Below are 142307 nucleotides of genomic sequence, written 5' to 3'. Positions count from 1 at the left end.
TGTAATATGTTAACCTGTATTGTTTCAGTGTATTGCTTATCCTTATTTACCAATTGTACATATTTATTTATCATTAATGAAAATATTTGTAATGATATAATTTTGTAGTTCAGTATATAGCAAAAACAGTCAAAAAAAAGTTGTTTGACTGTTCTAATGAAACATTGATAAATAATTGCTCTTTATTGCACCCGTAAATAAACAATTAAACCATTTTCTAAACCGGAGTTTGTATTCTTCCATTAATCCCTCTGCCCCCAGCTTTTTCTAACAGAAGAGGGGGTCGATTCCCTAGGGAAATGGCATGAAATATTTTAACATATCTCACTATTCTGGTGGCAATTTTCAACCATAGCAAATTTTTCAGCTGTAACATGGCATTGTGGTTTCTGTTGGCATGAGTTCTTCTCCCTGCCACTAGGTGGAGCCAGATTACATGAATAGGTATAAGACGAAGCCTCAGCTCTTTTTGTTTTGGGGCGATACCGATGCGTGTAAGCGTGTGGACTGATTGCCCCTCCATCCGTGAAAGGATCCAACAGCTCTGGCTTAATGAACTGTAGCAGAGGCAAAGTCTCAGCTCGTCGGGTTACACTAGTTGCACTCCGGAAATTTTGTGTGGCAAAAACGTTGCATCTGTAATTGCTACAAAAAAGGGGAGAAAAAAATTATAATATAGGCAGGTGCTGTAAAAAAAGAAAAAGGCTCAAAGTAGGTTACAAACATGTCAGTTAAAGCAATTTGTGAAATCTCAAATAATGAAGTCTGGTAGAAGTCAGGTTCTCCCCATGAGGTGGTTTTTGATTTTTATGCGTTTCATGAATTCCTTGGAATGACACTAACTTTAACTGACTTAGTGTCTCAAATCTCTTTTTCACTCCTGTTTTTGGATCACCGTTCTCTTCTTTGCTGTGTCCTGTTTTTTGTCTTTCATTGTGTTCATACTGAAAAACAAATGTTATGTTTTATTAACTACAGCAGGGGTTCCTTCTGCTGATGTTGTCCACAAAGTCTTAGAGTGCACAGCATTTCACAGTGCAAAAACTTCATGGACTTCATCAAACTTCATTAAGCTGAACTGAAAGAGTTACAACTTTAATTCTTACTGGTACTTACTGTTACAACATCAATATGTCAATTAGAAAACCATTTGTAAAGCTAAAACTGATACACAATCTTTTTACATTTACATATTGTGTACAAGATTGCCTTGAATAAACTGCAATTTTGCTAGTTTTCTTTGGGATTTTTTTTTACCAGTGTATGGATTTTTCATGTCCTTCTAATATAGTTTCACATATTTTAATTAAATATTTGTACCCATCAGAATATTATTTGCAAAATATATCGAAATCACGTCAGATGATAAATTGTCTAAATTTCTGTGTAAATTGTATGCATATGTAATTGTATTATAGGGACACATAGTGATATTTGGCAGTACAGACAACAGTGTGTCTTACGTGATGTTAATACAGCCAGATGAATAAAATATGAAAAGCTAAAAGGCTACACTATCCACCCGCCCCTTCCCACACACACACACACACACACACACACACACACACACAGACACACACACACACACACCAAAAGCTATTTTCATTATAAAATCAAGGTAGGAACACACCAGCGCAGAGCAGTTGTGTAATATGAAAGGAAAGATGGGACATCATCTCAAGGATGAAAGCCGACACCTTGTCTCCCCAACACCCTTCCATGGCAACCGAGGTCTAAGAAAACACAGGAGACAGAGGAGAGAGGGTTACTGGAAAAATATGTTCCCCTTCAGTTGGTCTGATAATTGACTAGTTGAGAATAATGCAGCACTGCAACTGTATCCAGTGTACAAACACCTTTGTCTATGATTCACGTGGGCAGAGTTTCAGACTGCACAAACACATTACATAATGCATTACTACTGCCTAAATGAGAAACCGATACAGGAACTCCTGTTTATTTCTACCCTCATTCGATGCAGTCATCTGACTCCTGGAAAAACCTTATGATGTATATTTAACCTTTCATGACCCGACTGCATTTTCATCTCAAAACTCAGTATCCCTCAGCATTGATTCTCTAGCTCAATCATCCATTTTCTCCTTTTACTTGCTGTTTGCACAAGGAAAACTTGTCAAAAGTGCAAAGAGCACTATAATAGTGTGAAACATTTCAGTGGTGTGATAACATTAGAAGGTGTACTATATAATCTATATTGCTTTTCCACGGAATATCTTCATGCACACCTGGTCTACAGGCAGGTGCTGTTGTTAATCTCTGGAGGCTGGGAAGTCTCCTGCTCTCTATGGAAATGTGTCAGCTGCAGTTCATCTTTGGTCTTCGTACACAGACTGTACATTCATCCCAGGGTCTTTTTCAGTTGCAACATTAGCTGTCTGTAAGTGCCACTCAACTACCCAGGGATTAAACACCCACAAACTCTTCACAAGCAAGAGCAAAGGGATAACCTTTGTCATAGACAAATAATGTATTTTATATTGCACACATAAAAATATAGATATATTTTTTCTCTAGCTCATCTACTTCTTTCATTTGAGGCATGAAACATCCAACTTTTAAATATGACATCATCAAACTCCACTCTTCTGAATGACTAAAATATACTCAGGGATTACAAAGCCATTGCAAAACCTTAGAATCCCCTACATCACACAAGGCAACAAAGAGTTTGGAGAAAAGGGCTAAATGTGTAGACACACACACACACACACACAAACTAATGACGGTGTGGTGAGACTCATCCTCCACACCTTTTTATATCCCTTTCTCTCGTTTCGGGAAAAATCTTTTACTGTAGCGATGGCCTTCAAACAGATGGGAGCTGCATCTTTTCTTCTTCTACTGCTACAAATGCATTATACTGTTTCTTCTGCAGGTCAGTGAATTAAATATGCATTCACGCTAAAAGTGATAAATAATGGAACATATACAGAAGTATAACATAGGAAAACAATAAAAACAGAATTGTGTATTACAGTTGCCAAATTGTTGTTTTCAAAAAGCTGGCAAGAAGAGTTTTGGGTGTGCATTGATTTTTCTGGAGTGATTCAAATGCAGATAGGAAACCGTCATATTATGTAAACTTCACTCATATTAGGACACGATATGATGCAAATGAGGTTTAGAATATCGCAACGTCTAGCCACATACAGAATGAAGAAAGTCCTGTATATTTATATGCCGACACTGTTTACATTAAGTTGCTCTGAAATGTGTGGGCACATACTGTAAGTTTGACAGGTTAGATGTGGTTATCCTGAATAATGCAGTCACACACACACATAACAATGTACAGTAAATTGAAGTATACAGTAGGTTTTGTTGTCATATTGAGGATATACATATCAATATGCGTTTTACTATATTTTGGATTGTAATTAATTATACAGTTGTGTGTTCTTATGTTCTGTGTCTCTACCATGGTATACACACAGTGAGCACTTTATTAGGCGTTTATTAGACTTATTTTTAGACTTATCTGCTGCTGTTGCCTATCCACAGGTTTGATGCTTTGTGTGTTCAGAGATCCACTTCTGCATTCCACTGTTGTAATGTGTGATTATTTGCGTTACTGTCACCTTCCTGTCAGCTTTGATCAGTCTTCTCCTTCTCCACTGACCTCTCTCATTAACAAGGGGTTTCTGCCTGCAGAACTGCTGCTCACTGGATGTTTTTTGTTATTCACACCATTCTCTGCTAATTCTAGAGACTGTGGTGTGTGAAACTCCCAGGAGATCAGCAATTTCGGAGATACTCAAACCACCCTGTCTGGCAGCAACAATCATTCCACGGTCAAAGTCACATAGATTACATTTCTTCCCCATTCTGACATTTGGTCTGACATTTGGTTCTGCCCCTCACCACATTACAAACCCTGACACGTTACAGTACATTTCCACAAATGAGCAATTAGTAACGATTACTCATAGGCTGTAATGTGTGGGGAGAAAAACTCACAGTGACTTATCCCACAGTTACTTTATTAAGTTTGTTTTAAGCTTTAACAAGGCACCTCTATCCAGTACAGTCATGTAGGGCGGTGCCTCCACCCCTGATACTGTATAACTACTTGCGTGATCCAGGTGAGGACGTTGACTAGCAGGTGATACTCAGTGAACGCAATGAGATGTTAGCAGTGCAACTTTTGAAGCTCCGTCCAAGCTACTGTATAACTGTATGATGCGAGCAAACACACACAGCTACTGTGCTGTGTGTTATAGTTCTTTCAAATTGTATTCATTAGACCTAAATCAGCCCTGCTGGCAAAAGATTTGAACCTAGAACCTAGAACCATATGCCACAATCCACTAGCCATTATAACCAACGGACTTAATGTGTTATATATATTTTAGTGAAGTCAAGCTCTGCATGGTCATCTGCTATGTCTAGTCAGACATTTGGAGTTTACTCTGACATCACTAAAGTTCACAGGGTTCCTTCTTCTCTGCCGTAGCATTGCCAGAACAGCAGTACCCGGATGTGTGGCTGACGGGATTCGAGCCAATCGAAATGGACGGGCAGCCGGCGGAGCCCGCCTGTAAGATCATCATGTTCACAGAGACGCCCCCCACACCCACACCGAAGCCCACCACAACCCCTCGGCCCGTGACGGTAAAACGAGCCCAGCCGCCCGTCCCAACTGCCAGACGCTCCGTTGGCCCTTTGAAACCCCCCTCCTTCCCCCCGTCCTTCCCGGCCAATGGAAAACCGGCCGTGGGCCGGGGCTCGGTCCCGGGCAGGCGCCTGGTCCTCCCCAGTGTACCGTTACCAGGCAACAGGCTTCTCCCCGTGCTGGCGCCCCCGGAAAAGCTGAACATTCCTGCGGGCGGCACCTTCCCAAACTACGGCATCGTGCCCGCCATTCTGCCGGTGCCCAGGAGAACGCATATCCCAGCATTCTTCAGCCCCGCCAGTGGATGGGCATCTCTGCTACGGAGCAGGTTTGCCCAGAGGATGGCTGCGGCCCGCAAACACGCTGTGTCCAGTTCCTCTTCTTCAGAGGAGTATCGCGGATGAGATATGGACAGAGACCTAGCCCTCACACAGCCGCTGTTTCTGTTGCACAGCAGCTACAGTGGATAACGGTGGACTAGATTTATACAACCAAACAGACCACATGCATTACAGATGATGTTTTTACCTCCTGCAATGCACACTCAACCTGAAGAATAGCTAACTCAACTCAGCTTTGCTCCACTAGGTCATAATCATTTTCCACAAAGCAGGATTACTGAGTTAGCCAGATAACTGCATTGAGTAAAAAAACCCAGACTACCCCAAATCTGTAACATGGACTGAAGTAAAAAATTCAAAATATAAAAGCTGTTCTGGGGTTTACTCAGTGCTTCGGCATTGAAGAACAGGCTCCTGATGATGCCATTTACTGTATGTTTGGCGTTGTTTACGTGGGGACAGTTTGACATCATAATAAGACGGTAAAACAGTCTATCATAAAGTTCTTAAATAAAGTCCCATAATTGCACAGTGGATAATTATACTGCTATGAGGACTGCCAATCCCTTTAATCTCAGCCACAGAGCATCTGTTAATATCATCAGTCTGATATGATGTGAACGTGATATTACATTAATGCCATTTTGGCAGATGCTCTTATCCAGAGCGATGTACAGTAGATTAAGACTAAGCAGGAGACAATCCCCCGATGGAGCAATGTAGGGTTAAGGGCCTTGCTCCATGGCATAATAAAATAATGGTGAAGCGAGTTGCAAGAGACTATGGGTGTCATATTCAAAATTTAATGTAATCAAAGCATCAGCACTATTCAAAGGAACATTCAACAGGTAGTGTGATATGATCAAAATGCTGTTTATAAAATCTAACTTAAAACCAGTACTGGTGACACGCTCGCTAACATAAAAAAAATTAAACAAGCCACAATGTCATTCCATTAACAGACATTTTGATGCATTTCATTTTCCAATTAAATTGATCATATGCCATTTAATATAAGCCATAGTTTATTGATATACATTTTTTTAACAGCAATTTTATATTAAATACCCATTAAATACCCAGTGATTATTTTATAAAGTGATCATTACAGCACATTCATTTCAGAAGGCAATATTGTCAAACGCTTTAGTCCAAAAAGTTCAAATCTTCATAAAGAATTACCTCCATGAACATATGGGCACTTGTAAAATCACTTTTCACATCTTGGACTTTTTAACTTTATTTATCCTAAAAAAAAAGAACAAGCACTTTTCTGAGCAATGTAATTTTTAAAATATTTCTTATAAAACTTAAAAGAACTTGTGCCTTGATTTCTTTGCTGTCCTTCAACAGTACTCAATGCAATACTGAAGTATTCTGTGTCTATAAAAATGAACTGTAAGTACATCTATAAATGTTTTATGTATTTGCCCATATTCCGTAGCAGAATAAATCAACAGTAAAACATACAGTGCAAAGCGTACACAAATACATTGCAAATAATAACAGTGTTATACATAAAAGTGATACAAAAATGAATTATACGCTGGGGTGGAATAACTCCGCTCACATTTACAGGGACACACATCTCACCATTAAAGATCAACTCCATTGGAAACTGATCTCTGTGATTTCCGAAAATCGGAATGCCGGATGGATCCTAAATTAGGAAACAGGCATTTCAACATTCAATAACATTCTAGCAAAAACACTGTTACACAACCTGCATGTTCCTAAATCGGTTGTTCAATACACCATATTCATACCTGTCACATGACTCCACTGGAATAGACGTCCATTGCATTGATTGAAGGTATGCGGCAATCTTTCTTGTGTTCTTTTTTAGTCATCTTTGACTGTTTGCCTATCAATAACGAGATGCAAAATAGGCATACGAAGTACACTGTATGTGCCACAGACACCCACATACCCATTTACACACACAATCACACACAAATACTTACATGCATTGCAGACATACAGTGGATTCAGAACGTACCATTTTTTTGGTACATTGATGGACAAAAATGGCAATTTTATACTTCTTAAATTAATTACAATACAGGCGAATCTCGTAATCTGGTTGGTTAATAGCAGTGATAAAATAATGATACACCACTGCTATGACTTGTTTACAGTTCCATTTCAATTATCACTCCGCTAGCCAGTTTGGCAGGAGAACAACATTAGTGCTTACCAACGTTGCATAGCAACCGTCTGGCACTATCTGCGAGCACCATGGAAATATTTTCAGGTAAATTATTATTGTAATGACACAGGTAATATACCAGTGCCTGAGTTATTGCTTAAATCTACAACACAATAAAGTGTGAAAAGACTGACAGGGTGTGAATACTTTCTGAAACCACTGTATGTACACGCACACAAATACACACAGACACACACATTCACAGAGCTACCAGTATCCAATACGGAGGATAATGTACCTTCTGCACCTCTCAGCTCAGGCAGAAGGCTGCTTTTCAGCTCAGGAAAGTGAATGTCTGCCCTCAAATTCTCTCCTTTCTTCTTGCCACCATTTCCTGTTCTATCAGACAGAAACGACCGCTCATGGATAACACTCTTTTCAGAGGTAACCTAGGGAAATAGAAAATTCATATTAACCACCGATATATATATACACAGACGTTCCTCAAGTTTAGCAAATTCAGATTAATAATATGCAATGACAATTTGCGAAAGTACAGCTTGGACACAGCTTCACATATATGTATTTTAGAGATTATATCCTTGTACTTTGGAGTTTATCACTTAAAATGTTGCTTTCTCTGAAGTAGTCAATGCTGAGGGAATAAGGATGCAACGGCGCAATAATACTACAGCTGGAGTACTACAATGAAGCCATATTTATACAGCATACTGCTAAGTAGTGTAACTAAATATCAGATTTATTTATTTAGTCACTAAGAATTTTGTAAACTTCCCAAACTGACACAGTCGCTGTTGGTTGGCTTGCACCGTGGAAAATTTGAAAGGATATGGAAATCTATTTAAGAGACATTAAAAGAATTGGAGAACAACTGCAGATTTACAACACTATTTTTGGAGGACTCAATCTTATCTTTCCCATAATGCAATGTTCTCCTTGCACAGGAAGCACATAGGAAACACGCCCACACTGAAGAAATTATTTGCTGAAGACTTCAGTGATCTGTGTTTCTGTGGTGTAAACATTCCAAATGACGACTCATCCTTTCATACAACTCCTCATACACACACACACACACACACAAACACACCCAAGCCTCAAACCATTCAGAACCGGTTGAAACAAGAGCAAAAGTTGGTTAATCTGAAACAAGTGGTTACAGAAAGAATTTCTCTCGTCACTTGCTTGCACAAACAAATAGCCCGGTATGAGTCGACACAAGCCTGTTCAAACAACCCACGCACTAGAGCAATGTGATCTATTTTTCTGAGAAAGGATCACCAACCTTCCCAGAAAGGTTTCCATTGTAGTGAATCGAAGATTGTTGTGATATTCTATTAAAGATATTTCCATGCTTTTTCACCTTGTCAATTGCCCTGCCAAAAAAGAAAATAAGACTTAAAAATTCTGACACAGTGAATTTCAATATGACATTATTATGCTATGTACAATTCTACCATCCAGACAAGTTTGTGAGACCTTCATAAACAAATAAAAAGGTCATATAATGCGTTGGGTTTTGGGTTCATTTGAAATTTGACGGATGTCAGGGGACATACCGTAGGCCCAGGGGCCCAGCTGGGGGCCCGGCCCCGGCGCACAAATTAAGTCCGTTGGTGATGATGGCTAGTGGATTGTGGGATATGGGCGGTATCACAGAGGGGGCAGTGGTCTTTAGATGCTCCGGGTTCAAATCTTTCACCGACGGAGCTTTGACCGGGTTGACCCCACCCTCTGAGGTCTTCTCCAGATCCTCGGGCCTGTTTTTACCCAGGGCTTCTGGTTTCTCACACTCCACTTTACACTCCGACACCTTGGGAGCCTTGGCCTCGTGCTTGCTGTCTTTAGCTTTGACACTGACATTGGAGTCCTTCAAAAGGAGTGAGAGAAAGAGAGAGAGACGCTTATACAGTGTTCCACTCCAGCGACCTGTCACTCAACAGGGGTGAAATTACAGATCGTTTTACTGGTCAACACTTATGCAAAATTAAGCAGGTTTTTCCTCACCCGGCAAGTCGCCATTTTCTCATCCACTGAGGAGTCGTCTTTGTCTTTTTTTGATATCTTTGACATTTTAGGCAAGGAAGGATTGTCGTGAAGATCCTTCTGAATCTTGGAGTTCAGCTCCTGAGTAAACCTTTAAAACAGAGAAATATCACTTTCTTCTGTACACTCCCTAATATCTCCATATAATAATATCCAGTGTAATGCTGTGATTATTTCTGAAAATGAGTCATATCTCATTCCTTTAATATTGAGGAAATAGCATCCAAACCCTTTTAACCCAGACCATAAAGCTGATGATATTCTGCAATAGTTAATAATAAATATAACAAAACATATCATATCCTCCTAAAATCCGCCAATCCCCTGTCCCCTGTTTCTGACACGAGTCTCTGGTCTTAATCTTAACAGCCATATATTCTACTATGCTGAAACGTTTATGAGACATTCAATACAAATAAAATAAATAAAAAACATTTTTAGATTTTTCACTGCAATATGTTTTTGCCATCCAAGACACTTGTGCTATGTTAAAAAAAAGGTAATATACTCTCTGGAGGATATGTATTTAGTATGTCTGTAATGGTGCCAAATAATTATCTACCCAGGTCAGTCAAAGACATACCTCCACGATAACACACAACACAAAAGATAGGGAGCTATTTACTTGTGCAGTGATGAAAAGCATGGCGCAGGGCCCTGTTTCACAAAGCAGGATTGCTGGTAGCTGGATAACTGCACTAAGTAAAACCCGGAAAACACCCAAATCAGGAACATGGCTGAAGTAAAAAGAGCTGCTCCTGGTTTTACTCGGCGCAGTTATCCAGCTAAATCAGTAATCCTTGTGTGTGAAACGGTGCACAGCTCTAGAAGCTATGGGAAAACTGCACTATACTGCCACCTAGAGTGCAATTCCCCGAGCATTGTTTACAGCAAAGACAGTGCTGTATCCAAGGGCTATGAGTTAGGTTACAGAACAAGCCTGGAGTAAATATATATGTCTGAGTCCCAAACAGAGAAAGCTGAAGTGAGCTGCGTCCTTCGGAGCAGAGTATATGGATTCTCACCTCGCAGGGAATCCATCTTTGATGAAGAACTCGTGCTGCAGTAAGTCAGAGCAGGACGGCCTCTTATCTGGGTCAATCTGAAGGCACTTCTGTGGCAGGGTGAAATCGTTTGAGTTTGTTTTAGTAACGCAGTACAAATGACATCAGTGTGTTAGGGCCCCATATGGGTTACATTTAACACACATGCAGATCTAATAATAATCATTTCTGAATCACCGATCAAGTCAGTCAGCACTACTTATGCCTGTTTTTATTACAAAGCATCAAATGGAAATTACACAGAAATGGGGTGTAGTGGACTTGTATGTACTTTTAAATCCATCATCTGCTGTATCTAATATGCAAAAAGCACCGACTCCTGTCAGAATCGAAGAATAATAATACAGACTAACTACAGTCATACGAAACCACATTCCATGATACGTATTCACTGTGATCGTCCTTGTTACTGAAGTATTCATTTGATAGTTAAAAAAGAAGCATTTTACCCCAGTACTTCAGTAGGTTCTGTATATGAAATAGCTGTAGTGAAGTCAAACAACACAGATTGCATAGATCTCCTTTTATTACATTTTTAGCTTCCATCCAGCACTTCAGATCTTGTCTTTCTTAACGGAATTCATCAGGCATCCAGTAATATTTATAAACTGTAACTGACACAGCTTTACTAAACTGTCAGATTACAAATCTGTGCAGTCTTTCGTGACTTCACTGAAGGATATATTCAGATGCTGAAGCAGCAGCAGCCTGTGTGGCTAACACGTGAAATACAATCCAAAGCTGAAGCTGTGGAGATGCAAAGCAAAGCAGACCTTCGTTAAGTCGGAGACCGCAGAGGAAAGCTTGGGAAACCGCTTCTCCATTGGCTCCTTTTCAGTAATCTCAGGCAAACTAACACCGGCAAAGACTGGGTTCTTATAAAATAGCTCCTGGTGTCTGGGGGTTAGGTTTCCTTAAGAAGAAAAACGAAGAAACAAACACCCTATATATTTGTCCTGTAACACTGTCAGTTGCGATAAAAGATCAACTGTTCTCTCCAGCAGTTCCATTACTGTAATATGATATAATGATATAATAAACTTGTGAGATCATTCTATTAACTCACCAAAGCACCTCATGATGTGATAGAGCTGATCTATGTCCGAATCCCCAGGAAACAAAGGATCGCCTGTAAGCATCTCCATAAACAGGCAACCGATTGCCCAGACATCCACTGCCCTGAAATCAGCAATAAGACCATGAAGGCAAGCACTGAGGTACCATGTACTATACAGTCAGTCATTAGTTTGAACCCCAAATCCCCAAATGATGTGCTACGGACAAATTTCTGGTTTGAATAGTCACAGGGTTTTGCTGTAGTTCAGTCAAATCAATTATCAGTTGAATTAGAAGGATCAATGTTCACCAGCAGGCTGTCCATGCAATATGGGATTCATCAAGAATCATTTTCCCATTACCATTCACATTTCTCTGTACTCAGGTCAAATAAATATCAATACAATACAAGTTAATTAATTAATCAAGAACAGCTCTTCAGAAACATAGTGAGAACGCCACAGCAATCCTATTTGGTTAACAGATAAAATACACAGCAGAATACACAGCTTGGCTTCTCATGTACAATGCTGGGCACATACTGAGGCAATTCAGGTTAAGTGCCTTAGACAAGAATAGATTGGCAGTGTCTCACATGGGAACTGAACAACTGCAATTTTCACAGAACAAGCCAATCTAACTGGCACCTGGGTAGCCCGGTGTCGTAGTTATGCACTTACTTGCCATACTTTGTATCTCCCACCAGGAGCTCAGGAGCCCTGTACCATCGTGTGGCCACATAGTCGGTATAAACTTCACCAGGGGCGGCCATTGTCCTGGCAAAGCCAAAGTCACAGAGCTTGACCACGCCACATTGAGAGACCAGAATGTTCTCTGGTTTAATATCTCGATGGATGATCTGCAAATCAAAAACCAGCCAAACACTTGACCCAGCTGCCGAAATGACAAACACGAGTCTCATAAATTCACAATAACCACACTGCATACAGTATGAACATATTCTCATTTATTCCACATATTATTGCTTTGACTGCATTATTCACTTCATAAAATATGCCAGTGTGGGGAACATCAGTCAAAAATATATATCATTACCATTAGTTTATTCCTTAAATTCAGGTGCTCTAAAAATGGAATACTTATGTACATACCTTTATGCACAACAAACCAAGGACTGACAAAAACTAAGCTCTACACATGAATCTCTTTTGAATAAATTCATCTTGAGGATATAAACCATTTTATGAAGAACAGTTAAAACATTGAGTTTCAGAAGTAGGAATACTTTGTGATATGAATTTAATAGCAACATACCGTATCAATATATAATTCATGACTTAAGCCAGCTCCCATATTGCACACCACAAAACAATGCAAGTAAGATGAGCTACAGTACTCTATTGTTTGTTGAGGTGGGGGCGTGGGTGTTCTTGGAAACCGGCAACGTATAAACTGATTTTGAAGACATTTGAAGACAGCTGATTTTGTGCCCATGTTTTTGCTGCATTTTTGAATGGTGGACCACATATTTCCTTTTGGTTGTACAGATTCAATCTAGCTGGCTAATTATACACAACTATACACAAGACATACCTTTGAATTTTAATTCAAATATTACTACTGCTGCTGCTACTACTACTACTACTACTCCTCCTACTACTACTACTAATCAGGAAAGTAAAGGACAATCCTTGTTCGTTTTTGTATTGCAAGTCAATTTATATAGGAAAGCTGCTCATGCTAGTTTGAAAATATGCTTCCTACGGAGAATGTCCTGCTTGCTGTCTATGTTATGCTATTTTGGAATATACTGGCAGCCTTGCAGTAGCAATGAAAAGGAAGAGTTTTTAGGATACAGAGTTAAGAGTAATGAAGACATCATGACATGAGGTGTTCAATATTCTCTGGGGTAATGGAGACAATAAATATCTCAAAGATAAAGCGCTGCCAACTGATAAAATAAGAGATAGGCAAATATGAACCTGTAGTTAAACCTGGTTGCCACTGGAGTTCAGAAGGTTATCTCATCGGTACTACAGGAACTAAGCATGAAGATATCATATATCCAAACACTGTACAACTCACATTGTGTTGATGGCAGAATTTGATGGCTCTGAGGATCTGAAAGAGGTATTTGCGAACCCTGTTGCAGTCCAGTCCATTGGGACACTGTTCCAAATCATCTAAAACAGTACGGTCCACAAACTCAAACACAAGATACCACCGCCTTTTCTTCTTGCAGACTTCCAGCAGGTTCACCAAATTCTCATGTCTGAGTTGCTGTAAGCAAGTAAGTATATAAATACAAAAATAAAATAAATAAATACATATTTATTACTAAATTTATTAATTAAATGTTAATAATATCTTAAGAGGAGCTTTATTAAATAATAACCATTAAATAATTAAAGGTAACCCTTACAACACATAACTCTTCCTTAGGCTACTGTTTCATTGTGGTCACTCCTGTGTGTTTTTATTATAGATGTAATAAACAGTAATTCAACTGACAAATATTTAAAACACAAACAACACTATCAGTTTAGTTAAGAAAGTCAACACAAAGGAGACTGTACATATAGCCAATAATCATAACTCAAATAATGACACGCACAGAGAGAGAGAGACAGAGAGAGAGAGAGAGAGAGAGAGAGAGAGAGAGAGAGAGAGAGAGAGAGAGAGAGAGAGAGAGACTCACCTTCAGCATCTTTATTTCTCGTAAAGCAATTTTTTTCACCGTTTTATCATCTTCGCTCTCCAGAAATTTCTTCACAGCCACAATTCTACCATTCTCTTTGTTTCTGCATTTCATCACCATGCCATAACTTCCCTCGCCCACCAGTCCTAAATTCTCATACTTTTCCATTATACTGCTCTTCTCGTTCAAGCTAAAACATACAAAAAAGTATATGAATGTCCAAGTTCTTTTTAAGGCATGATATCCAGCAATTGGTAGTTGAATTAGATTAAGTGACATGAAAAGAAAGAAAATGAGATTATTATAACGTATTTGCAAGAGAATGCTTTCAGAGGTTTTACCTGTTTCTGCAGGATCATTCCATCAATGCGGATACGTCAGTAACAAGTTAACGTTTACAATATTTAAAAATTTTACTAGGCTAGAAGGTTAAAATTCACAACTGAAGCATACGCATTGTAGCTAGTGCAAACTGTTATATCAATAGCTTCTGCAGTAATTTATGTAGCCTACTGAATTGACGATGATTTATAACTTGAATGACGCTGTTTGTTTCCTCAGCTGGGAATCACCTATCACCAAAGGTGTTGCCAGTAGCAACTACTCTGCGACTGTGTACACAAAAACAACGTCATTAGGGATCAACGCCGCGTCCGGAGGTGTCGACATCAATCAAAAATGATGAGTTCAAGGTCATGTTTCGAAAAAAAGACCCATTAGGTCTATTAAACATATGTCAGTGAAGCTTTAATTTTGGATTCATTTAAGCACATTCTGTAACGTAACAGCCAATGCTTCATACTGACTCCGACAAAAATGTTTTGTTGCAATATCTGTACATGGCTCTAGGTGGAACTGTAGATCATTCAAATCGGACACAATAACTGCCTATCTAATTTAGGCTTACCCTCAAACAAGGCGTGTAATATCTTTGCAAATGTAGGCGAATAGTTTTCCCTTTATGCATTTAATTTAATTAACTTCGTGAACCGAAATAGCTTTTACAGGAGTCAGACTATTAATTTCATGTTAACTATAAACTAGTTAGCCAATAGTAAGACACATTCTGCGGACAGAACACTTAACGTTAGCCCAAGTCATTTTAACTAGGCTATATTTATTCATAAATATATAAACATAGATAAGAACAAAGATTTGGCTTGTTACTGAAGTTTACTGAATAACGCGGAGCTCACATTAATGCAAATAGCCTGGCCGTTAACCTGCCACAATTTAAATGCCACTAACGTAGGCTAACACATTTCTTGCAATGGAAGAAAAAGAGCATTCCCAAGGTTGTCTGAACATAAAACGAAAAAAAAAGTTAGCCAAGCTATGTTTTTTATGAAGTTAATATGAAAATATCACAAGACCGCCAAACAGTTAGGCCTTTTCAATTGGTTTTGAGCACACTGTTGTTTTAATAGGCCTATTTGCTAAGCTTTATAACCGAGGCTATGTCATAGGTTGCAGTATTACCATACCTTGTAAGCGGCTAGTCTACCATTGCTTTAGGCGAGCCCCTCAGTTGGCGTTTGTGACTGATGCAGAATTCACCTGAACCCCACCTTAACAAAGCAGACAAGACAGGGAAATCGCCTGAAGGCAAGGCTTTTCAGTGCACCCTGCTCTCAGAAATCTGAAGTCAATAACCCGATCCATAAATAGAAACAATTACTGCCCCCATTCATCTCCACTCCAAATATAAAATATCAAGGACCCTTCATCAACGGCAGAAAATCAAATACCTACAAATCCATCAAGGACACCATGGCAACCATGTAACTGCTACAGCAACGAGCACTCAATTTGGTTTTCTTAAATGCACCGGTGTATTTAGCCATAAAGCCTTCTGCGTGTATCTGCTACAGCAATATTATCATAGCTATATAGGCCTACTGAACATGTGTAATTTGAGATGAGTCGCCAGTTTAATTCATTACGAGCACAGCTTAAGACATGATAGGGAGATGAATACTAAGAACAGGCGCGGTGATATCTCCTTTACTCAGATTTGGCTGAATTCAAATGACAGTATGTTCATGAGTCCGCCTAAAGTTTGCTTCGCCTTGTATTGTATGTAGTTTAAATACACAGCGGAATTGTTTGTATGAGAACATTTACATAAAGAGTCAAGCACTTCAAAAATCTAAAAACATACTGCTTACCTCCCACAAACGGCTCAGGCTGCCTTACAAGACACGACAACAGCAATGGGTGATGCAGATATCAGTAGTTTATTGTATGTTAAGTCCAACACATTCAAAATGGTAAACTAAAAATAGAAACGCTCCACCTGCAACACGTTTTCTACTATTAAAAAAAAAGGAAAAAAAAGACAAAGTTAACATGGCAAACCATTGCTTACCACACCTGCTAAATAGGGCGATCCAATTCCACTGAAAACAAAATAAGAACTGGAATGTTATATTTTGATCTTTCTAGTGCTTTCTTAGATGTTCTTCTGCTTTATCAACAACGGGAAGAAAAAAAGGTTAACAGCCACTGCTTCAACTTTCTTTCTGATAAAAAAGGGGTGAAAAAGGCCCACTAAATTTGGGTTGTGGAAAAAAAGCCAGAGCCACCATATATTGTTCTTTGATGCCGTTTAAAAAAATAATAATAAAAAAAAGCTATGGAGCATACTGGCTCCTCCCCATTTTATCTCCCTTGCAACATCATGGAGGTTGTGTAGACACTCTTGCACGCAGACTTATGATGTGACCGGTCATTCATATTTCCGCCCATTCCAATGTGTAATTACAGTCCAGTGACTCGCCAGTAGTTTATAATAGAATTGTGAACTGCGCGCACAATGAAACTGACAATGTAGCATCGCTGCACAAGTAGGACGCCTCCCATACCAAGCGATGTGCAAAGTTCTCAATACCTACAAACGGTATGTTTAAAGAGGACAGATAAAACTGAAGGAAGCCCCACGGGTTGTGGAGAGTGGCTATAGAAGAATGCAATGGGAAAACCGGACATAGTGTGGGGAAAACAGCCAATTTTACCATGTTGCCTAGCTATAGCCATCAAAACGGGAAGAAAAAAAATAAATGCTTCAAATCCTGTTCAGAACAGCCTTTATGGGACTTCAGGAGACAAAACATTTCTTCCCATGGCTGCTGGGAAAGGTCCATTATGTTTGCTTCCAGGACACCAATGAGACACACAATGCAAAGGAGTGTTGCTGAAACAAGGTTTGTCCAAGAAGTGTGGGAAATAGTGCAAGACTGACAAACAACGAAGATCCTCCCCTCAAAATGCGCTACATTCTTGTCAACTTCAAAACCATTCTGAAAAGACCTGCTAATAGACTACAGAAGTCTGTGTAAACAAGGATCTGTGCAATTCTCTCCACAGGATGCATCGCAGGTCTCCCTTTCAAAATAGCAGCGTGATATTTGATCCCATTGGCAGCCCATTTATTGATTTCTCTTGAGACTCCAGGATTGAAACATTGATGGGTGTGTCTGCTACAATGAACTGTGGCGTGTTAAAACAGGAAAGGCCAGAGAAGGAGAAGTGTGTTTGGGGAAGGGGTCCCAAGACAAAATACATGAACTCATTAAGAAACACTTGGGCATTAGCTTGCTAGTGACCAGGAATGACAGGGGAGAGGACTTTTGTTTTGACGTTTCTGCCTCGTCTGGTGGCAGAGGGATTTTGGGGCCTTTTTACAGGAACCACAGTTACCTGCCTTACCCACAAATGGCAAGTTCATGATTAATTTCTCCACCCAACCACTCCAGAAAGCAGGCATTTCAAGACTCTACCTAAACCCTGTATCTCTCTCTCTCTCTCCCCCCCCCCCATTTCTAATTCGGGCAGTCTTGTAAAGCCACTCCATGATCTAATTGTCTGGACTGAACACCACTCACACGTAGAAACCAAGCAGTGCACTCATTTCTCCATCCATCTGATTTTATCGAAGATGCTTTAGTGGTAAGCAGTTCCAAAAGACAAAATTTAACTATGAAAAGCAAATGGAAACTACTGCAACTTTAAAACATTTGTAGCATGGAGAATAAAAGAAAAAAAAAAAAGAAAAAAAAAAAAGAATTCAGGCGCCTTTTCTCAAGTTTCTCAACTGACTGCCTTTTGAACCAGGAACTATAAACAAGTGTATATATTCATTTAAAAAAGAAAATTAAAAATTACAGCAACTTTCCTGAAGTCAAATATAGTTGGGCAGCCTGGGATTGTATAAATTGTACCTGTAACCCTTTGTCATACCAGGATAGTGCAATGTACTGAAATATTACCACTACTGCAACAGCTCCTCTGTCAATAGTAAGTGCTTTTCAAAGCACAGTCTCAACAGTAAGACTGGAAGGATGTAACAAAAGGCACCATCATGCTTTTGTAAACTAAAAGCCAATAAAAAATAATACAGTAAGCTATGATTTTGCTGTACATTTATTATGTTATACCCATATTTCCTCAGATGGGGATGAGTCGACAAGCCCTGCGTCGCAGTCGGGCAATGTTGGTTAGACGGTAGAAAAACATGAAAATAAAAAAATAAAGCAAAGTGAGCCATCAAACACTCCTAGTGTTGAGCTTATTTTCTCATCCTTTTTTTTCCATTTGAAGTCCAGGATTGCTCTTTATTAATTTAATTCACAAGAAAATACTTGTTTTGTTTTTTTTCCCCCCAGCAGTAATTGAAACATAGTTAAGGGTTAGAGATGTGAAAGTGTATTGGTCATGGCAGGTGGCGATCAGGACCTGCCAGTAATTTGTCTAAGCCAAGAGACCGGCAACTGAGGGGGACCTCCAGGTTCGTCCCAAGGATGTCGGCGTAAAATGACAAGTACCCATTAGTGCATATTGATGAGTGCATAAATGCAATTTGTTGTTTTTTTTGTTGTTTTTTTTTGTTGTTTTTTTAGTTCTAAGCAGTGTTTTTTTTTTTTTTTTTTTTTAAAGAAAATAAAAAGACAAGCTTTCCAATTGCACAAAATTTGCACCTCTTGTTTCCACAGTAACGGGCAGATCGCATTTATACAAAATGTGCAGAGGAAGAATCCGTACAGCCCCGCTTGTAACGTGAGGCATGCGCTTAATCTCTTCTCCCAATGAGAGGCTGCTACAGTAAAGTCTTATCAGTCCCTGTTTCACATTGCAGATTCTCCTGTTTTTATTTCTCCTTTTCAAATTAAAAATGAACGTTTGCAAACTCTTGAGAAACCGGACAAGGAGGCTCGGCTCGAAGTTGGTGAACTAATGATGTTTGCGCTTTTTTTTTTTTTTTGTCTTTCACATCAAAGAAATGGTTGACAGGCTGTGTCACATTCCAAAGCCAAAAAAGTATATATATTTATGTAGATTTCGTTAACGAGAACGCAAAGATGAAGAACGTGGTACTACTTCCGAACTGCAGGTGGCGGTCTCAGCGGCGCTGGGTGGTGAAGCGGTTCTCCCCGCCCTGGCCTGCTCCTCTTCCTGACCCCAGGCCCGGCTTGGGGGCCATCCCGCCCCGCGGGGGAGGGCCCCTCCCATCCCGATCCCGCATCATTCCACTTCCCATGATGCCGCGGGGGCCTCCGGGGCCGCGCTCGTTGCGGCGCATGTCCCGGCGGTCGTCTCCGCGAGTCTCCCTCTCGCGCGCGGCCCGCGTTTTCTTCTCCTCCACGTTCAGCCGTACCTCGCCGCGGAACATGATTGGCTGAAAACACAAAAGGGGGTGTGGGGTTTGGCTGTGGAACTACACAAACACACTGCACACTGGCTGAAGCTGTACTCTGAGAGAGAGTTTAAGTGGTTACATGCAAAAACTACTTGTAATTCAAGATTAATGGGCAAAACATTTGAAACCAATGGCGTGCACACAGACGTATGGATAATTAGTGCATTTCCCCCCCCCCCCCCCAGATTCCAGTTCTCATGGACTTGGCTTACAGCCTGTCTAAAGGCTTAGTCATGAAACAATTTCTGCAGGGATAGGTCGTCTTACAAAAACAGCACAGGAAGTAAACTGCCCCTTTAATAAGCCCCGGAATTTCCCAGATTAAAAATATTTACATTTAGACAGGTTTTCTACATCTACTCCGCGTTTTAGGTTTCTTGCAATACTGCAAACTTCTAAATTCCAATCAAATCGACCAACTTTAACCTCAACCTTTTTTTTTTTTCTCTTTTTTTTACCATGCTAATGAGGAAGACCCACCCGGGCTACCGGAAGGTGCTCTAAAGTTAGCATTAGGGGAAAAGACAAAGTGGACAGCTACAAAATCATATGAAGAGCTGACATTACCCATCATCTGATTTTGACCATTGGACATGCTGGAGTCAGAAAGACCCCTACCTTTGCACCCAGAATTCTCTGCACAGGGTCAGAATCATCAAAGACCACGAAGCCAAAGTTTGGCAGCTTCCCTCCGACGCCCTTGGTGTTGATCCGCAGCTCGACCACATTTCCAAAGGCTGCAAAAGAAATAACCAAAACGTGTCTTACAGCTGACCACAGCGGAAAAGCTCAATGCTAATCTTGCACATGAAGAAGCCAACTGCAGGAAGAGCTCAGCGCATCTCGCTGGTGGAAAAAAACAAACCGTACTCACTCATGAAAAAGTCCTTCAGCTCGCTCTCGTCGATGTCATGTGGCAGGTTGCCAACAAAGAGCTGGTGGCTGTCTGGATACCTCACGATCCTCCTGCCCTCCATTTCGTTCGCCTCGGCATCTCCCCTTCCTGGGAAGCCAAATTTCAGAATCAATGCGGGATTCACAGGAGTAAGACAGAGAGAAAACTTAGTCTCAATAAGCTTCGCATCTAGGCTCTGCAAGAAGCACGGTCCAAAGGAATCGGTTTACCTTTGCTGATGAAGCTGAAGTGGGGTTTTCCAGCTTGCGAGTCTGACGAAGCCACTCCATCTGTGAACGAATGAAGGGCAAACGGCAGTTAAGATACTCGTACTATCAGTTATATTGACATGGTCTGAAGTCACACACGCATTCACTGCATACAACCAGCCTGGGCAATGTCACCAACATAAAATCAGGCCTAGCAGGCAAAAAGTGAAAGGGCACACAATCCTTCTCAGAGTACAGCTCCCAAATGGAACGCACAAATCTGACTGCACCACAAAAGAATTCTGCTTCCATGGTAAGCACATCTAGCTGATGATTTATAAGAACACAAACAAGTTGGTTACAATAACGTATCAGCCGTACAAGCGGTAGCCAAAACAAGCACCACAATGAGGCGAAGGCCTGCTTGTAAAAATTCCACCGAGAGGGTTTGGACGAAAGGAAATGAGTTGGGGCATTCCGGGAGAGGGGCAGACGGGCTGTTACCGGGCCTGGGTCCTCGCGGGATAAACCCAGGTCTCTCACGTGTCCGCTGGTCTCTGGCTCGCGGGGCGGGGGGCTGGGCCTCCTGCTTGGGCTCCACTCGGGGCTGAAAGGGTTGAGCAGATGAGGCACGTCAACATGTGCTAACTTTGAAAAAGCCTAACAAAATATGTTCTCAAATTAGCCCATTTGTACCAATGTTTAGTAAGCCTGCCATTGATGTTGATCATTTACTTTGACAAAAAGCTTTTCTGTAGAGGCCTCTAGCATCAAGGATGAAGACCAAGCTTTGATTACCTGCGAACTTGTGGCTTTAACAACATGGGGAGGAATTCCAGAGGAAGCAGCTGTGCCACTGGGGGGCAGGTTTTTACTGGTCACTGAAGCCCAGGAGAAGGTCTACAAGAAATGCACCACCACCATGCCACTTTCAAATAAGTCTTAAACACCAAGTTTAAAACACAAATGCACTTTAGATTAATCACTGAACACAGAAGATGGAATACTTTTCCTAAATACAGCCTATTTCCAATACACTTCGGGCCAGGATCACAGACACAGATTAAGTTTAGTCCTGGACTAAATTGACTTTTGTATGGAGAATCTCCATTCAAAATAATTTAGTCTAGGACTAGGGTTAATCTGTATCTGCGACACTGGCTCAGAGTGTATCCCAGCTCAACTTGGCTGGTTCAAGCTCTGAGGAAACAAATGATCAAATTTTAAGTAAAGAATTTAATGCCCCTGGAGAAATGTTGCAGACTTACTGCAAGTACAACAAAGAAGAATGCAAATCACATTCTATGTTGAATTGTTGAAATTGCTCAAGAAACAAAAAACAGACCCACCAGCTCAAAAACACTGGTAATGTTATTTGCGCTTTATTTGTAAACCTGAAGCCAAATATAAACGTGCATCTAGAGCACCCCGATCCAAACTAGGAAGCCACAATATCAGCGTTTTCCCGGAGGCGATGAGACGGTGACGCACGGACCTTCGGCTGTTCCTGGGCGTGGGGTGGGGACTCGACAGGCACCGGAGATGGCACTTTCTCCTCCAGCTCTTCCAGAACCTTCTCCTCGACATTGGGCTTGGGCTCCTCCTCGGTCTTCTTCACTTCCTCCGGCTCGGGTTCTGGTTCTGGCTCAGGGGTGGGCTCCTCCAGCGGCTCCTCCACACCGTTACTGCACAACACAAAGCAGTATTCCCACAATCTCACCCAAAAACACCATCATGTTTACACGCATCAGCCAAAACAACCGCATCGCTACGTACAGCACGGTTTAAGGACCAAAAAAAAAAAAACCATGTGATTGTGTACCATGTAAAATAAAATAAAAACCTGGACTTGTCCTTTAATGGCTCTGCGCCCACAAACTGCAACTCAATTCCTGCCCCATTCATGGGGATATTTGCATGGCCTCAAGCAAACATTGTTGGAGTTAAGTGAACTCCCAGGCTCAGCGGAGCAGCGTCACAGGGTGCTGTTCGTAGTAGGTGGTGCTTCTCGGGCGGAGGACTTACGTCACAGGGTGCTGTTCGTAGTAGGTGGTGCTTCTCGGGCTGTCCTGGAGCGGCTCTGGCGTGGGCTGTCGCTCTTCCTGCTCCTCTTCAACCTCCTCTTCAGATTCTAGGAAAGGAAGAGCGGGTGTGAAAAGCTGCCTCGTGCCACCATTTGCATAGTGGGGCAGGCAAAGTGTCCTTCATCACGGATCAAACGTTTAGTAAAAAGGCAGGCCGCGCTTTTCTGAAACAAACGTCCACGGCTCACCTTCAAGCTCCGCCTCGGAATCTGCGAAAACCTCATCTTCGTAGCGGAAGATGTCATTATGCACGTAGAACTTATTAGCCACCGAACCCTGCCCAAGCAAACAAGAGTGAGGCAAAATTAACGGTAGCTTTGAAAAGGGCCCTATACGAATGGCACTTTATGAATCCACAACACGTCAGTAAACATTTCAAGATAAGTCAATAAAAAGTATTTTTCCCATCATTAACATTCAAGTACATTGGTTTCATTGTCCATATTACTTGGCTGACATTTTTATCCAAAGCGACTTACAGTTGATTAGACTAAGCAGGAGACAACCCCCCCCCTCCCCCCTCCCCCCGAAGGAATGTGAGGTTAAGGGCCTTACTCAAGGGCCCCAACAGCTGTGAGGATCTTATCATGGCTACACCGGGGATCAAACCTTAAAAGGTACAATAGGTAAGAATTGTGTGTTAAAACATTGTTACAAGACCACTGAAAATCCTTTCCTATCATTGAAAAAGGCTCTGACATGTTGACTCACCCTGTGTTTATAGTCCTTAAATTCGGGTTTCAAAATATGCAGTTGACAGGCCGGCACGCTGTACAATAATTCAAGCGCTCTGGTTGAAAATTGGTTCTAATTGCCACAGCGAATGCCTATTCAACGTTAGCACATTCACAGAGAAGGGGTGGGATAAACAGTGTTGTGGTTTGAGCGTGTTTGTTGCTGCAATTCCTCTGTTGACCGTTAGAAGTCCGAAATTACCTATTGTACCTTTAACCACTCTCCCTTAACCACTATGCTACAGGCTGCCCCATTTAATTTCCAAATTACAAAGCCTGCACACTGGCAATTGAGAAAGTCAGTTTGTACCTCAGGAGCAAGCACAAAGGTCTGCATGAACTTCCTCATTGGCTGTCCATTGTTGGAGAGCTCCCCCATGACCTGAACCACAACTCCATCGTTCAGGGTGGCGTGGGCATCCACGTGGCGGATCTTCGTGTGGCATTCACTGAACTGAAGGGACATCACCTTCTTGTGGATCTCCTGGTTAAACATACATATCATAGAGAGCTCAAGTTATTTTTGAACACAATATGATTTGGCAACTGTCATGTATCAACAAAGCAGAAGCACAAGCGTTTGGGAAAACAGGTGATGGAAACCGTGACGTATTATCAACAGCAACAAGAAAATGTGGAAGTCGGTAGTCAATTCAGCGACTGTCTATTATATGTCCATTATGATGGGTTCAGTATACCTAAACCGGAACCCAGTTATGCCAAATCCTATGCAGTACTTTGGATATGTTAACCAAATCACTTGTGTTTATGATTTCTGATGAAGTTACTGATAAAGGTACTGCTGACAAAATGCATTATCTGTGTTTATGTGCACGCACGCACGCACGCCACGTACAGCTTGCCCATATACAGCCTCTGCCGGCTTCCCACTAGCATCCAGTCCACCATGAACATAGGAGGAGTGTCTTCCGTAGAACCTGCGAAATAGGACGTGGCCATTTACACCAAAAACATTCATCAGCGAGAACATAACGTATACATACACACAACTGCTCATGTTGAAAAGGGACCAAACAAATTCCATCTCCCCACCCTCTCACCTGTGCAGAAAGTCTGGTGCCTTGTTTAAGAGTGTGTAATACTGCCTCACGAACTCCCGCCCTACAAGCAGGGGACTTGGCTTCTCCATCACCATTTCTTTGGTACACAATTCAGAATGCTGTAAAACAGGAGCCGGAAACATGGAAGACATTAGGAAAGGCGAGGAAAAAGGGTCAATTTTTTATTTGTATTTTTTTTACTTTACTGTACACTGTCGTAAAAATGCCTCCCAGTATGAACCTGACCAAGACTTGTTTGCAACCAATCCAAATCACAAAAAAATAATTTCCATTAATTTTTATAATTTGCATCTAATAGGTTTGACTTAGAATTGTATGAAAGGAGAGAAGCTACACATGAGCACAGAGAACTGTGAATAGAAGCCTTGGCCAATGAGGTTGCACTGAATTTAGCACCTCCATTTTATGACAGAGTTGGTTTGGCCACACACTGAAGTTTAAATTGGTACCAGCTTGGGGGGGTTACAGTGATAAATGGAATCAATGGAAAATGAACGGAATATAAAAATATTACGGAATAATGCACCCTGTTCTACAAGAAGAAAAATCAATACGCTCTATAAAACTACATTTGCCTTATGCATATGCAATGATTCGAGATTCAGCAATAATACTTTTACAAGCAAGCTTTGAAAAACAACGTCCATGGCTAATTCTGAAAACAAAGAGCATATGTTGGCGACATACGTAGTTTAAAAATTAGGCTACTTGCATGAAATCGACATTTGACTCCAGGTAACAAATACTCTGCACCAAACGACAGTGGCGTGGAGCGATTATTGACAGCAAAATGGATTCAGTCATTAGCTAGCTAGCTAGAAAACTATCGTTGTTTGGCCATGCGTGTACGCGACTGGCCACTAGCTTTGTGTGGAAATTGCGTCTGGAGCAACGTTAGCTAGCCAAGTGATGCATCCGGATCCCTAGTTAGCTACTCCGTTCTTGACTAAATAGTTTTGCGTTTATATGAGTTAGGTACCGCTAGCTCTATTAAAAACAATTATAATAGAGAGTAATGAACTCCACATGATAGTTACCAAGCTTTAGCAAATGGGTTCATTTAAAGGGACAATGAACAATGGAACGTGTATTTGCAAGTAAATCCCCACACTGTCATAATTATGTATCGTGTTAAATACTTGGGTAACGTTTGCTAGCGTTAACGTCACGATAATGTAACGTTATTTCCAGCTTGCCATCCAAGATCATTTGTTAGCAAGCCGTGCATACAACTGCGCAATCACTGGTCTACGGGCTGGTGCGTAGCAAGATTTCTCCAAGCAGGCACGTAGCTGACCAGCTTGGTTATATACCATCAACGAAGGCTATGCACTCCGTCGAAATGACGACTAAAACAATGTAAAAGTTAACTTGCATAGCCAGCGTTAGTCTAGTTATGTGCGCTCAGACTAGACTAACGTAAATACACCATTCGTGTTACACTCATTGGATATGGACTAAATTGATGATAGAAACAGAAGGCCTTCACAAATAGCCAACTATTAACGTTATTAGTTTAGCTAACGATAATCTGACATTTACTCGCTGCTCTATTGTTTTTGGTAGCCTAACTTAACGCTGTAGTAGCTAGCTAACGTGAGCCAAGTTAACTAGCTAGCTAAATAGCTTTATTGTGATCCAGATGGCCATTCCAACTTATTAATCTAGCTAGCAAAGTTGTCTGGTTGTGGACAGTGACGTTAGCTGGTCTAACCCAAACCAGTAACACTGTTGCCAAGCATAGTAACGTTAGACCAAGTATATTTCTATGGTTAACTATTAAGGTAAGCCAAGTTAGCTATACGATAAAGCGACCTTTCATTACCGATAGGTTAGCCTAACTAAGCCTAATAGTAGCTAGGTACCATCCTGTTAACAGTCGGCCAACTAGCTAACGTTAGCTATATAGTTTTATGTTGCATCGTCGTCGCAGTGCTAGCAAGCTGTCGAAATGCCGGTAACATTAGTTAGATGTAAAAGAGCCAAGGTTCGCTATGATCAAATCAGGATTGCAAGCCGACCCGCAAGCCCATCGACCAAGTTAAGCCAATGAATATCATGTTATCACAGTAACGTTAGCTAGCTGGCCAACGTTTCGGGTCTACCCCGTTACGTTGGCGAGCTATATAATTGGAGGATGGGTGTGAAAATATAACTAACGTTAACGTATTCCTAACCATATCTAAAAAAACGAAATCAGTAACGTTAGTGCTGCTAGCTACCAATGCAGAGTAGGATAGCTAGCCAATTAGCCACCTAGCTCATTGTGGCGTCGTTTTTTTTCAGTTGCACAAAACAAAAATGCAAGTGAAACGCACATATTAGCAAGCCATCAAATCAGCCAAAAATCCGCTAAGAGTTCAACTATTGATATAGAATGTTTGCCATGATTTTCTGACAAACTTAGCTAGCTGCAATCACATTTTCACATATTCGCACATAACAGTTATGTTAGGGAACATTGGCAAAATAAAGAGATCGTTTAGCCCTAGCTAACATTAACTGGAAGGGGACATCCGTTGATGACAGTCGGGCAGCAAGCTAGCTGGACTAGTTTGGCATTTGTTGTCGATTGTAGTAGCTAGCCTAAATTAGCTAATGCAATCACTACGATGTGTAGCTAGCAGCTAAATAGAACAATGTGGGGGGTGGGGGTCTATTATTGTTGCAGCCAGTTAAGATTTGCAATGTCTTAACAGCTAGCAACTAGCTAACGTTAGCCATTATGTCACAGTTTATGTTGGAAAATGAAAACAAAGACCTAACGAAATGTTGGGTATATATGACGATGGAATAGCGCGTTAGTTGCATACAAATAGATACAAAAACAACATCGGCCTGACTGGGAAGCGGTAACATTATTAGCTAACATTATGTAGCCAGCAGGCTAACTAGTCCAGCACGACAACATAAACAGTGCGTTTCATCGTTGAGCCTCATTATGAGGACAAAGCCAGGAAAAGCAAACCACCACTTACCTTAAAATACCTACCTAAATGAACACAGTGATAAAAGGAATGATCAATATTAATATTACAACTCCTCAACGGCACTCTGAAATATTATTCTGCTAGATATATTTAGCAAAGAGACTGATCTGTGATTTTCCCAATTTCCACTAGGACTTTATGATCTCTGCTTTATCAGAGATTGTGATTTAAAGCGATAGACTATTTTATCGTCTCACCCCTGCAATCCGGGGCTGGAACCCCCATCGCACTGAACTGGCCAATCAAACGCTTGCATCCGTCGATACCAATTTGTGACGTAGACACGAGTCTTTATTTTCCCGCCCGCCTTCTCCCTTGTCGCGGAGCCTGGATTGTGTGGCTTCAACCAAAATGCGGCATTGCTACAACGTAATAATTTTCAACAGCCTGATTATTATTTATCTAGGCTACTTTACAGATGTCCTAAGTGATATCAATATCTAATCATTACATATTACTTGTATTAGCCTACATTTATCTGAACGTCCACAACTATTGACGTTTTATAAGATACATTTAGGCTATTGCATTGTTATGAAAATTCTTGCTAATTATCGCCTAAAGGTTTTCACTCTTTCTTACATTTATTGGGCCCAATACATCACAATGAAATAAATGTCATACCAAATGAAATAATGAAATCTGAAGCACCCATTTTGTAGGCTATTCATTACGTCTTCATATCTTATTTCAGTAGCCTACAGTTAAGTAGAAGGTGTGCACTTTTGACACATTGCTCCATCAGTGGGTAAGTTGTCTACTTATGTGGGGTAAGTTGTCAAATTGGATTTTTCAACAAATAAGAACACAACCAGTCATTGTGATTAAAAGAGCGGGGCCACATCTGGGAGGTGCTTTGCCCCCCAAGCACAATTGTTGGTACTCTGTTATTGTCAGCGGGGAACCTCAACTGTCAACAATCCCCATGAGAGGAGAACATTTCCCTTTACCTCCCATGACCCATTCCTACGACAAGCTTTTGCCCCCGCCCCATCAACATCCTCCGAAATGAACAAGAGCAGTGTGACATGTGGCAGTTGTAGTCCACTGTATATCTGACTTATCAAACTCTTCTGAGTCACATTCACAGTTCTGGCACAAATAAATTGCCTGACCTTGAGCATCAATTTGATAGTTGGACTAAAATCCTGCGTTGTGTAGTCTGGGGCTATGTCTGCTGCTCTAAACTAAACTCTAAACACATGTGACAACTTTCCCCAAAGTCAATGAGACAACCTGACCCAAACATATATGTGTGCCAATTAGGGATATATCTCAAGGTTGTCTTAATATAATTGGACTGCAGCTAAAGTATCAAAAGACACCTTAATCTCTCCTCTACTCAGTAAAACAATATGTTTCTGAAAATCCATACCTAAAAAATATTTTATTATATAAAATGTGAGGTGCCATGATTGTACTTTTGAAGGTGATAAATGAGAATACTATCCTCACCTCAGATTAGTCAGATTTTGACCACATGTGAACAGGAAGTTGAACACAAAGTCACTTTTCAATTTTTGAGGTAAAACCTCTTGTTTCGGAGAAATGAACAGTGTGACAACTTACCCATGTCACAAGTTACCCCACTCTCCCCTATTATTTCACTATTCATTTTATATTATTGCAAGGGAGGAGGTGAGAGTGCGCACAGCAAGCCTGTGTTACAGGCTAGGCTGCATGGTCAGGAGAACAGGATAGGTCCATCAATCTGAAACCATATCCATGTGACATTATATTCTGTATGCCTGTATATATTATACTTTCAGTTTCATAAGGTACCAAAAGGAAATATGCTGTTCTAAAACAGTGAATTGTCTCATATTTAAAATCATGCTATGGACAGAGCATGCTATTGATGAAGCAAATACATCTCCCATAAGGATATGGGTATAAGCCAATAACACCACTGAACTGAAATACATTGAACATTTTAAATTATGGTAGATATATTTGATAGATATAATATGAAATTTGTATTGACAGGTTCGTGTTTGAATAATGTGTGCTGTGCCCCTGATTTCAACGAATTATCGCATCACATAATGTTCACTGTGTCTTTAAAAAAAGCTCCACGGTCTTTGTTCCTGTTTTTTTTTATTATACACCATAGATATGTTTACGTTAGACACATACTTTGCGCTTGCGCAGAAGTCATAGTGTGTACGTTCATTTCCGGGGTCGAATCCGGAGGCTACATTATCTTTAAAAACTGGGACAAACAACATACAACAACAAACACCAAAACTACATGTACAGTTCCGTATACAGAGGAATAGCAAGAAGATGAATTTCTTAAGAGGAGTTATTGGTGGGCAACCGGCGGGGCCGCAACTATCCGGAGCAGAAACGGTGAGTTTTCATTCAGGTCACTTTTGATGACGGCTTTTCGCAGGACACCCGTGTTAATTTAGTTGATAACTGTGATTTGGCCAACTATGACCATGAATCGCTTGCTAACGTTGTCAGTCTAGTCTCGACACTTTTTTTTAACGAGGATGACATGGCCTGTTTTCCAGATGACAAAGGTAGTACTGGCGCATTGTACACCTCCTTGCACCATTAGCGTGTAGTCACATGAGTAACTTACAGTCCAGAAAAAGCTCACTCAACAAGTTGGCATACAAAACTTCGCCTACTTGTCCCCAAAACTGACATCTGAAATACTTTTCCGATACCATCATATGTCTTTATGATTCCTGCCAACTTGCCAACTAATTATTCAGACGAGCGGTGTGTGTGCGTCACTTGATTGTACGTTGGAAATGATAGTGTCTAAAACAGGCGATAAAGTTGCATGAAGTTAATTACGACATACGAAGAAGCCAGGACATAACGTTGTAATGTTACTCTATGTACAATCTCTATCGGTCGTAGTTAAATAGACTGACCACGTTGGCCATTTTGCGTTCTAGTTTACTCATTAGTTATGACAACAAGGTGATGTGTATGAACTTCCTGATATATTAAGCCTTAACACGTATAATTGCCACAATCCTGTAGGGAACATGGATGTCATGTGTATCCATTTTGGCTAACGAGTTAATGGTTCCCATTTAATATTTCGCATACACCAGAAATGCAAACTACGGAGCAGGTCATCCCTCCATAATGGGTTTTAGTTCTGGTGGACTGTTTGTCGTATCTTTAGCATTATATCTGTCGTCCCTTCATCTGCTGTATGTATAACATTAGTTATACGGTTTAATAAATATCTGTATATAATTAATTTGCCTATTGTGGGAAGATGTTTTTACATAAAAACATTTGCTGTCTTTATGTAATCTGCACTCTCCAGCATCACATTGCATTTTCTTGTAGAATTCCTTCCTCCAGTGCTATCTATCTAAAATTTGGGACATAGCCTAGTGGCTTAGGTGCTTGAATGGGTCCTGGAAGGTTGGTTGTATGTGGAATGTTGTACCTGGTCTCTGAACATATTACCAAAAATTCACAAGGGAATTAATAATTACAACATGTAGGCTAATATGTTATCACTGTCCAAGGAGATTTTGGTTTTTCTGCATGCCACTGAATTGTTAAACAGCTGTGTGTTTTCATGACCACTGGCAAATTAGACCACATATTATTTTATGGAACAGATTCAGAAACTGTGTGACAGAGTGGCCTCCTCCACCCTGCTCGAGGACCGAAGGGATGCGGTACGAGCTCTCAAATCTCTTTCAAAGGTATGGACACTATCTGCATGTTAAGTATTTACCAGCGATATGTCCAGCGATGCCCTTCAGGTGAAGCTGTGCATGTATTCTATATATATATATTCATATAGAGTGCTATCAATATAAAAATGGATGAATAAGGAACTTCAGTCTGTTTTACGTGGTTGCATTCCTTTTTTATTATTTTTTTTAAATGCGAGAATTTAAAAAGCATAGCAAAATATACATGTTTATCCTAGTCACAACAAGTATTTTCACTGGCTGGTTGCTCATTTTTGTCAATGTACAACCTAAGAGAACAGTTTCCTCCTGGAGAGACTGGTTTTGTTCGTTTGGCAGGAATTGTTTGTAAGACGGTTTGAATTCCTTATTGTGTCAAACATGTCAGTGGCCTGAGGATGTGGTACATTTGTCAGGTCTACGAGTTCTATGATCTCTATAAGGTACTTTGGATAATAATAACTAATAATAATAATGATAATAAAAAAATAACAATAATAACCTGTTTAGTGCAGATAGTTTTGATGCTGCTTTTTGTATGACCTCATACAAATATATTATATTGTGACATTTGGCTGAAAATGGCTATGTTGTGCATTGATGGAAAATGCGACCGTTTCATTAATTAATTGATAAGTGCTGGTCATTAGTGCTTTGTGGTGGGTGGAAAAACACTCAAACGTCAGTAAAGCAGAGGTAATGTTTTGCAGAAATATCGCCTGGAAGTTGGCACACAGGCCATGGGTCATTTGATTAATATTCTGCAAACTGACAGGTATGTGACTGGAATTTATTGTGGTGTTTATTATGATGATAAGTTTGTTCTTTTACATTCTTTTCTTTTGGTGGGGGGAAAATCTAATAGATTTCTAATAGTATGCATTAGAATAATCACCAATGCATTGACTGTTGCATAATGCCTTTTAACTCTGTATTTTATATCTGTATATATTATTGCCATTTTATGTGATGTTTTGTTTTTGTACTTTCGAAATATTTTGTCTTAAGTTTATGTGTCAATTTGTTTGATCCGGCTTACTTCAAACCATATGTTTTGAAAGGGATCAGAGCCTAAATTTTTCCAGTAAAAAATCCATCTGATTAAATTTGTAACAGAATGAGTGGGGAGAGGGGCATTATAATGTTATGCAGGCCTACTGGATGTCATGCTGAATAAGTGCTTCCGCTGAGCAAATTGATTTCTCATAATGATGATATTTTTAAGAGCTGCTTTTCATTTAAAAAAATTGTGTGGAATTTGTAAAATGGACTGTGCAGATATTTGACAGCCGACATGATGATTTCTCTCCCAGCTCTGACTCAGAAATAATTGGTTATGCATTGGACACACTGTACAATGTCATTTCCAGTGATGAAGAGGAAGAACAAGGTACTTGCTATTTTGCTTGCTTCATCATTGCTGCTGCAAAATGCTGCTGCAAATTGGTTTGATTATTACCAGTTAGACGGTACAGCCTTTCTATGTAATTGCATCAAGTGTTCTGTATTTCTGCCACCTTTGAGTCTCTGAATGAATCAGATGTACAAATAATAATGTTTTATTGACAAAGATTCTTTTGCTGATTTCCCCCCCCCCCTTCTTTCTTGTCTAATTCTGCAGATGAATTGGAAGGTAAATAGTTATTTTTGAATTGCTTCTTCTTGGCGGTGTGCATACCTTTATTTTCACTGCTAGGATTAAAGGGCCTCAACTGCATATGCTTCTGTGTGACACAATCAGTGGTTACATCAGCATGCACCTTTGGAACTGAGAAAGAGTGCTCTGTTGCACCTTTACTTCAACACTAAGTAAATTCAATGTCGACGATAGTCGCTGCCCATACCTTTTTATTGATTTTTATTTATTTTTATTTTTCCCAATTTCGTCTTTTCCCCATAAACATTAATAAGCATTTTGGTTAAAAAGAACACCAGTATTATAATAGTAGGTTGGGGCTAAAGGTAATTTGCTAAATGTGTTCAAAGTTAAGGATGTGGTGAAGTGGTGTTTTCACTGCTGTAGTTTACCTGAAGTTGCTGTGCTGATGCTGTACCTGAAGTTCCAATGCTGTAGTTTACTGCAAAAACACCACCTGGGCCTCACCCCCTTAAAACCAATGGCAGAAAAAGCAAGCCCAGAAAGTACATGGAACGATAATTAATTCTTGAACAGATGCTGAAGTCAAGTCCTGTATTGTTTGGGTATATTGTTTATTTCTCTCACCCATCTCCTTGTGTTTAGAGGAGAGCTCTCAGAAGGAGGCTGATGACCTTGGGGCCCAGCTTACAGATGCATTAATCAATGAGCAAGACAATGTCACGCTAATCTTGAGCCTCTTGGAGGTAGGCATTCATTTCAACCAGGAATGGAATGGTTGAACCAAAGTCATCACTCCATGACTCCATGACTCCATGACTCCATCACTCCATCACTCCATCACTCCATCACTCAATCACTTATACACACCTAATTTCAAGAGCATATCCTGTCAACTCATTTTAAAGTCTTGTTTCTTTATGAAATAATGTATGCAGAAAGAAAATATGTTTTATAACTAAATTACTAAATAACTAAATTCGATTCTTTTTTTTTTTTTTGGTCAGAAGCATCCAACTTTGCCTATGTATTGTACATCCAGTTGTCAGTTATCCTTAGCTGTCCTGTCATATTTAACGTGCCTTATTGAAATCTTTACTCTGTTCACCATGATGCCGTTGTCATGTGATGGAAGAGGATGTTCACATTTAAAATTAGATGTTGACTACTTGAGAATAACTGAACCACAAGTGATAGTAATTTTCCGTTACATTTTTTAACTGAGAACTGCTGAGGTTCTTCTGATTGGATTGATAGTTGTGTTTTATTTTTAGGAATTTGACTTCCATGTGCGATGGCCAGCAGTCAAGCTTATCACTGCCTTGCTAAAGAACCGGCGTGGCCCTGTCCAGGGCATCATCCTTGTCAGTCCCATGGGTATGGTTTCTCTCTAGGGTGTCTATCTAACTCCATAACTTTGAATTCTGTAAGATTTTAGTTGAAGAACAAAAAAAAAAAAAAAATGGACCCATTTCCCTGTTGGGTTAAACTTTTTTTCTGTAAAGTCATCCTGCCATGTGATCCCTTCCTAGGAATTGGCAAGATCTCACACAATATATTTTTTTTCTGGTTAGTAAAATGTAAAAAACATTGACAACCCCCCCTGGAGCAATGTGGGGTTAAGGGCCAACATATGTGCAGATTTTATCGTGGCTACACTGGGGATTGAACCACCAACCTTGCTGGTCCCAGTTATGTACCTTAACCACTTTAGTGAAAGTCATCGTGAATGTTTTCTCTTATATTTTTGCAGGCGTATCAAGACTTATGGATTTATTGGCAGATTCAAGAGAAATTATTAGAAATGATGTAAGTAGACAGTTTTTTGACCTTTTGACACAAAACTGACTGATCCCATTTCTTTGTCATTTGTCATGAAATTTGCACTGTTTCGGAACATGGTGAGCGAATTTGGTGTTTGGAACATGGTGAATTTACGTTCTTGCTGTTAAGAGGATCCTCCTCTCATAGTGCAGTTATGGAAATGTTGTTTTATGCTCTGGAATGAGGGCCTGTTTTAAAGTGCTAGGTGTCAATGCTATTTTTGGCATTTCCTTTTGCAGGCTCTTTTGCTGCTTCTGCAGCTGACAAAAGGCAATGCGGCCATCCAGAAAATTGTAGCTTTTGAGAACGCCTTCGAACGACTATTGGACATCATCTCAGAGGAGGAAAACGGCGATGGAGGTTAGTGTGTCATAGTAATGATGATTATTTTATCATGGTTTACCATCATAGAACCATCATTTCAAAGCAAGACTGTAAAGCTAAAACAATATTAAACATGCTGTGATTGGGCTAGTTTGAAAGGTAATTTCTGAAATGTGCATAAGTCTGAAATAGCTTAAACAGTGGTAAAGTTGGATTAATGTAGCCTTTCAAAACCATTTGCAGGTATTGTGGTCGAGGACTGTCTATTACTTTTGCTCAGTCTGCTCAAGAACAACAGCTCAAACCAGAATTTCTTCAAGGAGGGCTCTTATATTCAGCGCATGAAGCCCTGGTTTGAAGTTGGGGATGACAACTCTGGTTGGTCTGCCCAGAAGGTGACCAACCTCCATCTCATGTTACAGGTGAATGCCATTTTATTTATTCTGAGACATGGACTCTACACCAAAGATCTTCATTCCTGGTTCTGGTGGGCAGGGTCTTCTGGTCTTTGTTTTCACCTTAAAGGTACAATTGGTAATTTTGGACTTCTAACAGTCAAGAGAGGAATTGCTGCAACAAATACTCTCAAACCACAACACTGTTTATCCCACCCCTCCTCTGTGAACGCCATTGGCTGTGGCAATTATTGCCAATTTTCAACCAATGAGCTTGAATTATTGTACAGCTATAGATGTTTTGGTACAGAGTGCCGGCCCGTCAACTGCATATTTTGAAACCAGAATCTACATCGGTAGAGTCAACTTGTCAGTGAGCCTTTTTCAATGATAGGAAGAGATTTATATATGGTCTTGTAACAATATTTTTACATAAAAATCTTACCTATTGTACCTCTAATTTCTGAAACCAATTCTGACCCAAGAAGCCAGGTAAGGTAAGATAACTAGGCAAGACCAGGAATGAAGGTCACCGCTGTGCTGAGCTTCTCCTCCCAGACACCACCTGCAGGGCTGCCAGGTCAACTGAGGCAGCATTGATAGTGACATTTACCCTGACTCATTACAGATGGTCCGAGTGATGGTCTCGCCTATGAACTCCCCTGGAGCCATCAGCAGCTGTCAGAAGGCCATGTACCACTGCAGCCTTCTACAGCAGCTCTGCAGCATTTTGATGGCCACTGGTGTCCCTGCTGATATTCTCACTGAGGTAGGAGCTCATGCACCATGATTTTTACAGAGAAACAGTAAAATAAGTGTTGAAATGGTGCATTCATAGAACTATACACGTGTAACAATATTTGTGATAAAACGTCTGTCTGGTATAGTAAAATAAGTTGTTCCTATGCATGAACGTGCACCATTACAAAGTACAATGCCTGAAATGAAACCTAATTCTGTATGCAGGTCTCCAGTTAGTTGTGATACACGGATCAGTTGGCAGTGTGTTGTTTCTTTAACTGCCAGGTGTGAAAGGAGTGGCCTGACTGCGACTCAATTAGGGGTTTTAGGAAATCTGGAATCCCAGAATCTTAAAACCACACAGTCCATAAAATAAAAACACTGCGCTCGTGCTAGAAACCATTTTGTGTGGTACGAGCAGCTGGTGTTCCATGCTCCTGCTGTTCCATGCCCCTGCTACTCAATGACCCTCCTACTCGATGGCCCTGCTACTCAATGACCCTCCTACTCAAAGACCCTCCTACTCAATGACCCTCCTACTCAAAGACCCTCCTACTCGATGGCCCTGCTACTTGAATTTGCTCACAGGTTTTTTTTTTTTATACAATTGCTTATGTTGCCATGTCATTTTGAAGGTGAGAAGATTTAGTTGAATTATTTTTCACTTTCCCCCCCTTCTTTTTTTCCAGACCATTAATACAGTATCAGAAGTCATCCGCGGTTCCCAGGACAACCAGGATTACTTTGCGTCTGTGAATGCTCCCTCCAACCCTCCAAGGTTAAATGCTCTTTTCATGACTTTTAACCATTCAGGGCTGCTAACCACCGTTGGTACTGGCATGGTCTGGAGTGGTTACCATGCCATTGGGCTCAACCATGCACTGAGATGATTCCATACCAGAATGCAGTCCTGATTTACTCCTGTACTTGAAATCAGTAAAAGCTTTAGGATACACTTGCAGTCAAATCAAATGTCAGATATGGTTAATGACGTGGTGTCGACTGTTGTCCGCAGACCCGCCATCGTGGTGCTGCTGATGTCCATGGTGAACGAGAGGCAGCCCTTCGTCCTGCGCTGTGCGGTTCTCTACTGCTTTCAGAGCTTCCTGTACAAAAACCACAAGGGCCAAGAAGAGATCGTTTCCACGCTCTTACCTTCAACGATCGAGAGTGAGTGCAGTCTGCCGGTGTCGGTGGACTTGGTCAAGGATGTAGATCTCAAGACTATTTCCTTAGGATTGTTTTTTACGGGGAACATTAAGGGTATCACCCAATATAACGTGATAATATTGGGGGGACCATTTAATATTTGTCCAAAATTGGGGAGGAGGGCGGGAGTGGTGGGTTGTGTGGGGTTGCATGACCTCCTCGTGACCTCCAGGATCTATGACCATGGAGTATTTCCAGAGCCTGAAAAGGTTTGTTTTCGCAGACCAAGTCAGTAGGCCTTCAAAGATGGAACCCAGAAAGTTTGTGTGCTGAGCTAGGTAACGGTAGTGTGTGGAGCGTGTTGTTTGTGGTTCAGTGGCCAGCGTCTCCGGGGCTTGTGGGTAATTTCCTCCCTCCCTCCACAGCGAACTCCATCACGGCGGGCCAGCTGCTCTGCGGGGGCCTGTTCTCCACAGACTCGCTGTCCAACTGGTATGCGGCGGTGGCGCTGTCCCACGCCCTGCAGGACAACCTGGCCCAGAAGGAGCAGCTCCTGAGGGTACAGCTCGCCACCAGCGTGGGCACGCCACCCATCTCCCTGCTCCAGCAGTGCACCAACATCCTCTCCCAGGTACAGCGCCCTCTGCTGTTCACACACGCTCACACACAGGGGCTCTTCACGCCAAGGCTTTCAAAATGGTTGAAGCAGGGCTGCCCAACCCTCTGCCTGGAGACCTACTGCCCTGTTTTTTTTTTTTTGAACAATGTTTTGCCACACCTGATTCTAACAATTGGAAGCTCATCGTGCTCTGTTGCTGGTGAATGAGGGGTGCTTTTTAGGGTTGGAGTGAAAACCAACAGGACAGTTTATCTCCAGGAACAGGGTTGGGCAGCCCTGGTGTAAAATCAGATGACTATTTGCATAGTTATTGGTTGTAAACCTGGATTTGATTTCCACTAGTACTGTTCAGTCCATTTTGTGCCCTCTCTGTATGTTTTCATTTGAGCAATGTTTCTTGCATAGTTTGTCCAGGGTTTGGGGAGGAAATGGTGTTTATCTGTAAATTTCAGATGTGTGACATTATGATTTGCAGGGCGATAAGATCGACCGCAGGGTAAGTTGCTGTGTGAACTGTCTGCTTGGTGTCAGCAGGTTGCTCCATGTTTCTCTTCCTGCCTCTGGTTTTGGTAGTTTCCCCCCCGTTCTACCCTCCCACTCGCCCATCGGTTCTGGCTTGGATCCAGTGTGTTCCCTGGGTTTTTGCGTTGAAGTGTGAAAGCCCTGTTGTTTTTGCGTTTTGTCATCCCTGACGACGTTAATGCGCTGACGGGAATGATTGATGCAATAAGAATTCGAAACTGATTTGGGTAGATTGTCTGTCACCCGGATGCAATTGCTTAAAATGGGACATCTTCCACGCCCACAGAGAATGTCTTTAGACGATTTTCGGTTATGCTTGCGTGGGTACATTCAATACTGTGGATGTGCTCCTCATGCAAATGTACACCCAGCTGTATTCTTGAAAGGCAATTCATTCGGAGACAAGTGTTTAATATTCAGAATTCAAATGAATGTTCACAGGTTTCACTGTGATACAGTTGGAGTGATGTCAGTTAGAAGCTTAACCAGCCAATTTCAAATTGATTCCATTGGAGGGAATAATTATTTAAAAGTTAATAATTGTTTAAGCAAGCAACCTACCTGGCTCAACTTGCCCCTATGGGAGCAGTCCATAATCAGAAAGAAAAAACAAAACAAACAACAATAAAAACGCAAAAAAAACGGGGCTGAAATATGTTGGCCTGATTATAATCCCGATTTGGTTTTGAGGGTCTGGTAATAGTGCTGTTACACCTCCTATCCTCTGGGTGATGCTATTATATGGAACCCGTTGATTATTTTAAATTTCAGTAAGACTTTTTTTTAAGTATTGTTGTGTCATTACTTTTTTTTTCACATTCAAACATTACAACTGATGTGATGTGGAATGGTGTAGAAACGGAAACGACAAAGATTGTGCATTTAATGTTCACGCAAGAGTCAACATGCATTGGCCTTTTGTTTTGAAATGTAGTCTTTAGTAAAACATTAACATTAACACTGCATAATGACTAACGGTGTGCAGTGTGCCTTGCACTCATTTTCATGGTCCAGCTAAACACATGAGGTGATGTTACTGCTACTTCCTGCTTCCTGGTCTTGTCCCAGCTTATGAAATTAAGAAATTTTCTTTCAGCAAAACCTTATATAAAGTAATTTAAGATAACAAGCTCAAGTATGTCTTTGCAAATTTGCATTATTTGCAGAATGAATGGGTAAAGGTATTTCCATAACCTATAAACCTTTCTCAGTTCAGTAGAAATCATGGTTTTGCATGCATAACTATACTGAGCTTGAAATGTATGAGCTTGAAAGACATTTGAGTGTTTGGAAATGAACCTATATTAAGGTATTTGGTGTGTGGAAAATGCCTCCAGTGAATGGCTGGGGCAAGGCTTATTTATAAATGTATGTAAATTCATTCAGTGTTTTTGAGATGTGTGTATGTATTTGTACAGGTGCAGCTGGTGTGTGTGTGTGTGTGTGTGTGTGTGTTTGTTTGTATGTGTGGCTGGCTGGTGATGTGTGTGTATGTATTTGTATGCTGTATGTATTTGGGTGTATGTATTTGTGTGTAGCTGTTAATGCCTGTGTGTGTATTAGTAGGTCTGTGCGTATTTGTACATGTGTAGCTGTTTGTGTGTGTATACGTGCGTGTGTATATGTACTCATGTCACTGACTGTGTGTATTTGTATGTGCGTAGCTGTTAATGCCTGTGTGTGTATTTGTACATGTGTACCTGGTTGTGGGTATTTCTATGTGCATCTATACTTGCGTGTGTATTTGTACATGTGTACCTGATTGTGTGTATTTGTATGTGCGTATATACTTGCGTGTGTATCTGTACGCGTGTACCTGATTGTGCGTATTTGTATGTGCATATATACTTGCGTGTGTATCTGTACGTGTGTACCTGATTGTGTGTATTTGTATGTGCGTATATACTTGCATGTGTATCTGTACGTGTGTACCTGATTGTGTGTATTTGTATGTGCGTATATACTTGCGTGTGTATCTGTACGCGTGTACCGGATTGTGTGTATTTGTATGTGCGTATATACTTGCGTGTGTATCTGTACGTGTGTACCTGATTGTGTGTATTTGTATGTGCGTATATACTTGCGTGTGTATCTGTACGTGTGTACCTGATTGTGTGTATTTGTATGTGCGTATATACTTGCGTGTGTATCTGTACGTGTGTACCTGATTGTGTGTATTTGTATGTGCGTATATACTTGCGTGTGTATCTGTACGCGTGTGGCTGATCATTTTTTGCCCTGTCTGTAGGGCAGTAAAGCCCAGACGCGAGTAGGACTGCTCATCCTGCTCTGCTCCTGGATCAGCAGCTGCCCCATTGCAGTCACCCACTTCCTGAATAATCAAGCAAATGTCTCCTATGTATCCTTCCTTTAAAGAGCTTCAGATATGGCATTTATGTCCTGTTAGAAGCTTTATCTCGGCGCATCACATTGCAAAAAGTCACAACAAGCATTTCAGTCTTGTAATAAGACTTTAATATCTTTTTTTTTTTCTCAAGTAGAAAATATAAACTTGTTTTCAGTTAAAGTTAAACCAATGAGTTAAGAGAGTTTGACTAATTGCTTGACAAGTGAATTTTTTTTTATTTCATCGTCAATTCTTGAAATTAGTCAAATTATTCTTATTTGGCAAAAAAAGTTCAATGCAGTTCAATAAGATTTTAAGTCTCAATATAAGACTAAAATACTTGTTATTTGTTGGTTTTTTGCAGACATTTCTGGAATGACTAAGCCTCTCTTGCTGCTTCAGTAAAAAATAAATGCATTAATTGGGGCACGTCTAGTTCTTCAGAGACCGTGCTAGGCAGACACTTTGTTCTGATATCCCTAGTCTCTACCCAACAAAACTAGAAAAGATGTTCAAGGTTATGTTCTGCAAATTCAAATGTGCAATTCTGCAAACAGTTTGGAGCTGCAAAATTGGATGAGAAAGAGCTGGACCTGGTCCCAGGCTGGACCCAAATCTCCAGTCCTTTCACAGAGAACATCCTTAGCATTGTCCAGTGACTATAATCAACTTGTGTATCCCTGTGCGGGGATGATGAATGGGGGCAGATGGGAGTTTCTGATGGTGTTCCAGCCGTGTTTTATGAGTGCCTTAACCAGCCTCTTCCCCAGCTGACAGGGCAGATCTCTGAGAACCAGGGGGAGGAGGAGAGGCTGGTGCAGGGCCTGTGTGCCCTGCTGCTGGGCATCTGCATCTGCTACAACGACGACTCCCTGGAGAACCACACAAAGTACGGTTCAGTAGCCTCATTTAGTAAACGCGCATACGGGCCACCTACCACTGACCCCAGATCAGCGGTTTCATTCATTAAACACGCATACTCACACACCACTGAAATTGAGATGAAAATAAAATGAAAATAAAATGATGTCTCATGATAAAGAAGGTAAGAATGGATCCCCCCCCCTTTAAAAAAAAAAAAAAAAATGGAACTGAAAAATGAAAATGAAAATGGTCCAAGGTTTCTCAGGTAAATTCACTTGACCACACCGCCCGCCCCAACATACACACACACTCCCACACACCAAACCACCCCCATGCCAGAGAAGCTGTGTGTTTAGTCAATTTTTTTGATGAATCTAAATCTAAAGAATATCATTACAGTCGCAGACTGGAGATTAATAAATGTTTTTACTGTCCAGATGAGGGTTTACTGAACTGCTTTCTGAGGTTAAAATGGTATTTTGGGCTGTGAGATATTTTTGCCTCTGTGCTCCGCAGGCAGTTTTAAAAAATAGTTTATTTTATGGTGCTGTCATTCCATCAAAAACAAACCTGCAGGATTCAGTGAATACCCGCAGTTCTGAATATAAGAGATGAAATATGACCATTTAGGGCGCTGTTTCAAGGTAGCTTGAAAGCACGTTCCTGTCTGCACAATGGTAGTACAGTTAATGGTCTTTGATACTAAAAGCCTTAAATTTGTGAGTTTTTTAAATTTATTTATTTTTTTACGCTTGGTTGATGAATTGGCTATAAAAAGACTCACTTTTTTTGTGCATGAGAACAAATTTATAAATACCTCTTTGCAAGTGTTGATAAATGAGGCCTCTGGAGTCTTCGTTATTTCACCATTGTGGAGAAATTGCAGTCAGTGCAGCCGGCCCGACATTTTGTTTTCTGGGTCTGGGTTCATGGGTGTTCTCCCTCTCTGTCCCCTCCTCAGGGAGAGGCTGAAGCAGCTGATAGAGAAGAGGATCGGGAAGGAGAACTTTGTGGAGAAGCTGGGCTTCATCAGCAAGCAGGAGCAGTACTCCCGAGCCTCCCTCCTGCCTCAGCCCACCGGCCCTGCCCCCGAACACATGCTGTTCGACCACCAGTTCACCCAGCTGGTCAAGGAGCTGGAGGGTTAGTCGTGCACAGCACGTATACATCACAGCGAGCCTGTGTTAATGCACTTGATCCTGTTCTGGGGTGACTTCAGGTGGCCTTGTTTTCTCTGTGTGGGTGTACTGAGCATTCTGTGTACATTTTGGCCCTTCAGTCCCTGTGCTGATGTACAGAGGATGCTGTATGAATTTTGGTCCTTCAATCTCTGTGCTGGTGTACGGAGCATTATGTGTGTGTTTTGGTCCTTCAGCTGTGGTGACCAAGTCGGTGTACAAGTCCAGCGAGGAGGAGCGGAAAGAGGAGGAGGTGAAGAAGGCTCTGGAGCAGCACGACAGCATAATGACGCAGTACAAAGACCTCATTAGGGAGCAGGTAACCGCGACCGGAGAGGGGCTGACCTTCAGCGGACCTCCATACCGCTGCCTTTCTCTCACTGTGGCAGTTCCATTAGATTACCTCAGCGCTTAGCAACTGCTTCTGCCAGCGCATGGGACAAAGCGCTTAGAATGCTAATGAGACCCTATGCAGAGACAGAGGGAGTAAATCCGTGAATGGACTTTCCTGCTTTGTTAAATTATTTTTGTGTAGGATTAGCTTTGATTAGCTTGTGGCATGCTGTTCTTCATGTGACGATTATAGCTCAGTTTGTAATCAATATAGTACCTCACAAGTGTGTGTCTCTCTCTCTCTCTCTGTATCTGTGTGTGTTTCTCTCTCTCTGTGTCTCTGTATGTGTGTCTCTCTCTGTGTGCATGTGTGTGCGCTCGTGTTGTCCCAGTACAGGATGCCCAGATAACTGAACTGAAAGAGCAGGTGGCCTCCCTGAGCTCCCAGACTGAGCAGATGAAGCTGACGATGTCACAGCAGATGCTCCAGATGCAGCAGCACAAAGACCAATACAGCATCCTGAAGCTGAAGCTAGGTACCCGGCTCTGACCGACAGCCAGGCTATTACACGCTTATCTTTAATACCTAGCTAATTTAATACCTGCCTCTCTCCCCCTCCCTCCCCCTTACCCTCTCCCTCTCTCCCTCCCTTCCCTCCTCATCTCTCCCTCTCTCTCCCCCTTTCTCTCTCTCTCTCTCTCTCCCCCTTTCTCTCTCTCTCTCTCCCTCTCCCCCTCCTCATTTCTCTCTCCCTCTCCCCCTCTTAATTTCTCCCTCTCCCCCCTCCTCCTTTCTCTCTCCCTCTCCCCCCTCTCCCCCTCATCTCTCCCTCTCCAGAGAAGGGGAACCAGCAGACAGCAGGCCAGGTAGAGGAGGCCCATTTGAACGGGATGCAGTTGGAGGAGCTGGGCCGTTTGAGGGAGCAGCTGCAGGAGTTGCGCAGCCACAATGCGCAGATGGAGGCAGAGCTGACCGACAGGGATGCAGTCATCCGCTGCCTGGTGAGCCTGATATCGCCACCAGCGTCTGCTCACCGCCTATGGCCATTCACCTGCGAGACTCAGCCATGGGTCTGAGGTGGAAACCTGTATAAAAATAATGTGAAACAGTATAACTGTGAACTGCCACCTCACCTTGATGGTATTCTTAGTTGTAGCCTCAAGGATGGAGACTGGCTACTTAGAACTAAACTGTTCCACCTAAACTTTTGTAAGATTCCTTCACTGTAATGGATAGTGGTTAAATTAAGCAAAAGGGGATGTTCTAGGGGATTTTCAGACACCGTTAACTGTGACGGCAGAAAGAAAAGAGAAGCGCTTGCGTTTTTAAAAATAGCCCTCCAAGCCCTGTGAAGACAAGTGTGGAAATTCTGGTTAAATTCAAGATAAACTGTTGTGCAGTCATTTATGTTGAAAGCATATTGCATTTGTTGAGAAGGCAATGTCATTATAATGCTGACATTTTTTTATTTATTTCTTAGAACTCTGAAAAGGCTCAGACTATGAATGGCTTGGAAAACAATGCACAAATTCTGAAGGTAAAACCCTCTGATACCCTTTTTCTGACTTGAGCTGACTTGAGCTTCTGACTAGCCCTGAAACAAGCGTGAGCTAAAGATGACTGCAATACAGGCCTGGCAGAGCATCACCAGCAACTGGTGATGTCCATGAATCACAGACTTCAAGCAGTCATTGCATACGAAGGATATGCAACAAAATACTAAACCTGACTACTTTCATTTACATAACATTGCTGTGTCCCAAACAGTATGGTGCTCTGAAATGGGGGGGACTATGTATAAACACTGCTGTAATTTCTACATGGTGAAACCAAAATGCCTTTTATTAAAACCTGACAATGTTCACTTTAACCGCATGTGTTTTTTTTTTCAAATTGTGAAGTACAGAGGTAAATTTATAAATGGGTCTTTGTCCCAAGCATTATGGAGGGCACTGTATGTCCTCTCCACAGTAGAGCATTTTGGGTGGTGCTTGTGAATATTAACTGTGACTCATTTTGATTTCCCTTATTTGGAACAGGAGCTGGAGGCACTAAGGGGTCGTGTTGAGTCACAGTCAGCGCAGATCAGTCAATTACAGGCGGAGAGGGAGGATTTGCTGAAGACCGCTGCCCAATCAGCTGTAAGCTCTCCTCCACCAGTAGCATATTGAGCATGTTACATAATATTATGCCATTATATAGCATTGTTTTGACTTCAGTAAAGTACAGGAAGTCTATCAGGCTGTGGAGAAGCATCCTAGCCTTACAGCATAGAAGTGAAAGCAATGCACTTTGGACCCAGTGTTCAAGGTTTCAAATTGTCATGGTCCTTTCTTATTTGTGTTGTACCCAAGGTATTCTCATCACTGTAGTGTTGCCGTAGGAACATGGCCAGTGTATTAAGGGAGGTGATTCATCCTGAAGGCCTGTAGGACAACATTTGATTCTCTTCCTCAGAAAGTAGCTGTGGACCCAGCGGCATCAGACCTGCAAGGTCTTCTCACTGCCCAGACCCAAGAGTCCGAGAGACTAAAGGTCTGTCCAGCTCTACTTAACCCAATAAGGCACATCACTGTTGCATTTCCAGTTTGTTTTGTCTGAGAGTATTAAGGTTCTTTATCACTGTCATTTCATTAGCAAATGCCGTATGACACCGTTTTAACACATTTTACTATATTGCATTGTCATATTGCCAATTCCCTCGAAAAGCAGTGTTGAGTGCACTTGTTTTTTGTTTGTACATTTTCCATGTGTTTTAAGTCTGTACCCTGGGATAAATGGCAACGTGGGCCACTGTTTCTTGGCTTTTTCAGTTATAATTGCACAGAAAACCCATGCATGTACAGAGTTTTTATCTCTGTCTCTGCTATGTCCATCGTTCAATTCATGGGTCACAAACTGCCCGTGATGAGAGGCTAGGTCACTGAAGGCCAGTCAGTGGGGAGGATCTGGTTTCAACACTGGTTTCAAATCTGGTTTTATAGGTTCCTCACGGGGGGTATGGTTAAAGTTACTTTCCATGCCTCTTCAGATGAGAATGTGTCAAACCGCAAGTAGCGAAAAGCGTACTAAAACTGAAGCTTGCAAATGAAGAGTGAGTTTAAGCGCACCCATTGTAAAATGAAAGTAGGTTGTTTGAAAGTGGTATGGTGAGTGGGCGCCCACATCGCTGGGCGGATGCGGCTGTGCTCTCCAGCGGCTGAACTCTGGCTCCGTGTCACAGGAGGAGGTGAGGAGGCTGGCTGAATCCAGGGCCGGTATGCAGCAGCAGCTGGCCTCAGTCAACAGCACCGCGGCTGTTCTGGAGGCGGACCGGACCAAGCTCCAGGAGGAGCTGACAGAGTCCAAGAAGGAGCAGGACGATCTGCTCATGCTGCTGGCGGACCAGGACCAGAAGATCACCACTCTGAAGAACAGGCTTAAAGAGCTGGGAGAGACTGTAAGGGCCCTGTCACTGTAGTACTGGCAGTCCTCCAGCAGGGGGAAGCACTGAATGTGTGCTTTACCTTTATGCCCAGTTAGCAAATTTCATTTGACATTTATTCTAGTAAATTTTCCCTGTACATTGTGGTTATTTTGAAGACATTCATGTACATTTGTGCCCTGGGAGGGACCTTGAACTGAATGACTGTTTATTCGCTATTATGGTTTGTCATTCTCATACAGTGTGGGTTATTAATCCGTTTCTGTTTCTTTATGACGTGCGCAGAGAACTTATGCATTTCTCAATCGCCTCTTCACAGATTGAAGATGAAGATGACTTGGATTCTCTGGACCAATGTGATGATGATGATTGAACTGGATGGATTGAACAGGAATCCTGTTCTCAACAGAAAGATGCATGGACCACACTCAAAAACTTGAAAAGACAGGTCTAGTGTGAAATCTCCACTTGGTTCCTAAAATTCCACACTAGCTACCTTTTACCTTAGACAGTTTGTTTTTTTAGATTGTTATTTTTAATAAGAACATGCTGTGTTCCTCGCAATTCATTCTCCGTGTGTTTATAGCAATGGTTTCAGAATTGAAGTCGGTGAGTTGAAGTGGATCCCAGCTGCTTTGCACATGTATTTTTACGATAGCCAGTATCAGTATGGGTTTGCATCGGTCTGACAGTGTCACCCGAGGTGAAGGTGTGTCTTGGGGGCGTGTGTGCTCTTTGATGGTATGAGAATTCTATCTTGCCTGCCATTGCAATACTGTATGAGATTCATTAGAGGTAATGTATGCCTACTGTGCCTTCTCCCTAGCTACTAGTCCATATTCAGGGTGTTTTTGCCAAGATTTTGCCTGACTCAACACCTTTAAATGCCATGATGTCAAATTTGGCCAATGTAAGAAGTATATTTTTACTACTGTTAGGTTCAGGCCTTCAGAATCCCTTCAGTGCTTGGTGACATTTTACCCCTTATACTGTAGGTCAATAGGAGGTGAATGTCTATGAAAGAATGTGAATATTTATAAAGACAATACTGTATGTGTGAAATTCAAATGGATGTTTGTAATGTGTATCAAATGCAGGCATATATTTCAAATATTTCCACACAGCATCCTCTGTGTGTGGACCCTGACCCTCGTCTTTGTGTGAATGATGCAAGCCGGCTTTATTATGTGCAAGAGCTTTTCATTTGCGAATGGAGATGCGTAAAGTGGCGGGAAAAAGTGTGTGTTTTTCATATTTTCATCACTGAAAAACACCATCGGAAGTCTAGAAAACCAGCATATGGGTATACCCGGGTGCTGCTGTGCATCATTATCATTTAATCATTTAGTGAAAAGCCAGACGGCTAAATTAAATCAGCAGTAAATGGTAAAGGGCGTCTCTACAGGCTACAACACACTTGATTAGTCCAAAGCACTGTCGCTTTAGTGTTCCCACGGTCCTCTCTAATTCATGTTCCTGCAATGGACAGCTTTTCTTCAGTCTCATAAAGCCCTTTCACTCCATTTCTACACATTTTGATGACCGCAAGACAAAAACCGCACATTGACACCCTCAAGATTTTGCTGGGAAAATAACAGCCATTTACCCTTTCAAATGAATCCGATTTCAATTCAATGTTCGAGTTCTTCTTTTAGGAGAGGGTTAGAGAACGGTGGTTAAAACACAAGTTGGTTTGATTTATTTGTGGTCCAAGTTGGAAGTTTTATGAAATAATTTGTAAGATTTAAAATGACCAAATGTTCATTGAGACCAGAATATATATCCTGTGGGATCGAAGTTGACATGGGTTTGATCATCTTTTGGGAAATTTCATTGCTAACTGGTACATAAACCTGTTTCATAACTGTGATTGCATGTCGTGCTAACAGCATTAACTGGTCACCACTTTCCTGGTGCTACTACTGTATAATGCAATGTATTTGATTACTGTGAAGCCCACATGAATATTTTTGACATGTAACCCTGTGTCACAATAGCCAGTCCTCTGCCACTCATATATTTAAGTTTATTTGCAATATTGTATTTTTGAAGTTTTATGTTCTGTTGCAGTGATTTGTATAGATTAGTCATTTAAGATGAAGCTGGTTTGTTGAACATTTGACTGATATCTGGATTGAAACTAGTTTTCATAAATATCACAAGTGTGTGCCTTACTGGCCCATATGAAAGATTTGCAACATGGGTGTATTGCATTGTTACTCAAACCGGATGTTTTGCGCCAACCGGCTTTGTCTAAACGGTCACACCCCTTGAGTGCCGGGCGTGCCATTTTGCCAAAAAGTCAACCTTGTTGGCTCAGGAATGTGCACTGCCTTTGAGCCAAAATGGCCCGCGATGACCAATCTATGTTTACCCAGATGGGCTGCTGCTGTGTTTTTCTTTTGTCAGGCTGGTCTGAAAGGCAGTAAATAATTACTGCATTGAAATGTGCCAATGGTTTCCGAATCATAACCTTAAAAAAATGCTCTTTTGCATTTTTGGCCTGGAGACAAAGTAATGAATTAACTTGTGGTGATGAAGTCATTTGAACTGTTTTCTTTTTTTTTTCCAGCACTGTTACAACATGACTGATCTCACCAATATATGGGTAAATTCCAGACAGTCATTGCATGTTCTGACTAGTTGCCTACATTTGTATTAAGTTAAATGTGCTGAAAACTACATGAGTAACAAACTAAGATGAACCTAAACACACAATACTTATGGAATATACACCACACTGGATGGTGGAGAGTGATGTAAGAATATTGTAATATTTTGGATTAAAAGTTTTTCCTCATCCACGGATGTTATTTGACTTGTTTTTCTTTATTAGTACGTGCTGGGCAATTCTACTGTGTGATACCCATGCCAAGTAGTAGTGCAAATGAAGCAGTTTACCCTCTGCCAGCTAAATGTTTAATGGTGTGTCCACTGTTCACTTGCTGGAATGATGCCTTAAATGTCTTAGTTAAGGCTGTGTTGCTTTTGACTTTATTTTGAATTTTATTGTTTAACCTTGTTAAAAAAGAATACAAATGGGAGATTTTATAGGAACAAACATAGTATAACAAACGGGGACATAATTATCACCTCCTTAAAATACAGGAGCTATTTCATCATCTACTTTTTGCCAAAGATTCCAAAATGCCATTACAGTAGGTTCATTTTGATTTTTCATGAACGGCTGTTTAATTGGATAGGCAGCAATGAGTTGCTCCTGATGTCTTAAGAGCTGGAAACGAATGCTGCCATCCATTCTCTTTAACCCAGACCTGATGCGCACACTTCTACTGCAGGGCAAACATAGCCATGCTGAACATTTAGGCATTGACAACATCCAGGGGTTTGTGTGCTCTGTTTGGCTTTGGGGGCTTCAGGGCCAGGGGATGGTGCTGGATTTGATGCCGGATTTGGGAGTTGGATTGGGTCATGTTTTGGGTCGGGTTTTGGAGTTGGAGTTGTCTGCAACACCAATATTGTGGGAATGGCCTGTGTGTGTGTAGAAAAAAAAAAAGAAAAAAAGAAAAAGAAATGAACTTTGAACATGACAAAAAACTATTGACTTTTTAAAAAATATTAAAATGGAAGTTGGCATTCAGTGAAATACACTTGCATAACAAAGACAGTTACCAGAAAAATGTATGGAGAAAATACCTGAAACATTTTTGTAAAGCAATGTACAAAGACATAAACAGCAGTCATTAAAACGGTTGTTTTGTCAATGACAAAGCAATCAGCATAGGCTTTTATCCAGAGTATTATCTACTTTTATCTAAGGAAGTGCATCTCACAAATGTAGAACAGTGATGCAGAAAGCATCCTGATTGGCCACTTTCTTTGGGCCATTAAGTTGTAACCAAGAACTTTCTTGTGTTGTGTGCATTTTTCCTGTTAACATAATATATCCCTTTTTCTTTGTACTTTTGTTCTTTGTTTGTCCAGTAGCATCTTCATCCTAAACCTACCTACCGCTCATTAAATTTCTAGTTCATTCCGCAGGTTTGTGTTCCTGCTGTTAAGGTACTTTCAGTATTTGTTTTGTGCCTTCTGTTTTTCCAGTATTATAACTGACCGAACTGTAATGGTGTTATCTGAAAAATAGAAAATAATAATGTTTACCAGTTGTAGGTGTGTACGTATCCATAATAAGGGCATGTATCCAAAGTCTCTTCTGAGGATGAAGGGCCATATTATTATTATTAGTATTCAGTGAAATGAAAACTGACTGTATGCAGCTTGTTTCTCATTTTAGCCTTGTAGCAATGAAAACTGATCAGTTGTAGAATCTACAGAGGCTTTTGGAGAGAAAGTAAACCAACAAGTATAATCTCTGAGGGTGGGGAACAGAGAGATGTACAGAGGCTTGTCTGCACGTTTGGTCTAGATATCCCAAGTACATATGGAATCGACACGTTATCACATTATAAAAAATATTTTGTATTTTGGATAAAGTGCCAATAATATGTCCTCACATTTCTGTACATTCTTGTTTCGTTGTATCTGTGGTGCCTTTCTACCAGGCATAAAATATTGCTTAGAAATGTTTCAACTACCAAATTTAATTGTATTCTTACTGTGAATATATTCATACTTAACTCCACATTCATAACACATCAGAAGAAATGGTGTTAATGCTGCTACTGGCAGATATAGCACTATAAGGCTGTGGAGAAAAACTAGTCAGTTAAAGGAATGCTGTAAGATGATGGTTATGTAACTGCCTACCAATGCCTTCTTCACCTTTTGGTATTAAAACACCTGAAATAACCACCTGCAGTGTTGAGTGATTGGTGTATTTTAAATTAAGCACCGCCATATTGAGGTATTCAGGCTTACTCAATGGAAATATAAAAGATTTGAAATCACAGTCTGGTCTCTTACATTGATTCCTCATTGAAGCAGGACCATTGTGATATGAAAAAGTATTTGCTGATTTCCTCCATTATTGCATTTATCCCACTGAATGGTTTCAAATCTTTAGACGAAATGTAACTGAAACTGGGTAAACACAAAACCCATTTTAAATGATTTCATTTAATCAAAAAGCTATGAAACCCCCATATCACCCATGTGAAAAAGTAATTCAACATTTTGCAACCTTTCAGTGTGACAAATAATTGAGGAAATCAGGAAGGGGTAAATACTTTTTCACAATACTACGCTGACAATACTGTGTTACTGTCCTCAAATATGACTTATTTTGGCTATAGAGGTACTTCATAATTCACTTTGAAACAGCAAGCTCATCAGAGTTCTCGGTGAGAAAGATCTTTCCATCACATTTGGGTATAGGGATTAATCAGCTGAGACTGAATTGAAAATTATATTCTAAGTACAGTAATTTTAACAATGATAAAATGTTATTGATTTATTTTTATATATAAAAATACCTCTTGCTGAACCTGAATTATCAAATGTTTCTGCAGACAAAACTATATTTAATAACTTTCCATCAGTGTCCATAAGTGTGTGGCAATATGTATTCTGAAGATAAAATCTGAAAACCAAGTGTAATGAAATGCATAGTAGCTGTGTTCTGAATTGTGGTGCTCTAACAGTTGCAGGATCTGCAGATAGATGTTCTTGTTTTCTGTTTGAATGCCTACATTATCTCAGTAATGAGACTGGCTAGTGTTAGTTTTATTTTAAGCTGGGAACAATTTAATTATTTCATTTTTCTTTTTCTTTATAAATCTTGCCCCGACAGAGGATTGCTGTATAAACAGCAGTTCTTTCTTCTAACAAAATGTTTGCTGCTTAGCAACTATATTGAACCTTTCTGTCTCAATTAAATACACAAAGGTTTCTGTCTGAAACCATTTTACAGTGTACAGTGTACCTCCAATACGGCAACTGAGGCAGTCTGAAAGATTCAATCTGATATTGTGTAGCTTTAAATGTGCCTAATGTTATTCCATAAAATAATACATACATGTATGGAAAATTCCCACTAAAGGTTATCATGTGTCCTTGGCATGTCAAAGTGATACATACATCACCATTTGTACAATACATAAAATAAATTTAACTGGACATAAATAGCTACATGTTTATCATTTTTAGAGAATACTTCCTTCAGCTGGTTAAAGCTTTATTAAAAAAATGAAAAATCTGCTTTAATTTCCTTTTTTAATAATAATAAAAAAGATGTTATAAAAGGAACTGCTCAGAGAAATAAATACTTTTATTTGAAACATAATAAAAAAGGTAGACACTGTCTCACTGTCAGTACTGAATATACATTCTGTTGAATTGAGTGAGTGGCGTGAGGTGGAGAGCTGCAAAGGAAACAATGGCGGTTACTGTGAAAAGTCTCTGATGTAGTTTCCATTGTGGCTATCCAGCAATGTGACGAGGTGAACGAGAGGGATGTCACGCCCCACAGCCAGTCAGCCCCCTGTTTAATGCCCACGACGAACGAACTTTCACGTTCAGCCCATCTCAGCGATCTGTTTAATGTTCTCCAGCAGGTCGGAGAAACCTGGCCTTCCCTGTGGTTTCTGAAATAATCACAACAATAATAATAATCATCGTCATTATCGTCATTGTCAGATAAAATTTGACTGTCTCCAGGAGAAATTTGTCTTGGACATTGCAGAGCTGCTGTTGGTCTCATAGCTGAAAATTGTATTTAAATTTATTTTTTGTTTCAGATTTTTTTTTTTTACCCATTTTCTCTCAATTTGGTGGCCAATTGTGCCCTGTTTATTTCAATCACCCACCATATATTCAGGAAACACTGCTACAAGCCCGGAAAGAGATCGACACGCCTTCTTCAAGCCGCATGGTCTGGAGCAGTCAGAGGTGCTGGTATCCAGTGGACCTCCCTGCCGAGTCCCTCCCCCCACCCTCGGAGCAGCAGCCCCCTTACGCTGCTCCCTCCTGTGCCGGCCGTACTCAGATCTGGCAGGACCAGAGCAGGAACTCCCACCCTCAGAGTGCAACTACATTGAACCAATGTCCGATGCCTTAGCTGTGTGTCATGCGACGCTAGTTTATTTTATTTTTTTTAATGACAAAAAACGCATATCATTCCAAAATTTTCACGTATTCCACATCATCCCCATCACCATCATCATGTCTGTTGGTTTAGAGGAAGAGTGAGGACACTCACCTCATGCCAGCACTTGTACATGAGCTGGTACACGGCATGCGAGGCCTTGTAAGGCCGGTACAGCCTGTTTCCCAGGGTGATCTCCTCCACCACCTCTGGATTGGATTTGTTCTCAAATGGAGTCCTTCCCTCCGTGAAGACCTCCCACATCAGCACGCCTGCACGTCAAATACCACGGTCATTAGCACACCGATGGACTCTAAATAGTACGGTAAAGCTTGATTTATACATTGTCGCAGGACCCTTGACAAAAATGACACATTTTCAGCTGAGTGCCATGGATAGGCTACGCCAGCTGCCACTGCGTTTTCACAAATTGTAAACATCAGCTGTTTGGCATCCTGCTACCACAGAGACAACAGAGCCGCTGTCACAGACCTTGGTCGTCGTATAAATGCGAAACGTCCTGCGACACTTTTTAGTTGTGCGACGAAGTAAGAATCAAGCTTAAGCTTAAATAACAAATATTTGATGATTCATATGTTAAACTTTAAATAATAAGGGTATCTTTGTTTTCTCTTTGGCATGTGTGCCCAGCATTCAATAAGGGAGTCTAAGTGTTGTCCGGATCGGTTTGGTTTACTTACCGAATGACCACACGTCTGATTTATTGCTATATTTGTTAAAGTGCAGCACCTCAGGTGGAGACCATTTGACCGGAAACTTGGATCCTGTGGAGCTAGTGTATTGATTGTCCAGCACATACCTAGAAGCATGAACCAAGAGATCACGTCATCATATTTTGTCGGTTTTGACATTTGTTGACAATCTGTAAAACCTGTGACACACTTAACAGGGAAGTATGATTCTTATTATTACTCAGGATTTCCATTTAAAAAACGGTAACAACCTGGTCATTCCGAAGTCACACACTTTCACCACATTCTTGTCGCTGACTAAGCAATTCCTGGCAGCCTATGATGGAGGATAAAGGGCAAAGGTCACAGTGAAAATGAGTATAATTTAATATGACGCTTGAATCCATTTTTTTGCAAGCTGCTGAAGCTGAAGCTGCTTTGCTCCAGGTACACACACACACACACACACACACCAGGTCCCTGTGTATGAAGCTGCTTTGCTCCAGGTACACACACACACACACACATACACACCAGGTCCCTGTGTATGAAGCTGCTTTGCTCCAGGTACACACACACACACACACACACACACACACACCAGGTCCCTGTGTATGAAGCTGTTGAGCTCCAGGTACACACACACACACACACACACACACACCAGGTCCCTGTGTATGAACCTGCTTTGCTCCAGGTACACACACACACACACACCAGGTCCCTGTGTATGAAGCTGCTTTGCTCCAGGTACACACACACACACACACACACCAGGTCCCTGTGTATGAAGCTGCTTTGCTCCAGGTACACACACACACACACACACACACCAGGTCCCTGTGTATGAAGCTGTTGAGCTCCAGGTACACACACACACACACACACACACACCAGGTCCCTGTGTATGAAGCTGCTTTGCTCCAGGTACACACACACACACACACCAGGTCCCTGTGTATGAAGCTGCTTTGCTCCAGGTACACACACACACACACACACACCAGGTCCCTGTGTATGAAGCTGTTGAGCTCCAGGTACTCCATCCCCTCGCAGGTGTCCTGGCACATGGCCAGCAGCCACTCCTGACTCAGGGTCCCGGTGCGCTGGCGCAGGAAGTTGAGCAGGGAGCCGTTCTCCATGAATTCTACCACGATGCAGATGGGACTCTGCATCATACACACCCCGTACAGCTGCACCAGCTTCGGATGGCACAACCTCCTACAGCGAGACAAGAGCACTGTCAGGATTCTCCAATTTATTCTTCATCATCATATCGGAAATCAATTCTCTCTGGGTGCGGTCAGAAAACATACAGTAAATAATACGCAGCATTAAGTTACCAAGGATGTAATACAAAGTGGATGGCCCTCACAAATCTGAGCATCCCGTGGTTTTATTTCAGTTTCAGGACCCATTCTGAGTGCACTTAAAATGTTGCGAGTGTAGATTTGTGAGCCTACATCTGCAGCACTTATTGTTTACAGCATTGTGCGAAAGCCATTTGAATGTGTCTGTAGAAAACTCTCTGCTTTGCAATTCTGGGGTGATAAATACGTTTTTCTGAGGTGGGGAAGAGAGACACAATGGAAGAATAGAAGAACACAAGACAGGAAGTGGTCATTTAGTGCATGAGCAGTGCTCGGCGGTGATCTCAAATCATTGATGCTGCCTTCTCGCTGTGCTAAAATTGTGTTTTCCTTTCATTTGTGGCACCATAGCTTTCGCAAACTCCTCTGTACTCGCTTATCCAAGCACAATGAAACACACCTAGCGTTGCTATTTTTATCCAATCACTGTGTTACTCTTTCAGTTCTTCCTTTCTTCATATTGGTTAAATAGAGAGAGGGGAAATGGAAAATGTGAAGGAGATGGAAACTGCTCTCTGGCTTGCATGTGGGGCACTGAGAGGTGACAGGAGGAAATCAAAGAGCGAGACAGAGAGAAGTGAGAAGAAAAAAAACACTTCGCAATATCCGGCCGACTTCTGTCACCGTCAGTTCTCGCACGCCCCCGGAAAATGTGCCGTTTGGCGAGTGGGATCCTGCCACTCACGTCATGACCTTGGCCTCCTCGATGAAGTCCTCTTCTGACATGGATCCCTGGTTGATGATCTTAATGGCCACTTTGCACAGTGCTCTCCACTTTCCCAGACGCACCACTCCAAACTGACCGCTTCCCAGCTCCTTCATGATGGACAGCTCTGACGGGTTTATCTCCCACTTTTCTGAAATATATATATATATATTTTTACACTGCTGGCATCGTCGCTTGTGTTTGTTTTGCAGTATGTGATCTGACAGGAGAGGAAGCGTCTGTGTGCTTGCAGGACGGAAATCTGAAGTCCGTCCAGTTTGGCTTTTTGTGTGTTATTTTTTTTATTTATCAGGGACAGTGCACATTAATCAACATTTTCAGTTTCCGCATCAATGTAAATGCGCCAGAGTTTTTCATCTGTAGTCCCTAACCAGCATGTCTTTGGACTAATAGCACTTTGCAGAATCTTCTGCTGCTGCTCTGCTCTACAAGGTAACAGCAACACTTCACACTCTGGGTTTTTGTTTTTGTTACTATGTGTGAAAAACTATTTAGTTTAGTAAGACCATTCACTTAATTACACAAATGCACAAGCACATTGTTTTAGAATGACTTGGAGTGTTATAACACATAGGCTCTGAATGCCTGTTGCTTGAGATTAGGTGTAATAGAAGAGATTGTTAACTGCCGTCACATTTAATTTGATAAACACTTGTAGGAAAATAATAATTAGTGTAGTGTGCTTACCGTAGCTGAATCCTGCTGTTGCTGGGACGCATTTTCCCATTGGCCCAACCGGATAGCGTAGCCGTGTCACCAAACCTGTGTCATGCACACAACATTTATATTTTTAATACACATACTTTTAATACACATACACGCATGCTGTGTGTGTGTGTGTGTGAGAGAGAGAGTATATATTATTTTATGTATTTTACAGGCAGTGGAATGACTTATTTCAATAAGAAATAATACTGGAATATGACATAGAGTGGAATGGCGTGCTGTTACCTGCTGCGTTGTGCTGATGGTAATGGATGACGTCAGGTATGGAGCTGAACACATGTTTCTCTGCCAGATAGAACATCCCTGATTCACTGCGCTTGATCTGATAATGCCTTATGTCGCCATCTTCTGAGCTAAAGGGAAAACCAGTTCTAATTTAGGAACTCTTCTCAAAACCGGGATAATAAATCCATGTGTTTACTCAATATGTTCTGTCATGGGAACATGATATAAATGGGTGTATATTTTGATATATTTTTTTATTTGGTTAGAATAAAAATATAGTTTTCAATAGGAACGATGTGTGTCTTAATTTTAAAATACATTAGTGCAGGTGTTTGTGTTAAAGTGTCAGTGCTATCTATAAAAATAAAATGCTTCTGCACACTGAATGTCTTGCAACATTTTGGTTAACAGGACTTTACCACACTCTTGCGTGGCGTGTAGGTCCATTGACAGGAAATGTACTTCAGCCTGTAGAAGCCAGCTTTTAGAAACCATGCATATCCTCTACAAGCACCTGTGGGCTACTTTGCAATGTGTTGGTATTTTCATCTTAGAGTACAGAATGGGCCATAATACGATCTTACGAAATGTGTGTTGATTGGAATTACATTACTGCCCGAGTAATGGGTATAATATGGGATGCAGGCATACCCAGATATGCAGTAGGCCTCTCTCAGAGAGATGAATTGCAGTGCCACTAAAGGCAGTTACTATATCCTAAGCTACACCAGCATTGGACTCCTACCTCAAAGCCTTTGTGAATACCGACACCGTGTAATAGCCTTGCTGGCTCGAGTCTCTCACAATAAATCCTCCTTCCTTCGCCTGAGTGAAAAAGAGAAGAGTGTCACTTTTTTGGCTCGACTGCAAAAGAAGCCTTTTGAACAATTTCACGTTCACTTTGCCGATTGCTTCATTTAATGCTTGATCTCTGTTAAAAGCTGCATGCCGTAAACACGGCCTGGCCTAACAATGCCATGTAAGCAAAAACAGCGGTTTAGGAAATGCACAAACGCAGACACACTACAGTTTTTTGCACTGTGATTTTGGGTCCTTTTTTTAAATTTCACCATAGCGATATAGCACACTCAGGAGTAGCCTAATACTGTTGTATTTTCAATAGTGAACATCTGAAATGTATAATGCTGTATCGGTGGTTCCCAACTCTGTTCCTGGAGATCTACGTTTTCATTTCAACTAACTTGGCACACCCGATTCTAGTAATTAGTAGATCAATGAGCTCTCTATCTTTTGAATGAGGTGTGCTTTGTTAGGGTTGGAGTGAAAACCTATAGGATGATGGATCTCCAGGAACAGGGTTGGGAACCACTGGTGTATAAAGCATTGTTAAAGCAGAATAAGAACCATGCTCTGACGGAGACACTGACTTAAATAAATACAGCTAATGGAAACTCACCTCCTGCCTCAGTAGCTGCTCAGCCTTGGACCTGGTAATGTTCTTGCAGTACCACCTAATCATCCGAAAAAAGGCCATTGGTTGAGTCTGACATCACATTATTACAGCCCAAGCCATTTCTGCACTGATTGACCATACTCACTCATGAGCCTCCATTTTATCCTTCTCTGTGACATAATTGCTGGGGATAAAACCTTTGTTCCTGGAGGAAATGATAAAAATTGTGAGAATAATGTTCCAGGGAGAAAAGATTAGCACTTTATCTAACTCCTGCCGTGAACTGAGCAGGAATCAGCGATATTACGCGTCTATGCTCTACATAATTCCTACCCCAGTGGACCATCTCACACAATCAGTGCCAAGGCCTCTCACTCCAACAGTAATGTTCTTTCTATAATCTTGGCTCCATCAATTTTCCTTGCTTAATTTGATGCAGTGAGGTCACTGAGAGGCTATATCGAAGATTTTATTTCATACACTCAGCCCGAGAGGCTGCCTGGTGTAAAATCCAGCTGTGACCAGCTTGAAATTACCAGCTACAAGCTTCAAAACATACCTTGAGCTGGCCAAACCATGTTCCATGTGGAGCTAGTCTGAACTGGTTAACTGGCTACCAGCTGTTTTTTTCTCAGCAGGGTAGAATGCAATGATGTGTTGCGAGAGGCAGGCCAGAGCCAAGATGGCCGCCATCGCTCACCCGTGCCTGTCCTCCGCCCTCCACCACAGCTGGTCCTGCTTATGCAGTATGGTGTACTCCTCCCCCCGCCTCAGCATCAGGTCTGTTGTCTCCGTGGCCGTGAAGTCATACATCGCAACCACCTTGATTTTAGCTCCCCCATCATTCTCGGGAGGAGCAGAGGGCAGCTTCCTCCGAGAATGCTCTGACTGATAGTGTTTAAAACAATGGACTTATTTTAGCAGTGTGAGAACAACATACAGGGCGATCAGACCCAATAACCAAGGTGAACGTACATAAGGATAAACAATTGTAACTGCCACATCTTCTGTCGCGTCTACTGCTCAACAATAACAAAACTTATTTTAGTAAACCAGTTTCATTTACTTATAAGGAGATTACATCACATTATAGCATTTAGAAAAGTGACTTTAGCATTTAAAAAAGTACACAGCATTCATTTATACAGCTGGACAGCTGAAGCAATTCAGGTGACTCACCCTGCTCAAGGTTACAACAGCCAAGTGCTACCAGGGAATTGAATGTATGGTTGTTAGGTTACAATCCCAGCTCCTTACCCACTATGCTATCCTGTCCTAACCACACAGCTCCCCGCCCTGACTGCTCACCTAGGCCTGGCTTTCAGGCAGTGTCCAGATATGTTTAGGCAGCTTACCATGCAGACATGGCCTGGGTATTTCTGTGAGCGGCAACAAGATGTGACCTGATCCCTCCGATGCTCTCTCTCCCTGTTCATTCCTCTGGTGTGGTAGACACAATGGTGATTTTAGTTATTTATTTGTTTGAATTACCTTTACATCAGTGGTCCACTTACAATGCCAAATAGGTATTCTACATTCTCGCAGTTAAAACCCCATTGGGAGGTAATTAAGCAGTAATATTGCAATAGACCATTACTATATTAACTCAGTCAGACCGTTAACATAATATTCACTCTTTCAGCTGAGCAGTTTCTTTCACTATTGGATATGTTCATATGTTATGCCAGATTGTTTCTGTAACCGTACTGATTGATATCGCTCTGCAGCCGTGACCCTAAAATCCCTGCAGATGATGCCAAACGATGCACAATATTTCCCTCTCTGCTTAATAATTCCTGTTACCTTGCCGAGCAGCAGCAGAAGATGGACTGGAGGGAGAGGTCTGCAATGGGACACAAGACAGACGAAAAACAGATGAGGGCACAAACAAACAGGATAATTGCGAAACGGGCCTTTTGAGCAAAGGTCTTGGTAAGCTTCCATGATTAGAGAGCTAGATAGATCATTACATTTATGTAGCGCTTGTCTAGACACTCAAAGTGCTTACAGTGACGAGGGGGAAAGTTGCCTTTGCCACCCTGTGTGGCACCCACCTGGGTGATGCACAGCTGCCATTTTGCACCAGAGCACTCACCACACACCAGCTGAGGTGGAGAGGGAGAGAACAAAGTTTTTGCCAATTGGATCAGGGGATGATTAGGTGGCAGGTTAAAAGGGTTTGGGGATTTAGCCAGGACTCTGTGAAGAGTAATTAATAAGTTATTCAATATATTATCACTTTGGCAATATAATATGCTCTGGATAATGCTTTGACTCTTATACAGTATATCCCATTTTATATTTCTGCTGAAGTCTATGTATGATTAAAAGGTGGGTTATGGTGTAACTTGCTTTCAAATATGTCTATGGTTTTTGACATAAAATGCACAAAAAGATGGAGCATTATCGAATACAGTTAATAAAGTATTCTGTTTAAAAACGGTATATATCTTCCAGTCAAGCAAGATACAATATCTACGGCTTCCCATTGTTTTTTTGCGCAATTAATAGTGGCACTTGCATCCAACAGGGGCGGCACGGATGGTGCAGTGGGTAGCACTGCTGCCTCACAGCAAGGAGGTCCTGGGTTCGAATCCCAGTCGGCCGGGGCCTCTCTGTGTGGAGTTTGCATGTTCTCCCCGTGTTTGCGTGGGTTTCCTCCGGGTACTCCGGTTTCCTCCCACAGTCCAAAGACATGCAGGTTAGGCTGATTGGAGAGTCTAAATTGCCCATAGGTATGAGTGTGTGAGTGAATGGTGTGTGTGCCCTGCGATGGACTGGCGACCTGTCCAGGGTGTATTCCTGCCTTTCGCCCAATGAATGCTGGGATAGGCTCCAGCCCCCCTGCGACCCTGTTCAGGATAAGCAGGTTAAGATAATGGATGGATGGACTTGCATCCAACATGACATCTACATTGTTCTCCTTCTCAGAAACAATACTCCAATCGGTGGGAATTAATACTAAAATGTAGTCATAGACCAAATGTGGTCACACTGATGTACTTGCTGGGAATCTTAAACAAGCCAGTACTTAAGTAGTCTTTTGTCAGTGCTAGAAAAGTCTGAAACATTCTTGCAGTATGGAGTCAACAGTGTGAACATTTGTTGTTACGGATAAGATAATGAGAATAAGAATAAGTAGGAAACATCCAGAATGTTGTCTCACACTGACTGTGTTGAGGGGTTCAGCAGGAATCAGAATTAAACACTAACTGTTTATGCTGTACAGCATTATTAAAGTTTCACTTCTGTACCAATGGTAGATACCTGGTCTGCAGCATATTCTCTGCAGGGGTACTCAAAAATCTTATGATCACAGGTGCACTGTATATTTTCTGATTACACAGTAGTGTGCAGTGATGATTATACACCACCACGTTTGTCTAAAAGGGGTCCTAATGTATTACCTCTTTAAATATTTTTGGTGAAAATGTGTTGAGCAATACTATTGCAGGCAATGAGAAAAAATAAAATTCCCACAATTACATTGGGGTAAAAGTATAACTTGCATAACATGAATGCATGTTCGAAGGCTCATTCCATGATTGTTGATGCTAAACTATTTGTTTAAACTGGTTTGAAGCAATATTATTCTGCAAAATTACTTCTGATGGTCAGTTGTTCCAGTATTTAAGGTAACACGAACTTTGAGCAGTGTCACAGTGCTAAACGCAATGGCATGGCGGAAGGAGCTCTCTGAAATTGTTCGTAGCCGCTTTGTAGCCTTACATGATGCCAGTTGGTCACTTGATGAAAAGTGACTGGTGACATAAAAGTTATGACTTGGCCGCTCAAGACCTTAATCCGATTGAGCAGATCTGGGATTTGCTGGATACCAAGATAAATAAATCTGTTGTAACATCGAAAGAATCTCTTTGAAATGAACTTCAAGCCATATGGAATGGTTTAATGCGTGAAGAAATAAAACAATATGTGAATGATCAAATGCGGTAATCAAAGCAAAGGGTGGCCACACTAGATATTTACTTTTTTCTCCAAAAGACTATTATTTTTGTTTTCACAATATATTGTTATCTGTTTACTTATTTTCATCTACATGAACCAATATTACATTAAATAAATACTTGAATAGTACTTGGTTTCTGATTTATCTTCATTGTGTTAAGTGTATCATCATCACTGCACACTACTGTATATTTAAAATGATCTATCCTTCAGGTATTTTCAGCATATGTTTTAAACTGTTTGACAAAAATGTAATTTACCCTTTAAGTTTGTCCCTGAATCATAAATTACATCCATAACAGTTACAGCTCCGATAATTATTTAATTCCTGATCTATTCTGCCATCTTGGTTTACTTAAACACCAAATCTCTGTTCTTATTGCAAAAGATTCAACCCTCACGTCACCCATTTTTTAATGATCTCTTTCACTTTGACAGTGCCTCATTTTTTCATTATAACATTTTAACATGTTGGTTTTGAGCAACATTAGAAGAATGAACTTCTCATCCTGTGCTCTTGTGTTGTGTACGTTCTGCACTCTCTTGCCTAGACTACTGCAGTTGGCGCAGTACTGCAGCTGACTCCTCTATCCGTGCCAGCGGACCACTTATGCCCATTCAGGACTACTGTCACCTCCTGGTCCTCCTCAATAGCTTCAGATTGTGGCCTAAAACGAATTCAAGACTGTGGAGCTAATCTAGTAGTCCAGGGCACAGTTCCTTCAAACAATCATCACTTCACCCCCCTAAGCTATGCATATATATTAGTATAATGTATCAGCCTGTGTTACTTTTAATTGTTGGCCCTTTTGGAATTTTTGGAACTGTTGTATTTATTTTACCTTTAACTGCATTATGGTGTATTCTTTACCTATATTATTGAATACAGCTGTAAAGGCATAAACAGTTCCCTATCCATTATAAGACTCTGTATCTCACGCTGTGGTTATTTAAACAGTATCTGACTGATTATACTGTATAAGCACAGGGGAAAGCATGTAATCAATGAAATCTTTTCAAAACTAAACAAAAATAGGACAAGAAAATCCTCTGCTTTGTAGTTATTTACAACTGAGGCCCCCCAGCAGAGGCATATGTAATGCCTTTGGCATATTACCTTCACATACAGAGCAGGAAATACATGTTTCCTGTTAGAACATCGTCGGGAGTCAGGAAGACAACAGAAGACTCCACATGGTGATCAACGTGATTTGAATAGGGTATGATTGTAGGCTAGCCTAGCATGACTGCTGGCCAACAGGATGCAGGTGAAACGAAACAAAAAAGTTGAGCTGACGATTTTAGACAACACAGGACCTGATCGGCAGAGACTGGCTAGCAGACTGGCTCCAACATTAGTATGATGGTGAAGTATGATGGTGAAATTCAAGATAATGTTAAAATAATCAAGTTCCTTAATTATTTCAAGGTATCATTACTTTATATCCACATTTATCATACAACCATATTATACATCCCTTCTGGCCATTGTAGTTCTAACGATACTAAAATAAAAATGTTACATGTCTTGCCTCACTGGTTTGCACTGTAATATTTACCATTTATTTCCAATCCCCCTAGGCCTGGCAGAAAAATATAAAATTTGTCACAATTTTGTGACATAGTACAAAATATTAGGAATTGTATTTTTATGTCCCCTATACAAAACAGCAGGTATCAGCATAGAATCTATATGGTCCCTCAGATTAAGACCAGACATTCTTCAAAAGTGTACAAAAATGAATCGCCGTGTTTTATGAGGATATGCTTTTTTAAAAATGTACCACGTTGTAAAGACAGATTCCAGCATTATCTTTACAATCTGGATTATCTGTATATCAAACTGTAACGGCATCAGTTCAATAGCAATTTTTTATTATTAAACAGTTCACTTACTTGAAAGAATCATGGTCACTACAGCGTAACCTCTGTGTGCCGTTCCAGATTTTTGCCTGGGACCCTGTTTTTAAATTGGCTCATTCTTGATTGCGAGTTAACTTGTGGACAAGAGTTTTCACGATGCTTTTGACAGCAGAAAAGGAAAGAAAAGAAAAAAAGGAGGTGGTGACGCAAGGCAAGTCCAACCACAAGATATCATGCACATATAAGCCAGCAAGGGACAGGAAGTGTGGTATTAAGATGCGTGTGAGGCACAGTGAAGTGTCATGTGAAACGTGGCGTGCTGCTAAAATCATTTACAATGCCAAATTACACACCAAATGGTAGTTTTTTTGTATTATTCTTTATGTTGTCTGCATGCACCTACAAACCACAGCAAATTCCTTGTATGTGAAAACTACCTCCTTCTGATTCTGATTCTTCTGAAAAGAACACGGATCAGAAGTTAACATCCTAGTCTAGCAGCAAGTCCTCAAAAAAGGCTTTCAAAAAAACCCCACTCGCGTTAGAAGAAAACACAACAGTGTTTTTTTTTTATCTCCCATTAATGAAATGGATTGTTATGGACTTTGGCAGAATTCGTTTTGTTTACCCCAATCTCTGAAAAATCGAAATTAGGCCAGTCCAAATAGGGGAATGGTGACAAAAAAGCCCATAACTTAAGAATGCTCACACTTATCTTCATCAGATTTGCTGAGGCATGACCTGGGTGTCTGCCCGACATCATCGAGGAATCAGAATGTAATTTATCTAAAAGAATACTGAAATATAGTCCTGTAAACATAGCTTTAGTTTAGGCAGAAATTGTACTTTTGTGGTGATAGGAAAAGAGGACTCACTCAAAACATAGATTCCTCTCAAATATACTGTTACTGAATGGCCTGGGATGCTATTGAACAGAAACCAGTGATTGTATGGAGATATCTAGTACAGTTTTACTGCAAATGTAATTTTTTTAGACATACCGCTTCTCTGAAACAGCCTAATTAGGTAATTCCGAATGGGGGGCAGGTGGCATAATAGCCTATAAGTTGAGAATGCTCACTCTGATGGTCATCATATTTGGGGAGGGAAAGACCAACAGAGCCAACAGAGCCAGCGCAGTCAGCGCAGTCAGCAAGCCAGCCACATTCACAGACACTGGACGAAAAGGTGTGCTTATTATGTGAAAATGCTCTACAGGGAGATAAAAAGAATCCACATGTCAAGAACCCCACCTTGGAAGGACTCAAAACCATACTGAAGGTTGCCCAGGAACGGGGTGATGAGGTTCATAAGAGACTATCCCCCCCGTCAGATGACAAACTGTCTTTCAAGGTTAAGGTTTCATATTGCAGGTCATGTAGGGCCAATTATTCAAGTGCAACCAACGAGCAAGAACCAGACAGGGATCAGTGTCAAAGTAAAAGACAAAGACTGACCAGAGAAACTGGATTTGACATCCACAGCCAGTGTTTCATTTGCAGCCAGAAAGCCACAAAGAGAGAAGGCCTGACCCCTATAAGTACTGGTACAGGTGAAAGTACAAGGTCAAAGGTCCTCAATGCTGCCTCAGAGAGGCCTGACGAAATAATACATCTTCGTATGCTGACCCATCAAGATCTATTTGCTTTTGATGCAAAGTATCACAGAAGCTGCCTCAAGACACTATATTTCAGCAAATAACATTTCAGCAGCCAAACAAGCGTCTGTCAAAAAAGAAGTTAAAGGAACACGAAAGAGCTTTCATTGAGCTGACTGAAGAATTAACTGAGACCGTTTTTTTAAAGAATATGACTGTCACAACACTGAGCGCTGTAACTGAGAGCTATGTAAGAAAACTAAGTACAGCTGAAGATCCAGCAATTTATAAATCATGGAAACTCGAAAAAAAGTTGTGGGGTGGCTAACATTTCCTCTATCCGTAGGTGGATATTGTTCTTGGTGTCATTATGTGTCTTTCCAGTAGATTGCAGTTTCAAGTTTTTCAGCCGTCTAACGTTTACTTTAGTACAGCGAGGTATTTCGTTTTGTCACTTTCTAAATGCACTGTTTTCGTGGTTGTGTCGTCTTCGTCCGTCTTTTGATATACAGTCGCTATTTTTCCAACTGGTGGCGGATGGTGTAGTCAGATTACGTGAACCTCATACCCGGGGGTGGGGGTGTTCGCCCCTCTCGGCTGAGAGCTTTGCGAATCTCCGCTAGCCCAGGGCTCTACGCGGGAGACCCTCGGTGCTGCTCGTCTTTTTAGCTCTCTTTCTCGTGAGTCTCCTGCGCGGTCTGTTGAGCCTATACCGTCTGGTGAATCTCTGTGGTTGCGGACTCTCCTAAAAGTCAAGTGGTGTACATGATCGTTGGGAGTATCGCCCCTCTCAGAGGAGAGCTTTGCGAACTCACCGATAGGCTGCATCGTCAGTTGAATTAGAGGGTTAATGTGTTTCGTGTATTCCTCTTTAAAAAAAAAAAAAAAAAGTAACCCTGCGTCATCGGGTGAATTTATAATAGTTTATTATAATGTATGTTGGTAAGACTGCTTCCTCAGTCAAATTAAATTGTAAATGTTTCAGTGTATTCTAGTATTAGGGATTGTGTTCCCTAATACTGTCAATGGAATAGGAGATGGGATGTCTTGTTTATCTTTCGTGTTCACTTTGCCGTTCCTGGTTTTAGGTATGCTATATCGCAGTTGGGAGTCTACGTAGTTTTCCTTCCTGGCGTAGTTTGCGTATGCTACCTTGGTCATAGTTTTTCCTCGCAATTCTCAGATTAACATTGTCGACCGGTTTTTATGGTCGTTTTCTTCGTTGGCTAATCGCCAGGGAGTTCTTAAGTCCCTTTATTGTTTACTCCTTCCTCCTCTGGGATACGTCCTTGGTCTCTAGGGATGCCCCCAGAAAAAACTCGGTGGTTAGCTCACGTCTTGCGAGTAACTTGTAGAACCCTACTCGGTCCTACTGTGGGCTTTTTGTCATCATTTCCCCTATTCGGACTGGCCTCATTTGGATCTTTTTCAGGGATTGGGGTAGGTGTAAAGAATAGCCAAAATAAAATAAATTATGAAAACACTGTTGTCAAAATCTGAGGGCCCCTCCTGCTAGACTATCTGTACAATGGTAGTTTTTCTCCTGAGGAATGTAGTTTATTATTATGGTCGCTTATTGACCATTCCAGATACTAAAACACTTTGATGTGAATTGGACCAATATTCATAGAGAACCACAGATAATTACACACCTTTCGTGTGTTTGGAAGACCGTGTTAGCTCACGATGGACCGAACATCTATTCACTCTTGTTATGCAGGCTGAGCCGTATCCTCAAAGCCTGCCCGATAGATCCACAATGTTACAGTGGATCACCATTACCATGTCACTCTATGCTGAAATGGATCGCATATGTGACTCGTACCAAGTTTTTATGAATGCGGAGGGAATTATACTTTACACACAGAGAAAAACCAAAGCTGATCTGGAAATAATTTTGTATTTATTCGTCATGAAAGTTGCACTGTTCGGAACATAGTGAGCTAACAAGTCGTTTTGCGATTCGCACGATCACCCCAAATACCTAGAACGTTATAGTTTATTATTATTATTATTATTATTGTGTAACTACAAAACGTAGTGTCGTAGTGAATGGTGATGCATGACGATGTGATGGCAAATGGGTCATGGCAGAGGCTAGACTGCCAGTTGCTATCACAAACGTCATTCCATTCGGAAAACACGAAACTAACGTCCTTCTGAAGGCTACAACAATATTAATACAATGTATGGGCCGCTCTTCTTTCGCATGTATCCAATTTGATAGTCAAATTGGCTACGACCAGTATCACACCCTGTTCCCCACTACTTCCTTGCGCACATAAAACTGTTCAGAGGCTTCCTGGTAGCCCTACTGTTTCCTCGTCTCTGGACTCTGGTTTTATCTAGAGTTATTAGGTGGCAGTATTTAAAGTCTATAGCCGACACTCTTGAAAGTATAATTTCAAGGCTTGTCTGCATTTTACATGATCGCAATGAACATTTTGGACATATAAGCTAATTATCATCCAAGCGGTGAAACATTAACCCGGCAAAACTCACAGGCTTTGCGAACTAGATATGTATGCTCGACCTTGGAACCTGGAAGGCTACTGACAGAAGAGGTAAGGTTCAAGTGAATTTATTTGCTCTGCTATATGAAAGCACAGGCTATATGTTGTAATGGTAGGCTATAGACTACCATAGCCGTAACCAAATTATTAAAGAGGTGTGTGAATACGTTGTATTGCTGTATGTCCGCCCATTTTTAAATACAGGCGATGTGTGCGCAGCAATTATTTTCATTTTTTTTAAAGGAGAGACTATGCTCACTTTCATGGGGGTTCCAATGTCCTTTATCCGTATATACGTGGTTGAATTGTCTTGTAATGTAGTCTACGCGAAACGTTTTGAAGCAGCTTGCCCTACTTGTTGATCGCGTGGTTTTTTCCCTATTTACGGTTGGATGGCAGCTGCAGGTGCAAAAAGTTAACGTCAGGCTATGCTGATCACGGGTCAAACTGCATTTATTCTGAAATAATAATAATAATAATAATAATAATAATAATAATAATAATAATAATAATAAGGCCCAATAGGAGGCTTTCTCAAAATCCAAAAGATTACAGTTAACCATTTTGCCTTCTTTTTTAGCTCTACCGATTTGATTTCAATGGCAAGAACCACGATGAGCTGGAAGCTGTCATGAATTCAGAACCGATCTTAGAGGAAATTTTAATAAAACGGTCTCAGCAAAAGAAGAGGACTTCACCTCTGAACTACAAAGAGAGGTTATTTGTATTAACAAAGACAAGACTGACATATTATGATGGTTCACCAGAGGTGCGTTTGACGTTTGATAAAAAAGCTATTTTTTATATTCTTGTGTCAAATCATGGCTGTTTTTGTCAGGCTATTATGTCCTAGTAGACATTTCAGATGTGAGATGCAGTATATAATAATGCAGTTGATCGAGGCCATGTTACAACTCAGCATCCAATATGGTATGGTATGGCAAGACTATCATGGTATAAATAACATGTTACACTTTGCATTGCTTATATCTTGATGTTAAAAGCCCTGAAATGTTCCCCGCTGACAAATTAAGCTCGTTTTGAAGTACTGTCGTAAATCAAAAACAGAAACTGTACAATTTATACCATGCAGTTCCATTAGGCCAATCACATGTTTAAGGTAAGGAAAATGTATATTGGTTTTAACTTGAAAAATAGCTTGGTTTGTTTCAGCTTGTTTGTTTTTAGCTTCTGCTTTCACACTACCCCCTCAACATTAAGTTTTTGCGAAATAACCACATGGCTTTGCATGTGATGTCCCCAGGGTGTAAGGTTGTGGCTTTAGGTGAATGTACCTCCATGAGCAGCACTTATAGACACTCAGTGTATATACTCACAGACAGAGGGGCAGGCCAGACCCTGGGCATCAGACAGCTTAATCCCATGCTTCCCGGCTCTCTTGTATGCATGTAGTCTTGTGATTTGAATGATATTGTGATATTGGAGCAAGATTTGCTCTTGAGCAAGGCTCTTAACCCCACATTGCTCCAAGGGGAATTGTCCCCTGCTTTGTCTAGTCAACTGTAAATTGGCTTGGATAAAAGTGTCAGCTAAATAACTAATGTAATGCATTGCATTTACATTACTGGCATTTTGCAGACGCTCTTATCCAGAGCGATGTACAACTAAGTGCAAAGTGCATGCCCATAACCAGGGACAAGTGTGCTGAAAGACCCCAAGGGGAAGTACAATTTCAAGTGCTAAGAATACAACACGGATAAGGCCATGTAGATTATTTATACAACAACACGAAAGAATGATTTACACTTACGTAAGAAACTATAAACAGCTTACATAGCCAAATAATATCATCAATAATACTGTAGCAATAACACCATCCTAACAAAACAAGTAATAACACACTATTGTGAGAAAGCACAATGGATACATATGCTGTGTTAGACTGATTTTGTAGTACTGTTGGCTTGGAGAAATATTTTTGACATTGTATTCAATGTCCATGTTTGGCTCATAGAAGAAGACAAAAAAGGGCTCCGTTGATTTACAGAAGATCAAGTGTGTGGAAATAGTAAAAAATGGAGGCGCGATTATTCCCTGTGTAAATAAATATCCATTTCAGGTACAGTATAGTTCATAATTTTCCTTAACAATACAATAATACTGTCAAAATGATGCCTTAAGCTGCTGCATGTTCAGGATCTTGTTCTTGAAGAAAGTGATTTTTTCTTTCTTCAGGTTGTGTATGATGCCAGTATCTTGTACATTTTTGCCCCAAGCAATGAGAGAAGAAGTGTTTGGGTTCAGAATATGAAGGAGGGTAAGCAACTGCGATTAATGAAACAAGACAATTTATAATATTGTTTTATGATGGAAATAAATAGTATGTAGGACAACTTCAATGTTTTTTATCCTCCTCCAGGAGAAAAAAGTTTCATTATTTCAATATTTTGATATATTGTAAATGTCTTGGATGACAAAACATTACAGCAAAATATGCTGTAGACCAGACCAGAAACTCCTGTCCCTATTGAATAAATATTTTGCTGCCTAAATCAGCCCATTATTTCTAAGAAATATACCCAAAATATAACCCTGGGGATGCCAATATTGCTAGGCAGATTTCACATTTCCAGGCAAATTTGACAACTTCTATTAATGTAAGAACTAAAAATGGCGATGACATATTTTTGATTGCCTTGCAGTTTGTACCTGGTACACCAGGTGGGTTTACATCTATCTAATTATGGCTTAATTTAGACAATTAAGCACTGAAGCAGGGCAAAAACAACTGACTGAACTGGCTCTCTTGGATAGTGCCAGTTTGTTTGTGACTCTATTTATCATTCAGGGGTGCGAGACATTAGAAAACCATTAGGCCTCCAGTGAAATCAGACTTGTACTGTATAAGATAAGATTGTACCCACAGCTGAGCATAATTGTTTTGTTATTGCAGAGATTAAACAGAATCCCTCAGTTGTGGCCAAGTTCCACCCTCAGTTCTGGCAGGAAGGGGTGTGGCTCTGCTGCAGACAGGTGGAGAAACTGGCGCTTGGTTGTGAGGAGTACAACCTGTTTGGAGACAGTAAGGCCAACAAAGATTACTGTCACAGCTAGAGTGGAATCCTCACTGTGTTACCATGGGAACTTCTGCTATTCTATTGTAAAATACATATGTGACGTCTTGGTAACACTCTCTTTTTTCATTAATTTTAGTTTTTAGGTCACATAAGTGGTGGGCAAGAAAATGCTCCACTTGTGCTATGAGCGAGATTAGATACTACTCAGAATGTAGGTACTTTTATTAGTCTAATACATCTCGGTATTTCATTATCATCAGTGAGACTCTCCATGTAAGTTAGGAAAACGCATCAATCGGTTAACTGATTGGCATTAGGATGTGAACACATACTGCACAGTGTTTATCCTTCTGTAAGAAGTTGTTACTCCCCTTTCACTGACAAAGGAAGCCACTCATTCTGCCATTCCTGTAGGGAGTCACATGACATTTTCTGGCTTCACTTCTCTGTCACAGCTAGTGTACATATTGACTGTCTGCTGTCTGCATTACGAAAGACATGGGGCTTCTGCAGACTCCATTACATTATTCTACCCATTATTGAATTATGCAGTTGCAACTATTCTTTGTTCAGTATGTTACCATAACATAATGTGACCTGGATGTCTAGTTTTATTTTTACTATATAAACTAAGGCAAAGTACCACCCCAGGCTCTCCAACCTGACATCTGAATGCATTGTACTTGCTCAATCTTACTTGTATAAAATACATATTTCTATTATTATGTGCATGATTTTAGTAGGTTTATTTGTACAGCTATTGTGCAACTCTTGATGAATGAGTCCAGATATCAGTCTTTTTCAAACAACGGGCAGGTACAATAACAAAATGGTCCAATTTCCTTCTGTTTTTAGGCCATAATCAATGGACATATTGTAATGGTTCATTTTGAAATTTAGCTAAGCAATGATTGCCATAGAAATTGCTGACAGCTGAGATTGCAGTAATTAAAGGAGGTGTTGCTTCCTTATTTCAGTTTCACGAAAACCTCTTCCTCCTATTCCTGGAAATGAAACAATTGGAAAGGTATTTTGATTATTTTTTCTTGTACTTACCTTGAAATTTAATTCGCAGTGCCACTCCATTCAATCTGAATACACGCAGTGATTCAGGGATTTGCAGAATGTTTCGTTTTGATGTCTTTGTAGTAGTGACAGATACTGGCTCAGGAACTGCCTTTATAACCTACTAGTTAAAGGTTAAATTCTCAAGTAGGACACTGCTGTTGTAACCTTGAGGAAGTTTCTTAACCTGAATTGCTTTCCTGTATTACTGTTTTTAGTTTAATAATGCTATGTAAAAATGCATCAAACGTATCTAAGTTGCTCTGAATAAGATGCCTCAAATGTAGTGGTTACCTGCAGTCACCTAATACATGCAATTTTATTTTCCAGACAAATTTTGAAGTGTTTATATTTGTTGAAAACCCCAACTATCTTAATCTATAAATCCCCACAGTATGTCAATCTTAATTGAAAGAGAGTCTTCACCTTTGTGTCAGCCGTGTTTATACTCTCAGCGCTACACCTGGCTGTGACGGCACTAATCTGAACTTTCTCCTCACAGGGCCGTCGACCGGCCCCACCCCCACCTCCACAGGGAAATGAGGAGAAGAACAGTACGGAGGAAACAAAGGAGGAGATAGTCATTGCCCTGTATGACTTTGAAGGGAAGGAGGCCCAAGACCTGACCCTGGTAAAGGGGGAGGAGTATGTGATCGTGGAGAAATCTGATGTAAATTGGTACAAAGCTCAAAATAAATACGGGTACGTGACTCTCTGTGCTCTCCGCTCAGTGCTCAATGAGCTGTTGTAGACTGTTGGCAAGGAACCAAAGCTGCTGGGAAAACAGCGAAAACATTGCCAATAAAATCTTCTTTTTGCAGCATTGATTTTTACAACGAAAAAAGAGTTCATGTTTAAAGCTCATTTTGCTTTGTTATTTGAATAAAAAAGAAAACGATCAAAAATGTATGTATGAAAGAACTGACCAGGCACTGGCCACTGGCTGCTAGTGGTCTTGCCCTCTAGTGGTAAAGTAATGCTACAGCCATTTCCTGCTGAAGAAGACGCTCAGCGATTGAGGAAGCTACAGAATGATGCAATCTTTTCAGCTTCCTTTAGTTGCTGTTAAAAATCAGCAACCTATTAAATTTTGTATTTTGTGCCATTTTACTAGGAGGAAATTTGGCTTAAGGGGCACATGTTTTATTGTCCTTAAACTCGATGTATGTCTATTTCTGTTTATTGAGGGCCTTTGTCTTGCTGTCTAACTCTCTGCTACTGCTTATTTAGAGAAGAAGGATATGTGCCCAGCAATTATGTGGCTGAGAAGGAATTGGGTCACATTGACCAGTATGTGTAAGTGACTCGCAAATTTACACTTATTTTGTCAATTTCTGAGATTTGTCAGCAATGTTACATTTTCATATTCATAAAACAAAATTAGGCACAATATACCTTCCTATGCTTTGTGGTAATATGTTTCATATCTTGATGAATCCAGTAATTGCTAATATTACATTGACCTTGTATCTGTTGCTTTTTTCACCTTAGCTGGTACTGCAAAAATGTCAACAGAAATCAAGCAGAACAACTACTTAGAAATGAGGTGTGTTAAAGTTTGCAAATGTGTAAGTAATGCCAACGCACTGAAAAAATAATGCTTGAACTTAAATCAATCATGTTCAGTCATTGAAGCTTCATCCCTTTTCCATCACCTTTGTTCCAATCAGTTATCATCAGGTGGGAGTGTTCTATTCATATTTAAAGTTCCATTCCAAGGCTCAACTATCCAATCAGCGCCATTGAAAATACTGGTCTAGCCAGGTTTTAGCCTTTGGCGAACACACTTTCGGCACAGTAACAATAACATATACAGAGATAATTGACAGCGTTCCACAGCAGTTTGTCTTGTTTACATGTTTTTAAAGGTATAAAACAGGACCTTCTTGTCTCTCTCGGTTATGTGGTAACTTCTTGTCTCTCTGGTGTTTCGACATGCATTGCATTGGAAACTCTGCAGGCCAATGTACAGATCTTGATCTGCCCCTTTCTTAACAGGACAAAGAGGGGGGGTTCATGGTGAGAGATTCCAGCAGTCCCGGAGCATTCACTGTCTCTCTATACACAAAGTCTGCGGGGTGAGCAGAAGTAACCGTCCCAGACTATCATTCTTACTCTTTGCTTGTGTTTCTAGCGTCCTGTGCTTGCCTCCTGATACAGTGGCTTTGCCTGCAACAATATATACACTGTTTGCTGCAGATTCAGTATGTGGGCTGTTAGTGTGAGTGGGTTGTAGTGAGCCAAGAAGTCAAAAAACATGTAGCTGCCAAAAGTTATAGAAGACTGTTTTCTGCCACACAAAGTTGTCTGATGGCAGTGTTCCCCCAGAGAAGGCGGATCTTCCATCAGACATTACCATATAAAAGAGACGCAGAGTGTGCCTAAGCTGTTCTACCTGGCCGAAAAGCACCACTTCAGCACTATTCCCGAGCTCATCGAGTACCATCAACACAATGCAGCAGGTGTGTACTGGCACTGAAGTACTACATTAACAAAACAGGACTGCAGCTGTTTTTATATGAGGGATAAACACAGCTCTTGATGTATTGTTGCAAAATAGAAACTGAGTTCTCCGGTATCATATCCGTCCTTCTGTGTGTTTGTTTTTAAGACCCACACAGAAGGACCCAGCTGCAGGGATGTGTGTAAATGCTGAGGTGAATGTTTGTCAGCGTGCACATTTTCATGGTATTTCAATGGCTGTGTTTTGTGTTTTTGTTGTGCAGGACTTGTGGCCAGACTCCGTTATCCAGTGGGGAAGAGTGGGACATCAGCCCCTTCTACCGCAGGATTCAGCTACGGTAAGCTGTCTGATCCCAGATCCCAGGTGCCGTCTGTCGAATGACACAGGGTGTTTTACCAGGCCATCCATGTTCTGCTGCTTTTTCATGCCTTATCATTCTTTCTTCAAATTTGGAATGCCTGATCATACTGCCATGCTCATCGCAAAATCTGTTGTCAATTGGGAGCATGCCAGCAAGCAAGCTCCTTATCAGACTGAGGTTTGGGCACACAGACATGAGTTGGAGGAAGACTCCAACAGACTACATGTGTACAATTGATAAGCAGGCACCTGATCGACATGCTGGGGTTACTGGTGCATGATAAGATGCTGTCATCCCGACTGAAACCTTCCCATCCCTGGTTAAGCGATGCCTTATGGAGCCACCGGCCGTAGTCGTTACTGGCGTGGTCCGGACTGAACACAAGGGCCCATCGATGCACCAGAACAGCGCCACACCGGAGCTCGCCCCGCCTGTGTTTTGGACATATTAGGTGAGGCCGTTGACTTTTTTTTTGCTGTCCCCTCAGAAAAGTGGGAGATCAACCCCTCAGACCTGACCTTCATGAAGGAGCTGGGGAGTGGGCAGTATGGGGTGGTGCGTCTGGGCAAGTGGAGGGCCCAGCACAAGGTAGCCATAAAGGCCATCCGGGAGGGTGCCATGTACGAGGAGGACTTCATCGAGGAGGCCAAAGTCATGATGTGAGTCTCAGATGAACGACTCTCTCAGGAATCATTACGGATGGATGCTGCCTTTTTTTGGTTCAATGTCATGTAAATTTCTAACTCTGCTCCAGACCTGGGTTGAAATCATATTTGTTTTGGATTCAAATACTGCATTATACATTTGAAAAAAAGCTTGCCTGGTGTATCGGAACAAATGAAATGATCCCAAAAGTTTAACCTTTTCTCCTCCTCCTCGCGGGCTCAAATGCACCAGGCAAGATCAGTTGAGCTCAGAAAAGTATTTGAATCCAAAACAAATGCTATTAGGTCAGTCTTGTTACTGTTATTCCATGTCTTGTTTAGTCCTGACACCATGTGAACCCAGTTAATAGGATAGAGGACAGTATTCCTCACTCAAGAGTGCTCGTGTCTGGATTTTGCCTGTAAAATATGTAAAGACACAGCACTGGAGTTTTATTTGATATCCTCAAACCGCTCAAGTGTAATTTGACACTTCTGAATCACTGGTGTTTTATTTGATGTCCCCAAATCATCGAAAATGTATTTGACATCTACAAATGAATGCAATTTTATTTGATATCCACGACACCGTTCAAATCTAAATGCCACGCAAACATTCGCTGATAGAGTGAATAATGTGAGTCACCGCCAACAGGAAGCTGTCACACCCGAAGCTGGTCCAGCTGTACGGGGTTTGCACGCAGCAGAGGCCCATATACATCGTGACAGAGTTCATGGAGTTGGGCTGCCTGCTCAACTACATCCGGCAGAGACGGGGCAGCTTTAGCACAGGCACCCTGCTGGGAATCACCCAGGACATCAGCGAAGGCATGGAGTACCTGGAGAAGAATGGATTCATTCACAGGGACCTGGTACTCATTCACCTCATCTCTGTCACAGCCAGGGCCCTTTTGGGTGCTACGACATCCTTAAGTAGATATTATCATTATAAACTGTTGGAGAATGCATTCCACATTGGACATCATTCAGACCTACTATGCCATGCCTAAGATGTTGTTGTATAGTCTATATTTTGAGATGTATATGGAACATTGATTGTCTTCCAACAGGCTGCGAGGAACTGCTTGGTGAACGATTCTCTAATGGTGAAGGTGTCGGATTTTGGAATGGCTAGGTACGGTGGAGTATGAAACATGTTCTGAAATGAGCCACGCATCTCTTTATAACCCAATATGTATAACTTTGTTTACGATAAACAATGTATTTTTTGTGTTACCAGCTTATACAAAGCATTTTGTTGAGGTTGTATGATCTTTCAGAAATGAAATTAAGTGAAATGTGGGATTATTTCATTCCGTAGATACGTCCTGGATGATCAGTACACTAGCTCCGTTGGAATGAAATTTCCTGTGAAATGGTCTCCACCTGAAGTCTTCAATTTCTGCAAATACAGTAGCAAATCAGACGTGTGGTCATTCGGTAAGCATTAACATTATGGTTTTGACATTGGCATTTTTGTTTGTAGACAGGCTCCTTGTAAGTAAACTTGTTGGGATGTGCTTGGTCTCCTCAGGTGTCTTAATGTGGGAGGTATTCACAGAAGGTAGAATGCCCTTCGAACAAAATGCAAACCATGAAGTTGTGATGATGGTCTCTCAAGGTCATCGACTGTACAGACCAAAGAAGGCCACAGCTAACATCTATGACATCATGCAGCTGTGCTGGTCTGAGGTATGTGTTTGCTGCAGATTTGACGATTATGTGTACAGTTATCATCTTAAAATATTTGTGCACTCAACATTTTAAAGACTATCCACACTTCCTCGCTGTCATGGTTTATAGTCAAGTTAAAGAATTCTACTTTCAATTTGTAAGGCAGATTGAATTGGAACTGACTTTTAATTGTATTGCCTTAATTCTATGACCTTAAAGACCACCTGGCAAAAAGATTGTCATCATCAGTGGCTTGTATCTTGGTCCTTTTTTGTGGATGTTGATTGCATTGCATTGCACTTATTTTTAGCTGACACCTTTATCCAAATTGACTTACAGTTGATTAAGCAGGGGACAATCCCCCTGAAGCAATGTGGGGTTAAGGGCCTTGCTCAAGGGCCCAACAGTTACATGGATCTTATTGTGGCTACACCAGGACCGTGTTGGATTCCACTTTAAGATCTTCCCTACCCTTGGTGTCTTCCTTCGAGGGAGCTATTTCCCGACGTAATTTGTTACATGCAACAAGCAAACTTAACAGGTGCTCTGCAAGGGAGGATACACAATGAAACAAACCAAAAAGGAACTTCCCTCGCAACCTATATATGAAACAATCTTGGCTAAGTGTGCAACTATTTTCTTTGGAATGTTCATGAATAATCCATAACGACCATGCTAGCTTATTTTTTTTGTGATAATAAAAATACACCATTATAGGATATCTTAAACCTCACTCAAAAACAAACACAGAAAAGAAAAAAAAGTTAAATTCTCAGTTCTTAATCTCCAATTCTCCCATTCCTCAACATGCGCTCATTAATTATTCCCAAACCTCCTAATTGCCTCTTTCATTTGAAAGGGCCTGATTCGCTTCTCTCTTCACGCATGGAATATAATATTATTGGATTGCATTTCATATTTTGGGGGACAAATACAAAACAAAGGACTTCCTTGACAAAAAATCCTAGATTAAAGTACGAAATTCAACAAAGGGCTAAAACAAGTTACAATTGATTAGGAGAGTCCATGAAGAGGTGAGTCTTCAGACCGTGGCGGGAAATGGGCAGCAAGTGTGCAGTTCTTCAGCCTGCCAAATATACTTGTATACTTTGGTATAAGGAGAGTTTGTGTAGGCTGGAGCTACTGTAATGCATTCACAACCCTGCGGTTGTGTGAAACAGGAAGTGTTAAAGGATATCGGGGCACTGCATGACTTGGCAAGGTCTGTGCAGAGGTCACAGGGTGTACTGCTCAAGGCTTCTGCACTGTAACACAATACCCTCTGAGGCTGTGAACCGCTGCAGTCAGCAATTCTAATCACACAGAGCCGGCTAACAATGGGAGCCATAACCATCACATTAACCCCATTCAACATTCTGCCCAGCTTGTGCGTAGGAAAATTTTTTGAGACTATTGTTCCTTGATAGACATCAGAGAAACAAAATTGAGAGCGAAGTATGTGTAATGAAAATGATTTGGGTAGAACATTTTGTTTGAAACACAATTATGAACTGCAATGAGCTAAATAAAAGATACATACTGATTCTTTTTTTAAATGTGTTTGGTTAAATTACTGAATGTAGATATTCTGTGTATTCTTCTTTAAGATACAGAATTAAAATGTATTTATTAAACTATGAGGCTCTTAGGCAAGCTATTAAATATGACACTCAAATAGGAAGGCTGTATTAGGCTTGATTTTTTTCATGAGACTAGTTACATGCATTTCTAACCATAAAATGATAACAAATAAAAACTTTTTTTTAATTGATCATGAATGCTGACACTTTCTGAAACCAAAATTGCATTCCACTTTTATGTGTAGGAGTGAGATTTCAGTCAGATGAAAAAGGAATGCTCTTGCAGACTGTTTAAATTCCCATGTGATTTATTACAGAGCAACATGTCAGCCTACACAGTCTTTATCAGGTTACTAGTAGTGTTCCTCTTGACGCATAGAAACATCATGTGGGTGTTTCCCTTTTCTTCTGATTCCTTGAATTACTTCTGGTTATCGTGAACCTGTACTAATGACTAGAAATGGACAAACTTTGCCTTTATCTGTACTCAAGTAAAATGATTAATGAATTAAACTATGAAGCAAACCTTTAGTGGTTCTGGAATGTGAGGCTTCACTGAGCACACGACTCCATTCAGGCCTGTGATTGGTCAGTTCTGCCCCTGTCTGCTTTAATATATTAGCCGAGCTACTGTGCCTGTTATTAGCCTCCACACAAACAGATCAGATACACCTAATCCAACAGGTTTTTGAAGCAGGAAGTTGAAATGTGAAAGCAGAATGTTTACATTTCAGGACATTTTAATTGTTCTTCATTTTATATACAGAAATGGTTTCAAAGATAACTAACATCGATTTCTTCTTAATGTGGAACTGTATAACATATTTTTGTTGATTGGAAGGGGTCTTTCATTACCCCATGTTGCTTAGCTGTACCCCATGTCGTTTAGTTATTTCGTTTTTGACTGCTCAGTTTGATAAATGTCCCTTGCATGTGAAAATGGTTTTACTATCTGCTAAATGTATTCCGCTGTCACCCTCCGAATGTAACCACATCCTCTCCCTTCTACCTTCCTTTTCATAGAAAACTGAAGACAGGCCAACATTTGCCCAGATCTCTGTCATGATCAGCGATGCACTGGAGGGAGATAGCTGAATCTAACAAGCAATAAGACAGGATTTGGACGATGATATAAACAACATGACTTTGCCTGGGTCGTAGTTTCCTGCCGGGGTTACCCATTCATTTGAATACCTCTTCATGTAATTTGTTCAACAGTCTGTCAGGGCAACATCATGTTAGCAACATTCAGCCAGCCTGAAGCCGTCTGTATTGAATGATCTCAATTCGAAAGAACATTTAATTGTGTGCAGAAGAAATGTTCAGCCATACATTTAGCATTTCTGAAGGATTTCTCATGCTAAATTTGGAATATTCTTTGAAGAAATATCCTGACATTTTGATTGTGAAGACATGTAAAACAGAGGACTCTTAGAATTGGTGTTATTCCAGTGGCTCATAAATACTTACACACATAAACATACACACAGATGTAAGCACCCGTACACACAAGCACACACACTCACAGGCATACACATACATTAATTGTTTTCATACACACAAAATTCAATATAACATAAAAATATTCATGAGGCAATTGAATGCAATTATTTTCTGTTGATGTTAATAGCCATAAATTTGATGCTAATATGTTTGGTTAAATTGTTACACTAATGTTACTTTTGTACTGAGATGTGAAGATGAAGGCAAATGCTTCTCTCTCAATACAAATGCTAACACAAAGTCCAACCAAGTTTTTCCTTTTCAGTATTGATCTAGGTAGAGGGTGGTATTACATGTTTTTAATGAAATTAAACAAATAATTCCAATAAGACATTCTTAGACAAAAGGCAGATGTTTATGGGTAATTGTATTTTCTTTAATCTGATTTAAATATAGATTTTTTATTTTTACTCATGTCACTCAGTGTTTGTTCACTCAGTGCTTCATCTTGGTTACAGACTCTCCTTACGTGCTCAGGAGAGCCTGTTTTTATATCAGATTATGTGAAACGTATAAGTCAGAGCTTTGTTCCACTCGTTTCTAAAATGACACACCTACTCAAAATGTTCAGTGGACATTTGCAGTCCAAAACTAACCAAATGTAATGTCTAAACAGTCGAACACGCATTCCACTGGGTACAGGGTTGGGTTAATCACATGAGCACGTGCCCTTTTTATGGTAATGTTTTAGTTGTGATAATTCTGGGTTCTTCCTTTATTTCTCATACTATGAGGATAACATTAAATAGTGGGGATGACGTTCTACCAGGTTCCATTTTAGCTGCATAGGCGAAACAACTCTGTCAGATATCGCAAAGAGTTTATTTCCTGTAGAGGGAGCCAAAGTTTTTCAAACGGTTCCAGGACATATTTTATGACATTGACATGCTTATAATAAAGTCTAAAATATCGTATTACATTCACTGCAGCACTTTAAAAAATATATACGATAATTGTGCGTTATTGAGGACCGTATTTTTTCATCTCTGAACACAAAACATTCAGGGCTAGCTACTTCCTAATAATTCAGTAAGTCGCGGTAGCACAGGCACATGTTCAGTACCATTCCTGTATCGTCCTTTATGCTTATATTAAAACTGAATATCTTAGTATTATTCTGAACCACATTCCCTTCGTTTCCATGCACCGCTGGGTGACATAAATAGCCTGTGCTTCGCTACTGGCTGGCTGCTTTGACCCATTTATAGGAATTACTGTGTTTATCCCTGGGTCACATGGATTATAGCTACTGTATGATAGTCTTAGCGAGACTGTCATCAAAAAGGAGCCATCGAACCATTCAAGCCTTTAATGAGCTAGCCTATGTGCTTTGTTTTGTAGCAAAATTGAACGACCATTTATATTGATCAAAGATACTATTTAACCATGTGTGAATCACTATTTAATATATTATTTACATAGTTTGTATTTATTAAATTATTTATGACTTATCGCTGACATATGCTACTTATATTACATACTGCTAAATGTTTCAAATTGCACATGCCTTCTCAAAAATATACGCAACATGAAGATATCAGTGTTACTTTGCCCTGCCCACACATCCCTATGGTTACTGTAGCCCACGTGCTGTATACGTCAACAAAGGCTTGTCATTCGAATGACAAAGTCAAGAAGCAGGAGCCGTCTTTATTAATAAAGTAGCCTACGCTGGGGGTAAGAAAGAAAAAAAGCGTTTTCTTGTCTTTTTTTCTCTAAAAGAGGGATCGCTCTCTTCCTCTGAGTATTCCTATTTCCACTCATCCTCTCCAGGGCGGCTGCCCTATTTAGAAGCACCTTGGTGTGTTTAGTTTACGTGGGCTCACCCGGGCGATTGACTGGCGCTTTCTTCCTTTACTCATCAACTGTGCCCTGTCAGCCAGACCATCATGACTTATGTATGAACATTGCACGGATACATTAAACGCTGTTGGATACGCACGTAACCCGAGGAATCAAGAAGTTCATACCGAGTAGAACATTGCAGAGTTGCAAAACCATCTATTATCGCTGTCTTTGCCTCCTTGGCAATCCTATCCTACATCCTTTATGACAACAACAAAGGTAAGAAACACTAGAGACATAAAACAAATCTTTATTTGGGCTTACGATACACTGTAACATTTGTGCCTCTGTATTTCGAGGGTGTGTGACATGACACTTCTGACAAGATAGCATGGCGATATTCGATGGGCGCACCTACAAAATGCAGAGCATCAACGTAATCTTATCAATGGACACCGCTGCAGCGTCCACTCTGTGGTAGGCTACTCGGTAGAGTGAAACTTTTGCAGCTGATGTTGGACTACTGTTGGTTTCTTTGAAAGACCGCTGTTAAATTCAAAACAAGTAGGCTAGGCTATGTCTGTGACGTATACTAAGCGATGCACCACACAAGTCGATGGGCCATAATCGTCTTTGAGATGGAGAAGTAGGGCCGAGTTTCACTTCACGCAAGGGTCATGCAACGTGAATGTTATCAAAATAGCAACATTGATTGCTTGACGCCTGGGTTCAGCACACAGAGACCATTCCATAAAGCATAGCGTCTGGAAGTCTTGAAAGGTGGTCAAGAATCGCCTTTCGTCAAATAGTCCTCATACTCATCATCATGCTTTGGGACGTTAAAACGAATAATTGTTCCTACTTTCTGTTTTGAGAACAACACTAAAACATACAGTTTTGTAGTAGTTTCGCGCAACTGGTCCGTATTGTGTCAATATATCGCAATGGCCCTGTCATCCTTACGGTTAAATGCACTAAGACCTTTTCTAAATGCCTTCTGGTTTTGTCGTGAAGGAAACCAGTACAGTTTAACTATCGCTAAAGGTTTTTTAAAATAATTTAGAATAATATATAGTGCTGTTATTCGCGGGGTGAGGTCATACAATTTTCTGAAGGAACTAATTGGCCATCCTGTGTTTTAATGGTTCATGTTCAACCCAAAGAATCGTAAGAAAAGGGTGTGGTACTTTAATCCTGATTTGGGGTAAATGAATAATATTTCAATGTGACATTAATGTTGCTAATGTTACTTCATGTATTATGTACAGTGCAAGTATTTGGACAGGTACACCATTTTAATGTGTTTTTATTATTGTTGTTTTGGCAAGAATATGCATATGGATGAATATGAGGTTAAACTTTTTACATCTTCATCCAGTGATCTATGCAGGAATTACAGGAAATACATTGTATACGATTATGTACCTTTTTGTACTATTCAATGGAATTAAGATTAGAACACCAACGACAAAGTTTTGATCTTTTTTTCCCCACAAACAAAAGAAAGATGCTACACTGTGCCCATGTTGATAAAAAATTCTCACATTGAGGCTGCATGAGCTCTTAGTTAGTATTGCACACAGCCACAACACATTTCCTAATCTGCAGAAAGACCAGATGTTATGACTTTCCCATTGCCTTTGGGATTGTGATGGGAGAGTGAAGTCAACATAACGTGTAGTCTCAACACATAGTGGCCATGTCTGTCTCAGGTGTGCACATTTCATTCTTTTTCTTAGGTGCTCACCAGAAATCGACATCTTAGATGTATATTTTACACAATATAAAAAGAGTTGACAATATTACAGCAGCAACGGCTGGCTTTTGTCACTACAGTAAACTAGTGGGCATCATTCATTGGATATACATTACCTAGCCAATAGTTCATGGGAAAATGTAACCCAGTGATTTTGTCATAATCTTTCATTTCTACCCTTTTTAAACAAAAGCAGGTATGCTTCTATTTAAAAACTCATAGGGAAGGTGTACACTACTTTTGAGGTTCTGTCCATGCACACTTTCACCCAAGGGGTTGGATATTCAATAAGCTGGCCAATATCCAAGGATATGTCCAAGGAGTGATTTTAGGTACAGACTTTGCTTTCGCTTTGTCATGTATTTAATCAAATCATTTTCCAGGCATTCATTTTCATATTGTTACTGACTTAGAACATATTGTCAGAAATGAAGCTGATTGATATTTGCAAGGTTTTTGATCTTGTGTATAATCTGAAAGACAAACAGTAGTGTTCATATTAGCATTCAGTATAGGATTTTCACACAGCTATGCAAGTGTTAAATAATTACTAAGACATACGGTATCTCTTTGGAGGGAAATTCCACAGCTTTGTTAAGTGGGCAAGGTATCAAAATCCTCGTCTGACCAAGGGCAAACATGAATGTGAACTTGAGCACTTGTACAATATTGATTACTGGCTTTTGGACTGCGTCCCAAATATCAAATATTTTCTAACAAGAGTTGACACAGTTTTTTATTTTTTATTATCAAGAATAAACACATTGTGTTAGTCTATTTCATTTTTTATCTGTTTAAAGTCTAATTGCATAATTTAAAAAGAAAATAAATATTTACATGCATGTATTCTTTCTCTTAGAGTTTTCATTTCAGATAAATAAAAATATGTTTCTTTATCCACCAACAGATCTGACCCTAATCACTGTAATAGTGATGCACACAACTGTATCTCAATTTATCACCAGGGCCTACATATCCTTAAAGGTATTTCTCTAGCATGTACTACAGATATAAATATACATAACATACTCATGAAGGTAAAGTTTGCATTCTGTGTAGCTATTGGTGCCTCTTTTAACCCCTGATACATATCATCTTCTTTTTTTGGTTGCCCTCATTGATTCCTTCAAAGGTTGTTGACATGATAAGAAATACTGACATGAAGTATGCCAAATCACCCCTCCCTCCCCATGGATGCCTTATCATTGCCTTAGAAGGAGATAACATCTCATTTTATAGTAAATGTTAACCCATTATAGTTGCTTCTTAACATTTAATATTATTGGGAAGATAAATTCGACAAATTCATTCAATAAAAGCAAATGGGATCTAATCAATCCTATGCTCACATCTCAAATTGCGGTCAGATCATAAAATCCATGGGCAAGCGCAAGTGGGGAAGTATCTCTGGTGGTATGGGAGCGAATGGGTGTTAAGAGGTCTAAGAGGAACTGTAGCTATATCGCAGCCTGAATAATGAGTGCAGAGGCCAGAAGACTGACTTACCTTTTCCAATGAATGATTAGCACTATTGGTTTCATGCTTATGGCAACTCAGGACTGTAAAACATGCTTTAAAATGGAGGAATACCATAGATTACTTACTACTGGTACTGAGTAAGTGCAGAATATATCACGCATGTTATAATTACAGCTGTCAGGTTGGCAGTTACCCACGCTTGATTATAGGGAGCAGTGCACAGTGGGCGAAAGGAAAGTGTTCAGGTTTGGTTGGTTAATTCTGCAGGCTAGATAATACAGATTCCACGCTGTAGGAACCTGCAGTTTTGAAAGCCGACTAGAATGACTGGTTGTGGTTTTGAATGCCCTTTTCCATTCTCAATGCACGAACACACCCAGGCTTTAAACATAAAAGAAGCATTGCCTCCCCTGAAGACCTGGCCAACTGTTTACGGTATTTTATGTTTGATGACAAAGCTGATTTCTGCGTGTGACGGGCGTGTGATTAACGTGCGAGGAAGCATATAGAGCTGCGATTGGTGAATCAGCAGCAGTAGAGTGAGACTGTGTTAGCGAGTGCTTGGCTCGGCTGTCTACTGAGGAAACTACCTGCTGCTACTGGCACTGGCATTGCATGTGTTTGGCTGGGTCTCCTGGAGGGGGCTAGCAGTGATATGGGCTGTGGTAATGAGCACACACACATACACACACACACTGCCAAACTGGCCACTCTACTGAGCCAAGAAGGGAAAGACATAACAAGGGCTTTTATCCATTTAAGGTGTAAGATCACAAATATGTGATTAGAGTGTTATTACCTGAACATTCTAATATGAAAGCAATGGAGTTCAAGATTTCTGGGAAACAAATTCCAATAAAGCTACACTTCTAAGGGTTAATCGACCCAGGGTTCATATACTGATAGGAATTTATTGTCCGTAGGATGTTCCTGGCTGTGGACGGCACTTTATGTTTTCTGAAGGAGGAAGATGCAGTGTGTTTATGTATGCAATTTAAACTAAATATACAGTCCTGTGTATTTTTATAGAATTGTGATTGTTGTTGTTGCTGTTGCAGTTTGTACCAGACTTGTCAAATTAGAAAATAATATTTTGAGCTGAATGAAATTACTTTATTACTATTTTTTCTCAATGTTTAAAAATGGATAATATGGACAACTAGAAGTATTCCAAAATGTACCCCTTGTTGTATCGGTGCGGATATTCAGTAGCGTCAACGCTGGAAAAAAAGGCAAGCCTCGTATGGACCCACTCTAAGACGTCTATGACCTTCATACATTATAGATATCACACAAACATCGCATGATGTGTGCAGAAAGCTTTCTTCCTTAAGAACCCCCACCCCTCTTAATCTTCCAGCGCGGTCGTTGGACATAAAGTGTGCTTCCCACTCCTTGTTTCTCCTGTAATGTTGTCAGCTAATGGAAGTGATCTAATTATTGCAGGGGAGACATCCAGATCACAACCGATGGCTAAATGAGATGCTCTGTCTCCTGTAGCTTCCTTTGTTGGGCGGTGCATTTTGTTTATTGCAGTCATGGCCACTCTGACTGCTGGGACATGGCCAGACTGAGACTGAAAAACCAGAGCCATTATTTCTATGGCTTATATCTTATGACCTAAATTTGAAACGATTAAACTTGCCTGCGATCAGAAGCTGATGTCACATCGGTAATAATCGCCTTTGGATCTGTAATAAGTGAAACATTAATCGGTCATTTTACTTGACCGGGGTCAAACTATATGCCCAAACTATATCCACAAAATCCATATATTTCAATTATGCTTCTGTAGTTTTTTCTTCCCACATTTTAAAGCGCTTAAAATGGACGCTTTTTTTTTTGATATCTCCATTATTTCCGTAACTGTAAATCATGGGGTTATCAGTGAAGTGCCAGTGGACAGAATGGGCCTCATATGGTCTACTGCATTCTCACATAGGTGGTGTTGTGTTCCTGCATTGTCATCTCTTATCTCTTTACAGAGGGTTCTGGGTAAAACAGCCGGTCACATGGTGCCTAAATGTCGCGGACGCCATTATCTCCCATCTTCTGTGAGTCCTGCAACATAATCCCATGCAGCTGCAGACCTGCCTTCCAACTCAGTAACTGGATTGATTATGTTTTATGTTTCGCGTACTCATAAGATATTTGTTACTACCACAGGACAATAGTGAATTACAGGGATAGGGAACTACAAGGAGGCATTGTTCCCTGTTCATACATGTCATATTTACTCTCTGGTGAAATGACATGAGCAGGTTCTCCCCATCAGGTTCAGCACACAGATTCACAACCTGCTCTATTATCTGCTAATAGCAATGTCGCTATTGCTCTCTCTATCTCTCTCGCACACATCCACGCCTGCACACAAACTGAATAGACAAGACAATTGACTTTGTTCAAATAGGCGGAGCAGTCGAATTTCATAGCTATTATTGATGTGAATGAATACAGCTTTTTTATTAATGTAAAACGTATTATTTACTGCTGAATCCAATGAATGTTAGACAGGGAAGTGGTCCCTCTCTCTAGAGCTAGAGACCCAAAACAGATTCCGTTTGGCACGGCGTACCTCCAACACCCTGAAACAGCACCTGCTTTACTCCTGTTTGCGCTACACATATGAAAGGTTGTCAGTGATGCAGGGAATGCAGAAGAATGTGCCACCTCAGTGGTGAATTTCAAGTGTAAGCAGTGGAGGAGTTCATGTGACATGTTCAAGTACGTGGATTTCAATGTTCTAGCCAGGTGTCAGCCAGAGAAGCCTGAACTCATTAGCTTGTTTTTCCACATTAAATATGTGCAGAATATTTATTCTTATAAAATAGCCATGCCTGTGTATCACCATGTAAGTTTCTGCATCAGTGCATGAAACTAATCAATACGACATCCATAATGTAAATATGGGATTAATTATAATCTCTGATTTTAACTGATCATTTAGGAATTAATAGTAATATTGAATTTGATGTCTTAATTTGAAGAGACCAGTTAGACACTTGGGTTCACGGACAAGTGTAAAATTGTAATACAGTAAATCCTCAAATTGTGTCCGGGATTCTATTTGAAGCCGGGCCTGGGATAATAGCTGGGGGCGTGGCCGATTCGGACAAATAAAGGCCGGCCCCCAAATACAAGCTGGGGTAATATTGCCTACCAGTAGGGCTATCAGTCCATGAGCACTAGAAGACATTGTTTCGATTTAACTCAATGAAATAAAAGAGCTCTTCTTAATATTTTATAATGTTGGTTGGTTTAATGCTGTTGCCAATGAAAAGTCGTTGTCCTACACCATGGGTCTCCAACACGTTGCTCTCAAGCTACCAGTCGCTTGCCGCCCCCTTCTAAGTAGCTTGCCAAAGGCTGAAGCAGTATACATTTAAACACAATTGTTGCCGCGAGGCACTCCAGCCTACGAATTTAATAAAAAGTAAATCAGGCAAAATTAAAAATTAACTAAATTTAGGCTACTTGGCTACGCAATAAGGTTTCCATGTATTTACAGCACAGCGCACGTTCAATGAATGAATGAAAGCGGCTGCCTTGGCTCGCAATAAACAGATGGGTGGAAATCCCGACACTCTTTCAACTACAGGAAACTTAACAGTGAACCATGAAATACCCCCCAGATTTCAGTGCCCATCAGTCCCAACATTTAGCAATAGAATCAAACAGTCCAAAAGTAAATTAAATCGCAAACCAAAGCGAAAATCTTTTGATAGCCTACCGGTATGCTGCTCCAAACGAAAGGCATGTCTCACAATAAAACGCACTTTAGGAACAAACGATCCTTAACTTGCTGTTATCTACGCTAATTTGTTATTGTTCATGAAGGCGTGTCTGGCAAGTTGTTATTTTATGGATTCTGGACTTGCATGTGATTTATTGTGTTTGAGAATATTTGCAATAAACTAAGTCTGTTAAGACTGACACTATGACTTACCAAACGGTGTTCCTGATTAGCCTACACTAATTGATTTCTGAAGGGTTACAGGAAGTGTTGAACAGTGTTGGCCCACTTTAAGTGTAGCCTTTTACTTTATTTCTAAGAATAAAATTCTACAACAGAAGCCTGATAAGAAATAAAGGCCTGCCTCGAATACAAGCCTGCCCCAAATAAAGGCCTGTGCTTTATGCAGCCTAAGTAAATAAAAGACCCCGGACACAATTTGAGGATTTACGGTAGGCATTTTGCATTCAAAAATTAATTTAGTACCGAATAAGCAATTTTGTTTGGAGGAGGAATAGACTAGCCTTTCAGCATTGTGGGAGTCTGTAATGCTCTCAGTACCTGTGCCTCTGTTCAATCCGGTACTTTTGGTGATATGCCAGCTCAGCCCTGTTGATTTCATAATCTTTGAACATGGCGAAGCTAAAAATAGGCCCTGCACATCATGGAAATTAATTTGAATTTCACTGGTCTGTTTTGGCTTCACTTAGCCCCAGCAAACACACAGAGAGCCAGGGTGGCCCTCCCCGTCAGACCACTGCAAGGATAGGAGCAGTCCCCACTCACCACTGAAGATTACATTACATTACAGGCACTACTATTTAGCGGACGCTCTTATCCTGGGCGATATACAATGAAGTGCAAAACAAACCCAGGAACAAGGGCGTTGAAGACCCTAGAGGAAAGTACAGTTCTGAGTCCTAGCGTGATCACATAGATATAACTTCAACCCTTGAAGAGTGCATCAATTTACCAACTAGCATACCACGGTTGGCAGCTAGAATACCCCAAATACTACAATGAACCAAACGCACATGGGCAAATCACCAGTAGCCAACACCCATAATAAGGACAGACAATGACAAATTAGATGTTCATTAATATGGAAATTCCATCCTTTTTGGCAGGGAAAGCGCACACTCATAGCCAACGTTGTTGGAATGGTGTCTTTTCACTCAGATTTTCATAGCGCTTTCGGTTCCTGTCCCATACACGTGACCCGCTATTGGCAGCAGCAATCTCTAATTGTAATCTGGGATTAGTGGGTGGGTCAAAGGGCTGGTCTCTATTGTTTAGCACCAAGCGTTAACGCACAACCATTCGCTCCTCTTTGACTGCTAGCAGAACTGGCAGAAACCTGTGGGCTGCGGGGTGAATTCGGAGCTGAGTGAAGTGTTCTCGCCCCAGCTCTGTAGCAGGATGATGGGGGTGGAGTAGCATTAGGCAGGGGAGCTGTCTTATGAATAAGGGGGAGTTACATTTGATGTGCTGTGTAAAAGCAGTCCTGATTGTTTTCACAGTGCTGACCGAGGCTAATGCTGATGGTCAGGCATTACTGTGATGAATAGGGGAGAGAAGAGAGTTTGGTAAGAGGGTATGGCAATCCAAGGATTCAAACAAAAGGCAATTTGAAAGCCTTTCGAAATGAAATGACAAGAAATCAGTCATTTGAGATACTGGGTGACTCTTGATAACTGCCTCACCCTGGCTCCACAAGTATCCTCCACTGCCAGAACCTGCAGGTTCTTTCTGTACAATATACACCGTATCCGTCATCTCCTGACGGAGAAAGCCACCCAGCTCCTAGTCCAGGCGCTCGTCATTTCCCGCCTGGATTACTGCAACTCCCTCTTAGCCGGTCTCCCAGCGTGTGCCATCAAGCCCCTCCAGCTGGTCCAGAATGCTGCAGCCCGCCAGGTCAGCTCATGTTACCCCGCTTCTCATTGGCCTCCACTGGCTTCCTATTGCCGCACGCATCCGATTCATGGCCCTAGTGTTGGCATTTCAGGCTGCTAAGGGGACTGCACCACTTTACATACAATCCTTAATCACTCCCTACTCCCTAACGAGACCACTCCGGTCTGCCAGCTCTGGTTGCCTTATGGTTCCCTCTCTATGTGCACCTGGTGGTCGAGCTGCACGTTCACGGCTGTTTTCCGTTCTGGTTCCTCAGTGGTGGAATGACTTGCCTACCACTGTCAGGACAGCAGAATCCCTCCCCCAATTTCGACGCAGACTAAAAACACACCTTTTCAAACTCTACCTTAGTCCTCCTCCTGATTTCCCCCGCCCCCCTTTCTGATATCCCTATCCCCCTTGTCTAACCCCCCAAAAAAAATAAAAAATAAAAAATATATATATATATATATTTGCACTTATGGTGACTATGTGTTTAGAACAGCATTTCGTGTGTATTTTTCTAGTTATGGATGTGATGCTTTGACTTGTGGAAGAACCTATGCACTTGTAAGTCGTAAATCGCTTTGGATTAAAAGCGTCTGCCAAATGACTAAAATGTAATGTAAAATGTACTGCTACTCTTGGGCATAGTGTGGGTCTTCAAAAATAAATTTGGTGAATGTTACAATGTGAGTTGCACCAAAGCCTCACATGCTTAATCTGTTTTTAGGGCTTCCGACTTGCACTTTGAACATAATTTTTATTGACATCTTGTTTACCCTTGGCAAGACTCACTGTACACTTGAAAATGCAATTTCACATTTATTTGTTTGTGTCGACTTGCCTGGAGTAGGTCTCTTCGCTTTTGCAGCGATTTTCAGTCAGTTCACGATGCATCACTTGCAAATGAGCGGACAGAGGTTTTTACTATTTAAACTCTGTGGGTAAAGAGCAGTGGCTGTCCAATGAGAGTGAACCAGGATCAAATACAGTTGAAGTGGGAGAGAAATTAATGGATTCAGAGGAAAGATCATGAGTTCATAAGTTCAGAGTGGCATGTTGATGGAAGGTCAGCAGTCAATTTGTAAGGTGTGAATGTACAATGTACATGTGGACCAGAGACTACAGACTGCTGAATTTAGTCTAATACTAGGTTTAATCTGTGTAAAAACCCCTCAAATACACCAATAGCGTGGCTCTATAGGATCGCTATCTATCTGTGTAGACCTGTGGGTTATTTCTAAATGCTGTTTCAAGATCTTTACTCAGCAACCAGTGTTCTACACCACCAATGACACCAAACTATTTCCCAGAACATTAGCTATCTAAAGACACCAAACACTGTATGTGGAAAACCCATGGTCTATACAGTACTATTTCAACTCGACGGTTCTGGGAGCACTGAGGTGCACATTTGTCGATGGCAGCAATAGTCCTGTATTGACAAGCACTGTCTTTTCATCAAGGCTGCACAATATGTATCAAAAAATAATCTTTATGGGACTAAATCTTTATGTGTGGACTAAATAATTGTTGCAGAATTGTTGTGTTGATAGGCTTGTAATGTGCTGGGCTGTGCAGCTCTCCTTTGTGCCTTCGTGGCAGACAGTTATAGGGTGTTTTCCTAAGCAGCTGATTTTCCTAATTGATGTGCCAGTCACCTCTCAAACCTGCTCTTCGGTGGCATTACGCAACATCGTGCCTGACATGTCGCTGGCTGCGATTGCTGATGAGAAAACCATGACTCCTTGTGCATGCATGGATTTACTGGAGAGCTGCCAACCTGCCAGCTATGTTGTTGAACACATGTCGGTACATCCATTAAAAGCCCATTCTTCCCCTGCTTTCATTTGTCGTTGCTAATCCATCATTTGGTCCCTGTGGATTTTGACTACCAATCATAATCCACATGGCATCTGTCTCTTATACCTTTGTTTTTGCTTTTGGAATGTATTAATAAACACTGACAGTGTCAAGGGCAGTTGGGGAAGCTAGGAGTATGTAATCGCCCAGAACTGGGATAAAAGCAATGAAAACATTCTCATTTTATTAAGCAGAATCTTTCAGACTAGCAGGGATAAAAGTGTAAAAGCAGCCGAATCGCTCTTATTTTAATAAGTAGAACCTGAAGAGGGTGTAATGCTGGTAAAAAGGACACAAGGTCTCTGACTGCTCACATACTGAAGCAGAGGGGCGGGGTTTCTGTTTACTTACCTTGTGTTTTGCTGGGAGAAGCTCCACCCTTTAAGGAGTGTTCAAGCACAAACACACACACACACACACACATGCAGTTACAGCACTGCAGCCTGGAGGCTCTCAGGACGGTAAAGAGCACATGAGCGCAGGGATATCAGGTCTGTAGCAGAGGAGACGCAGGGATATCAGGTCTGTAGCAGAGGAGACGCAGGGATATCAGGTCTGTAGCGGCTGGACTGCGGGAACTTTGGCCGTTTGTAGGCAGGCACGCGCCCGCGTGCGGCTCTCGGAGGGAAGGATCAAAGGGGAAGTGGAGAACACCTGCCTGACGGGGGAACAGAGCCCTTCCAGCTCCCACTTTCACCGCTCTTCCTCTCAGCCACGGAGGCAGGGTGAGTCGGGGTGCGGAGAGGAGAGGAGAGGGGGGGTGGGAGGATGGGGAGAGGGGAGGAGTGGTACAACTCCCTGGGTGCGAGTGGTCCCCAGCTGGGGGAAAGCTAGCGTCTTCACAGGACAGGAGATTAGCGCTGTTACCGCTAAGAGGAAGGGCAGGGTAGATCTGTTTGTGGTATTACTCTTGCAAGACTGTCCAGGTATATAGTATTATATACTATATGTAAACTATATATTTGTGTGTATTTGTGTGCTTTCTTCAGTGGGAGGTAGTCAACAGTGACAAAGAGAAACAGGCTTCACAGTATTGTATTTGAAGCACAGTAGTGCACTCCCCTGTAGAGCACTGAGATTCTGAGTGCGTGGGTGTGTAAAACAGCCAGACTGGAGGAGAATGTCTGGCTGTGTGGCCATAGGTTTAGACCCCTGTCTGAGTTCAGGGTGGGTGTGGACACTGAGGCTGGCAAAGCAAGCAGGAAGTTTAAATGCTTTGGGTGTGTGTGCATCTGTCTGTGTTTGTGTGCATATGTGTGTGTGTGTGTGTGTTTAGGGCAGAATTGGAGTGTGCTGTTTAGTGCACTGTCCTAGCTACGGGGGTTAATATGCATGTTGAAAAATGCAGATATTTTCATTTCCATATCTCTTCTCTCAAAGTGCTTGATATTGTTGCTTCCTCAGAATACTCAGAATGTTGTTTTACTCAGCCAAAACAATGTATTTGTGTGAGAAAGAATGAGTCATTATTATACCTATAGGCAGAATTCAAGGAGACAGTTCTTTACTTGTGCAAGCAAACTCTATATTCCTGTTTTTTACATTACTGTGAAGCACATCATGACAAACGAGTAAGACAAGATTGCCAATCCTAATATGACCTCTGACAAATAACTGGTGAATAGCACATTCGTAGATAAACACTGCACCAATATTTTATAGTACTTTCTGACTGCAAGTGTAATTACAGAAAAGTGATTTGGCACATGACTGTGATAGACTGGGAACTTGAGTGACCCACATATGCATGCAGACACACACACACACACACACACACACACACACACACACACACACACACACACACACACACAGATAAGGCATGCATTCATTTAGTGCATCTGCTAAATTAAAGTAATGAAATATAAATTTTTTATAATGATTGTGCCTGGATAAATCTTATTCTATTACCTCAGTCTTGGACCTTTGGCCTTGTATTGGTTTCCAATACCTTTCCCAGCCATTGTCCCTTTCTAGAAACATATCTCTGTCCTGAGAAACCCACTGTGTTAAATTCCAACCCCCGCCACCCCCCAATTTCTTTCATGGCACCTGTATAGAGTCCCAGCTGTCTGTGAGCCTATTGTGTTTCCAGGGAGGTGTCCGGTTTCAATGAAACCTCACTTGTGTGTGTGGTATCAAGTCCAACAGGAGCGTGGACAAAAAATTCAGGGTCAGCCCAAACATCCCGCAGTTCACGTTTCCCATTCAAGGATCACAAAACTCCACAGGCGACTGGCCTACCCTCACTACTGTATCCCACTTACAGCCCGGGCCTCTGTCTAGGTTAACCCTTTAAGGCATGAGATCACAAATATGTGACTAGACCTCTTCGACTGGCTGAATGTGTGTGTTCATAATGGTTTCAGGCAGCTAAGCAAGGAAAGGGAGGATCCATCCGGCTTTGCTTCAGGTGTGGTTATAGATCAGCAAGTGAACCTTGACCCCCCCTTCTCACCCCCTCGGTACATACGGGAGGTACAACAAGCGAAAGAGAATTGCAGGCAAAGATTATATCTAGCCTTTCATGTACATGCATTGAAGCAACTACAGTTTTTGAAAATGAAATTCCTTCTGTACTGTAACTGGTGTTGAGATGTACCCTATCTATTCCAATTATTGTTGTTAGCGCCACCGTGGCTTGACATGACTGACATTTTGATGGCAGGTATGCTACCTGGCAAGTTACGCCTTGCTAGCATATGCCCCAAACATATACAAGCAATTTCTGGGGTTCCTATACTCGACTCATGGTCTATTAAAACCATGCTGAGCATTTTATGCCTCATTGTTTGTTGCTGAATCGCTGTATGAAACTTTTCATTGATGTGAATCTTGATTTATCCATTTTAACAACTGAAAGCAGCGTTGAATGAATGAATCAGTCACACACACGGTTGAGTGAATGTGTCTGTCACAAACTGTAGAGCAGATTCATTAGATTTTCATTTTCTAAGCAGAACTGTGAGACAGAAAAATCTGTTTTTTCCTTGTATTTCATATGCACACTGGCTAGTGTGTGACGTCATGTGTGGTATTTAAAACATGCAAAATCTGTGTGAAGCCTAGAAGCATTCATCTCTATGTGGGTCTATTTGTGAGAATGCTGCTAATAAGGATCCAGTGGCGAAATGCTTCATGTGAAAGGGCATTTTCTTCTCATTCAGATTCAATTAGGCCGGCAGACGGAGCTGTGTGAGGCAGCTGGGAGGGTCGCGGGTTGAACGAGAAACCGTTTAAATCATTTCCTCAGAGCCAGGTCCTAAAATATATAAGTAAAGCAAATGTAACAATAAAAAAATCATGATTCAGCCAGATTACTCAGGCAACAGCTGCATGTTTTGACATGGTGAGATGACGCAGGTTTTGCGGGTACCCTCCATGTTTCAGTTTTAAAGGCAGATATATACTGACCTAGATAATAAACAGAAAGCAGAAAACGCACACACATCCAGGTGCACAATGCAGGTGTAGGGTCAGAGATACGTGGAAAACAGGAATAAAGTCCTCACACTGGGCTAAAATGCTCCCAGAAAAAAGTTTGCTTACCACACAAAGATAATTTTTTCACTAGATGTGCGGCTAAGCTTGGTAATGTACTAAGCTAGGTGTGAAGCGCTGGCATTTTGTTTTTCTTTTTCCTTATTTTCCCATGTCTCAGCTCCTGTTCACTTCCTGACAAAAATGTACTCACTTCGCAGGTACAAAATACCAGTTAAAAGTCCTGCCATTATCTTATCCATTGTCTGATTGATCCATCTGATTGCTTTAATATACACTCGCTGAGCACTTTTTTAGGTAGACCAGCTTGTCAATGCAAATATTAGCCAATCATGTGGCAGCAAGTAAATGCATACAAGCATGCAGACATGGTCAAGAGTTTCAGATGTTTTTCAGACCAAATATGAGAATGGGGAAGAAATGTGAACGATTGTTGATGGCAGACAGGGTGGTTTGAGTACCTCAGAAATCCTGGTATTTTCACGCACCACAGTCTCTAGAGTTTGCAGAGAATGGTGCAAAAAATCATTATATTTCTATTACTTGCTATTACTCTACATCAGCAAGTCTTTTGTTTATTCCTAAGGGATTTGAATGGAATAGCATGTCCAGCCGTGCGTATCTGTTTTAGCACACCCAGCTACCCTGCCGTTGCAGCTCATTTGCAGGTATGAGGTAACAGTGGCTTCTCAAGCAGTGCACCTGGCATACGAGGTGTGTCCTAGGGAAATGCGATACAGCCCATCTTTCTGCAAAGGTCACTGTTGATGTTTTAAATGTATGAGGTAACGCTCTTCAGCCCCTATGGCTCCGTGAAATGGCGGCTCTTTCAAGCTACTGGATCCCTTGTGCGAGATTTATTCCACAAACACACAGACCATGCTGCTTCACAAATGGTTAATATAGTGGCTCTGTGCCATTTGCAAGGCTCAAGGAATTCTCGTCTGTGACGTTCCAAAGCTAGGCTCTTCCTCCCTTGTAAAAAAGGCATCCAATTTGCTATAATTAGCTGTGATCGAATTACCTCATGGTCCGGAATCAATCAATAAATCTCGATGCTCAAGACAGACCTGCTACAGTAACTTACTGGAACGGGACAGTTGGCTAATATGTCAAGGTTTCAGTTCCTCAACCTTTTGGTGCTGTAGAGGCAGGATAACACTCTCAATGCTTTGGGGCTTTTGGACTGCCAAGGCAGATTGTGCCAGTAAACCACACAAGGGCAAGAGTCCAGCTAGGCTGTGCCACGCCTTATTCACCCACATACAACCTTTCACAGTGGCAGAGATGTAGATGTATGCCAACAAAATTAATTTGATTGCCCTACAGTATTTCAGTAACATCCAATTAAATTTGAATGACTTATGTTGATTATCAGTTCTAGGATATATGTCCTGTATCTTTGATCGTGATACAGTTAATTCCCTGTGTTGATAAGGTCTTTCCTTGTTTCTGTAAACAACTGTGTTACCAAGGAAGCGTGAGGCCAGCTTGCCGTGTAATAATGTCCACATTCAGACTGTAAAAGGCTTATTCAGTTTTAGCTGTGATTATGAGTCTGTTATAGCTTGTTTGTGAAGGATCTTTTTAACTGCTGCTAAATTGCGTGTTAAATGGAGGCAGATTTCAGTCTCTTCAGCAGACTGTGACACGGAGATGCTGACTCCTGCACCTGTGCGCCTGGCTCTCATGCGGAGCGGCTGCTTTCCATACGTAGCTGACCGCACGGCTCCCGGTCTTGTGTTTCCAGATGACATGGCGGCCCCAGTATCGCAATTCCAAGTTCCGGCACGTGTTCGGGAAGCCCGCCACCAAGGAGAACTGCTACGATGGTGTCCCCATCACCAGGAGCGTCCAGGACAACAACTTCTGCGCAGTCAACCCGCTCTTCGTCGCCGTCATCACGGAGTGTGCCGGGGGCGGAGCTTTCCTGGTCATCACCATTCGTCATGTGAGGCCCCGCCCACCTCCAGCGGCCGCTTTCCTTTGTAGAAACGCGATACTGCAAACCTTAGCTAATAACCCTGAGGGTACCACTTAGGACACCTGAATGATTGAAGCCATTGATACCTGTCTGGATGAACGTTGGCCTAATTTCCTCCGTGTTTGACCGCTCTGTTCGGGTTTCCAGACCGGGAAGGTGGACCCGCACCACCCTCGCGTGTGCGGCCACAAGGGGAACGTGCTGGACATCAAATGGAACCCCTTCAATGACTTCTGCATTGCATCCTGCTCTGAAGACACCACGGTGAGTCCAGAGCCCTCCAGTGCCACGTCCTCTTTCACCGTCCCTCACTGCTACACACCCACGTCGTCACTGAAAAGGCCCAAAAATAAGTCGGTCTTAAGAAGTATGTTAGACTTATATTTAGACTTAGAGATATTTACTCATTTCAAGATTTCAAGAGCATTTCACCGTTTGAGTCAGAGCTGTGTAGGTAGGCAATATTAAACGGGTCAGCCAGGACCCATGCTGGCCCATTCTTACACCAGTGCTTTCAGCAAACCGTCATTATTCGCAATTTATCAGAATGTGAACTTTATGAAGGTTTTTTCCAAATACTTTGATCGCTATATATGACTGGTACACTGGCCAGCGGTTTGTATAATTTGAGTTTGTGTATGTGACACACAAGTTTAACATGCATTTTATGTACTCTAGAATAGGAACAGCAGGTATTTTGGGGCTGCACTGTCGTGTAATATTAGGAAAGCTGGGTTTGTAACTCAAATCTTTTGTGTTGTGACCTGTGGGGTTGCAGTCTTACCTTTAGAATTTGTACTCGGGTTAGGTATGAGTTTTTTCCAATCAACTTCTAACCCAGTAAAGGGATTGTATGTAAATTCTTAGAAAATATTCTTGAATCAGTTACAGCCACCTTTACAGCAACAATCAAAGACAGGATATGAAACTATTTCACATACACTCTTCCCTTTTTAAGCTGTTTTGATATTAATGCAAATCATATGGTAACTAAAATTAGAAAGAGTGAGTTCTTACTGACTGAAGCATAGAGCAATGCAAATCAGAGGCTCTGTTGTGTGTGCTTTTTTGTGGAAGTGAAAAATTGGTAACTTTCATCATGCGTCCTTGGTCCTTGAGCATACAACCGTTAAGCCGATCTCTCTCACTAAAAGCATTTGACAATTTTCACACATTCTGTTGTAATTACATTAAATAAATCAAATATATTACATGTGCAGTACACAATATAAATGATTTTCCAGGTGAAAATCTGGGATATTCCGAAACATGGTCTACTGAAGGATATCACAGTCCCCAGGAAGGAGCTGCAGGGCCACTCTCGTAGGGTGGCGCTCATCGAGTGGCACCCCACCGCAAGCAACGTGCTCTTCAGCACGGCCTACGACTACAAGGTACCAACCAGCTCTTACGGTTTTTAAACAGGCAAAACCTATTACTGCAATGGACTGAGCCAGGCCTCAACCAGTTCTTATGGTTTTCAAACAGGCAAAACCTATTACTGCAATGGACTGAGCCAGGCCTCAACCAGTTCTTATGGTTTTCAAACAGGCAAAGCCTATTACTGCAACGGACTGAGCCAGGCCTCAACCAGCTCTTACGGTTTTTAAACAGGCAAAGCCTATTACTGCAACGGACTGAGCCAGGCCTCAACCAGTTCTTATGGTTTTCAAACAGGCAGTTACCTTGCTAATGTAATATGTTATGGGTGAGTTTCATAGAAACTCGTTACGCTTAATTTCATAGAAACTCGTTACGCTTAATCCTGGACTAAAATTTGTTTTGTATTAAGAATCTCCATTCAAAATGCAATTTAGTCTGGGACTAGGCCCTATGTCTAATTTTGTATCATTTATATCTATATTGTAATTTATGTCTAGTACAACACTGTCAGGTAAAATTACCCTTTTTATCTGGGCCCATATTCATAAATCACCTTGGAGTTGGTGTGCTGCTCCAGGATAGATTTAGTCTTATAGCTCATGATGGATAATGTTACGGTACATTCAGGGGAAATCTGATCTTACATCAGAGCTGCCCAACCCTGTTCCAGGAGATCAACCGTCCTGGAGGATTTCACTCCTTAACAAAGCACACCTCACTCAGCAGCTAGAGATGTCGTTGAGCTGCTAATTAGTAGAATCAGGTGTGTCAAATTAGGGTTGAAATGAAAACCTACAGGACGGTAGATCTTCAGGGGCAGGGCTGGGCAGCCTGAGGTGTGTGATTTATGTGCGCTCTGATTGCTCAAGATAGCAGATGACTGTTCCTCTGATTGAAAATACTACTCGGTCTTCAGTTGTTTGTGAAGTTAGATTTGAGTGGTATGAGTGGTATGAAAATGTGATTTTCCACATAAATATTGTGCAGAAATAAGTGGATTTTAGGTGGCAAATGTCCTCCCAAGTATTTTCTTCCAATCTTCCAATGTGCTAATTAGCACAATTCTTCAACCAGGAGGTAGAACGTATTATTTTAATCAGTTATCTCAGTTCATGGGTGGAGGAAACACATGGCAGGACTTCTTTCTGACCTCTGCACTTTCCGCCTGTACACAGGTAATGGTGTGGAACCTGGATACTCCAGAGCAGGTGATTAAAAACCCAGTGAAGACCATCAGTGAGCATACAGACCTGGTACTGTCCTTGTCCTTCAACACGGAGGGCAGCAAGCTGGCCACATCCTGCAAGGACAAGAAGATCCGCATCATCGACTCTCGCACTGGGAGACTCCTACAGGTGTGTGTGTGTGTGTGTGTGTGTGTGTGTGTGTGTGTGCGTGCACACTTGCATGCATTTATGCGTGCTTGTGTGTGCACACTTATGCATGTGGCTCTCCAGCATACATATACAGTATGTACAGTATATGTGTGTATGTGTGTTTTTCAGCACAGGTTGACAATACATGATTGAATGCTTTAATAACTATTAAACAAAAGTAAGATGCTGATATCATGTATTGTATTACATTTTGTTTTAAATGAAACTGAATTATGAGCTTTGGAAATGAAAATCTTGGTGTTTACAGAACTTAACATGATATTTTCTGCCCAAAGGAGTGACATACAAATTTGTGAATGAAAATAAGAACATTATGATACATGAGTGATATAGGATACCTGCCCAGCTACACAAATGCACATTTGTCACCTCCATAGAACTGGGTGTGCACCAAGATTAAAATGAGTCATACCCACTGGTCTCTGCTTGTAATATACAAGGCTTTCACCGTTTTGCATGGCATTTTCCAAAAGCGTTGTCTTTCCATTTGCATTTAGCAATGTTCATTGGTTAGAGTCTTTCTTATCCCCATGGGGCAATATGTTTTTCAGCATAGTGACAACAAAAACAATTGTGAACTCTGTAGATCAGCAGAGGCATGCAGTGATGACTCTGTCTCGATGCAGACATAACTTAGGCTTTCTGCAATGTCTGTCTCTGCTCTTGTTTCAGGAGGCTAACACAAAGTCACACAAAGCCAGCAAGGTGTTCTTCCTCGGCAATCTGAAAATGCTCCTTTCAACAGGAAGCTCCCGGTGGAACCACAGGCAAATAGCTCTCTGGGATCAGGTAAGAGCAGCTGTTTTTTATATTAGTGAAACAATCGACAGATTAATAAATTGAATGGTAAGTTTTTAATCAGATTTCATGCATGGATTTACGGTAGACCAAAATGGCAGTACACCTAGGGCCTGATCTACTAAGACATAAGACACGTGCAAAACATTTTAGCATATGAAAAACTAATAACACTACCAATGATTGGTCAAAATAAATACCATGACAAATCAATGGTCAATTTACTGGATTTGTGTGTTTTGCACGTGCTTAGTAAATCAGCCACCTACTGTGTTTATGGAGCAGCTTTTAGCAGCAGAGACCACAATCATTTCTCCACCTCCACCGTTATCAGTGTGGTATACCAACCACACCAATAATACCAGTACGTCTTGGATATTTCTTCAATGTTTTTGTTTTGTATGACTCTGTGTATGAGTTTCTCACTCTGTGTGTGCTTTGCAGGAGGACCTGTCTGTGCCTTTGGTAGAAGAGGACTTGGATGGTTCCTCGGGTGTTTTATTCCCCTTCTATGACCCTGACACTCACATGCTGTACCTGGCCGGGAAGGTATGTCTGCACTTCGGAGAACAGCGCTTTCTAATTCACCCAGTCAACTGCGAGTGTTCCCAGCACTGCGCTCTGTAGAATGACCTGTGTAAACGGGTTATCTGGAGTGAGAATGCTTTCTGTGTGTCTGAAATCAGTACTGTCTGTTTGCTTTCAGGGTGACGGTAATATCAGGTACTATGAGATCAGCTCAGAGAAACCCTATGTGCAGTTCCTTAACGAACATCGTTCCACCCTTCCGCAGAAGGGAATGGGTAAGCTCAGTTTATTTATTGGTGATTGAACTTTGCTTATAAAATGAAGTTCCCCATATTAGTTACTTTTCTATTACACCTTTGTTGTTCATATTATGAAAGTTTGATGTGGCTCAGTACTGAGAGCTTAATTACAGTGACACTTAATGGGAAGTTAAAGAGCATTATGATCTTTAGTGAGCTATCTCATTCATTGTTCTCACTTATCCACCAGTTGACATGACATTTTTACACAGGGGAAGGGCCAATCCATTTCTGCAATTCTTAGCGTCTCTTTTATTATGTCATTAGTCCAGTTAATAAAAGTTATTTATGAAGGAACAAAATTATAATTGAAGACTGTATTTGTGGCCTTATCTACTTATTTCAATACCTGAATGCTTTACTGTGGTTTAAGAGGGAGTGGATTATTATGGTTGTTACAGCCGAAAGATAATACCCAAGGTAATACGCTGGCTGTAAACCCTGACTCGCTGTCATGTCACTGTCCCCTCCCTCCCTCTTGTCTTCTAGGCATCATGCCAAAGCGAGGGCTGGACGTGTGCTCCTGCGAAGTTTTCCGATTTTACAGGCTGGTGACAATCAAGAGCCTCATCGAGCCGCTCTCCCTGATCGTCCCACGCAGGGTGAGAGAGGGCGCCCTCACCTGGCCGGTTCAGAAAAGCTGACCAGTTGCCCCACAGGGCGATGTATAGTGTTGATGTTTTAGCCCGTTGTGTGGTGGTTAAGGTACATGACTGGGACCGACAAGGTCCATGGTGTAGCCATGATACGATCCACACGGTTGTTGGGCCCTTGAGCAAGGCCCTTAACCCCACATTGCTCCAGGGGGATTGTCTTTTGCTTAATCTAATCAACTGTAAATCGCTTTGGATAAAGGCCTCAGCCAAATAACATGTAATGTTTCTACATGTGTATTTTTTTATATGTTTTGGTTATAACTTGCTTTGTTTAAGGTTCTCTGGGATCTCCAAACATGTTTTTAGATTTTACCTACAGATAAGGATGTATTTCAATTACATATTAGACCCAGGTGTGCAGTGAATGCTGTGTTATTGAAGGCTTAATCCATGTCATGAGTGGCAGAATGCTGAGTTTGTGCTGAGGCAGATTACTGTAACCGTGGTGCAGAGGGTGGTTTAAGCAGAGCTCGCTTTGTGTCCACTGTGCAGTCGGAATCATACCAGGAGGACATCTATCCCATGACCGCGGGGGACAGGCCAGCGATGACCGCAGGGGAATGGCTCATGGGGATGGAGAAAGGTCAGTGTCACACAGACCGGGTGCTTCCATTTCAATTTTACCTCCAAAAAGAAAATGGTTCTATGCTACACTCTGTTGTTTATAATTTTCAATAGACATGTTATAATTTCATCATCGAGTAAATAAGATGAATATGAATGAATTTGAAGCAATTTTAAGAAAAATTTCCATTTGTGTGAATTAACAACATTGCTGTCGATCCACAACAGGCCCTGTTTTGATGTCTCTGAAGCCTGGGAGTAGATTACCAGACATCTACCCAGAGGAGGACCTGGACGGGTCCCTGGATGGGACCCACTACCAGACCCATGCCGGCCTGGTGGAGCTCAGTCCCCTGGAGAGCCAGGACGGAAAGGGGCCAAACAGCTTCAACGCCCTGTCTAAAGAAGACCGACCCCAGGGCACCATCTGGACAACCACGTCCAATGGATGCGAGGTCATGCAGGTGGCTTCAACGCCTAAAACTGAGAATGAGGTACAGTGCTTTTCAACTGAGGTGTGACTGGAGGGGGAATGACTTAGTTTAGTCTAGTAGGGCTTCCAGATTTAGATTTTTTTTTATTTTAATTTTGTAACATTGATTTATTGTAATGGTGGTGATGGAATTTGTTATAAACTAGTGAAAGTCAAATGATCAATTATTCTAACTGTATCTGTACAAATAATTAGAAAACCGGACCATCTGGCAACCCTTCAGTCAACCCACATACTTATTTGGGTTGGGTAGTACCACAATTGAGAGGGCTTCCCTTTCCTTCACCAGCAGTGGGTTCACTGGTGGTATGAGAAGCAGTACCGGTGCTATGTATGCTTTATTAGAGTCAGGAACATTGGCTGTTTACTTCACGGCAGCAAGTCAGGGGTGGCAGTGTAGCATCATGGGCAGGGAACTGGGCCTGCCACTCCAAGGCCACTGTTGGTTTGAGTTCCGGTGTGGACATTTCTGTTGTGCTCAGTAAGCAAAATCCAGAATATAGATATCTAGAGGGGTGGGAATCTTGGTTGGCAGATGTTTTGACACAAACAGACCCGACTAACCACAATATAGCTCTGGTTTTACCTGGATATAGCATGGCTGCATCCTACTTGGCTAGAAAACATTCACTTTTCAACCAATAAGAGCCAGGTGTTCTCCTGAACACCTACACAGCTTTTTGTTTACTTTTTCACCGCAGATGTGTTCACTGGGAAGGCATTTAGTCTGAACTGCTTCAGTAAATATGCAGCTGTACAAAAGAGGATTGTATGTGAAAAGAATGTAAGCTGTATAATGTAATACATGCCTAAAAATATAAATGTAAGTCTTTGGTGGATGCTGTATAATTAGCATCAGAGAAAGTTTGATATATTCATGAACACCATTGGTGTGAATCCAGGGACCAGACTATGTCTGTAGCTGGCAAATCTTCACTCTTGATGTCAGTATATGCCATATATTTATGTTACCCTGTGCCCCTTACTTCAAATAATCATGTGGCAAATGAGCTTCACCATACTGATAGACAAACATTTTTAAAATTGCATTTTTTATAATCCTCTAACATGAAGCGAATGACTGTGTGTGTGCTCCCGCCAGCTCCGACAGGTGTTCTTCCAGCAGCAGAACGAGATCCGTCGGCTTATGGACCTGCTGACCCAGAGAGATGTGCGGATTAAACAGTTAGAACTGGAGATCAACAACGTGAAGAACTCCATGAGGAGCTCTCTCTGACACCCGCCTGGACGCTCCCTGCACCTCCCGGTGGGACCCTCTGAGTGAATGTAACTCCAGGGCTACATGGTGCACCTTATTTCCAGTTATGTAAATAGCTTTGAATTCAGAATCTTCCTCCAGAGATGGGCACTGATTTTTTATGTTAATTGACGGATTCTAAAGGGCACCTAGGGCTTTTAAAAAATATATTTTTCAAAAATGTTTAGCTTGAAGATTATCTACTGCAGCATGTACTTTTTATTGGAACATTTAATGCATTTTCCTTTGTACATAGTCTATAAATATTTAAAATGGGCCCTAAAGGAAAAGGCTTTGGCCCCTGACAGGCAAATAACTGACCAATATGCTGTCCCTGAGTTTTATTTCTCATTGAACCACCCCAGGTGCCTTTTAACTCTCCCATCTGTCTGTTCATTTCGGCGATGTTAAGAGACATGCAAATTGTGTTTTTAAATGTTGTTTTATTAAAAATGTATATGTGCCTGTCTTTAATGGATGATATGGGTGTTCGCTCGTCAAAGTCTAGGACAGAGGAGCCAACCTCCTGTGTGTGATTGTTGAAAACACTGAACTTAATTGTTTATTTTTTAAGTTGTTTTCTCCCAGTTTTGAATGTCCAGTCAATTGTTTTAGTGGACATTGCAGCAACTCCTTTGTCAGTCTGGAAGAAGGCAGACTAGCTCCTAAAAACAATGTTAGACGATGTATGGCCAATTATGCACCATCCTGTGGGGCTGCTGTACTGTCTACCATGGCGCAGTCCAGTTTCCTTATCAGTGGGCCATGTTAATTTATGTGACTTATTTTATATATTTAAACTATTGTAAAATTATGTTATTCCAAAACCTGCATCAAAAGAAGTGCTTTATACTTTATAATTATTGATAGAACTAGTTGAGTTGGTTGGTTTGGTTGGTGAAACTCTTGACAATGAAGCACCTAAAAGGTTTTTGTTGTATGGTTCTGTGAGATCTCATTTAAACCAGCAGCAGTCTTTTGACTGCTTTTTCCATTGTTACTTCTGACTGCCAATTTGAAATCCAGTCCAAGGAGGGATTATAGTCTCAATTAAGTCTTTGTACCTTAGTTACATTTGTTTCAGTTTATTTCCTTCGGTTATATTTTTATATTTCAGAAAAGGAAACTCTCTAAATCGCCAAATGAATAATTGTGAAGAATATTTCATATCATGTTTCCCTGAGAGACCAGGCTGTAGCTGTCAAACCAAAGAGCTAGATGCTGTACAGCCCACACTGTTCTTCACTAAACTACCCAGAATCCTTTGCCTCACACAACTACCAGTGCGACAATTCCTATGCTTTTACTTTGCAGTGAGGAACTATTTGGTCTAGTTGTAAGTCCTTGGCACAGTTTGTGTTCCCAATTACTGAATACACATCGCTGTCAGTGGGTTAAAAGTTTAGAACCATTATCATTTATCACAATCTTTTAGGGCAAATTAAAGAACAATTTAAATCTGCACTCACCAGTAATTCAGGATAACATTCACCATGGTTCACTTTAATCTGCACGGTTGCGTTGCTTTGCACAGTCAACTCTGTTTTTGCACTTAATGTTAATAGTGATAAATTACATTTGTATAGCATTTTCTGCAGTGCAGGCTCAGAGACCACAAGGTAAACTGAGCAGTTTGAGATATTACTCATCTATTAACGTTGTGCTTGATGAAAATTCTGGAAAACTGTGCCTAAAACTGGAAATCCATTCTTTTTAATAAAACGTTCCTAATTGGAGCACTGTAGCAGAAGCTTTGTGCTCAGCGCGCATTCCTGAACTCAGGATCTGTCCATGTTGTATTCCGCCCTCTCTAAAAACACAGGAACAAATAATGCACACAAATGCACTGTAGAGAGAGAACATATACATGTCTTTTCTTTTTTTAAACCAACAGACTGTTCAAATGTAACATTGAAAGGGTTTTCAGTTTTGTTATCAGGTATTTTGTATGTTGTACTTTTTCAAATCTCCCCTTATTAGTGTTTGTGGTATCAGGGTTGTCATTTAGCATGTTGGTGCACTCCACCTATGTGTGATCTAGCTGTACTGCAATGGCATGGGTCCAAAATCTCAAGACATCCCATTGTCATCGCCATCCACATTGTTTCATTTACATCTCCCTCTGAGCTCAAGAGTTATTCGATGGGATACAATTAATGTGTGCTTTTAAAGTACAATTACCGTTTATAACATTGTATTTCCTGTTGACAACTGCTAAACAAATATACCAATTAGAATTAGGAGATGTGTGCTGTAATCTCGTGCTGGTCTACTGCAAAGCCGGCCGATGCTTTAAACAGTAGGCTTTGTTTTTTTAAACAGGGCTAATACAATAAAAAAAGACCAAAACACTTATGTCATGGTTGTAAATTCATACCAGTGACCTAATTATAGGTGCAGTATTTACTCACAATACGGTCTGCGGTTTGGGAATAATTACCATTTCAGTCTTTTTATTGAGTAATCCACATAAACACATGAAAAACTGCAGGAGGAATTTGCTTATTATTGTACGGCAATAAAAGCCTGGTGTTTCTGTGCCTATAAAAGCGGTTTCATATTTTTTACTGTATTGTGATCTCAACCATTCTGCATGTTGCAACACAGAGATATGTGAAAAGATATTATCTTTAACGGAATTGTTTTTTAAAACTCGTAAAAACAATGGGACGTAGCAATTAAAAATACTTCAGATTCAAATTGTTTTGAGTCCTTTGTGTGTGAAAAGTATTTCAGCACTATCTTTATATTTGGATTTTATAATGCACGTTATCGATTTACCTAAACATTGCAAGCTTAGATTTGCATTCATCAGAAACAAATTGATATTGTAAATCAAATCTACTGGTAGTGAACAGAAAATGGAAACACGGTTGAAGCATTCTGGTGGTTCTGCAATTCCATTTGATGCATTCTCTTGAGATGGTTTGGGTACACTCACCAGGCAAGGTAATATGTCAGTTTTGTTTAAGGGCACCAAGTAAGTATGGATTTCTCTTTTGTTGAAGAATTTCACGTAGTAGAAAATGAGCAAATGTTTATCCATGCTGTCACACATATTTAAAGATCTTCTTGGTCACTTGATCAAATCCTAATGTCAATGACAGTACGGAAGTAATGGGCTCTGTACCTGGTTTCTTCAGTTGCATTCTGGGATTTTCCCACCAGGCGTCTCCATAGCTACAGTACAACAATTGAAACTGGTAGGCCTACTAAGCAAACTAACTTATCTTTCTGTAGCTTAATGAGCAAGAGTGAAAACAGCCAGATTCATAATCATTCCATCTACCTCCTAGTATTTAAGTGGTGAATGAATAATGTAAGGACAGATATCCAAGAAGCTACAATGATCTAGAAAAAAACAGCATCCATAAGGCAGGGCTCTACAGTGCTCACATTTTAGGAGCATTTGCTCCTGAAGATTGATGTGTGCTCAGTGTAAAAATTATTTAGGAGCACATCTACTAATTGAGATGCATTAATGTTCTCCTAATGATTCGGGAGCAGAGACTAGTGCTTTCCTAAGCACACACCCAGATAAATGATGTTAAACTTTGAGCAAGCTCTTCTCATTTTCGCATAGTTTGCACCATCATGGCCCAGGAAAAATATACATCAAAGAAAATAAATTAATGTTAAGAATTTATTTACAAAGTTTTTTTTTTTTGACAGAAAGTAAAAATATAGCTACAACCTTGACGAGTACAACGAGCAGCCACGCAAAATTCATGACTCACCCATCAGACTTTGTTGCTATAGCGAAAAATAAAAATGAAAAATGAAAAATAAACTTATCCGAAACAAACAAAAAATAAAACGAGCAACAGAACAACAAAAAAAATCCTCCAACAAATTATTAAAAGCACAGACCCCCGGAAAACAGTCCCCAAAGTCCTCGCGTGAGCTTACAAAGAGGTGACGGCGTAACTGGAATGCTGTGTGGAGCTCCGTTTGAAACACTGGCCCACCACTCTTGACTGCGTACCCCAATCCAGCCGGTACAATATAGTCCTTCAAAGGAGCACAGACCCCCATGCGGAGGTGGGACAAACAGGAGGAGAGAAAGGGTAACTGAATGGGACGTCTGCTCTTAATCATCATCTTCGTCGTCTTCATCCTCTGCCTCCCGCTTCCGCTTCTCGCCTCTTGCTGCTTCCTCCTCTACAGGAAAACAGAGGAGAAAGACAGGAAGTCACATTAGATTCCTGACAGCAGAAAGAGTGTTGTGCACACGCGCTAGGATCGAGAAAGGCATAAGAAACCGTCCAGTTCCAAACGGTATCTGAAACCCAGGCTGAATGCGATGGACGTTTGATGTTTCGCTTTCATTTTCAGACCTGATTACAGAATTTTAACCCAAATGTCACCACAGAGAAAACAGAAAAACTCACCCTCCTCATCTTCGTCATCATCATCATCGTCATCATCATCGTCATCATCATCAACTGCCCCAGCTCGGGCAATGCCTTCTTCCTGAAAAGCAGGAAGTCAAAATCCAGTTAGTTATCCAGTTTACGTTGTTGTTCCCCACTTGAAAAGCAAGTCTATATTACAAATTCTCCAACATTGTTCTTTGTAAGAGATAAAATTCAGCTCAAGTAACAATATAAATACAATATAGGATACATTCCAAAAGCATCCAACAAGACTTCATTAAAAAAGCAGGAAGTTTCTTACTTCATCCTCTCCACTGACATCATCATCCTCTTCCCCGTCTACCTCGTCATCATCGTCATCATCATCCTCTTCATCAAAATCCCCCTCCTCACCATCTTCATCATCCTCATCATCCTCCCCTTTCGTTCCACAAGAAATGGGGAATATTATTTAGCAATGACACTGACTGCAACAATGGCAATAGATGAACATGAAACCCATTAAACAAAAGAGAGAGAGAAAGAGAAAGAGACAGACAGAGCTAGAGAGAAAGTGTTCCTCGTGGTAGCTCTCACCTTCTTCATCGTCAAAGTCGACTCCATCTCCATCCAGGTCCCCATCGGAGTCAGATGCCTCCTGATCCTCCATGTCATATCCATCCAGATATGTGAGCTGAGGCAGTAGCTTGAAGACACTCTCCCGATAGTCATTCAGGTTTGTAACTTCACAATTGAAAAGGTCAAGGCTCTTCAGATAGTCTAGCTTTTTCTGATGGGTAGAACAGACAAAGTGTTCAGGGTAGCAATGGAACAGATCATTATTCTAATTAATTTGCAATCTATATTTTAATATTGTGCACTGATGTTGTGTCATTCACAATGCTCAAGGTAACCAATGTCAATGCAGCTCTACCAAGAGAGAAAGCACACTCACCAAAGGTTCCAATGTACTGATGTCTTTAAGTTTGTTTCCACTGAGGTTTAGGTGTGTGAGGTTTGGAAGTTTTTCTGCCAAGACATCAAGTCCCCCCGAAATTCTGTTGTCACTGAGCTCCAACTGAAAAGTTAAAAAGAACATATATATACACATGAACAGTACATTCAGTTTAAGCAACACAGTTTCTGCGCAATGAGGATATATTGCATCTGTCCATTTTACAATGGCAAGTATTGGGCATTCAGGGGTTTAATCTAAAACAAGAAAATAAACTTCAAAGAAGCTTGTACTCTGATTATATCTTTGCAGGTTGTATGGATGTAAAATATGTCTAAACATAAAGTTTTATTCTTCAAAAAACATGATGTAACTCAATGTTACTTTCACTTGGAACGATTTCCTACGGCACATGCAATCTGAGACTGCTGCACTCAAGAAAGATGTAATGGCGTGATATAAAACTGATCTGTATATGTGTACAGCCTCTGGAGGCAAAACACCTGACACCAGCCAAGGTGAATCCCGCAGGCAATCAGAAACATGTCTAAATATAAATGTATATATACTTCATCGCACACAGAAACTGTCTGGGTCAAATGAAAACACCAAACCTGAGAATATCAAAAACCCCATAAAAAGTACACCATAAAACCACTGCCTAATTGAGAAAGTCGTGCTAATTTACATTCGATGCACAACAAGTTTCACTTTCTCAATGCAGACTAAGAGGTCTGAAGAGTACTTGTAAGCAAGCTCCAGTAGGGAGCTTTAAACATTAGTTCAACTAATACTTATTAACATCAATTACGAGGCAACAGTACTGCTATGGAGCTAACAATTTGTCATCCTGACTTGTACCTTGTTACAAGGATGAAACCAATGTACATTTAATTTAATTAATGTCATTAATAATGGAGAGACGAGAGGAGTTGCCTATTTGAACACCTTTCAGCGGTTTTTTCTTCAGTGAAACACTGAAAACAATCAACTAAATAAAAACTAACACATGAAAAAATCCCTTCTAAGCATATTATGCTGCTCGTCAAAGTTCTTTAACTTAAAAAAGTTTCCAAGAAATGAACACTTACTTGTTTTAACTTTCCAAGCTTCGGAAGGTTGGAAACAGACATTAAGCCAACATTTATTAAGCTGAGGAATTTGAGATTCACAAATTCTGCAGTGAGACCTTCAATTTTTCCTTCATTAGACCGGCAGTTGTCAAGGACTAGTTCTCGTAGCTGGAAAAAAAAGAAGAAGAAATATTACAGGCTAATAGTAAAATATCAACACAGCACAAGTCCTTCGAATATTTTCTGTAGTAGGTATATTAAAGTACATATGGCACGAAAATCAATAAAACGAGTACCAGGAATGATAATTAATAAACTGCTTTAAGCACCATTACTCTTTCAACATGGAGTGTGATCCAACAATAAGAAAATACTTTTTCATTTTCATAATTGTGATGAGTTGTCTGTTGGCCCCGTCACAATTACGCCATTTAGTAATTGAATTGTCATCACTTAGTTCTACATTTGCCCTTAATCCCTAAACGATAATCCTCTGAATTGTGTGGCGGTCAAAACTTGCACGTATTGCATAAACCATCTCCGATGTTTTCTTAAAAACACGTCTTTACTTGAGGAGCTATAAAAGTGTGCGGAACCATTCTATGCAATTTGCACATCTTGAAAGGGCACCGCATAATGTCAGCAAGCATGCTAGCGAGCTACCCAGGCATGTGCTAACTGTTACGTAAATAAATACATATCTTAACTGTACTATACCTAGCAACGTCATCCCCTTAAACTCGTTATACGCTTTACACAAAAGACTCATAATTATTTGGAATTGTATCCACAGCCATCATGGACATTAACCCCTACATGGACAAACAGTTATAGCACGTGCCTTTTATTAACTGGCTTGCTAGAGTAACTAAAACACTCCACGCAAGCCATTATCTATGTGAAACAGGAAATCTCAGTACCAACTCGCTCAATTACTCGTTTACTTATTATGTAGGTGGTAAGTGTTACTTTGCAAGCTACGCAATCAACAACGAAGGGATTTGAGGGGATCTGAATCCGTCAAACGCAACTTTTTATTGAAACGTGTTTTCAACAGCAACATACACATGCCCTTAGGATTTCGCTTATCAAACGAGAATGCAGAAATCCCCATGGCGGAATATAGCACTGCACGCACCGCAATGAAGCCTACGATGCTACAATGAATGACATGCAAAAGTTAACAAGTAGTCATAGCCCTTTTAAGAGCTACGGCGCAGTTGCGCTAGGCTCGGGAAACAATCGGGCTATCCGCCATTACCCACGAGTAGGGGGGAGGAACGTTTACCACGCTTCATAAAAATAACTTAATAATAAAAACTGCTTATGGAGAACTGGTGATCATCGACTGCTTAGGCAGATTTTCGTGCGCCAGCCATTATTTCATCGTTTATATCAGAACGGCGAAGCAAATGCTGAAAACGGAAATTAGTGAGACAAAGATGGAGAGCGTTCCTTTCTCAAGAGCTTCAAAGACGGCAGTGACAACATGGCGATTCTCAAGATACCGCGTATGCCTAGTTTGCTGAACTCTCAATATATAATGTTCTTTTTCTAGTATAATCTTATTAAACGCCAATTTCAGTTTCAACAGTTAGCAATTTGACAGCGTATCATGTTTTTACAACAATAAGAAGCTAACTGGCTTGTTAGCCATTTAGGTGCATGTATACGGCAGTTTAGCAAGCCGTTACGCAAAATGCTAGACCCTAGTTTTCCGTCTAACGAGCTTTAGACGGTTACATGAATGAAAATTAAATGTGTCCACTTTTTATTAGCATATGGTTAATAGTTTGGCAGCGTTTTTTATAGTTGGCTAGCTAGCAACCGAAAGATTTATTTGTCATTGTGCTAACATTAGCTACAAGGTAATGGCGGGAAGTAGTAGCTACCTAGGCTAGCCGGATAACGCTTGTTAGGCTCTGAAGAAGGTCAGGGTAGAGATGACGACGCTAAGCGCCAATACTAGCATACTGTATCATGTGGCTAGATAGTTCAAAAAATGTGCCCTCGATTTATTTTATGCGAGTTAACTTATGTATTTTCATGAAACAGCAACTTTATTTTGCAAATGAGCACTGGCTGTTGCAGCACATATTTTTGGATTGTTTGGAGAGAAATTGTAGCTAGCTAAGCAGTCACATGAAGTGCTAAGTGAGCTCGGTGCTGAGGGGAAGAAAAGTTAGCTAGCTAACCACTTCAAAGCAATTTTTGTTTTAAAGTTGACAAACGGTTTTATTTTTGTTCATTTCTAATTGGATATTTAATAATAAAAAAGCTTGCTTGATAACGATTGAACGTTGAGATTTTGTATTTGGCAAAATAATCGAGTCAATATTAGAAATATGAAATTATCTAACGTTACTCATTACATAAGAAAGGTTATAGTGAATACTGGGATTGTGTTAAAATGCTTTAATAAAGAAGGGCGCCCCATTTTCGCTGTTACAAATATGGCTGCCAGGATCCCAAAATAATAACTAATAAAAATGTATTTCATTGTTCCAAATATCGTGGTGACACTGTCCTCCTAACGCGTTCACCAAATCTTGCCTGCAAAAAGTTGCCATTTATTACAGTCGAGACAGGCGACCGATTGTCAAGACAGTGAATACCTCCCTCAACCCAAGGCAAGCTGCGAAACGGTTAAAGGACTGCAACAATAACACTAGATGGTTAGCTAAATACTGTAGCTAATGTCTATAGACCTTGAAATAAGTTCAAATATTGTTTTCATCGACTTATCGCACACAAAACAAGCACAGCACATGAGGCAAAATAAGTAGGGCTAGTGTTTCCTCTCGTGGTATTTGAAAAACATTGATCACATGTGGTCACCATTACACAGGTCATCAACGCCAAGAAAGCTAAAAGTAGCTAGCAAACTAAGGTTTGCGGGGAAATCGCACTTACATCAGATGGTGTCCTATTTCTCAATTCTAGGTGGATCCTTTTTTTCATGTCCATCTTCCCCTTTAAGTTTTTCCTCCTGGGTGTTGGTTGAAATTATTCAGCCCAAAAGCGGAGAGATGCCTTAATGGAGGGTGAATAGGGACTGTATAATGAAGTGAACCAAACGCCAACTTACTCAGGCAAAGGAGAAACCATGGAGGGAAACGGGACCGAAACTATTATATACTCAATACCGCCACCTATGATCGGTTAAGTGCATTGCAGTTAAACAGGCAATGCAGCAACCCTGACCTGTTGTCAGTGAATACGACACTCGCTGTCGAATGCTTGGTTAGTTTGTTGGAAAGCAACATTATATTTCTACTAATGACAACTGTTGTTGTGGTTTTACCAATAAAAATATAATGGGTTCCACAGATATAAAAATGTCCCCCCCCGCCAGAGATCATCTTCATCCTTCCCTACTAGGGGAAGTCTGTGGAGTTGCTACTTTACATTAGACTGTATGTCTGTATGACATTTCATATTCCCGTAGTACACACATCTTGTAGACTTACCTCTGATTCTCTAGCTTTTCTGTTTACTTGTGTCATATGTCAAATTTGTTTTACTAATGTAACACAGTAGTAATCCCCCTCTTAAAAGTTCAGTCTCATTGCCCCTCACAAATATGGTTAATAGGTTTTTATTTAAGACATTTATTTATATATATATATATATATATATATATATATATATATATATATATATATATATATATATATATATAAAAATGTATATGACCCATTTTGGCCTGGAAATGTTTTCCCTTGATGTCTTCATATGAAAAGTCCTCTTTGGATGCAAGTTTGAAAATATTAATATTTATGTTGATGTTCTCTCGTTTATTGTAAAGCCCACATGGCTGTTTTGTAGAAGTGTTTTCTTCTTGGTATAACAATGTAAATGTGGTTGAAAACCCACCCCCTCCACTTTGACGCCAGTCATAGTTATGGGCTCTGAGGAGCAGTTTGTCCTCAGTTACCTACTTTTTACCAGTCAATAACGCGAGTCAGAGTGGTCATTTCAAGCAGACACATTGCTTTACTTATTTTATCTTATGTATCCAATTCACATACATATACAGTGGGCTCCAGAATTATTACCACCCTTAATAAAAATTGAGAAAAAAGGCTGCATATAATAACAACATGGATAATGACCTGCAGTGCCCTCCATAATGTTGACAGACCCATCATTTATTTATTGGCCTCTGTACTCCACAATTTTCACACTTTTTTAAATCAGATGTGGTTTCAGTGCGCATTGTCAGATTTTAATAAAGTGCATTTTGATGCATTTTCGTTTCACCAAGAAATTACAGCAGTGTTTACACATAGTCCCCCCATTTCAGGGCACCATAATGTTTGGGACACAGCAATGTTATGTAAATGAAAGTAGTCATATTTAGTATTTTGTTGCATATCCTTTGCATGCACGGGGCGGGCCGTAGCGTAGTGGTTAAGGTAAATGACTGGGACACACAAGGTCCGTGGTTCTAATCCTGGTGTAGCCACAATAAGATCCGCACAGCCGTTGGGCATCTTGAGCAAGGCCCTTAACCCTGCATTGCTCCAGGGGAGGATTGTCTCCTGCTTAATCTAATCAAGTGTACGTCGCTCTGGATAAGAGCGTCTGCCAAATGCTTGAAGTCTGTGATTTATGGACATCACCAGTTGCTGGGTGTGTTCTCTGGTGATGCTCTGCCAGGCCTGTATTGCAGCCATCTTTAGCTCATGCTTGTTTCGGGGGCTAGTCCCCTTAAGTTTTCTTTTCAACATATGAAAGGCATATTCAATTTGGTTCAAATCAGGTGAGTGACTTGGCCACTGAAGTATTGACCATTTTTTAGCTTTTAAAAAACAGTTTATACTGCTTTAGCAGTATGTTTGGGATCATTGTCTTGCTGTAGAATGAACCACCGGCCAATGACTTTTGAGGCATTCACTTGAACTTGAGGAGATAGGATTGTCTATACACAGAATTCATTTTGCTACTACCATCAGCAGTTATATCATCAATGAAGATAAGCGAGCCAGTACCTTTGTCAGTCGTACATGCCCAGGCCATAACACCCCCACCACTGTGTTTCACAGATAAGGTGGTGTGCTTTGGTTCTTGAGCTATTCCATCTCTCCTCCATACTTTGCTCTTGCCATCACTCTCATATAAGTTAATCTTTGTCTCATTTAATTATGTTCCAAACAGTTGATTTTGGTAAGCCCAAGGTGATTGAAAGACTGTAGGAAAGGCTAGGTTTCTTATTAAGGAGGCAATTAAACACACCTGACCAATTCAAACACATGTGAAGCCATGTGTCCCAAACATTATGCTGCCCTGAAATGGGGGGGACTGTGTAAGTTCTACATGGTGAAACTAAAATGTATTAAAGTACCTTTTAATACAATCTGAGAATGTGCACTTTAACTACACTTTTATTGCGTGATTCCAAATCTAAAATTGTTGCAAACTGACCTTTTTATATTGTATCTATCTGGACTATAAAACTGGAATGTTTCATGTCATGAACCACTTGCAACTGTGGCAGAAGATAAAGAAGCAATCTAATGTCAAGATGTGGGGAACAAATTGTTGGCTCTGCTGGGAATGAACCAGTGGGGGGTGCTATAAACTCACTTTCTGTCACTTCACACTTGTAGGTGGTCACTAATGACTCAGAGGAGTTTTGCTGACTTTGGCCTTTATTGTTCACGCTGCCTGAGATTCCTCACACAATAAATTGTATTTATTTGTATTCTTGTTTATGTATCTGACCACAATTTTGTTATAATTTGTCCTGATTTGCATTGTATAACAAGAACAATGTTATTATGATTATATTATTATGATTATTATTATAGTTTTATTATTTTACATTTTCGGCTGCGTATTATGAATATAAAATTTGAAATAAACAAATGTCCTCTGTGAGAATCCAGAAGTCCAAATAATTAAATCTCTTTATCTCTTCTTGGTTCTTTATCCATTAGCCTACATTTGACATTATGGGCCAGTTTCACAGACACAGCTTAAGCGTAGTCCTGGACTGAATTGAGTTTTGAATAAAGGATCTCCATTCAAAACTGAATTTAGTCTAGGTCTAGACTTAATCTGCGTCTGTGAAACTTGGCCTATATATCAGTGTGTGCCTTTGTGTTCCCACAGTTCCGTCTATACCCACATATATGAGGTGTGCACTCTTCAGATTAATTTTAAGTTAATTAATTCCAAAATATTCTTAATATTGGCAATATGTAAAATAAAACTTTTGTCAGGATGGATCAATGCCAAATAACACATTGAAGAAGTCAGATTTAGTTCTTATACTTAACTAAAAATCTAAATTTGTGTTGCCTGAATCAGTGAACTTGAGCTTAGCATTGGAATGTCTTGAACATCATGAGGCAGTAGTAGGCTATCTCAGGAATTTGTCTTTGTGCTAGACAGCTTGAGTGACCAGTCTGCACAGTTGGAACCTGTGTGAGATAAGGGCATTTATTTCCCTCTGCTCTGAGACGCCTGTCTTTTCTCCAGGCTGCAATATGCTGGGGGAAGATTGAGAACACGCCCAAAAACGAGCAGGCCTCGGTTGCCGAGAGATAAGATGAGCGTGCTTGTACCATATGGGAGAGGACTGAGCGGCACTTTTAGTTTCCCTCCTCCTTAGTGTTCGAAAATGTTAGTGTGCCGTGTTTCACTTCATGCATATAATGCCAGGGTTTTTACATTTAACACAAAGATTTGTACATGGTTATTGCCCAATAGATACATGTTTATTGCATACATATTAATATTATACTTGATTTGGTCTCTGCCTGTATAAGGTTGCTATGCTTACTGTAAAACCTCCTATTCAAATTTTAAACATAGCAGCACAGGAATAATGTGCTGTGTCATTGATATTTTGATATAAGGCAGTTTGCACCGTAACTGAAATGAACTGAGTGACATTGATGTATGGTAGATATCAAGTTAAACAAAGGGGAAAGTACCCAATCAAAACCAAAGGACTACTAAATGAAGAAGAGCGATGTTCAGACATGAAATATTGTAATTCACCTTCATCCATGTGTTCGTGATCCAACATCAATACAGCTTCACAAAACCTGGGAAAAATACTATAATTAGGACTTTGCTTCAACGTCATCTTGAGTCCATGGCATCAGAATGAATGATGTAAAAAAGAAAAAAGAGGCGAAGTGTAGAAGAATATCTCATGGAGAATATGATTTAAAATCACTGGCTATTGAACTTCTAACACAGTGTAAAAGCTACAGGTCTTTAGTGCTTTCTACATCTGTACACCTATTTTAACCCAAATTATACTGCTGTCTCATTCAGGAGCCCACATAGTCTCACCCTAACTCCTGTGAGTCACCTCTCACAAGCACAACAATGCGGGCCTGTGGTTCCATTCTCTTGTCAGAATGGAGCATGCATGGTGAACTGGTTCAATGACGAAAAGTGCTGAAGGCAAGGCACCATTGGCAGAACTCAATTTACCTTTGCTGTCTGAGGGCAAAGCCTGACCTGCCTTCTCTCATTCAGTGTCGAGTCATGCCAAGTTCTCCACCCTTATGAAAATGATAAGACCAAAGCTGCCACAACTCTGCAAACACCATGCTAATGATTAACTAGATAATACTCTTTTTGGAGGAGGACTGAATTGAAGTTAATACTTCCTGATCACTACACTCATTACACTCAGTACATTCTCTTGACTAAAAAGGTCATTTTATGGGGGAAAACAAAATGGAGCCTTTGGGAGAAGACACCACACAGGTGGAAAGCAAACAACCAGAGGAAAATGAAGGTATGACTGAGCATTGTATGCAAATTATGCCAAGGCAAATAAAAGCTGAGATGAAATTGGCCTCTGGCTGTTGAATGTTGTTCACTGGAGACTGAATCCATTATACTATTCATCCAGCCTCTACTTGTTGGAAAGGTCTGTTTTGATAAGAATGCTGTTCTGAATACTTAGTTGTACATAACAGCTGTGCTTGCAGTAATTAAACGGAATATATGCACAAGTATACCATTATTTACAAATGAAGAAAAAATGGATGTGTGTCATTCTGCAGATGCCATATATTCATTGCTTAAACCTCTCATTTGTCCTGCGGAATAAATGTTTCACATATATTGCTGAGACAGATTAAGTTTCACAGCATAATCTGTCAACAGGCAAAATAATGCTTCAATATATTAAGTTTGATGAATAAAGGTATTTTTGTATGAAGTCAATAATATAATTTCCAAACATGCTTCTCCAACTTTGCGACTCAATTTAATTTTCAATGATATGCCTCCTGGACATCTGTAGGATTTTGTATTCATAATGATATGTCATATATTAAAACAAACAGTCATTACTTTATATGAAATTATGTATTATATTCACACTGCTAACCAGCAACTCTGACCTGAATTTTTTCTTTTTTCTTTTTTTGTATTTCAATTTGTTAGATTTTATTGAGTGTTTTATGAATGTATACTGAATCTATCCATCCAACTCATAATTGGGAACATTCATCACATTAAATTATGCGATAATTATTGAAATAGGTGTATAGAATCACTGTTAGGCTGCACCGTGGTGCTGTCAACTCAACATCTCAATCTCCCTGTGTTTGAGTATAGCCCTGTCTCTGTATGCTTTGTGTCTCCTGTTTCTGTGTGTGGTTCCTGTCAAAGTCCAGAAGACTACTGCCTAGCTTAGGTAGTGAATCAAAAATAGTGCCTGCGTATTATGTGCACACATGGTTTTGTGTGTGTGTCTCTGTGTGTGTGTGTGTGTGTGCATGTGCGTGTGTGTACACGTTTGTGTGTCTGTCTGTGTGTGTGCGTGTGTGTGGGATCCTTCCATGTTTCCGCATCCCATGCTTGTGTTGACAGGGCACATGTCCCGACTGAAATGAGATGAGTCGCCGCTGTGTGTGTTACCGTGGCTGTACGCGGTGCGGTGCTGGCGCAGTGTGTGTGTGCGAGCGGTAAACGGAGCGGCTCTTGGATTGTTGCAGGCGGGATTCTGAGACGGCTGAGGGACAGGAGCCTCCTGAGGAAGAGGAGGGCGGAGGCGGAGGAAAAAGCAATATACCAGTGGGTTTATGGGTAAATTATGTAATCAATGCTGCACTACAGATGCAGGGTGCCTTAGTGCATGGGCTCATATCCTCACTATCAGTCATTTTTATGTCTCCTAAATGTGGGACATGAAAAGGCTACAGAAACTTAAATCAAAACTGCTATTTATTTCATGCACTCTCAGTGTACCTGAGGTGTTTTAGCCCATAAAGAAAAGAGACCACTCAGGTCATTGGTTGTATGCTGTATTGCATTCCAAGTGTGTGGTGTGGGGAACAAGCACTACTAAGGGGTGGTAAAACAGTAGGAATGTGAAATTCCCCTGCATTTTATGATGAGTCCAGATGTGTCAGTTGATCACTGTACTGTAAAGTGTCAGCTATATGACTTTCCTACATAAGGGCTAAGAACATACTCCCAGTGAGCACTTTATTAGGTTGTTATTAGACTTATGTTTTAGACTTTAGGTTTCTGCTGCTGTAGCCTATCCACTTAGAGGTTTGACATGTTGTGTGTTCAGAGATGCTCTTCTCCTTGCCACTGTTGTAATGTGTGGTTATGTGCATTACTGTATCTTCCTGTCAGCTCTGACCATTCTGGCCCTTCTCCTCTGACCTCTCTCTACCTAATAAATTGCTCACTAAGTGTAAATACTGTTGTGTTGTCCGTGAGAGATGACAGTTGGGGCTCTTTCAAGCCTGCCTTAAATGTTAGGTCAACGACAGGGAACCATGCATTTGTGGAATTCAGACTGGCCTGAAGATTAAAAATAGACATATTGTACAGTAACTGGCACAGCGTGAAGCCCAGAAGAGTTGAGTAATGGTGTGTAAGTGCTGGAGCCTCTGCCTTAAAGCACGTCTCGCGCTCCCAGGACTGCACAGCATGCTGCATTGCTGCTCCAGAAATAATTGGCCCCTCTCTTTTCATCCTTCCCCTCTGTGGCAGGGGGCCGAGGATGGGCACTGCGTCAGGTGGGGAGTGGATGAGAGGCACACCAAAAAAATAAAAATAAAAAGAATTATATAGAACAGGCAGCGAGCCATTTTCATGTGGAGGGTTAAGAAAACTATGGAGTAGTAATAGAAACAAAACAAACAAAAACTAATAGAAAGTAATAGAAAACATTCCCAAAATTGCTATTTCAACCAAAAATTGTTCTATGGAGTGCTCTCCTGCAAAGCTGCAGTGATCTTGATGAAGGTAATTGGGGAGACCCTCAGGTGTTTGTACCTGTAGCGGAGGCTACAGTCGGTGGCCCTCAGGGTGTCCTGGGCTTTGTGAGACGGCAGGAAGCTCTGACAATTTCCTGGCCTCTTACTCTCTTAGCGACTGCTTCAGCGTCAGTCCCCTTGAGCCACATTTCCACGCTAACGTTAGCGAGCGCCAGATGCTTCTTGCTTTTGCACTGTGGCAGCTTCCCTTTTCACCTCATTTTTGGGTAAAGGGACATGCTAATCACTAACAGCTTGCTGTTAAAATGATGGACATTGGTGGTCATATTGAAATGGGAGCACATCGTTGACACTAAAGAGAGGTTGTGTGGTGTGGGACTTCGGAGGCCAGCCGGTGGACATGCTAGCAGGCCAGCAGTGTTTGGCATGAGGCATCTGGCACTAACTCGCTCCAGCATTGGCCGACTTTACCAGCCTGACTGAGAAAAAAAAGCCTGGGACAGAATGTAATGATGACCATGTGACCTGTCCTGTTAGCCCCATTGTCCTGTGTGTGTCAGCCCTGACCTTTCACCTCTGGTGGCAGGGTACAGAGCAAGAGGAAGAGGTCGGAGGGGATGAGTGGGGCCGGCAGGAAAGGGAGGCCCAAAAAGAGCGAGGCCGGCGTCCAGCCCCAGCTTGCCCAGGAGGGGGCGCTGCAAGGAGGCAGCACAGTGGAGGAGCAGCTGCAGGGAGGCTCCCTGCCACAGCCGGAGGAGCATCTCACTCAGGACCCCGCTAAAGAGGAGGAACCGGTTGCCTCCGACACCGGGAAACCCGAGGAGCCCGTGGAAGTGGAGAGCCTCCCTCCCCCGGCCCTGCCGCCCGCTCTGACCCAGACCCTAATGCCTCCGCTCCCCCCGCCTGCTCCTCCCGCCCCCCCCGCTCCCGAACCCCAGCCCGAGATCGTCCTGGCCCCCGTCCAGGAGCAGGCCCCGCTGGCAGAGACCAGCAGCAGCCTGCCTAAAGAAGAGGTCGCCATCGAGGACTTGGGAGCTGACGATGTGGAGGTTGAGCCGCCCCCTTCAGGAGAGCTGGTCATGGAGCAAGGTAAAGACAGAGCCGCCTGCTAGAGGTGGAATGACAGTGGTATCAAAGCTCAGAGCAGTTATTATTTTAAAAATTAAATTATTTTACATTAAATAGTATTCTATTCATAAAATATTATCCCAGTTTTCTGTCTGTAACACGATGTGTTCCTCTGCAGGTAGAACAGACAGTGTCTGTAACACGATGTGTTCCTCTGCAGGTAGAACAGATGGTGTCTGTAAGACAACGTGTTCCTCTGCACGTAGAACATAATGTCTGTAACACAACGTGTTCCTCTGCAGGTAGAACATAGTGTCTGTAACATGACGTGTTCCTCTGCAGGTAGAACAGACGGTGTCTGTAACACGATGTGTTCCTTTGCAGGTAGAACACAGTGTCTGTAACACAACGTGTTCCTCTGCAGGTAGAACAGACAGTGTCTGTAACACAACGTGTTCCTCTGCAGGTAGAACAGACAGTGTCTGTAACACGACGTGTTCCTCTGGAGGTAGAACAGACGGTGTCTGTAACACGACGTGTTCCTCTGCAGGTAGAGCGGAGGAGCCTGGCGATATTGTGACGGACAGTACGCGAGTGTTTTCCATCTCCACCATCGTCTCCCCACCTTCGCCCAGCTACCTCCCCGGACCCTCCCTGTGAAGGAGCCCCTGTCCGCCGTGGAACAAAGAAACCTTTCAGCCTGCCCCCGAGGCAGTGCACACAGCCACGCTGGCACACTCACGCTGGTAACCCAGCCTCTGAATCGGGAAATCATTTCCTAGTTTTCATATTTTAAAAATATGTTTTAAAAAAAGAAAAAAAAATGCTTTTCTTAAGACACATGCAGTACATTTGCTCACTGTTTCAATCGTGAAAAATGTAACCTTACATTTAACGCAGGTCTGCTTTGCTGACCAAAAATTGTCATACATTATATTGCATTACATTACATTACATTTTTTTTTTGCTATTCATTCATTGGTCATTCAGGAGAATGTCTTAGTATTGTACATTTTTTGTTTGTTTTTAAAAAAAGCTAAATGTATCAAACATATGCCTAATGTTTTTATACGTTGCATTATGATAGTAAAGGTCTATAGCTTATAGTTTGAGGAAGATAACTTGTGTTATTACCTCATTTAAATGGTTAGAAGCCATTATTTGTAGTTTGGACATTGTAATTAAAGGTGATTGACTACATACTTCTTATATTCGTGCAAGTCAAGCGTAGAACATTGTCACTGTAGGACATACAAAATAGGCAATGTTCTCCAAAAATATATTTTTTGATGGAAGATTTTGTTGGAAATGTTTTTGGGTAACATGCAGTTATTAATTCTTCATTAAATGAGTAAGATATGCAGCTATTCAACCATCTTCCATCTTTGTTAATGTACGAGATGTAAGAGTGTGATGTCACCTACGTTGTGTACTCTATCGCCCTCTTCTGTCCACAAAAATAAACACACAGATATGAAGTGCTTCATGGCTTACATCCAGTCACCAACAAGCTTCTGACAATGGGCTACCTACCTACCTATCCATATCAGAGACTGTTTATTTGTGTTTTACTTTGCTGACTGTCTAAAAATGTTACTCAAATATCTTTGTATTGAATACTGATATATGGATAAAAGCAAAGAGAGAGATAATATATCAATAAGATCAAAGTCTTTATTTGGGAAATAAATGTGTACAGCCTACATTAGTATTTTATAAAATATTACTTAAATAAACATTATAAAAAAAAATACTACCAATTTCTTTCTTCCTGACCTATCCCCAATTCCCCAATTCCTCTTGTGTCACTGTCCTGCCACCCACAGTCCAGGCTATGAAATGCTAAAGCTGATGCACTCGCTTGAAGCAAAAGACACACACTGTAGGCCACCCGTATGGAAGAAGACAGCTGCAGAAAGGTTGAACAGAGAGGCTGTGTATCTCTCACTGATGGTAAAATAGCCTGAGGACATACTGGTAGTGGACACTGCTCCTGTTGGGTTGAAGCCAAGTTATTGAGCACATTGAGTCATAGTCAGTTATTACCATAGCGGAGACTAGATCTTCAAATGTCATATTATTCATGAAAGTGATACTCCCAAATGCAGGAGCTGCTTCACCATGGAGAAAATGGTTTAAGATGGGGGTGTCTTGTCTAAGAGATATTGAAGTTTCTAAACATTGTATTTTCATGCATGTCTTAAATCTGAAACATTAGCCAAATCTAATATTATGGCAAATAATACATTCATTAATATTAATGAACTTAGTCATTTGTATCTATTCTATTATATAAACAAATGCACATTTTCACTGTCTACAAGCAGAATAATATTTTTCACATGTAGGAGGAGAATGAGGCCCTCAAGACTGCTTTAACAAATGTTGACCAGCAGGGGGCATGCGAAACCCACAACAAGTTAAAACGAACACGGTGGCCATTTGAGCCGTAGCATTTGCCGCTCGCCTCTGTCCCCCAGTTGTGAAACAAGGTTGTGGAAATGTGTTTTTCTGTTCTTCTATATGATACTCTTTCAACGTGATAACCCAGGGTATAATGTAGCTGGTAAATGCATTGGTCTCACTTCTTTAAACCATTCTTTCTTGTTGTCAGGCTGATGTGTTTCATTTGCCTATAAAGTCAAAACATATGAAAATGCCTTCAGTCATGCATGATTTTTGATAGTATTCCCTCGTTCATCTCCCATTTGGCACTGGATCAATGCAAATACTGTATGTGCGAACTGCTGGCTGCAGCCCCTGCCATTTCCCAGAAAAACCCTAAATTATCTATACTACTGTTGAGTATAGATTCAAATTATCTATATTTTAAAGGAATACATTCATAATTACAGTCAATTAACTGAATTAGTATTGAGCCATATTTCTCCTGAACTTATCTCACTCTCAAACCTGTAACCTGAAATTTAGTTAAGCCTTACTTGCATTAACAAGGATTGAGATGTGTCTGTTGGACAGTTATACATTTGCTTATGATCTACAGTAGAAAGCACAAAACAAGGGATTGTCTTATAGCAAAGTAGGTCCATCTGTCATTGTATATTCTGATATAAATGACCTTTTAAACTGATACACCATTAGTAAAGTAATGCAAACTGGTGTGAAGTCACATATTGAGCTGTTGGTGCTGCAGCAGTTGAGCAGGCAGAGCTCCTCTCCCCCACTCACAGAAACATGGAGGGGGCAAGAGGCCTGCTGGCCCAGGTGAAAAAGGACATGGTGGCAGCACAAGACACGGTGATCTTGGGGGCATTTCATAAAGCAGGGCTACTGACTTATCTGGATAACAGCACTGAGAGAAACCAAGAAAAGCTCTTTTTACTTCAGTCCATGTTCCAGATTTGTGAGGGTTGCAGGTTTTACTCAGTGCTGAAATCTAACTAACTCAGTCATCTTGCTTTGTGAAACAGGCCCGTGGTCCTGGGGCAGATGCTTGATGGAGAAAATTTACATTTGGTTGCTACTTTGCTCATGCTTTTATATATGGGATGACTGTATAAAACTTTTCTATAATTAATAGGCTCAATTAGATACTTAGAATATATTTAGGCAATATTTCTAATAAGAATGCACAGTATAAACATGCAGAGCTAAGTTCTTATTTTTATGACTCCACGAAACCTCAATATATCATATGTTAATAGCATAGCGTATTTTCCTAATGTTTTATTTGTAGTGAAGCCAGCCTACTCCTTTGTATGTGTGTGTGTCTATGTGTGTACCTGTGTGTTTTGTGTGTGTTAACATGTCCACTTGATATATGAATAGATCAAAACTTTTGTAAATATTGCATTGCTTGATTGGTCATAGGGGTACACTACAAAACACAAAATACATGTTTTAAAACTATCATTATTTCCAATATTTATCAGAAAAATTTGGCATAAAGAATATTATTTGCAGGTTATGTTTTCTATATCCATGTATATTTTTATGCAAAATGTAATGGTTTAATTCAAACACTGGGTGGCACTTCAGTTTTACTAATGGTCTGATACTGAACCTTAGTTTGAATTACAGGTGTTCACATACAAAGTGCACAGAAATTGTACACATGCAACTGGGTATATTTATATTCTGTACATTATGCTAACTGAAAAAGGTTGAGTAAAAAAATTAGTGTAAACTACTGATAAAAAGTTGACAAAGAACAAGGAATGCTGCCACCTTCTGGCTCTTTCTTGCAATAAACAACAAATGGCACCTCTGTACGTTACAGTGTAACATCAATTTCGTGAGCTGAGCCTTAGAAGGTTCTATCTGCAGTAGTTGATATATTGAGCTTCAAATATTCCACCAAAGTGAATGGGCTCCAGCAGACACGACCTTTTAAATTATGCATTAAAAAGAACATATTTATGACGCTAACTCATTTTTGTAAAAATAAAATAAAATAAAAAATAATACAAAAATCCAGTTACAACCTTTCCCAATTCTCAGCTCACGATTTCTTGGAAGGACTACAATTATTGCTGTCGCTGCAGCTAGTAGCTACTACTTACAATCATTTACTTTCAAAAAAGTTAAAAATAGATAAATAATACTCTTACCTCTCTTACCCGTGCTCTCTATACTGACCGAACCGCGTTTGAAACTGCTAACATGGTGCAACGTATTAGCAAGTTCAAATATTTAGATCAGATGCCGGCGATTCCTAAAATCTTCTTTGTATTATTTTAGTATAATGTAAATTTAATCCACTGAGTTTGGTTTTCATCAAATGTAATATTTAAATGTAAATGTAATATTACTTAATATTCAAGTAATATGGCCATCTCAATATAATGAAGTGAGGGCAGTACACAGTACATGAAACTTAATACTGTGTATAATAAGAAATACTATGGCAGATGCATGTTAACTGAATTAACCTGTAGCCTGCAGAGTGCTTTTTGGCAGCTTTTAACCATGTTAAAACATGAATTCCTATAGTACGGGTTATAATAAATCACATCTGGTACACTTTCCTGGGTTATAAAAGAATGAATAAAGTCTCCTATTATTAATGTCTACCTTCTGTGGGCTACAGACATTTTTGATGTTGTCATAGGGCTTAGCGTTAATGTCACTGTCTGATCCTGGTTGCCTTTTCCGCATTGTTACCGCCGTTCTCGCTAAACCCCAGTGATTTAATCCACATATCCTCGTAAAGATTTAAAGGGTCTCCTTCTACAAGTTTCTGCAAATATCGGTGCTCTCTCCTGTAGATATCTGCTCCTCCTCCTCTTTTGTTCTCTCTGTCCTTTCTTAGCAGTTTATATTCTGCTGTTTAACTCATCCCTGCCCTCATAATCCCTCCATGTCCCGGTATTTCGAATTATTTCACGGACCTTCAATCACAAAGACCTCCAAACATATATAGGCTATCATAATTCTGCCGTTCAGACAAAGGTCCTTCAAGGCATTGCCTCTCCCACTTTCTCAATAGAATTGAGCACTGCCCCTAGTCACTCCATCCTTAGGTACCTTAGTGCAGCGTTTCCCAGCATTTTTCCCAAGGCACACCACTCTCAAAAGAGATCACCATTCTGACATTGATGTGACATGCCAGCAGTGGGTCTGAATGTTTGTCGGGGGTTTTAATTAAGTTATGTGCTTTTTTAATTACATTTTTTTATGCTTTTGTGAAAGGGATTTGTTAATTTAGTTTTTTTTAGATTCATTTCAACTTTTCAATTTTTAAAAAAGGATTTATCACACGTCACACCTGATCTCACCTGAAAGCACACTTGATCTCACTTGACGGCACACCATAGTACTCTGGCACACAGGTGGGGAATGTTGCCTTAGTGCAAAAACATTGGCAACAAACGTAGAAGGTTCAGGGCTTATCAAAACCTGTATTTTAACTCAATCACTCTAATTAAACTAAAACTCATTTTAAACAATTGTCTATCAGAGCACTTTTGGGTACATCATAGTCACATTACGCTCTCCATACAATTATGGTTGTTACGTTCCTAAACTATGGTTACCTGAAGCACACAGTGTCAAAGTGTAGGGCCTACAAAATAGCTAGTGCCAGTTTTCATCGCACGCACTAATGGGCTTGCTTACTTAACTCACCAATGACAAAGGGATAAAAATAAATTGAGATAAAATTAAACAAGATGGATATCATTCATTTCTATGTGCCATGAAAGTAACTAGCTGCATGTTAAGTCACCTTGACATCTTGAAGCTACTATAGGGCCTACTGTAAGCCTATGAGCAGATTAAATTTACAGTGTTAATTCATAAACATCTTTCCTTTCAGGTCACTGGCTCTTCACTCTACCATGCAGTGGACCCATGCAGTGATGTTAAGTTGGATGCTGCACCTGAATTTCATTTAGCACTGGTTGCACAGGAGATAGTTCCAAAGGAAAATGAGGTCAAACAAAACTTTTTTAAGACTAATTGGATAACATACACATGTGTTGACTCTAGAGTTGTAACATTGCTATGCTGATGCTTTGGAGTTAATATTAATGTATTTATATGATTAAACACCTGAATTCCCCTATACCAGCCATTTTAAAGCTGTTGGGAAACGATCATTTGCTAAAACATCCTTCATCCACACAAAAACTGAGACAATCAAAATCATGCATGGACAGTGAAATAAAATAAAAAAATCCATAATGTGAACTATCTCTTTCATCTGTTGACACATGAATGTAAGCAAACAAACAAACAACAAGCAAACATACACGCTATTAGGTATTTATTAGACTTATTTTTTTCTGCTACTGTAGCCTATCCACTTAGAGGTTTGACGCGTTGTGTGTTCAGAGATGCTCTTCTGCATACCACTGTACTGTGTGGTTATTTGCGTTACTGTCACCCTCTTGTCAGCTCTGGCCTCTCTCATTAACAACATGTTTTTGCCCACAGAACTGTTGCTCACTGGATGTTTTTTTGTTTTTTTTTAGCACCATTCTCTGCAAACTATGTTGTGAGTGAAAATCCCAGAAGATCAACAGTTTCTGAGATACTCAAACCACCCTTTCTGGCGCCAACAATCATTCCATGGTCACTTAGATCACATTTCTTCCCCATTCTGACATTTGGTCTGAACAACAGCTGAACCTCTTGACCACATATGCATGCTTTTATACATTTAGTTGCTGCTACATGATTAGCTGATACAATATTTGCATTAACAAGCTGGTGTACAGGTCTAACTAATAAAGTGATAACTGAGTGTATATACATACATACATTCATAAGTAATCAGATTAAAAATGAGACATCCGAGTTTTCCATGAATGCAGTAAATAAAAATATTATAAAACAAATTAATAAATGCAACTTAACCTCACACACAGTCACACACACGCACACATAATATAAATACACATATTTCTGCAAATTGAGCAGATTCATGCCAAGGAAATGAAGAAAAGCTTTCTGGGCGTTGATTCCAGAACTAATCCCCTGATGGCAAATTTATAATGTAAGCTCTAAATGTTATTCTTCTTTGCTGGTTCCCGCAATTTAGAAACTGTTCGCTCAAGAGGCATGTCTAATGCATGCACGACAACTATCGACAAATAAACCTATACTTTTCTCATAAATGAAAATAATTGGGTGGACAAAAATAATATACTCCTTTGCATGGAACACGTTTAAGCAGAGAAGTATGCGATAAAGTCGATACATATTTCCAGCTGCAGGACAATGGTTTATTTAAAAGTTTTAGTTAAACATTAATAATAATTGTAAGCCTGGCAATATGTGGGCTACATAAAAATAAACTATATAGCCGTCGGCGAAACAATAAAACAAGTGGGCTATCTTTATTCTAAGCTGCAAATGTCGTAGTCATACAATAATTTTATGCAAATAACCGTGCTGTTGTTGCAACTTTACCCAACTGTTTATCTATTTTACAGCTACTGGGGCAGAAGAGCTCCGTTTAGGCTGATTTTAAATAATCCCAATGTCTCACACACGTGTCATTATTCGGCCTGATTTTGAAAGGGCCAATCCGTAAAATTAAAATTCTCCGAAGTGAAGTTATGATAGTTTTGTGTTGCATGTGCTTAATACAAAATCATAAATTATACTAGAAATTATTGGCCAGTTATTAATTCACATAGGCTGTGAATTATTTATTTTATTTGGGCTAATTGTTTCCCGTCATGCTATGTATTTAAAATATTAAAAGTTATTATTAAACTATTAAAGAATTTAAATGGAGTAGTATCTGGCCTCCTCTCCTATTATAGTTTCACATAATCATTGAACGTAAACATATTGCATATTGACAGATGAGTAGGCTAATATTTATGATTTTATTTTAACGTCATTCAAACCGTAAATTATTATGGCCTGCTATGTGGCCTAGTATTTATGAAATAAGACAGAGTTTGGCTAATTCTTTGTGGATATCGTTTTTTATTTTCTCATGAAGTATATGAAACAGAGCGAATTTGATACAGCAAACAACTGAGAAAACTGGAATTCGTAGGTCTATATAGGCCTGACATAAAACAAACACACACTGTCAAGTGGTTATAAAAGATAAACGGTAATGTCTGAGTTAATTAATGGCATCATTTAGTCGCAGATTCAAATAAAATATTAACATGAGATTCACATCAGAAAAAATGGTCAGTTCAGAAAATAACTCACATCAGGTTCTTAAATATAGTTTAAATCACTACCGATGTGCACTCAGGGCTCGTGCAGTGGTGGGATTTTTGTGGCAGGAGAATAAAAATAAAACGTGCAACCTTTTTGTGACTAAATAGAGATATAGGCTAACAGTGTCATCAGTTCAACCAAACGGATACTTGTATTCCCCTGTAAACAGGCCAGCACACCTAAAAGGAAAATAAATTCGCCCACGAACATCGAACTAACCAATGTATCAATTAAAATTAAACATACAAGTGTTATTTAGACTTTATCAAATTGCAGACACAAACCTTTCCATGTTACCAGAATATGCTTGGTGTCTCAGATACGGGTTAGTGTCACCGCTGTTATACTGAGCTAACGACGGGGGCAAAGCGGGAGACATTCTCCCGTATGGGTCCACACAGTCATTTGTTACGATAGAAGATCCGGCAATCCCAAATCGACTCGAAGGCGCGTAAATCTGATTGTTCGCCTGTGGATATGTGCTCTGTCCTGACATGTGTCCATTTGGCAGGGGGTAAGAGAAAGACGTGTGATTGGAGGCTCGGGACAGCATCGCCCCTCTGCAAGATTGGGTTTGAAAGCCCGCGCAAGGCAGGTTGCAGGAGTTGGCTGAGCCCAGATCCGGGCTGAAACTGCCACTCGGTTGCTGGATTAGGTCAGTGCCCGATCCCATACCACTGTGATGCCCTATGAAGCTGCTGATGCCAAACATTCGGGACTGGCTGGCATTGAAGTTCGGTGAAGACGGTGGGTAGTATGGCGACGGTATTTGCTGGCCGTAAGAAGGGTTCACTGCCACGTTGGAATACATGGAGCTGGAATACGAAGTCCGGGTCACCGGCATCTGTGTGAAAACAGGGGAGTCGTGGACGTATGCTGGGTAGGTGGATAAATCGCATCGCTTGAAGCGTTTTCTTCGCCTGAGAAAGCTTCCACTGTCGAACATGTCCTCGGCATTGGGGTCAAGTGCCCAGTAGTTACCCTTTCCAGGTCTCCCGGGCTCCCGCGGTATCTTGATGAAGCAGTCATTAAGTGTCAAGTTGTGGCGTATAGAGTTTTGCCACTTCTTGGAGTTGTCCCGGTAGAATGGAAACTTTTCTGTGATAAATCTGTAAATCCCCCCCAAAGTCAGTTTACGGTCCGGAGAGTTAGCGATGGCCATAGAAATCAGAGCGATGTAACTGTACGGTGGTTTGCCTCGTTGAAGGGGCCGTTTCCTCCGACGACCTCTTGGAATTTCATCAGTGGGGGTACTGGCAATAGATGGAGAAACATCGGAGGATGAATCTTTCTCAACTTTAACCACCGGCATTGTCTTATGGACATCAACCAGTGTCCTGAGAGTCGAATAATCGTTGCAAGGTTGTCTTTCCGTTGTCATTCCGCTACTTTCAAGCACATGTGCCTATTTAAGACACTCATCATCAAAAACAATGTCCAATAGAAAATATGCAGACAATACCAATACGTAGTCGTTTTCCCAAAAGAGTTGTCACATCTTATTTCAATCCAAATAATACTTTAATACTTAAATAATTACTTAGTCATTAATAAAATCAATTATTTTCTTCATTCAAATTGGTAAAATCCAGTGAGACAGTAGTGAGAGATGTTTTACCAAGAAAGACCTCACAGATATGAGTAATAGGATCAGGAATTACCTTGCTTTAGGAGTAAACAGGCACGCCCACGTTTAAAGGGCCAGATGCGAACCGTGAGCAGCGGTCACCTTGCACACCTGTTCAACTAGGGGAACTGAGGGGAATCATGTTATTTCACATACCGCATCGCATTATTTTATTATTAGATGTGCATTGTTCACACATTGTTTCGCTCACAGAGTGCATGTCACCGGATAAAACAATAGCTACTTCAAGAAGACTGATTAAAACAACCTCATTGCTTCTATATTTCAACAAATTTGAAACACAAATAAATTAAAGTAACTGGAAGGTCCTGCAGCAGCCTATAGCTCAGTAGACTTGGCGGTACATACGTTATGTAATAAATCAATTTAAATCAATTAATTAACACAAATTGTTTAAATAGCTTATGTTGAAATGTTTTAGTGAAAATAGGCTATATTAAGTTTAATTCTGCACCGAATCCTAAATTAAAACGTTTATCGGGCCCCTTTTATATTTAAATCAAATATTAATTAAAAAAAGGGTTACGTTATAAGCATGTAAGATGTAGACCTGACCATACACGAGGGCAGTTTAGGTACACAAAATACACTGCAACTGATATCAATGATACCCAAGAAAAACAATAATTAAAACAATACTATATTTATTTCGCACATGAATCAGACTCGATATAATTTCTGTTCATATTATCATCTTAAAACAAAAGTGAAATATTAAGGGATATGGTTACCCTGAACTCTTTGGAACTTAAATGAGCCGCAATTAATAAATGGAACATACTACATAAAAAGTATTCGTATAAATTTACTAATTATTTTTATGAATAATAAAATAAAACGCAATGTACGAATGTATGAAAATGTAATATTTTATGTAAATATTTGACATATTTCAGATTTGGAGTAAGTAGTAGGCCTTCTACGATACAACTTGAGATGTAGCCTAGAATATTTTAGAAATAGACTTACGAATTTTTACAGAACACACCCAACTATAACGTTTTTTTTATTTTTTATTTTATTCTAGTTTTTGCGGAGAAAAGCGCGGGAAATGCTTGGCAAACAGCACTAAACCTTAAAACCGTTTTTTACTGAAACATCATATTTGATCGCGATAATGACACATTGACGCCTTATCCATTTATTTAAAAAACTGCTGGCTTTTCTTTTTTGTATTATTCATAATCAGCACATAAAAGACAAACAGGCGTCTTAGTATGTAAATTGAGCGCGTCCTTGTAACTTTATTCCACAAATTGCGCAGCATAAGAATATATTTCTGTCATGGTTGGTGCTGCTATTGGAATGGTTCTTTTAGTGTCTTACAGGTGAAATAAGTCTTAACAAAACATAGAACCAAAGAATTATGGCAGTGACCGCAGTTCAAGTAAAAAAGCTTATCATTATGTGCATTATGCAAACTCACTTTGCCACAGAAGGGTAGGGTCGTTACGCACAAACGACTACGCTTTTGTCTGTGTTGTAAGTGCGCAACACTATTTGGTCGAGGTTAATTTACAGCAGACTAAACAGGCATTTACATAAAAACCTGCGTTTATTGCTATATGCTTCTTCCAAGTCAAAATAAAATTATACAAGTACAGTAGCTATTTAAAAAAGGATAGAAATGCTAGGGGCCAGCAAACGGAACGAAAATGGCGCACTTTAATGATGATGTACAAATGCATTTGGTACATTTTCTAGACTGAGCCATTTATGCACGACCTGCCTGACCCCCCACCCAGACCTATTCACACACACACACACACACACACACACACACACACACACGCACACACATACACACACACACACTTAAGGTCTTAAGGTCTTTTCAGACATTTGAATGCAATGCTGATCGTAAAGCCATACGTGTTAGCTGCTTTTAATCCCCTGTCCTTGAATGCATTGTTCAAAGAATTCATGTAAATTTCAAATACATCATGCTTTGCATTGAGGTGAACGCATAGATGTTGAGACAAATTTTTTGCTTATGTCAACAAGAAGGCAATTGTTCCCTCTTTAAGATGTTCCAGAGGTAAATAAATCGTTCTGTCAAGCATCATTGCATAGGCAAGCACAACTCCAAAATTGAAACCAGAAATATATTGAATATTGATTAGGTGCCATTATATACGATGCTGTGAATGTATGTAGGCTATATGTGGAGGATTGCTAAATATGTATTTTAGACACATGTATTAACCTCGCTTCATAATGCATGGCAAAAATATATTTTTTAATTGATGAATTCAAATACTTGTTTTTAAGAAGAAAGCTGCACATTTTACTATTTGCTCTTCTGGATGGAGAATGCTGTCGCTGGAAAATCCCAACACGAGGAAGACAAAAGAAGAATATTAGATGAATGCTGAATTAAAAAGACAGTTCTTCACATTTCTGTCAATTAATTTATATCAATTAATAAAAGCCTTTAAATATTACAGCAACTATGTAACAACAACAACAACAACAACAACAACAACAACAGCAATAATAATGAGGATGATGATAGTAATAACAATAGCAGCAAACCGGTTATTTTGTGTTTGGTTATTCTTATATATTAATATACTGTATAGATATCCATATACCAATAATCACTTTGTACAGCAATAGATATTCCCAACAAAATTTCCTACACAATTATTTTATCAGCATGGTTTTCATGGTTGCCTTACCAAATATCACAAGTTGATGAAAAATGTATGACATACAGCACATATAATAGAAATTTTAAAATGATAGAAAATGTAAAAATGTAATTGTGGTTGTCTGTTGTGATATTTTCTTCTTTTTGATCATTCGATGCTGGGCAAAGACACTCAAACTGACGGTGTATGAAAAGCAGGTGTTCACAAGTCATGCAAAGGCTGCTGATCACATCTGCAAATGTGAACAAACAACGCACATAATGGACAAATTGTAGCATGTAAATAAAACACACATTTTCCGCCCTGGTATTGGATTTAATCACATCATTTAAAACTGCCTGAATGCTATTTATGTCAGATACAAAATAATACATACAAAATATAAAAATGTAAAATGGATTAGGAAGTATAGAATTTGCTAAAATGTCCTGATACTGATGAACTGTTAAAGCAGATAAATGAAGTTGAGTGAGGGGTAATAATATTAATTAATATGTAATAGTTTGTCATACAGTCATTGTGCTGTCATATGTAGTAATCATGAAAAAAACCAATATGTGTTCTGCTCCCTTCTGTAAAAATGATGGGAGAAATGATACAACTCACACATTTCCAAAATAATAATCTGTCTGTAGATTATGAATTACCTGGCTAGCTGGATCATATTGTCTTCAATTATATTTGATTGTTGTGGCCTCAGGAATAAATGTTTATGATTTCTTTGTCCATTTTGGTAGCTAATTTCTTTGCAATATTGTGGTATTTGCATTTACTTCAAGTTATTCCCTCATAGAAAGCTACTAGTCACTGTAGATAGTATACAAATGGACTAACATATTTCTATGTTTACAGGAAATAAAACCAAAACCTCACAACTAGAGCTCTGTTCTCCAAATAAAATGTATGCTATCCTTTTTTCAGAAGTGTACATTCATGCGTTGAATAGTACACGATATCCGTCTTCCTGCTGAATACTACTGAAAAGCAAGATATAACCGCCATGCATGCTTCCATTACACACCATGGTACAGCTAGAGTACACACAACTGTCACAAACCACGGTATGACCACAACACAAACCAAGATCACACACACCATTATGTAACCCCAGTGCACACTATGGTCACAAGCCATAAGATAAGGCATTCATTCACAAATGCTAATAGTAATGGTAATACATACTTCATTGATAGATTATTCTGGTTTTTATCTTTTTACCTAATTCAAGCTGTAGATTTGACTGAGAAACATAACTAAAAATGATCATAATGGCATATTCACTCCTTCAGGGATCCTATTATAGTGCACATGTCACCTTTTTACTGTTATCAATGTCAAACTCAGCAGCAAAAAGACCACTCTTATAACCAGAAAATGGCCCTCCAACCTCTCCCCTCGAGAGAGTCCCCATGGGTACAGGTCAGGATGCCATTTTGTGAACTGCCACAGCTGTGGATCAGTGCAGCTCGGAGAGGCAAATGAAGCACCATTGTAGGCCGCCCACCTCCAGAGTCGCTGGAACGTCTCTTTTCAACGCAAAGATAAACAAATCTCGAGCTCCTGAATTTGAATGAGATCTTACTCAATCAGCCACTCTGGTGCAGGTGAGAGGTGAGGCTCCAGCACTTCCAGACAGGGTCAGGGCCTTTGGCTGGGGCCTTTTAAACCCTGAAAAAGCCAACGATGGCTCCTGTCTCCGGTAATGGCCACAGTGAATTTCTGAGGAGTTAGGGTCTACTCTGAAAAGCGGCTAAAGAGCAGTCCTTCTGTGTTCAGCCACTGAAATCAACTTCAGAATTCAAGGGCAGAATTCAGATGTCCACAGCAGTGTGCAGAGCAGACACACACACACACACACACACACACACACACACCACATTTGTTGGTGAGGAGGTGAGGGGGTGGGGGGGGGGAGTGATGTCCACAGCAGTGTGCAGAGCAGACACACACACGCACACACACACACACACACAGGGCTGCTTGTTTGCATTGCACCTGAGGATTCCCAGTGAGGGTTGACTGGATCTCAGACTGTGAGTTTACATAGCTGAAGCACCGTGCCAAAGAGGCGGCCGTTAATTTGCTATGTGTGCACAAGAACTGTCCATCAGAGAGCAAACACCTGCACAAGCCCATTTTACATTGCAAATAAATAAATAAAACTCGCACATCACGTGGAGATGATGTTCATGTAAAATATCTATCTTTAAACTTCAAACAAATGCTGATTAAACAACATTTCTGTTAGATTAAAGCCACTGTAAAGGGTTAAGCAAAACCATCACCATATGTACCAAAATGCCTGTTATGAAGCTACCACATCTAAAGTTCAAGAAAAATCTATTTGAAAAAAGTGGGTATTTATTTATTTCTTTATTTGAATCAGTGGCAGGATTAAATTCAAGAACATGTATGTGAAAAACCCGATACAATTTATCAAGCCTGGCCACAACTGTGTGAAAGATAATGACAGTTTTTTTAACATTACTCTCATTAATAACACAATTATTGAGCTCAGTGGCTATTGCAAATGTTTCTAAAAGACAACATTAGCACCGGAGAAGGTTTCACAACTCTGCCTTATGACAGATTCAGTATTACCAGGGTATATGGCATAGGGGCTTCCATGTCCTGCAGTACCTGTGATGTTGGGTGAGACAGTAGCTAACCTGCAACCAAACAACACTACACTCACCAATCCACTGCATGGAAAATTATCACAGTTTTTTCTCCTTTTGCCATCTCATGTAATCTAATCATGTAAAGTCATGTAAAGTCTTCATTTGAACATTATTAAATGAAGTTAAAGTGAACATTCACCAATAAATATGAAACACAGGGCAAGACATCCATTTTATTGGCAGCAAATGCACATTTCATAAAATAATCTCTCTGTTTTTTTATTTTCTTTGGTTGAATGGACAATACAATTTGGTATGACTATTATCTGATTTTACACTATGGTCTTTGCTTGATATTTTGTTAATTAAAGGGTTTTTCAAAATCAAGTCTGTCTCTCTCTCTCTCCTATTGTTTTTTATTTACAAACACAGCTTATTGAGGTAATTGCAGTGATTGTTGAACTTGCCAAACTATATTTGCAAGGGAAAAATCCAGCCCTTGCATTTATTTGAAAGTCAAAGTTAAACACAAATGTTGTTTGAATTCAGGCCAACTGAAGTTTGTGCAATGCCCGAATATTCAACATTAGTTATTATTTTTCTATTTTGTATCTTGATATTGTTCATTGTTAAAGTTATGTACTCTATATTCCTACTTGTTTGCATCACAGTCAAAGCATAGAACAATAGTTGCATTACAAACAAAATGCACACACATACATTATGTGTGTGTGTTGGTGTGCATGTGTGTGCGAGTGTGTGCCTGTGTGTGTGTTTGTGTGTGTATCCATGACCAGTCCCTTATTTTACGAGCACAGAGCAGAGAAACACCACAGTTGAGCCGCACAGCAGGAGAACTGGACACTGGTCTTGTGTGGGACCATAGGGGGAGATCTTCCATATGGGTGGTCAGCCCTGGGCCTGCTTGCGTGAAGCGTGTGATATACATAAACACAAATCTCCTGTTCAGAGCAGCCAGGATGCAAATGGGTGTAGAGCAGGCACGAGCCCTGGGGACTCTCCCTATGGTGCTCTATAGTGTATGTGCACGGCTGATTTATCTTCAAGTGCAAACCATAATCTTATCAAGATGATCAATTTATATGATGCCTGCTGAGAGCATTGGACTGCTTCCAGGCTAGAGGGAAAACAGACAAGGAATCAATAGGAATCAATGAGGAAGCATTTTCCTGCACTTGTGTCTGTTAACATCTGAAACTTGCAGGCTTTTTGAATGCATGTGTATTTTCTGTACTACTACAAAGGGCATTTGATGGAAAGAGAAAAATTCAACTTGTTAAGAATAGCAATATTTCTAACAATTATGGAAGTCTTATCTTTCATGCAATACCACATACAATACATGCACATGCATTGCTTTTTTACCTTTGAAGACATAATCTGTTATGTAAGCATATGGCAATATGGTTTAATTGCCAGAGAGAAAGAAACCTGAGCACAGAAAATTACATATTCATAAATGTTTGATGAAATATTACTTTAAAATGATCTATATTTTATTGTAATAAATCAATGTATCCGTGGTACATTTGCTGTATTTCATGGACCTCTTAGCTCTGTGTGTAGCTGCAGCACTTTGCAGTTGTTTCAAAATTGCAATCAAAAAACAGCAAAGCTAATACAATTCTAGACTCTATTAGCAAATTAAATGTAGCTTTCTGTGCAAATGTTGAAATGTAAAGTCATGTTTCCCTTCCCCACCCAACTCCTGGCCACACACACACACACACACCTGCTTGTCAGCCACACCTCTATCTGATTTCTGAGTTTTTGAAAGGGAGAATGGAGAGCACAATGGCGCATGTGGCCACGCACAGTCTTCACCGCGCCTGGCTGCTAATGTCAGCTTGTGCACTGTAGCAAATCTGTCTGGATCCATGTTTCAACACCTCCCGAAACGTCTCTGGGGCTCTCTCTCTGCTGCCTTTCACTCGGCTTGTCAAATCCCAATATCTTCTCCTGTCTATACCTGAATGGCATCGCATTGCACAACTAGCTGCATGGAATTGAATGCATCAGATGTGCTTTGTATAGCTGGTCATTAACAGGGATTAATTTCCTACTGTGTGGTTTTTCACAGAACTGACAAAGTGCTCAGGAATGGTAGGCACCCAAAAGGCACTTCTCTTAATACGATTTCTCTTAAGATGAGTATCATGTGCACTTGCATTAAACAGCATTATTTTGAAGTGTGTTGTTTTCTTGAGATCTTCCTTATTTCTTATTGCAGTGCTTATTTTAAGTTGGGTCTAGAGCTTCACTATATATTCGGCCCGGAATGTGTGTTTGTGCATCGACCCCAAAACGTCTAAACTCAGCAAGGTGCTGCAGATTTGACCCCAAGATACAGCTAGGAAACAGCCTGAAAAGTAACACTAAATACCTCACATACCTTGTCTTAATTTTCAGAGTGGATGAAACGAGAAACAATAGGCAGCAGTTACTCAAATTACCCATGAATGAAAGATCTGTGTAAACACCAAGTGAGAAAACGAGACAGTAGCCTTAAGTTTCTGCATTTGCCTCATCAGAGGCAAAAAAAAAAACAAAAACACAAATCACACTAAACCTTCAACAAGTTTGTTATGT

At 40.6% G+C, this 142307-nt stretch overlaps 10 protein-coding genes across 18 annotated transcripts in view; 5 read left to right on the top strand and 5 right to left on the bottom strand.

Moving 5' to 3' along the window:
* abcg2a (ATP-binding cassette, sub-family G (WHITE), member 2a) overlaps nt 1–222 on the top strand; it is a 17728-nt gene extending 17506 nt beyond the window's left edge. Inside the window, exon 19 of the mRNA XM_061251465.1 lies at nt 1–222. This exon is cut by the window's left edge and continues 341 nt beyond it. The gene's annotated coding sequence lies outside the window, so the exon portion shown is untranslated.
* A 5759-nt stretch (nt 223–5981) lies between these two features.
* LOC133135284 (cyclin-dependent kinase-like 2) lies at nt 5982–14565 on the bottom strand. 2 transcript variants are annotated; one of them, XM_061252174.1, is made up of 13 exons: nt 14311–14565; nt 13970–14159; nt 13357–13551; nt 11991–12169; nt 11321–11433; nt 11028–11167; nt 10216–10304; nt 9152–9281; nt 8704–9014; nt 8430–8520; nt 7422–7572; nt 6741–6838; nt 5982–6634 (listed from the first exon to the last, which is right to left on the bottom strand). In XM_061252174.1, exons 2-12 carry the CDS (start codon nt 14135–14137, stop codon nt 6744–6746), a joined length of 1662 nt encoding a protein of 553 aa, XP_061108158.1. In that variant the 5' UTR covers nt 14138–14159; nt 14311–14565; the 3' UTR covers nt 5982–6634; nt 6741–6743. The 2 variants fall into 2 exon arrangements, with proteins under 2 accessions (XP_061108158.1, XP_061108156.1); XM_061252172.1 differs by having other exon boundaries at nt 5982–6838.
* Nucleotides 14566–16187: 1622 nt separating this feature from the next.
* On the bottom strand, nt 16188–27841 carry g3bp2a (G3BP stress granule assembly factor 2a). Of its 2 annotated transcripts, none has more exons than XM_061251389.1 (13): nt 27647–27841; nt 24648–24766; nt 24443–24524; nt 23897–24070; nt 23041–23128; nt 22794–22899; nt 22264–22453; nt 21567–21668; nt 21273–21375; nt 20790–20849; nt 20539–20667; nt 20283–20401; nt 16188–19643 (listed from the first exon to the last, which is right to left on the bottom strand). In XM_061251389.1, exons 2-13 carry the CDS (start codon nt 24740–24742, stop codon nt 19368–19370), a joined length of 1524 nt encoding a protein of 507 aa, XP_061107373.1. In that variant the 5' UTR covers nt 24743–24766; nt 27647–27841; the 3' UTR covers nt 16188–19367. The 2 variants fall into 2 exon arrangements, with proteins under 2 accessions (XP_061107373.1, XP_061107374.1); XM_061251390.1 differs by having other exon boundaries at nt 27661–27841.
* A 1985-nt stretch (nt 27842–29826) lies between these two features.
* On the top strand, nt 29827–49464 carry LOC133135455 (general vesicular transport factor p115-like). The gene is made up of 26 exons (XM_061252471.1): nt 29827–30010; nt 31261–31347; nt 32049–32113; nt 32652–32728; nt 32960–32971; nt 33512–33681; nt 34210–34312; nt 34689–34744; nt 34999–35119; nt 35327–35505; nt 36107–36247; nt 36909–36997; nt 37235–37389; nt 37794–37999; nt 38463–38483; nt 40758–40868; nt 41627–41745; nt 42682–42863; nt 43096–43217; nt 43629–43767; nt 44070–44233; nt 44713–44769; nt 45272–45373; nt 45690–45767; nt 46456–46671; nt 46976–49464. The coding sequence occupies exons 1-26, from the start codon at nt 29945–29947 to the stop codon at nt 47027–47029; spliced, it is 2892 nt and encodes a 963-aa protein (XP_061108455.1). The 5' UTR covers nt 29827–29944; the 3' UTR covers nt 47030–49464.
* A 3361-nt stretch (nt 49465–52825) lies between these two features.
* txk (TXK tyrosine kinase) lies at nt 52826–64812 on the bottom strand. 4 transcript variants are annotated; one of them, XM_061252501.1, is made up of 16 exons: nt 64676–64803; nt 60868–60918; nt 60617–60656; nt 60169–60253; nt 59514–59701; nt 58959–59018; nt 58817–58871; nt 58145–58224; nt 57400–57527; nt 57136–57210; nt 56407–56578; nt 55356–55572; nt 54624–54688; nt 54361–54479; nt 53774–53931; nt 52826–53159 (listed from the first exon to the last, which is right to left on the bottom strand). In XM_061252501.1, exons 2-16 carry the CDS (start codon nt 60887–60889, stop codon nt 53091–53093), a joined length of 1533 nt encoding a protein of 510 aa, XP_061108485.1. In that variant the 5' UTR covers nt 60890–60918; nt 64676–64803; the 3' UTR covers nt 52826–53090. The 4 variants fall into 4 exon arrangements, 2 of the variants coding, with proteins under 2 accessions (XP_061108485.1, XP_061108486.1); XM_061252502.1 differs by lacking the exon at nt 60868–60918 and having other exon boundaries at nt 64676–64812; XR_009709395.1 differs by lacking the exon at nt 52826–53159 and having other exon boundaries at nt 53902–53931; nt 54361–54769; nt 55035–55572; nt 64676–64810.
* Nucleotides 64813–68517: 3705 nt separating this feature from the next.
* tec (tec protein tyrosine kinase) lies at nt 68518–81491 on the top strand. Its single transcript, XM_061251752.1, has 18 exons — nt 68518–68803; nt 69333–69521; nt 70728–70832; nt 70949–71030; nt 71667–71795; nt 72768–72817; nt 73358–73557; nt 74086–74151; nt 74347–74401; nt 74854–74933; nt 75184–75317; nt 75582–75656; nt 76168–76339; nt 76980–77196; nt 77395–77459; nt 77646–77764; nt 77859–78016; nt 80602–81491. The coding sequence occupies exons 2-18, from the start codon at nt 69384–69386 to the stop codon at nt 80671–80673; spliced, it is 1917 nt and encodes a 638-aa protein (XP_061107736.1). The 5' UTR covers nt 68518–68803; nt 69333–69383; the 3' UTR covers nt 80674–81491.
* A 142-nt stretch (nt 81492–81633) lies between these two features.
* On the top strand, nt 81634–109157 carry LOC133135023 (coronin-2A-like). Of its 2 annotated transcripts, none has more exons than XM_061251754.1 (12): nt 81634–83145; nt 98848–99048; nt 99229–99345; nt 100326–100475; nt 101640–101819; nt 102534–102650; nt 103104–103208; nt 103366–103462; nt 103976–104088; nt 104635–104725; nt 104935–105200; nt 106302–109157. In XM_061251754.1, exons 1-12 carry the CDS (start codon nt 83131–83133, stop codon nt 106434–106436), a joined length of 1587 nt encoding a protein of 528 aa, XP_061107738.1. In that variant the 5' UTR covers nt 81634–83130; the 3' UTR covers nt 106437–109157. The 2 variants fall into 2 exon arrangements, with proteins under 2 accessions (XP_061107738.1, XP_061107739.1); XM_061251755.1 differs by lacking the exon at nt 81634–83145 and adding an exon at nt 94028–94321.
* A 929-nt stretch (nt 109158–110086) lies between these two features.
* On the bottom strand, nt 110087–115955 carry LOC133135024 (acidic leucine-rich nuclear phosphoprotein 32 family member B-like). Its single transcript, XM_061251756.1, has 7 exons — nt 115754–115955; nt 112859–113008; nt 111768–111890; nt 111410–111602; nt 111135–111253; nt 110849–110930; nt 110087–110618 (listed from the first exon to the last, which is right to left on the bottom strand). Exons 1-7 carry the CDS (start codon nt 115805–115807, stop codon nt 110548–110550), a joined length of 792 nt encoding a protein of 263 aa, XP_061107740.1. The 5' UTR covers nt 115808–115955; the 3' UTR covers nt 110087–110547.
* Nucleotides 115956–120352: 4397 nt separating this feature from the next.
* Nucleotides 120353–125875, top strand: hemgn (hemogen). Of its 3 annotated transcripts, none has more exons than XM_061252453.1 (4): nt 120353–120605; nt 121816–121894; nt 123641–124143; nt 124631–125875. In XM_061252453.1, the coding sequence occupies exons 1-4, from the start codon at nt 120530–120532 to the stop codon at nt 124780–124782; spliced, it is 810 nt and encodes a 269-aa protein (XP_061108437.1). In that variant the 5' UTR covers nt 120353–120529; the 3' UTR covers nt 124783–125875. The 3 variants fall into 3 exon arrangements, with proteins under 3 accessions (XP_061108437.1, XP_061108438.1, XP_061108436.1); XM_061252454.1 differs by having other exon boundaries at nt 121816–121906; nt 124673–125875; XM_061252452.1 differs by having other exon boundaries at nt 121816–121906.
* Nucleotides 125876–132505: 6630 nt separating this feature from the next.
* foxe1 (forkhead box E1) lies at nt 132506–134397 on the bottom strand. Its single transcript, XM_061252932.1, has one exon. The coding sequence runs from the start codon at nt 134153–134155 to the stop codon at nt 133040–133042; it is 1116 nt and encodes a 371-aa protein (XP_061108916.1). The 5' UTR covers nt 134156–134397; the 3' UTR covers nt 132506–133039.
* Between the last annotated feature and the right edge of the window lie 7910 nt (nt 134398–142307).

This window comes from Conger conger, chromosome 8, assembly GCF_963514075.1.
Source record: "Conger conger chromosome 8, fConCon1.1, whole genome shotgun sequence".
Taxonomy (NCBI): Eukaryota; Metazoa; Chordata; class Actinopteri; order Anguilliformes; family Congridae; genus Conger; species Conger conger.
Note: the sequence above shows the minus strand (reverse complement) of the source record. Positions and strands in the feature narration are given on the sequence as shown.

Bases quoted from the DNA above. Each gene is read 5' to 3' on its own strand.
- LOC133135284 (XM_061252172.1), bottom strand. From the start codon at position 14,137: ATGGAAAAGTATGAGAATTTAGGACTGGTGGGCGAGGGAAGTTATGGC. The intron at 12,170-13,356 runs GTGAGTTGTACA...TTTGATTTGCAG, and splicing joins AATTCTGCCATCAACACAAT to ATCATCCATCGAGATATTAA. The intron at 9,282-10,215 runs GTGAGAATCCAT...TCTGTTTTAAAG, and splicing joins AAAGATGGATTCCCTGCGAG to GTTTACTCAGGAGCTGAACT.
- g3bp2a (XM_061251389.1), bottom strand. From the start codon at position 24,742: ATGGTGATGGAGAAGCCAAGTCCCCTGCTTGTAGGGCGGGAGTTCGTG. The intron at 24,071-24,442 runs GTACGTGGCGTG...ATGTTTAACCAG, and splicing joins AGGCTGTATATGGGCAAGCT to GAGATCCACAAGAAGGTGAT. The intron at 20,402-20,538 runs GTGAGTACGGTT...TTTCTTTTGCAG, and splicing joins GCTGAAGGACTTTTTCATGA to CCTTTGGAAATGTGGTCGAG.
- LOC133135455 (XM_061252471.1), top strand. From the start codon at position 29,945: ATGAATTTCTTAAGAGGAGTTATTGGTGGGCAACCGGCGGGGCCGCAA. The intron at 41,746-42,681 runs GTACGGTTCAGT...TCCCCTCCTCAG, and splicing joins TCCCTGGAGAACCACACAAA to GGAGAGGCTGAAGCAGCTGA. The intron at 43,218-43,628 runs GTAACCGCGACC...GTCCCAGTACAG, and splicing joins AAGACCTCATTAGGGAGCAG to GATGCCCAGATAACTGAACT.
- txk (XM_061252501.1), bottom strand. From the start codon at position 60,889: ATGGCAGCTGTGCATCACCCAG. The intron at 59,019-59,513 runs GTGAGCGATGGC...CATTTCCTCCAG, and splicing joins AGGGCGGAGGACAGGCACGG to GAACAAAGGTTTTATCCCCA. The intron at 57,211-57,399 runs GTAACAGCACGC...TGCATGACACAG, and splicing joins CCATCAGCACAACGCAGCAG to GTTTGGTGACACGGCTACGC.
- tec (XM_061251752.1), top strand. From the start codon at position 69,384: ATGAATTCAGAACCGATCTTAGAGGAAATTTTAATAAAACGGTCTCAG. The intron at 70,833-70,948 runs GTACAGTATAGT...TTCTTTCTTCAG, and splicing joins TAAATAAATATCCATTTCAG to GTTGTGTATGATGCCAGTAT. The intron at 73,558-74,085 runs GTACGTGACTCT...CTGCTTATTTAG, and splicing joins AAAGCTCAAAATAAATACGG to AGAAGAAGGATATGTGCCCA.
- LOC133135023 (XM_061251754.1), top strand. The intron at 104,089-104,634 runs GTGAGAGAGGGC...TCCACTGTGCAG, and splicing joins CCCTGATCGTCCCACGCAGG to TCGGAATCATACCAGGAGGA. The intron at 105,201-106,301 runs GTACAGTGCTTT...TGCTCCCGCCAG, and splicing joins CGCCTAAAACTGAGAATGAG to CTCCGACAGGTGTTCTTCCA.
- LOC133135024 (XM_061251756.1), bottom strand. From the start codon at position 115,807: ATGGACATGAAAAAAAGGATCCACCTAGAATTGAGAAATAGGACACCA. The intron at 113,009-115,753 runs GTAAGTGCGATT...TTTTTTTTCCAG, and splicing joins GAAATAGGACACCATCTGAT to CTACGAGAACTAGTCCTTGA. The intron at 110,619-110,848 runs GTGAGTTTTTCT...GTTTTCCTGTAG, and splicing joins TGATGACGAAGATGAGGAGG to AGGAGGAAGCAGCAAGAGGC.
- hemgn (XM_061252452.1), top strand. From the start codon at position 120,530: ATGGGGGAAAACAAAATGGAGCCTTTGGGAGAAGACACCACACAGGTG. The intron at 120,606-121,815 runs GTATGACTGAGC...GGATTGTTGCAG, and splicing joins ACAACCAGAGGAAAATGAAG to GCGGGATTCTGAGACGGCTG. The intron at 121,907-123,640 runs GTAAATTATGTA...CTCTGGTGGCAG, and splicing joins ATATACCAGTGGGTTTATGG to GGTACAGAGCAAGAGGAAGA.
- foxe1 (XM_061252932.1), bottom strand. From the start codon at position 134,155: ATGACAACGGAAAGACAACCTTGCAACGATTATTCGACTCTCAGGACA.